Source organism: Telmatherina bonti (assembly GCF_933228915.1).
Source record: "Telmatherina bonti genome assembly, chromosome: 1".
NCBI lineage: Eukaryota > Metazoa > Chordata > Actinopteri > Atheriniformes > Telmatherinidae > Telmatherina > Telmatherina bonti.
In genome coordinates, this window is record NC_136619.1 from 40,867,023 (window position 1) to 41,011,201 (window position 144,179).

Genomic DNA, 144,179 nt, shown 5'->3' on the forward strand with positions numbered 1-144,179 from the left:
GACATTATTTCCAGAGTAACTATTTTAGCTGTTTAACCGTTTCTGCCTGTATTTTAACAATGAAAACAGCTGATGTCATACCTGTTGGCCAATCAGACGCAGCCTGCAGCAGGGGAAGGCGGGGCTTAGGACGAATCGTTCTCTTTTCTGCTTGTTTCTACCAAGCAAATCTGAGGATCAAAATAAAAGGAATAATTGTGAAAAATGCTTGGTTTTTTTTCTTCTTGCCCTTCTGGGATTGCATATTTAAATACATTAACCTGAAATATGCATAAAAGAGCCACTTTAAAGTTTTTCCGAAGTGTTTTGAATGTGACAAACATCTGGCTCCTCTGCTCCTTCCGCACTGCTTTCATGGCATTATCACATGTAACCTGTTACTTCCATGTGCTTGATTTGTTTATAAGATTAAAAAACAGATGGGCATTGTGCGGTATGCTTTAAAAACAGCTAAACTTACTGCAGTGGTGTTTGCCTGCGTGTATAACGTCCAGCATCACCTGTCATAAACTACGATCAGATAATCGTACCTACTTATTTTATTACAGTAGATGGATTAAATCAAGGTCCAGATGCATCTAGATCCTGGTCCAGGTCTCTGATTCCTATTTCTGCAGGACGCCACCTTCAGATCTCAATTATCTACTGTGGATCGATTTTTCAGTCTGGACTCTTTTTGTTTTGTCCTCCATGTGTCCAGTTTCAGAATCAGAAAGACTTTTATGGCCTTTGTCTTTGAACAATTCACAGACTAGGAACTTGTTTGGGTAATAAAGTGCTGAATAATAAAAAATAATAATAAAAACACTGAATAATGACATAAATGTTGAAATACAGCTATTTTACAACTATTTTACAAATAAGGTAAGGACATACAGAGAAATGAACATGTATACATACATTTTTTTGTTAGAAATATATAATAAAAGTAAAGGTAAAAGTAATTTCATATGTAGACATGCAGATATGTACAGTATGAACAGTAGCATCCAAACAACTGTGCAATAGATGAAGTGCCACCATGCTGAGATATATAAGCTTTTCCACCAGCAGCAGTTTGGGAATCACTTTGTTGCGACAAAAATCCCCCTTTTCTTTCTGTAAACTGTTATTTTTACTAAAAAAAAAACTGAAAAAAGGCAACAAATGTGTCTTTCTCTCACCAGTTTAACGTGTGATTCTCCATCATTGATGCCACCAGGTGAAAAAAGATGGCGATGCAGCTGTGACATCGTGATCCAGTTCTTCCCAGCAGCAGCAGCAGCAGCAGCAGCAGCAGCATCCCGCCACGCGTGAGGCCATGCTGTCAGACAGGTTTAATGCATTTTACACCCACTTTGATCCTCTAAAACAGTCAGCTGTGCTGCCTCCAGGAGACTCGCCGCTGTCAGAGTCCTCAGCAGCTGTGAGAGGAGTCCCGCTGAGAGTGGAGATGAGCAAAGCTGCAGGCTCTGATAACATCAGCAGCACGCGCCTGTCAGCTGGAGGACAACATATTTAACTTATCACTGGCAAAAGGGTGTGTTTACCCCTGCTTCTCAACAGCATCTGTCACCCTGCCATCAAAGTCAGCAGTTCTCCTGTAGAGCGGTACGCCTCGGTCCACCTCACCTTAATGCACCTTTACTTTCTGTTTACTCATCTTTAGGTTTCGCTGTCTTGTTATTTTGAGGCTTTTCTAAACAATGTGCATTAAAGCACATTTACAAAGTGGTTAAATGTGGAGAAGCAAGTTGAATTCATTTGTATTTGGATGTTTCAACTCTGTGGTTAAATTAAAAAAGTTTTAAAAACACTGTCTATATATTTTATTATAGATGTTGGGATATTAAAGACACACTACAGAACTTTTACCATTTTCCTGTCAGCACCCCCTATTGATGGCTAACCCAGCCTCCATCCTGCATCCGACCTGACCTGTTAGCTCTCTCCAGCCAGCAGAAGATGATCTTACAAGATGACTGATGATGTTTTGTCTCTTTCTCTCTTTAATCTTCTTATGTTTCTTTGCTGACTCAGCAACGTTGTGTGTTTCAAACATCCAGTTCCTTATTATACCCTGAAGCGAAACGTCACATTGCGTCCAGGATGTAAAAGTCGCATATTGTCGGTTTCTCAGCCTGGAACGCTGCTGGGCAGCAGCAGCTCTAGAAATGCACATCATGGATGTCACTGTGTCATCGAACACGTCCGTGATGCAGAGTTTTAATGTCAAAAAGTTACGTAATGTGTCTTTAAGAAACCTTCAAATCCCAAAAGTTAATATGGTGTTTTTATGTTTCTGCATGATTTGCCATCTGGTCTGTCTTGCTGCTCGTTTGGAGCCCATTTTTACCATCATGGCTGCATTGAGACTCAGGAGATTTTTCTCCATATCGACATGAAGCATCACACAGTTTCTGCACATCATGATGAGAATCTCCCGTTCCACCACGTCCCAAAGCTGCTCTGCTGGATGTAGATCTGGTGACTGTGGAGGCCGTTGGAGGACAGTGAACTCATCGTCATGGTGGAGATGATGTGAGCTTTGTGACATGGTGCATCATCCTGCTGGAAGTTTCCATCAGAAGATGCTACACTGTGCTCAGAAAGGGATGGACATGGTCAGCAGCAGGGTTCTGGTAGGCTGTGGAGGTTAAACCAGGTCATGTTGGTACTAAAACCTTGTTTCCACCAGTGCGTTTAGGTAAACTGTAAGTTGCATTCCTACAGCTCCACCTGAGAGGCAGAGTCGCAACCACAACTCGACAGATACCTCAGCTTGCCACGCCGTCACAGTGCGATGCTTCGCTTAAAGTAGAAGCTAAGCTCGACTGTTGCCCTAAACAAGGAGCCGTTCCTACTTTGTTTTCATGCCAGGTCACACAGGTCACGTTTCGTTTCACGTTACCCTTCTGCGAGACATGATGTCCGCCTTGCCCCGAGCTGCACCTGTTTGTTGAAACAATGCACAAGTGGTCCAAAGTGGGCCAAGAAAATAACCCCCACACCACTACACCACCACCACCATGCAATGCATGATGAATGAAACTAGTCCTGCAGTATTAGTGTTCGGAGTATTTCAATGCCAAAAACGTGGTGCTGAATCATAAATACTAGAAGGAAATGAATAAATACTGCAGCATTACGCCATCACGGTGCATATAACAACGTGCTACTTATGGCTCACTGGAGAAAGAAAATGAGGAATATATATCAATATATATCACATACACATGGTACACCGTATACAGGCGGCTGAAATGAGTTTCCTCCGCAGGGTGGCCGGGCTCTCCCTTAGAGATAGGGTGAGGAGCTCGGTCATCCAGGAGGAGAACAGAGTAGAGCCGCTGCTCCTCCGCATCGAGAGGAACCAGTTGAGGTGGCTCGGGCATCTGGTCAGGATGCCTCCTGGACCTCCCTGGTGAGGTGTTCCAGGCACGTCCCTCTGGGAGGAGACCCCGGGGAAGACCCAGGACACGCTGGAGGGATTATATCTCTCGGTTGCCCTGGAAACGCCTTGTGATCCCCCACCTGCAGAGTTGGTAAATGTGGCTGGGGAGAGGGAAGTCTGGGCTTCCCTGCTTAGGCTGCTGCCCCCGCGACCCGACCCCGGATAAGCGGCATGAAGACGAGATGAGACATGGTACACACCAAGCTACATTCCACCTCCATGGAGTTAACACCTCCTCTGAATCCTCAACAGCCTTGTGATTTCTGACAGATCAGATTGGCTCGTTTGGTTTGTCTGTGACTGAACAACGGTGGCTGGAAGAGCGTCTCGTGCGGTGGCCGTATCGTAGAACTCGCGGCCGTATCGTAGAACTGAAAGGGGCCGGAGGTTCCAGATTCATTTGATGCAAAGTCTTTCCACGCCAGGCCCGATGCAGATAAACAACATGAAATATGAATGCTTATGCACACCAAGCGCAATGCAAAGTTGCAAACAAGTCATAAAAAATCTCACAAAATGGCAAAACAAAGATTTACCCCACATGAAACCATGACGACATTGTGCCGATGCTGCTAAAGAAAAACGCCACAGATCCTGTTTTAGAGAAGAGAGGAAAACTTAGACAAGCTCAGACAATAAGATACTCAAACATGATGATACAAAGTCTGACTGATCAGCACACGCAACTGCCTCTGTTGACATGTCAACACGCCCTCTCTGATTGGTCCATTCTGTATCTGTCGGATGGAAATGGTAAAAAAAAAATTGATCCCAAAAACAAACTCAGGACAGAAATTTGTTCCCGTTGACTCGTCATTGATTCCATCAAAATAATGTTGTGTTAATTATTCTGTAGGTGTGTAATCCGAGATGGTCCTCCAGCTTTCTTAGGCCAGCCGCTGTCTGACATGCCAGCCCCGCATCATGACTCTTCCACCACCGTGCTTTACAGTTTGTAAACTCCGAGTGCATCATCCGGGCATCAAAGCTGGGGTAGGTATTGTTGGGGAGCTAGCAGCCTTTCTGGGCCCCTCCCTTGTCTTGGCCCCTCCCCTGCACTGGCCCCTCCCCTGTCTTGACCCCTCCCCCTCTATTAGCCCACTCCCCTGCATTGGCCCCTCCCCGTACACTTGCTCACCCCCTGTCTTGGCTCCTCCCCCTCTCTTTCTTGGCTGTTTAGCAGGAGGAGGCAAATGAACCGAGCCGGGTCGGGAAATCCTTCCTGTTTGCCTTCCGAGTTTCTTCTTCACTACTTTGTATTTTCATCCTAACACGCTGTTTATATGCAGGGTGGGGCTATCAGGTATGCGCTGCTGGAGGGGGAGGAGGGGAGCCGGGAGAAGAAGCTTACAAAATATAAGAAATAAACAACTTAAATCGGGTCGGAACGTTTGGATTAGTCAGAGTTTTTACAGATTTACAGTAAACTATATTTCTAAATTTCTATTTCTATATTTCTAACCATTTTTCTTATTGTTCATTATTACAGAATGTATAGACTACTATCAGGACGAGGAACCACTTCACCCAGAGGAACATGTCTCTGAGCAACATTACCTACCACAGCTTTGAGCTGAAAGACGTTTCAGTCGAGGACACAGATCTCACCGATCAGCTGAGATCGATCAAACAACTCCAGACTTACGATCCTCTTACGATCATCACTCACACTTTGTGTCTGTCATGACCCGGCTCAAAAGCAATAACAAAGACGCGGTACACGGTAGAATTACAACCAAATATGTAACAATTTATTAAAAACACAAAATGCCCAACAAAACCAAAATGCTGGCAGGGAGACAGGAAGTGGAAAAGCGAGGCTCAGCAGCTGTAATTGATTATATGTAAGGAGGAATGGCCAGGTGCTCCTCATTGGCCTGATGAGCTCCACCTACCCACTGAAAGGAAAAAACACACGTAAAAGGGAAAACAAAACAAACCAACCCCATACGGCCGTTAAAGTGTCAAACCAGCATCGTATGCTGTCAGAAACCTTTACGCGTTGTCATGAAGACGCTATCAGCTTCAGTCATGGTCACTCGATGAAAAGCGGAAACTTTTCACATCAATAAATTCATCTTTTATGCAGGCTTTTGCGTCTTGTGTAATTCTGAAGTCAGTAAACTCAGTGGATTACAGCTTGCGCGTCACATTCTCGTGTTTTTCCTTGAAATTGTATGTTGAACAATTATTTAGTGCACAAATCCACAAAGGAAATAGTTCATTCTTTCATTTAAAAGTCAAATATCACAGTGAGACTGAAGTTAATGGGGTAAACTTTAGCTGAAAGTGTACATCAGACTGCAGTTTGTTGACTTTTTTCCCATTTAAGCGACTCTTTAAAGTGAACAGAGGGTTTGTCTCGATGCCTTCGAGACATTTTCCAGCTCGCTGGAGTCTTTTTCAGCGTCACGTTGAGCACATTGTGTGTGATTTGTTCTCTTGTTGATGGACAGAAAGAGCTCCACAGAGGACGGTGGTGTGTTGCTTTGCCTCGGCGAACACTCGCATCACTTCCTGTGAAGGATGAGTTCACCCAGATATGGAGGTAAACTGTGGAAGTCGAGCAGGAAGTGCTGTGAGGGAAAAGCGGCGCCTCAGCATTTCATTTAGACACTGAAATGGAATTATTTAATCAGAAATGGATGCAGAAGTCGGGAAAAGGGATCATCTGTTCAGTTTTTTTCTCATTCATAAAGAAATGATAAGAATATGTTGAAAACGAACAAACAGCGAGCTGAAAGCTCGTCAGAAAACTTTTAGTTTAACTGAATCCTCTCTGAAGGACGTCCCTCTGCCGTCCGGAGGTGATGAAGATCTCAGTGATGAAGCTAAAGACATCATACCATCATCAGATAGTTTCATTAGAGATTTGCTTGTTTGCCAAATAATCAGTAAATATTTTGTTGCTAAAACAGGAATCTTTGTAACAATCACTGAACAGATCGATAATGATAATTTATTTCTAATTTTTTTTACTAGAAAATTACATAATTTATATCTGGGATTATCCAAGCCTATCCAAGTCTATAATATAATATAATATAATATAATATAATATAATATAATATAATATAATATAATATAATATAATATAATATAATATAATATAATATAATATAATATAATATTGTAAAATAGTTTATGAAATAAAATTATATATAATATAAATATGTAAATATGATAAAATATTTATTCAAATAAAGACACTGTGAATAATTATTTGGACTCTTATTTTATTTTCTGATGTAATAATTCATAAGAAGGGCTTCTTATTTATTATTACGTCCAAAAAATCTTATTACAAATAATAATAATAATAAAAGAGGACAATCACTAAATAGGCTATAAAATAAAGACATAAATAGCCATCTTCACTTCAAATCAATTTATCTTTTATTTTGTCTTTTTTTTATTTTATCATTATTTTAATTATTTTCTGCTTTCTAAAATGAATTTTCAATTAATTTAAAAGACTACAATCTGTCAGATTTTACGGTCTAAAATATTCAGTATTTATTGGAAATATTTTTAAATTAGAATATCATGAATGGTTAAAAAATCATTTAAAAAAACGTAAAGTTATTTTTAACATGTTGATAAATGTAACGTCAAGTCTTTCTGTCAACTATCAGACGATTTTATGTGCCTTAAAGAAAAACAGCTTATTATTATTTCTGTCAATTCTTTCAGCATCTGATCCGACTTCTCCATGACACAAAGATTTCCAATAACGCCAGGCTCGGCTTATTGATCAGGAAACGTGTGGACAAGCGAGCGTTGCGATGAAGTCGACGTTTAAATGCAGGTTTGCATTTTAAAGCTCTTCGATTTGTGATGTTCAGCTGCAAGGTGACAGCCGGACTTAAAACAATTAGCCGGAGAGGGATGGGCGCACAAAGCTCCAGTTATCAGGAAAACAGATTGCTGAGTGACCAGATTTCAGTCAGAGAGGAGGAGGAGGAGGAGGAGGAGGAGGAGGAGGGGGAGGAGGAGGAGGAGGGGGAGGAAGAGGAGGGTGAAATGAGGCTGGATAATTAGGAGAAGCAGCCTGTCTCCCCAGAGGGAAAGAGCAGCGAGCGCTGTACATGCAGCTATTTGCACCATCCCTCTGTCTCTATCTCTTTAAGAGCTGCCAGAAGGAGTGTGTGTTCGGTGTGTGTGTGTGTTTGTGGGGGAGGGGTATTGGCTGGGGTGGAACAGTCCTGTAATGACCAGGTTTTTAGAGAGCGAGAGATAGAAAGGCCGAAAAACGAAAGAGGGCAGATGACTTGGTGGGATTTCTACAACAACGGTCCGGATTGAGGCGAGACGGAGGAGACAAAGGGAAGGTGACGGGAATCGTTGCTGCTTCTGCATCCTCATCCTCACCGCCGAGCGGAGAGCCGGAGAGATTTTCACACTCCGTTATGTCTGCCGAGGTGTGTGTGCGGTGCTGTGGGATCACGGATGTGTGTTTTCAGGCCACACTTTAGAAGAATCGTTCAACTTCTCTGTGTTGTTGTGTTTTGTTGATGGCGTACGAGCGCAGCAGCATCCCTGTCCTGGATCTGGCTTGGTGCGGCAGCGACGTGGGGATGCTCTAATGTCTGGCTGAGCCCAACTCGCTCGCCGCCGCCGCCGCTCTGAGGGCCTGTGGGACTCCTGGAAAAGCCTAGGCCTCGACTGTCTGGAGCATCTGCTACACGGCTGGGGCGACGGGCCTGCAAGGCTGCGAGGAGCAGGAAGGTGGAGGAGGAAGTGGAGGGGGAGGAGGATGAGCCTGCATGCCCATGGGAAGCAGCATGCTGTGGTCGTCGCTCCAGACCCTTCGCTGAGGCTCGGATCACTTCTCCGTTGTGAGGCGATGCTCTTCGGGTCCCAATCTGCTGTTTCTGAAAGGAGGAGCTGCTGTTTTGCATCCTAAACGAAGCGGAGAGGGAGCGTCGAGGCCTTGCTCCTCCATGTTACCTGCTTCGCACGAGGCCTCCCCCCTCCTTCTGAGCAAAGCAGCAAAGTTTTCTTTTTCTTGACATTCTAAGGATTTGCCGAAACCTGTTTCATGCATGTCCACTGGAGGCAGGTTTGACTTTGATGACGGGGGGTCGTACTGCGGGGAGTGGGAGCAGGGGAAAGCCCATGGCCGGGGGGTCTGCACGGGGCCCCAGGGTCAGGGGGAGTATGCGGGGGCTTGGAGCCACGGCTTTGAGGTGCTGGGTGTGTACACGTGGCCCAGTGGGAACAGCTATCAGGGCACCTGGGCGCAGGGCAAGCGGCATGGCATCGGGGTGGAGAGCAAAGGTCGCTGGGAGTACAGAGGGGAGTGGACGCAGGGCTTTAAAGGCCGCTACGGGCAGCTGGAGAGCACGGCCAGCGGGGCCCGGTATGAGGGCACCTGGAGCAACGGGCTGCAGGACGGATATGGCACGGAAACCTACTCTGACGGAGGTAAGCATGCCGTCACGCTTACACCTTATCTGTCCACAAACTGGACGCTCCACTCTTCCAAACTGTAGGAGAGGGGCTAAAAAGTCGAGTTTTCAGAGCAAACAGCGAAGAAAATCTGTACTTTTCCACCGTCTGATTCAGGCTGAAAGTGGAGCAACTTGCTTACGTTGCCTGCTGCTGAAACAAACTGTAACACATCTCCAAAGCAGGCTACATAAATAACATGTAGGTCACGTTCACATGCATGGATAGATTACCGAGGAGGTCTGGCAGGCCCCAAACCGGGGCTCCAGCACGAGGAGGGGGCCATAGTTCCCTCAGTCTGCTGTCCGTCCATCCATCATCCATTTTCTGAACGGCTTAGTCCAGTTCAGGGTCTCGGGAAGCTGGAGCCGATCCCAGCCCAGACCTGGACAGGTCGCAGTAGGCAATCATTCTGGACCCCTACACTGAGGTAAAACATTTACCAGCAACTGATGCTGAAAAATTAGATGAAAATTCAAAAGATCAGCAAGAAACTGCAAAATAAGGAGGTGAAGCTGCGAAACATCAGCAGAGAAGTGGAATAATCAGACGTTTTAAACCAACAAAAACAGAAAATGACTGAAACTGACAAAGAGACACACGAGATGTTTGTCAGCGTGTGTGCTCTGTGTGTGTGCGCGTCCAGAGGACACACAGGGCTTCATCAGGAAACGACTAAAGAGACCGTTTGTCTAAAATTAGAAACACTGAATGACTCCAACTTAAACTTATCAAAACACTCATTCACCCTCCTCTCCCTCCGCATCCCACCCTCTGTGATGCAATGTCTCCATGGCAACGAGGAGACAGCAGGTCAGCGTGTCACTAGAGACCAGCTCGCAGCTCTCTGCACGCTCTGATTGGCTCTCAGCTTCTTCCCATCCTTTTTATTTTCCTTTTTTTTCTCACTTCAGGGGGGTCATAATGTAGGCCGTTTGATAAACCGACGCTGCCCGCCTGCGGGGGTCTCGGATGGAGGAGATTTTACGTGTTTTTCAACTGCAAATAAAATGTTAAAGAAGAAAAAAGATGGAGAGGACAAGAGAAAAAAAGACTGCGTCACGCGACAGCTCTTCCGCTCACGTGGAAGACCGCCGACAGATGAATACAGCACGCACGGGCTGACACATTTTCCACAACCCAGTAAATGCACAGGTTTTCTTCGTCAAATGTCCCAACACACACACACACACACACACACACACACACACACACACACACACACACACACACACACACACACACACACACACATCTGTCAACAGAGCAGAACCAGATTACAGTGAGGTGAGTGGTGGATGGATTTCAGCACCACGGACAGCTCCTCACGCCATCCAGAGTCGGTTTTATCATGAAACGTTGACGCTGAAGTAAAAACAATGATGTATAAACATGTAAATAAACAAACAGGTAAACAGCAGCACACAGAAAGAGGTGAAAACATCCAGTGTTGGGAGGTGACGTATCTGAACCAAAGCCATTTCTACGTTGAGCAGGTTGGAACAAAAGCAGCGTGAAACTGACTTTCTGACACAAAGTCGGTTAAACTTCCTGTCTGGGTTTTCATTTCTTCTAATATGCTGTTAACATAAAAAAAACAGCTGAAACTGCTTGTGTTAAAGGATGTGTAGTCCTGCTCTGCAGGCTAAAAAAAACTGATCCTGAGAGGTTAAAAATGGGAATTAAGAGAATAAAACGTGCATATATACAGTGAATCCAGATGAAACAAGGTAAATGTTAAACACTGCATGATTAGATGCCAGCATACGAGACCACTGTGGGGTCTGGTTTCAGCACCTGGGACAGCTCCAGTATCACCAGCAGAGTATAAAACAAGCAGAAACATCCAGCGGTTAAAAGTGAAGCCAATGCAGAATTGTATAAAACTGCAGTTCCCCCTTCATCCACTAGGGGCTGCAAAACAGAGCAAATCCCCATAGACTCCCATGTTAAAAAGACCAACTTCACAGCAGAAAGAAACATGTTTACGGCAGAAATAAACATGTTTACAGCCTGGTACAAAAAAATCCATTTTAGGTTTAATAGGTCAGGTTTACCTTCATGACAACTGTGGGGGGAGTGAATTTTTTTCTAACTCGCCCGTTTAAAAGTAATTTAATCTTGAAATTTGGCATATTTAGGAGCGTGTCCTTCTGATTGACAGGTACCCGATCTGCCGCTTCAAGTCAGAAGAAAGTAGAACAATCGCGGTTTTTAGCCGGTTAACAACGTGACTTAGCTTTAGCCCGTTCCCCTCCGTTAGCTGGTTAGCTCCTGTTATTTCCGGGTTAGCTCGGTTAGCTCTTAGCTACAGAAAGCTCGGAGTTCGCTCGATGTCAATCATCCACCATGACGCTCACAGCCCCCCTCTCAGCTCCACCTCTTTGCCCATATTTGTATTTTCCGGGCGAGACGACGCGCATGACCCTGCCAAGATGGTGATGGTAGGAACCGCCCACCAAGCTTCAATTCAGCTCTTCAGAAACCTACGGGTGACGTCACGGAGGCTCCGCTGATCTTTTTACATACAGTCTATGGTATAAAACAATGAAAACACACACATAAAGTTTCTATACAACTGAAAAAGAAAGAAGGAAATTACTTTATACCACTGGTTGTCGGACAACGAGCCGTTTGTATGTTAAGTCAGGGGTACCTCAAAAGCAGGCAGGCCAGCGGTGATGGGAACCACTGCTTGATTGGTTTAAGGGAAACATGCAACTTTCCCCTGATAGACCTTTTGATTATTATTATTATATTAACTTATTTATTATTATAAACAGTTTGTTTTCATACATGCAACATGAAGTGGACTCAGTCCCACCAGGGTCGCAGCCCTGCAGGTTTTCAGTTCATCAACAGCCTATGAAGTTATGTATAATGACTCATTGAGTCATGTTTGTTGGAGCAGGGACACGCTGAAACCTGCAGCCATGGCTCAGGTCACTGTAGACCAAAAGCTTTGCGGCAAATATGTCCTGAATTGTGGAAAATTCTTTGTGTTCGTGTCGTATTTTTAAATCGTTCAAATCCTGGGACAATTCCTCGATCTTATTGGTTTTTTTCAGGTTTTCTTCTGAAGTTCATCGTTAACGTTCAGCAAAAGGCTCCAAACCCTTCGTTAGGGTCAAAAACAGCCGAGTCAAACTTATTTTTATGTTTTGTTTTACTAAAATCTCCATTAGCTGCCCCTCTAATGGTCGCTAGTCTTCCTGCTCCCCTATGAATCAGGAATTTACTTCTGCTATGTAGTTTTGCTGTAAGTTATAATCAAATATAGTGATTGATAAACAAAAAAGACAAAAATCTAATTTTAACTTCAACTAATATTTTCTGCTTCATTCACCGGGATGTCCCGGCCATTTTTATCATGATGAAAGTGACAAAGACCGAGTTCGTACGAAGAATCCAGACCATGATGACTCGGACAGCAAGTCATGGTTTGTTTACACCAAACATGCGTAGAAAAGAACCACCGAAACGTGGCCTTCCAGGAGCAGGAATATCGCAGGATCAGTCGGCAAGGCTCTGAATCCCAGCTAGATGTTGCATGTTTTCACCTGCTTGGCCATGTGAAAGCTGGTCTGAAGCAGCAAACAGTTAACTCTGTCTGGATTAACATTTCCGCATCCATGACGTCTCATTGCTCAACTCTTTAAGGCATCTGCTACGTGATCTTGCATGTAAACTGAATATTTCCACATAGTTTGCATCACACAATATTATTCAATATGCTGTGTTTGACCACTTCATTCACTGCAAGCATGTACAAAGATTGTGTGATGGGATGCAGAAAATCCCTTCATTATCATCCCTGAAATGCTGTTTCCTCCCATTTAAGGCAAGAAATGATGATTTTTATCTTTTAAATCGAGTTTCCAGGATGAAACATGCAACCAAGTTCACGCTGTCGGTAACTAATGGCCTGTTTCCATCAGTATCAGCTCGCCTCAACTTAACTGGCCTCGGATCGGTTTGAAGGGTTTTCCACTCGGCTTTTGTCCCGTACCATGTGTTGTTATAGAGCTTGTCCTGTACAACACTGACGTCATGGCGATTTCACACAAGCCCCGCCCCTTTTAGACCTGGTACTAAACTGTAATGGAAAAGAAACCGGACCAAGCTGAGACAAGTTGAGGCGAGCTGATACTGATGGAAAAGAGGCATCACAGGTTTAAACCATCAGCCGCTTGAGTCTTAATGTTTGGTCGTCTTCAGCATCTGTTTGGAGTATGTTTGAAGAAAAGTGTCCAGAAAAAATAAAAGTAAAATGTGTTAAAATATTGATCTTATTGGGGGAATTGGCGCTTCTGTCCTACAAAGCCTACAGGCGGACGGCATTTTAAAGGGACAACATCCGACCAGCTATTGAACATCTGGACGTATGAGACAGCTGGATATTTTCTCAGCTCATGTGGAGCTTTTTACCCCCAACTCATCTCATTTTTCTGCTAAATAATCCCCACATTCAAACCGAAAGCTGTGGCTTTGCTGCTACGCGGCAGTGAGGTCCTGACCTGCCAACTGAGCACAACTCACTGACATTTTTACCAGAGCACAGGAAAAATGAATATTTCATACTTATCATTATTTATGTATTAGTGCTCCTGTGTGGTAGTGTCTGTTTACTTGCTTTGTTTTGAGATGAATCTGTTTATGAATCATCCTGATGGAGGATGCTGTGGGTGAGTTCAACCCTCGTCTCCACCGGTCCATATTTCAGCCACTGGGCTAAACCCTGAACTCCTCCATGTTTCCTCAGTTGGTGAGAGGATGTGTTCAGCAGAAGCTTTTCCTGTGAAGAGCTTTGTGTTTAATAAGACCAGAAAGGAGCTGCGTTGTCTCTTAGCTCGATGTTTAACACCACATTAACCCTTTTGGTTCACTCAGATTGATTTAAATCATATTTTTCAGACACAAACACGACCTGAGGGGCTTCATGGACCAAAGATACTCTAAATTAAATGTATCTGAGCAGCTTATGTCAGAGAAATCTGCAAATAGTAAGAAGATTAGTTGTATGAAAGAGTTTAAAATCTTTGAAAAAACACAAAAACACCTAAGTTTGATATTAGAGACCATAAAAAGTTGTGAATAATCATAATATTAATGATAACATGGCGTCACAATCTCCAGTTTATGGATCTTTATGCTGACAGGATCATGAGTATTTGGAGAGAATAGAAATGGATAATTGTGATTTCTCTCCCCTAAATAGTTTATTTTTAGCTCTCATCCATCTTCTGCTGCTTATCCGGGGTCGGGTCGCGGGGGCAGCAGCCTAAGCAAGGAAGCCCAGACTTCCCTCTCCCCAGCCACATTTACCAACTCTGCAGGGGGGATCCCGAGGCGTTCCCAGGCCAGCCGAGAGATATAATCCCTCCAGCGTGTCCTGGGTCTTCCCCGGGGTCTCCTCCCAGAGGGACGTGCCTGGAACACCTCACCAGGGAGGTCCAGGAGGCATCCTGACCAGATGCCCGAGCCACCTCAACTGGTTTCTCTCGATGCGGAGGAGCAGCGGCTCTACTCTGTTCTCCTCCCGGATGACCAAGCTCCTCACCCTATCTCTGAGGGAGAGCCCGGCCACCCTGACCCGACCACAGCTCATGACCATAGGTGAGGGTAGGAATGTAGATCGACTGGTAAATCGAGAGCTTCGCCTTCTGGCTCAGCTCCTTCTTCACCACGACAGACCGGCGCAGAGTCCGCATTACTGCAGACGCCGCACCGATCCGTCTGTCGATCTCACGCTCCATCCTTCCCTCACTCGTGAACAAGACCCTGACATTCCCAAACCTGTGGCCACCAGGATTTTTAGCTTTTTAAAATAATTTTCTAATGAACTCCATCTCCTCTTGGCACCAGTCTTATGTGTAGGTGACACCAGGTCCTGCAGTGAAACTGGTTCTGGTTCAGGCATGCTGGAAAAGTCAAAGGAAGCCAGTTGTGGCTAGATGCCTGCTGGTGGCTCTTCCACATATCCTCTCAGCTGAGTACTGGCGCTCTCGTGGACTTGATTTCAGTTTAACCTCTTCCCACACTGATGGATGACCAAACTGCACAAGTAATGATCCTTGGTCCTGCAAGGACTGTAGAAGCTATTTTGCACCTGCTTTTCAGTCATTTGGAGCAGGATGCTTGTGCTTTAGCTCGTATTTATTTAACATGTGAGTTAAAAGACAAAACCCAGTCCGAAATTATTCCAAGTAGTAGCAAAAGAAGCAGATATACTGTTGGATGTTGAATCTTGGAGGTTTTTAAGGACCCAAACAAGTATTTTAAATGTAGAAAGTCACAGCTGGTTCAGTTTATGTCTGCCGTCAGCCTTCTGATATAAATACAGCTGGCTGTTCGCAGCTCATCAACACCTGCAAAGGTGTCTCGTGTTTCCTAAAAGTACTGCGCAGAGAGAAAAGGGGCTCCAGTCTAGAACCCTGTGGAACACTGTGACGTGTGCTGGTTATTCGCTGACCGATGATTTGTGATCCGTCGTGTCAAATGCAGCTCTGAGATCTCACAGACTGAAACTCTCCTTTCAGAACATCATTCTGCAAATTGGTGGTTATTTTGGGTTTTTTTAGGACATTTTTTTAGACGTTTAGACAGAAATGAAGGTGAGATGGAAGGATGCCATTTGCTCAAACAAAGTTCTAAATATTTGGATATTTGGTTGATTTTGAGCTAAAGTTAAAGCCACAGACTGTATATAAAAGATGGGTGGAGCCTCCGTGACATCACCCGTAGGTTTCTGAAGAGCTGAATTGAAGCTCGGTGGGCGGTTCCTACTGTCACCATCTTGGCAGGGGCATGTGTGTCGTCTCGCCCGGAAAATACAAATATGGGCAAAGAGGTGGAGCTGAGAGGGGGGCTGAGAGCGTCATGGTGGAGGATTAGCTTTGAGCGAACTCCAAGCTGCCTGTAGCTGAGAGATAACTGAGCTAACCCGGAGATAACAGGAGCTAATCAGCTAACAGAGGTAAGCGGGCTAAAGCTAAGTCACGTTGTTAACCAGCTAAAAACCGCGGTTGTTCTACGTTCTTCTGACTTGAAGCGGGACTTTGGGTACCTGTCAATCAAAAGGACACACCCCAAAATATGCCAAATTTTGAGATTAAATTACTTTTAAACGGGCGAGTTGGAAAAAATTTACTGACCTGACCTATTAAACTGAAAATAGATTTTTGTACCAGGCTGTAAACATGTTTATTTCTGCTTTATTTCACCAAGTTGCCATTTGGTTAAAAGCCTGCATCAAGTAACAGGTTGATTGAAACGGGTTGATTTGATTGTGTAAATGGATGTTATAAAAATGGCTGGAAATGAGTTGGGATCAGGTGATGATCTAAACGGCTGATGCTTGACTCAGACTACAGCTGTAGACAGTATCTGGATTGGTGACTTGAAGATGTAAATTCTCCACTTTACATAGCTGGTTCACATCTTACTGGGTACCCATGGCAACTTCTGCAAAAGCATTTACCTGACACAGATCCAGTGTCAGAAAATGTGGGTTGACTTGCTGAGTTGATAAGCAGCGAGGTGGTCTGCCTGTTGAGGGTTAGCTCAATAACCAGTCCCGTCATGTTGTATTTTATTTAGATAAAATAAAACATTAAATTCTGCACCTAAAAACTGAGATATTTCCCTCACTGGGATGTGGAGACCAAAGAAGAGCTAAAAGAGAACAATTATTGTGCTTTGAGTCTGTCATCAATGCATAAATATTGAACTACATTGTTGCTGCATCCATGTAGCAACTGGAAAGCTTGATGTATTTAAACATAAATTATTATTCTCTGAGATGAGCCAACAGCTGTTTTCCGTCAGTTCTGGAGTAAAACGACGTCTTTTTTTTTTTTTTTTTTTTTTTCATAAAAACCGAACAGCTTTGAGTTCTTAAATTACATTCTGTGCATGAAACGACAGGAAAACACACCAAACCTGATTGATTAGCTTTCATCCTGAGTCAGCCGTCGCTGACGTTGTGGCTCGTGAGGAAGCATAGACAGACGCTGAAAAGCTTTCCATAAAATAACTGCAGCGTTGTCAGCAGGAGCAGCTGCTGCTGGACTCTCCTGTAAGTGTAACTGACAAGCCAAGAGCTGAACAGGAGGCTGTCGAGTTTCCTGTCCAGAAACATTAAAACCTGCCTCACCTCCCGTCCTGACCACCTCGGGGGTTTGAAGAAAACAAAGGCCTGGCGTCCTGCTGGAGGTCTGGAGGCGATGCGGCGCACTGGGAGAGGATGCAACATGTGGGGAGCTCGCCTCCACCCAAACTGCCAAATCTGAGCTGAGGTGTAGAAATTCTCAGCTTTTTCTCGACAAGGACCCCGGCACATGGGCCAAATTTCTGGAGTTATTCTGGGTTTATTTCCAATGTTGCTTTTATTTCCATTCCTAGCCGTGCCAACATGACTCAGTTTGGCCGTGTGCAGCTTCCCGGGGTTGTGTAGAGATCACACAAAAACAGATTAATCCAGCGATCTTCCAACATGGTGTTGAATAATTCCCAAAATATCCGTTCATGCATCTTTGCTGAAAAGAATTAGGGTGCACTTGTTCGGTATGTACATGTTGAATCCTTCAGTTAGCTGTCAGCAAAATGCTCATTATTAAACCGCAACATCAGCTACAACTACACCTGGTTGCAATGAAATGTGACTTTAGTGCAACTTTGTAGCACTGATTTTATATATATTGTTAAATTTCTCTGCAGTATCGTAAACAAAAACAAGAGTGTTTTAATGCGGGCTTAGTTGGTGGCAAAGTAATGCGATTAACTAGTAAAACAACTGCTAGCTTGAGCACATGACCACAAAAAATAAACAAATGAATAAAACATAGACAAAAGAGTCTGAAAGTATAGTCATATCAATGTATTTTTATATAAATATATATAATTACTACATGCTACAAGCGGCCAATAACCTCATAACAATATTACTGGTAACTTATTTTGTTATCGGTTGTTGAATACATGCTTATATAACTAATAAAGGGAAGAGAAAAAAAGCTGAATTAGGTCATACAAATGCAACGTTCCCTACTATCCTGCAACTTTCCCCAAAGCACCCGAATCAAACGGCTGAATGTGCTCATCTGCATGTTGTCCTGCTCTGCAGAGGCGTGGTTAGGACACGTTCGTTTGTCTCAGGTGCGCTGCAGCAGCGATCTAAAAGCTGCTGGTTGGTTGGTCTCCAGGGTCACCCCGTGCTAACATCTTCAGCTTTAGTCAAACTGCATCAACAGTCAGTTGACTTCTGTGGAAATGGGACCGTCTGATCATTTTCTCTTTATAAAAGTACATGAGCAGCTTTTGAAAGGAAAACTAGAAAAGTACTCAGAGAACGCAAACCTCCGCCAAGGCCTTCAAAACGTTCCTGGATCCAGACAGTGATCTGGATCACCACCGAAATTAAATCAGTTCTTCTTTTCCACAACAAGTCCTGAAATTTTCATGGAAATCCATCCATAACTTTTTGAGTTGTGTTGCACACAGACAGACAAACAGATAAACGATAAACAGAAAAACATAACCTCCTTGGCGGAGTAAAAAATGGCTACAATGCTAATCATCAGTGTCTCAGTATCAACAGTAATTTGCTCTTATTTACTTAATATCTGACTGTTACCAAATTTTACAGCGTTACAGTAGAAATTTGATCCCAGATTTTACAGCACAACCCAAATCTAATGACTTAATGCTGAAATAATAACAACTCCTTCAGGAAAGTGCCGCTGACGCTGTTAATTTCCATATTTGGCTTGTTTAAAAAAAGATTCAGTATTTCTGTGAAGCAAAATAAGTCAGAATTGTTGGTCCAGTTTACTTTTCCTGTTGGAACCATTTCAGATCTTCATCATGGCTGCGGTGTTTGTGCTGTGATGGTTTTATTGGTATCATTTCGCACTGCAAATCAACATTGTGTGTTGATCTTACTGTTAAAGAAGATTTTATCAACCAACTAGCTCTATATCCAGGTTATTGTTTGTTGCAGTACAGTGACAAAGCTCCACCAGGGTCTAGTTGGGATAGGCGTATTGATACTCTGGAGTCGATACCTCGATATCTGCCAGTGGATATCAGATCTGATCCTTTTCTTAGGATCAAGATACCACTATGTTGATACAAAACATGCCATTTGTTTTCACTTCTGAGATTTTTAGGCAATAAAACTTTGCAAAGCTCACCAACAGTGTTTTCCTTCTGTCACATGATCCTGGTAGCCAATCAGATGTCATGATGATACTGCGACTGTGTGACAACTGGTTTTGTTGCAGTATTCTACTGGTTTAATGCAGGTTATTCCACATTCTGGTATTTAATGTATATTATTTTTACATCCTGTATTTATTTCCTATTCAATAAATGGATTTTTAAAAATTAATTTTACTTTGTAGTTAAATTATTTTTAAAAAGTATTTTATCTTATTTTTGTTTAATTTGCTCATCATTATCATTTATTTTTGTTTTAAAAGCATTTCATATTTACATTCCATGTTGCCTTTGCAATGAAAACATTGATGCACCCCTACAAACATGATTTCCCTTCAGGGGGGAAGAATTATCAGTATCGATATTGATATTGGTGTTGAAAAAAGAAAAGAAAAGAAGAAAAATGCTGGTATTTTCCATCCCGACCTACTAGTCTCCAACAAAAAAACTTCCCATTTAATAGAAGAGGAGAATAAAAAAAACTAGAATTTTTGTCTTTCAGTCTCATTAAAGGTGCAACACGGAGGATGAGTATCAAGTATAAAACTGACTGAGATTGTTGAAGCATAAAGTTTTCACAGATAAATGTTTGGTTTATCTGGGAGTTTTTTCCTTCCCACTGTCACCAGTGTGCTTTCGCAAGATGGGACATTGAGTTGGACCCTCCAACTCAATCTGTTGGTTTCCTCATATAGGCTATTATGAATTGGCTTTCACTATGTTTATTTTTTTCTCTGTCTGTAAAGCGTCTTGAGATTGCATTGCCGTGATTTGACACTATATAATAAAGATGAATTGAATCAAATTGAATTGAATTTTCTAATTTGTTTGATTTGTTTGTCTTTCAGGAACCTACCAAGGCCAGTGGCTGGGCGGGATGCGCCACGGTTATGGCGTACGGCAGAGTGTACCCTACGGCATGGCAGCTGTCATACTTTTCCCTCTTCGAACATCCATAAACTCTCTCCGCTCTGAGCACAGCCAGGGCCCCCCGACTGCGCTGGAGGACGGTGTCGCCACCACACCTACAGACGGCGTGGTGGCCGGGCTGGCCGGCAGCCCAGTGGGCCGGGGCGGTTTTGCACTGACTGCTCCCAGTGAGGCAGAACGGCAACGGAAGAGGAAAGGTCGCTTCCGGCAGTCCATCCTTAGCGGCCTGAAGCTTCGGAGATCTGAGTCCAAAAGCTCTCTGGCCAGTCAGCTCAGCAAGCAGAGCTCCTTCTGCAGCGAGGCTGGCATGAGCACCGTCAGCTCGGCTGCATCTGACATCCACTCCAACGCAAGTGAGAGCGAGCCGGGCGCCCCCGTGGATGCCACAGTCACTGAAATGTACGCTGGAGAGTGGCGGAGTGACCAGAGGGCCGGTTGGGGCGTGAGCCGGCGCTCAGACGGCCTGCATTACGCAGGCGAATGGTCGGGAAACAAGAGGCACGGATACGGCTGTACCACCTTCCCCGATGGTACGAAGGAGGAAGGGAAGTACAAGCAGAACGTGCTGGTGAGCGGCAAGCGAAAGAACCTGATCCCGCTGAGGGCCAGTAAAATCCGAGAGAAGGTGGACCGGGCAGTGGAAGCTGCAGAGAAAGCAGCAGACATTGCCAAGCAGAAGGCCGAGATCGCAATGTCACGGTGAGATGTTGCCATGTTTTTAACACCTTTTCCATCACTTTGTGGTAAAAACTTTCATCTAAACCACACAAATACAATCTGATACGTGCCTTCCACCCCCCTGGTGGACACCTTTTGTATTACAATCAATTAGACACATGGGTATAATTGTAAATATATGCAAATGATCAATTTATTATTATTATTTTTACATTATTTAAAGGCAGATTCTGACTTTTGATTTAAAAATAAAAAAAATCCTAACTTTTATTTCTTTACAGTGTATTAAAGGATATGTCCATAGATTTATTTAACCTGACAGTGATGTGTTGGCCTGGGTCTGTTGGTATTTCCAAAACATATTCATTTTAAATATAATAATATCACAGCATGTTTAAATGGATTAATAAAAGCTAAGGGCCTTATGATACCCTCATTAAACATTTAATATTGAAACTTTTGAAGTCCACATCAGAAACAATATGTTATTTATGATATGATATCCTGATCAAACATGCTTTTATAGTGAAATCAGCCTAACTGCCTTTACATTATGCAGTCAGTAAAGGTGTAGAGAAGAGCAACTTGAACTGTAAATACAGCCTCTCATCAGGTAATAAATAGCTGATTGTGTCTCCTTGTCCTGCTCAGGATGAGCCACGCTCGTGGGAAGGCAGAGGCTGCTGAAGGGGTTGCACAGAAAGCCATGGAGGAGTGTCGACTGGCCCGGATCACTGCCAAAGAGCTCTCGCCCTCCTTTCATATCTATGGCAACGGTGAGAGGGCAGCAGACACACAGCTGTGTTACGATATAAATTCAGCTTCTTTTAATTATGTAATTAGTGGAGACAGTGAGCATGATGATACATCAGACCATGTTGCATGCTGGGATTGGAGCATCTCAGAGGGAATGACCTCCATCATACTTTTAAATAAATTCAGTAATGTGTTATTTTATTCTACATATCTTCATGCTGTTAAGAATTTGAAATGAAACGATGTTCGAGGCTGACCCTTTAACGGTTTGAATGAAGTACAAATTTTCCTCAACGACCTCCAAGCAAGTGGGAATACTACAAGTTACAAGTTCAATTCAGATACATTTATCAGAATATGATACTTCAGACATGAGCAATGTGAGTTTAGGAGAAAAAACAGCCAGTTAGATGCTGCCAGTGGTGTAGTGGTCCCTCAAAAAGTGGATATACTCTCAGTTTTTTGCCCTTTTATAAAACGTAGCTGTGGACTACTTTATTGTGTCTATGTTCGGGCTAAAGTTAACGTAGCTGCTGGCTAAAGTTAACGTAGCGGCTGGCTAAAGTTAACGAAGCGGCTGGCTAAAGTTAACGTAGCGGCTGGCTAAAGTTAACGTAGCTGCTGGCTAAAGTTAACGTAGCAGCTGGCTAAAGTTAACATAGCTGCTGGCTAAAGTTAACGTAGCTGCTGGCTAAAGTTAACGTAGCTGCTGGCTAAAGTTAGCGTAGCGGCTTGCTAAAGTTAACATAGCGGTTGGCTAACTGCACCAATTTGGCATCAGTAATGTTTGCTGAGCTGCTGGTTGACATACATTTGTGTGAACATTTGTAACCGTAAAAGCAGCATCACAAGGACTTTAGGAGTGAGTATACTCAATGCTTACTTAAAAATAGGACAATGAGAGAAAAAGGAAATGAGTGTGGGACAATTTGACAGTGAGGTTTTTGTTCTTTTTGTTTTGTTGTTACGCTTAAGTAGTTTCCTGTTTTTGTTTTTTTTGTAGTTTTTTTTTCCTCATGTGGATCCTGTTTTGCTTTGTACTTGCTGTTCATTACTACACCTTTGTTTATTGGCTCCGTGTTAGATCACCTGTGTGCATATTAGAGATGTACTGGTATTATCGTCCAATATCTGGATCAAAATGTAATATCAGAAAGGATCAGTATCAGTTTTTACTTCTCAAATGACGCATCTTTTATTAAACATCAACCTTAACATCAGCTATGTCTCCTCTCACTCAAAATGTCAAAATGTGTAGATTTTTTAAAGATATTTTTGTTTGTTTGGGACAGCTCACAATGAATCATGTAGCTTCTGCATTTCTGAGACAACCATTTCTTAACGTTGAGCTAGATGACAAGCGGCGCACACTTGATGACATTGTCAAACCGTGTCGTCAATTTCAGCGTAAGGAGCTTGCAAACAGACTCATCCAGATATTGAATTATCCATTTCCAGCAACTGTAAAGTGAAGGAAATGCGAGGAGGAACCAGGACCAAACCGCTGTCAACCAATAAAGTCTTAGCTGCCTGAAATGATCAGTTTTTCTTTTTTTTTTAATCTCGGTTGAAGACTGCATATATTGGTATCGAATAATATCAGTATCTGATATATCGGAACTATCAGTCTATCAGATATCAGTAAAAAGTAAAGCCCGTATCGAACATCCCAGGTGTACATACACCCCTTTGTTTCTTTTCCCATTGCCAGTACATTTTCATGTCACATCTTGTCACGTTACCGCCTTGGTATTCTGTACTTTAATTAAAACCAAATTCCTGCCCCAGTCTGCATAATGCCACATCAGTCGCCCGTTTAAAGTAATTTAATCTCGAAATTCGGCATATTTAGGGGTGTGTCCTTTTGATTGACAGGTACCCAATCTCCCGCTTCAAGTAAGAAGAACGTAGAACAACCGCGGTTTTTAGCCGGTTAACAACGTGATTTAGCTTTAGCCCGCTTACCTCCGTTAGCTGGTTAGCTACTGTTATCTCCGGGTTAGCTCGGTTAGCTCTTAGCTACAGGCAGCTCGGAGTTCGCTCGATGTCAATCATCCGCCATGACGCTCACAGCTCCCCTCTCAGCTCCACTTCTTTGCCCATATTTGTATTTTCCGGGAGAGACGACACGCATGCCAAGATTGCGATGGTAGGAACCGCCCACCGAGCTTTAATCCAGCTCCTCATGGGTGATGTCACAGAGGCTCCGCCCATCTTTTTAAATACAGTCTATATTCATCACCCAGTTGGCTCCACCTGCACCTGACAAAGTTACCTTTAACTAACATCATAACAGCGCCCCGCTAGCTGTTATAACTTGAGCTAATGTTACCGCAGCTACTAGCTAGTTACTGCTACCTGCTTTGCTAAAGCTACGTCATCCATTTTTCTTTTGTTTCATAAAGAAATGTCCAGCTCCGGTACTTGAAGGTTTGGCCACAGTTGGTCCTCGAGGGCCATCGTCCTACAGGTTGCCAACTAGACTCAAATAAAGGGACACACCAAAAACCTGCAGGAAAGCATCCCTCGGGTATTGACTTTGGTGTTTACGTTGTTCATTTCAACCATCGTGCACATCGTGTTGAATTAATCCTGTACAGGACTTTTGTCCTATGCTTGCTTGTTCCACGCAAGCACCCTAGTTTCATCTGTTTTGCAGAGGTAAGGTGTTTTTTGCCGTTGGTGGTCATCTAGTCATCTAAATGTCTTTCAGCACATCAGCTGAAGGGACGCTTGAACCACAACCTCATGCAGCTTTGTTCGGAAATGCTATAGAAGATGTTAAAATGAGGATTTGCTCTAAATTATTTTAGCTATTCAGCCATGGTTTTGGGGTGTAAAATAGGCAAAATAAAAGCCTACAAACTATTTCACAGTTTGCTGTCCAGCCTTTAAACCTTTTATCTCAGCTTCACTGTCCCTATTGTTCTTTTTTCTCCCATTTTCCCAGAGAGACCTGCGTTGTTACATTTAGTAACGAGTCGTGATTAAATGTAGAAACTGCTCTCATTATCTTCATGTAAAATCTGCACAAAGACAAGAACCAGGATCTTAAATACATATACATGTAGATTTGCTGTATAGTTTTTCTTTTTTTAGTTTAGATATAAATCATACTTAAGGGTTAGGTTGTGAAAATTCAAACTCTTCCTTCCTTTTGTTACCCTGCATGCACACTAACACTCACTCTGTAGGTCTGGTGCTTTTGTGGATGGGTGCCAAATCACTTCACTGGTGCTGCTCTCCTCACTCTGTAGGGCTCGAATGTCAGAGGCCCAAACACCAGGACGCCAAGGACAAAGACCATGAGGTCATCTCCACAGGAACAGACAGTCCAGAGCTGTGCACACCGGACACCACACCGCCTGTAATAACACCTGATCTCAGCCCCGTGCTGAGTGTCCCAACCTCTCCCCCTCACAGCCCATCCAAACACGCCCATCGCCCCAGAAATGCTTGCTTCATGCGACAGAGCGCTGTGGACGATCAGGGTGGGGCTGAGATCCAGGTGCTGGTGGAGGGCCGAGGGATGGATCTGCCTCGGGGCGGAGCCAACAAGTGGACTGATGACATGTATCCGGACCAAGGAGGCAGCAGTCGCTCCACCACACCCTCCCTTCTGGAAGAGCAGGAGGGCCAAATCAACGGCCACGAGCAAGCCCCTTTGACCAACCACAAACCACGGGAGAAATCCTTGTCCAATCACAAGTCGCGGGAGCACGCCCCGTCCTACAGAGCGTGGGAGCACTCCTTGTCCAACCAAAAGCCGGCCAAGCATGCCTCTTCCAATCACAAGTCAAGGGAGTACTCGTCGTCCAATCACAAAACATGGGATCATTCCTCCACCAATCACAAGGCCTGCGAGCATGCCTCTTCCAACTACAAGCCGCAGGTGCACATTTTATCCAATCACAAGGCCTTGGAACACAACATGTCCAATCATAAGACTTCTGAGCATGCTTCTTCCAATCACAAGTCACAAGATTATATCTCCTCCAATCACAATGCAAAGGACCACATCTCTTCCAGCTACGCCCCTCGAGAGCATGTCTACTCCAACCACCACCCAAAGCAGCACAACCCCCCCAACCACAAGCTGAACGAGCATGCTGTAATCGACCAAAGGCTAGACGGCCTCACCGGAGGGTGGACTGCTGAAAGCGCCCTTCGGTGGAGCCCCGCCCACTCGCGCCTCACAGAGCAGGATGAGGAAAGGATGAACGACTATACGGTGGACATGAGACTTCACTGTCCGGAGTCGCAGATAACTCGGGGGCTGGGCCAGGAGTCCCCAGCCCCTAAAAGCAACAGGCTGCGATCCCGAGGCCTTCGGCCGGTCCGAGAGGGATCCATGGACTCTGTACAAATGCTGGACAACCTGAATGTGGGGGCAGAGCTGGAGGAGTGGCCGCTGCACAGGGACCTCACCCTCTCCCCACCCCTAAAGTCTCAACCCATCACTCTGGAGCAGGAAGGAGAACATCTCACTCTCAAATCAAACTCAGTGAGTCCACACACGACGCTTCAACACAGATCTCAACAGTTACTCAGATCAGACGACTGATGTGTGAGATGTTTATGAAGCTTGATAGCAGAATCTGATCAAAGTCCCACAAAGAAAGATGGAAGAGGTGCAGTGGAGACTGTAGCAGCTGAACCGTCAGTACAAAGAGACGGACGTCCATTGTTTTAACATGGAACCAGAAAATAACTAAAGTTTCAAACCTGCAGACATGAAACATGACAAGAGCCTTCCAACTTCCACCAGAAGCAGTCAAACCTGAAGACGTAGTTTTTCAAGCTAAAAGCATAAAAGAATAATTTATTAACAGTTTAATTTTACCAACAATCTCTCAATATAGTTAACATTTAATGGCTAATTCTATTTAAATATCTGATTTTTAATTATATTTATTCCGTATGATCCCGAGGAGCTTCTCCATCTGACTTTCTTTCCTTGATCTGCTCAGCCAGTTGGTTTTCAGTCCACTTCCACCGTTGTGTATGTCCTCACTTTAATTCTGCAGCTAAATCTGTTTCTGCACAGTGACCAGAAATTAGCACCACAGTTCCATGATCCTCACATTACATTACATTTTACCTCCTCTGATGGCTGGATGGCATGTCCAGCTGCCTCGCTGGGGTAAAATCAGTCTGTTTATTACACAGGTTAGCTAAAACCTTTAAACACTGGATGTGACGGGAATCTCAAGTTTGTTGCCAAAAGACTTTAATGGACAGTTAAGGTTGGGTAACTAATAAATCCATGACTTTATAAAGTACTTGATCTCGACTTGGAGCCAAAATGACAGAGAAAAACAAACCTTAAAGGAAAATAAAAGTAAGTGGTAATAATAAAAAAAAAAGAAAAAAGGATAGGACCAGAAAAAAATGGGATTAGATTTAATTAATAATTAGTTTTGTAGTATTTAAGGGAATCAGAGTCATTTCTGAGTGAGCTGATCAATAAATGTTTTTAAAATTGTACATGAATTAATTAAAAACAAAAGCAAATAAAAGTTTCATTAAAAAAAATAATCTAAAAGAGCTGAAATGAACTCTAAAAATATTAAATTAAATTAAATTTAAATTATTCATTCATTCATTTTTCTAACCGCTTAATCCAATGAAGGGTTGCTGGAAGCTGGAGCCTATCCCAGCAGTCTTTGGGCGAAAGGCACCCTGGACAGCTCACCAATCCATTGCAGGGGAAATTAAATTAAATTAAATTAAATTAAATTAAATTAAATTAAATTAAATTAAATTAAATTAAATTAAATTAAATTAAATTGACCTTTTCCATGAATAGGAGGCCAAAACACAGTAAAGCTGTGGTTCCCAGTCTGGGGTCTGTGACCCTCCAAGTGGGCACCCAAAGAGCACAAGAGATCCCAGAGGCTTTGAACATCCAGTGCCCTTGTGATTATTGTCTGCACATTCTCTCTAGTATAAGAAAATTATGCTACATGTTTTTCATTAAACTTTGGCTTTATGGGAGGACTGGACTCAGCCAGGAGACATTTTTTATAATGAGAATCTAAATTTTAAAAGCAAGCAATGAAAGAAATGAAGCCAAAATGCAGCTATAAAGTCTGTTTTTCAGCCCTGTGGGTCATTGATTCTCTGGTGCTCATCGCAGGTTTGCAGCTGCAGCTAATGTCATGTTTCTATGTCCAGCAGCTTGTAGTGTTGACAGACTTGTTAAGCTCTTGTAATGATGATTCCTGCATATCATGAGCCTGAAAGTGAGCAGGGATCTTCCAGCAACATCTCTGAGAGCGCCCACGCAGAGCAACAAACACCACCTACAAGACATTTGCTGCTCAGAGGGTTCACACATTAATACAGAAAGGAAGAAATTACCCCACTTTAACCAGCTGCTGATCACTTTTTAATTACCAGCTGTCTAAATTTGGCTTAATCATCTACACAGCATGTTTGCAGTGATCATTTGTGCAGTAATTGGACTAATTGCTTCTTCTCTCCTCTCTTGTCTCCTAGGGCTCCAGCTCTATTCTGGTGGTTATGGTCATTTTACTCAATATTGGAGTAGCCATTCTTTTCATTCACTTCTTTATTTAAACTTATACAGGTATGATCTACTAAGACTTATTGATAACTACGGTATATTATATTATTACTTACTGAGATGTCCTGCCTATTCGACTGGAGCCCACAGCCTGAGTGACGGACACAGCAGAGCCTTTTTTATCGTTGCTACTGGTCTTTTCACTTCTGATGAAGCCCATTTCAGTTTCTACAAAAAAACGCCCTTTACTTTAAAAAAAACATTCTCGATTTGAGCTTGCAACAATGAGCAGAAAGATAGCAGAGCGAGAGACAGAAGATGGTTAAGAAAGCAGCTTTAATCAGGACACACATGCATGGGTGTCCATCGCTGAAGGTCCACAGACTGGAGACGGCACAGGTGGCGTTGCCCATTCTCCCCACCAGTCCAGACAAAGAATATAGCAAAGCCTTGCTTCCTGGTTTAGCATGGGGAACATGCAAAAGGAGCATGGCACACACTCCATCCTCTACCCCCTTTTTGCCTTTTAACCCTTTCTCCTTTCAGTCTCTCTCCACACTATGCGCTACACACAAAACTATGCTGCAAGAGTAGATCCATTTTAAAGGGCTCCGTCATTATTCTTTTCTTTCTTTTTTCTTTTTTTCCTCTACAAACTACACGAACACGCGCAACCATTGCATGAGGCTGTGTGAGGTTTTAAAAAGTGCATTTTCTATCCCTTTAACATCACCGTCCTGTCCTCGTTTGTACGCGCTCCATCCATCAGAGTCGGACCAGATTCACGTTCGATTCTCGACACACCTGAATTTGTAATGGGTGGAATTTTTAATGTCAAACCACGCGGACACACACACACACACACACACACATACACACACGATTTGCACGCAGAAAATGAAACACGAAAAGTAACTTGCTGGCAAACTGAGGAGGATCCCGCCTTGCCCCTTTGTACAGCCTTGAGACTGTTATGTTATAACCACTGATTCTAACTATATATGTGTATGTGTCATTATTATTCCAGTTTGTTACTTTTTGCCGTTTGCAAGCCAGAGAGAATGCCGAGTGCCTCGTATTTATTCATCTTCCCTCGAAAACTTTATTTCAGCCCAGACTCGAGATAAAACTCTCCACGTGGGCAGGCTAAAGCTTGTTAAATGCTCCACGACAAACGAGAACTTTTTGTCTTGTTCTAGCGGTCCTGAGAAGAAAATTTGTTTTTTGTTCTTGTGGACGTGTTTGAAGACAGTTCTCGACCAATCAGCAACCTCTGGTGGTAAAAAATGAAGCCTATGCGGAAGTGCACAAAACTGCAGTTCCCCCTTCATCCACTAGGGGTTCCAAAACAGATTAAATCCCCATAGACTTCCATGTTAAAAAGACCAACTTCACAGCAGGAACAAACATGTTTACAGGCTGGTTCAAAAATCCATTTTCAGTTTAATAGGTCAGGTTTACCTTCATGACAACTGTGGGGGGAGTGAATTTTTTTCTAACTCGCCTGTTTAAAAGTAATTTAATCTCGAAATTCGGCATATTTAGGGGGCGTGTCCTTTTGATTGACAGGTACCTTTTCTCCTGCTTCAAGTCAGGAGAACGTAGAACAACCACAGTTTTTAGCCAGTTAACAACGTGGTTTAGCTTTAGCTCGCTTACCTCTGTTAGCTGGTTAGCTCCTGTTATCTTCGGGTTAGCTCGGTTAGCTCTTAGCTACAGGCAGCCTGGAGTTCGCTCCATGTCAATCATCCACCATGGCGCTCACAGCCCCCCTCTCAGCTCCACCTCTTTGCATATTTAGGGGCGTGTCCTTTTGATTGACAGGTACTTAATATCCCGCTTAAGGAGGATGAATGTAAAACAACAGCAATTTTTAGCCAGTTAACAGTGTGATTTAGCTTTAGCCTGCTTACCTCCAATAGCTGGTTAGCTCCTGTTAGCTGGGATCGCTATTAATCTATGTATTTCAACAAACAAATGCGATTTACAGCAGAAATAAACATGTTTACGGCTTGGTACAAAAACAGTTTAGGTTTAATAGGTCAGGGTTACTAACATGACAACTGTGGCGGGAGTGATTTTTTTTTTTTCTAACTTCTCTGTTTAGAAGTAATTTCAAAGTTAGGGGCGTGTCCTTTTGATTGACAGGTACCCGATCTCCGGCTTCAAGAAGGAAGAATGTAGAACAACCACGGTTTTTAGCAGGTTAACAGCGTGACTTAGATTGGCTCTTGTTAGCTCCAGGTTAGCTCTTAGCTACATGCAGGTCAGAGATCACTAGATCTCAATCATCCACCAATACGCTCACAGCCGCCCTCTTAGCTCCACCTCCATTTTTGACAACATGAGTGACCCTACCAAGATGGCGAAGGTAGCTTCAATTCAGCTCTTTAGAAACCTATGGGTGACGCCACGGAGCCTCTGACCATCTTTTCTATAGTCTATGTTCTCGACACATCAGGCTGGCAGAACTTTTTTCTTGTGGGGTTCTGAGAAGTATCGTGTGATTGGTTGGACATTTGAGGTGGGCGTGGTTAACACAGAAAAGCATGAATTGGAAAGATGCTGCAGGTAAACAGATTGTTTCGATAAAACAGCTGATCGAGGTGGTGAGAAAGTAAGAATATTTTTACAACATGTGGCAATAAAACATTCACAACCCGCCCTGCCGTGGACTAAGTTGCTTGTTAAATATGAAACGGGCATCGCCGTCCGCAGTGACCCCTCCCCGCTGCGGACGAAGCTTCTCATTGAGGATGAATGGACCTGACAAAAAAGAATATTGTCCTTGCAGCCTCAAGAGAAAAAAAAAACTTCTCGCTTCTCGTGGAGAATGTAACAAGCTTAAGAGGAGACACATAACCCAACCCTAACCGTCGGTCCGCCCAGTCCCCACCGCCACACCTCCCCCCCTCACCTTGAAATGGCATGCACTGGATTGTCTCGCTCCCAGTCCTCCCTTTTAGACCATCACCAAGGGAAAAATGGGGTTTCTGCTGAAGTGTCATTCCCAGACACCTTGGTTTTTTTTTGTTTTTTCGGGCCGGATAAGATTTATTTTCAGCATGTTTGTTTAGCCTGCTCAATCTGGTGTCAGTTTGTGAGATTCTCCCTCTCGTATCTCTTATCCAACAACACAAGGCTACGTGAGACACGGAGAGCAGTGTAACATAAACGCTAGCTTTTAACTCTCAGTGGATACGGAAATGTCCCCGAGTTTATGAATGATATAAAAAACAAACTCTCTGCTACTGTATGTTTTATACTTCGCACCCAGTGGCATCATCATGTTGTGACATCATTGCATGCCTTAGCATGCTCTTTCTTACTCTTTGGTTTATGAGATTGTTTCGAAGTTAATGTGGAGAAAATAATGAAATGTTTGAAATTAATGAGTTTGCTGTGGTTATTGTTGTTGCTCATTATTATTTCAGTTCATGAAGGTGGAGAAGAAAAGTACCACACACCACGTGTCCAGGTTTAGTCGTCTCCAGTATAGTAGGCGGAGCCATCCAAACATCGATAATACCAACAATAGTATCGATTTCTGTCGATACTGGTGTAACAACGTTGATACTTTAGTTTCAGTTCCTCCTCTCAGTCCAGTGTTTGCTTCTGCATTTCATGAACAATGCTATCTAAGTAGATCGCATTGTGGAGTAATCACGTGACTCAGCCATCAGGCACCGGCAAGCAGCACGCACACCATCAACTGGTAAGGAGTGTGAACCAGTGTCGGATTGAGTGTGATGCATCAAAAAGCTCATCCTGCAGCTATCCTCCTAATATCAGGCTGGAAAATCAGCTGAATCATCCTAACTAAGGAGCATAAAGTGTTTTAGGTGGGTTTGTTTCACCACTTTGATGAGTCACCTACATCCCAAAACCAGCTTCTCTTGGCGAGATTTTCCCAAATTTGGATTTTTTAATATGGTTTATGTAAAAAATTTGTACCTGGTGATTAAAAAAATCCAAGTTCAGTGCTTGAAAACTATTTAAGGATTAATAAATAAGGACGATAAAGGTGTTTTTGATGGATTTGGTTCACTGCGGCCAGAAATCAGCTCTTCTTGGCAAGATAATGCCAAATTTGAAATTTTAATGTGTTATGCGTAAAGCTTTATTGTATATATGTTTAAAAATGAGCAAGTTAATTTCACAAATTAATCTAGTTTTATTCATACATTAATTTTGATAGACCTATTAAACAGTATTACAGATAGTCTTCCTTTATTTACTTGGGACAAGAATGATTTCAATTCTTGTTGTTTCACTTGTACAGGTGTTTTTAATGATTAACTCCATGAAAATCTTTATTATGATCCAGAGGTCAAATTTAAATCTATGGAAGCAGAAAGTGACCATGAATGCAAAAGTTTATTTCCAAAGTGATTATCTTGTATAGAGCCTGTTACTAAGCCTAAATACTGCAGATCAATTATACAAGGAAATGAATAATCCATGGCCATGCATATTATGATAGAAAATATAGTGAAAATGCACCACAAGGCCATGAGCAAGCTACTTTATGTTTAAAGTACTTGTCAAATATAGACAGTTTTATTCTATTTTTTCTTATTTTATTTTATCGTATTTAACTTTTTCTTATTTGATTTTAATCTTAAAGGGACATTGTGTAAGATTTTTTTGTTGTTAACTGACAAAAATTGGTTTCTGTATTTATCTTTGGTGTGTTATGACCTCCGTTAGAAGCCCGACACATTCACATATAACGAAATATTTTAGATTTGTTTCTCCATTCAACAGGTAAGCCAGCAGCAGCCATGACAGTCTGCAATAGTGAAATTATATGGCCTCCAGGAAGGGACAAACGTCCCCAACAGCGGAACAAATGATGTTCAATAATGCCAATTTTTGTTATAACGCTCCAGATGCGTTCCACTTGTTTAGTTAATCCAAGAACTGCATTATAAACTGTAGATGAAATTATTTTTTTCAATGACCTAAATTATGCATTTTACTGGGCTGAAAATTATCAGTGAATTTGCCGTTTTAAAACGCCTAAAGCTGCTAGAACCAACGGCTTGCCATCAGCGGGGAAAATCATGTTAAATTATTAAGAAAGCTGGAGGACCACGGCTATGCAGCAGCAGCAGCATGGGAGCCCTGTTCGCCATCGCCAGCGCAAAAGGACACTTAAAAGGCAGCGTGACCAGGAAATACAAAAAACAAGGATCAACATCGGACTGGCTTTCTCCAGGCGGAAGGAGCTGAAGACGGAGAAGGGTTTTAAAAGGGATGCCGAAGTTGCCAACTTTCTTCTCAACAACTAAGTAAAATGCGCGCCTAAAATAGCCTAAAGAAACGTTTTTCATTTGGTTGTGTTTACTATAGTCATAATATATATTTTTATTTCTCGGTGTTGCCGAGGCTTTTTGATACACATTGGCTACCGTCATTACAATGCCTGTTTTTCAGAAAGTGAGGTGCCAGAACGCGCATGCGTTAGAATTGTAGCAACGATTCCGACGTCAGGCGGATGTAAATGTTATACAATGTCCCTTTAAGAAGTTGTTGTAATATCCCACCAGCAGTGTCCAATTAGTAAGAGAGATTTGGGCAAACATGGGCGCCACTTAACCATATTATTACCACAACTTGGTCACAGGATAACGTGATACCCTCTTTACAACAAAAATCAATCAGACTACATGATAACAAAAATAATTTCTTCTTATCACCAGACGGAAGTCATAATCCTGGTGTCACATTGTTAATTTTTTTTCATTTTCTTAAGAAATGAATCACTTATCACAATATAACACACTTTGTTTTCTCTTGGAAAACAAGGCGAGATGATCAATGTGAGCGCTAACAATAGCGGTTAGCACCTCATGTAACTGATATTTTGGTTTTTGTGTAACTGCTAATTGTTGTAGTTTATCAGAAAAACAGTAAGTTAAGACATGCTTGTGTTGTCCTGTTAGCCACCTGAAAATAGCTTTTCTGAAAAATCTGTTTCATTTTTTAAATTTATTTTATGTTTTTTTTATTCATTTTTTTAACAATAAAAAACACCTCTGTTTTATTAAAGGTTTTAAGAATAATTTAACCATAATAGAGCAAATATTCATTATTATATAAAGATAACAAGATATTAGATTTACTTTGTCGTCTTATCTTTGGCTGCACGCAGGTTCCATATATTTAATTTCCGGTAAAGCTTAAAGGTTGAAGCTGATGAAAAAATAACAGGCAGAAAAAAAATTAAAGGGAAAAATAAGTAAATCTTAAAGGAATATTTACATAAACAGCTTTAATAAAAACACTCAGACTGGTTCAGGTAAACAAAACAGCTGAAACGCACCTCACTGCTGCTTTTTACAGCCCATTTTTCTGTTCGTCGAAAACGTCTTAAAAGCTGCAAAGACATATTAAGATATTCACAAACTGGATTTGCATCAGATGGTGGAATGAAAACAGCAGAAAGTGCTGCAAAAGTCACTGGCGTTCCAAGATCCGGGTGTGACCCAGTAGGACTTCCAGTTGCTGGAACAACATGACGAACTCTGGAAACCAGACACATAAAGTTGCAGCAATGTATGAAACTTTTAAAAGTAAAAAAAAAAAAACATAACTCACACACACATAAAACCCTGCTTTTGACTGTTTTGGTGCCGGGATAAAGAAACCGGCTAATCTGAGAGCAGAATTCAACTTTTTGATGACAAAAAAACAGCCAGAAACTCTGGTTTCAGAGCAGCAAGAATTTCAAGTTGTTACACATTCTCTCGTGTGTGTGTGTGTGTGTGTGTGTGTGTGTGTGTGTGTGTGTGTGTGTGTGTGTGTGTCTGGGAATGAGTGTGAGTGGTTGTTAGTGTCTGTGTGTGGACCCTGGCTCTCGCCCAGTGCCTGCTGGGATAACCTCCAGACCTGCTTGTGATCCAGAATCCTGGAACTGGAATAAGAGCATACAGAAAGTGGTTGGATGTCTAAAAATAAATATGATTTTATCTTCAGTTTTCTACCTGCTCACATCTCTTCTTGTGAATAAGACATTAAAAATGATAAATGTTTTATGCAGCTGGTGGCATGATGGCGTTTATAACCCAATCCATTGATCTATTTTTAAATCAACCTTTATTTAACCAAGAAATCATAGCAGTTAAAGGTTTATATGTTGATCCAACTCTGGACTGGCTCTGTATCCCACTTGAAAAGGGATATGAAGCATCTCAGGGCACTTTGCAAAGAGATGCAGCAGTACTTGGCAACATTTGGAGGGAGAAACCTCCGGCAGGAGCGTGCTGAGGGAGGGCGGCCATCTGCCTCGACCGGTTGGAGTGAAATGACAATAACAGAGAAAATAAGACTACAGAGAAACAACCAACAACTTTACAAGAAGGACAATTAACTAACGCTCCACAGAACACAGTCAGAAGCCATGAGCTCCCACAGCTCCTCCTCCTCTGAAAACACCCGCAGGTGAAGCCAGAACCTGGATCTCTGCAAGACTTAACAGGCCAGGAAGATGAATTATTCTTGTGCTCTTAATGAAACACTAAATAATTTAACAAAGTACCGGATGCAGTCCATGGTTTAGTCCATGCAGACAGATATGGTGCTGGGAAAATCATAATCTGGTTCTTCCAGAAGGGAACAAATACGAAGCAAAACTCTGGACATGAAGCTTGAAAACACAACGGTTGTCATGGATACGAAGTCTAAAAATGTATAGAAAGCATCAGATTTAATGTTTTACAGGACAGAAAATCTTTCTGCCCGTATGTTATTGCCTTGTCATTTATTTATTTGTAGTTTTTATTATTATTATTATTATTATTATTATTATTATTATTATTATTATTATTATTATTATTATTATTATTATCACAAATAATAAAAATTTTGTTATGTTTTTTCATCTGTATTTCTAACCGTCAGGTTCTAGAGGTTTAATTCAATCAACTTCGCTAAAATCCAAAATCCAGTCATAAACCACATAAATCAAATTAATTATAATCTACTTGGGTTTAATTCTTCATTATTTTGCTCATATGAAGAAAACAGTCACTATGGAAACCAGTGAATCCATCCTGAGCATGCAGGTACCGGTGGAGAGGAAAACCTCCTGTTTAACAGGAAGAAATTTCCATCACAATCAGGAAATGATCAAATTTCTCAACACGGGTACTGCAGTAATGATCCAGAAAGAAGTAAATACAAAGGTAATACATTCTAGAAAGATGACACACTCAAGCCTAAAACAAAAAACAAAAAATATTTTCTATATATAAATAACTTGGACCTTCATGAGTCATTTCTATAACAGAGTCAAACAGCAGACTTTACCCATCTTTTTTCTCCTGGAAAATGAGAACGGTAACACAGACTTCTTGATTTTATATATATATATATATATATATATATATATATATATATATATATATATATATATATATATATATGTATATATATATATATATATATATATATATATCCATCCATCCATCCATCTTCTGCTGCTTATCTGGGGTCGGGTCGCGGGGGCAGCAGCCTAAGCAGGGAAGCCCAGACTTCCCTCTCCCCAGCCACATTTGCCAACTCTGTGGGGGGGATCCCGAGGCGTTCCCAGGCCAGCCGAGAGATATAATCCCTCCAGCGTGTCCTGGGTCTTCCCCGGGGTCTCCTCCCCGAGGGACGTGCCTGGAACACCTCACCAGGGAGGCGTCCAGGAGGCATCCTGACCAGATGCCCGAGCCACCTCAACTGGTTCCTCTCGATGCGAAGGAGCAGCGGCTCTACTCTGAGCCCCTCCCGGATGACTGAGCTCCTCACCCTATCTCTAAGGGTGAGCCCGGCCACCCTGCAGAGGAAACTCATTTCAGCCGCCTGTATACGAGATCTCGTTCTTTCGGTCACGACCCACAGCTCATGACCATAGGTGAGGGTAGGAACGTAGATCGACTGGTAAATCGAGAGCTTCACCTTCTGGCTCAGCTCCTTCTTCACCACGACAGACCGGCGCAGAGCCCGCATTACTGCAGACGCCGCACCGATCCGTCTGTCGATCTCACGCTCCATCCTTCCCTCACTCGTGAACAAGACCCCGAGATATTTAAACTCCTCCACTTGAGGCAGGACCTGACTCCCGACCCGGAGAGGGCAATCCACCCTATTCCGGCTGAGGACCATGGTCTCAGATTTGGAGGTGCTGATTCTCATCCCAGCTGCTTCACACTCGGCCGCGAATCGCTCAAGCGAGAGCTGGAGATCACGACCAGATGAAGCCAACAGGACCACGTCATCCGCAAAAAGCAGAGACCCAATCCTGAGGCCACCAAGTCGGATCCCCTCAACCCCTCGGCTGCGCCTAGAAATTCTGTCTATATAAGTTATGAACAGAATCGGTGATAAAGGGCAGCCTTGGCGGAGTCCAACCCTCACCGGAAACGAATCCGACTTACTACCGGCAATGCGGACCAAGCTCTGACACCTGTCGTACAGGGACCGGACAGCTCGTACAAGGGGGTCCGGTACCCCATACTCCCGGAGTACCCCCCACAGGAGCCCCCGGGGGACACGGTCGAATGCCTTCTCCAGGTCCACAAAGCACATGTAGACTGGTTGGGCAAACTCCCATGCCCCCCCCAGGACCCCAGAGAGGGTATAGAGCTGGTCCACTGTTCCGCGACCAGGACGAAAACCACACTGCTCCTCCTCAATCCGGGATTCGACTATCCGGCGGACCCTCCTCTCCAGGACCCCTGAATAGACCTTACCAGGGAGGCTGAGGAGTGTGATTCCCCTGTAATTGGAACACACCCTCCGGTCCCCCTTCTTAAAAAGGGGGACCACCACCCCAGTCTGCCAATCCAGCGGTACTGCCCCCGATGTCCACGTGATGCTGCAGAGGCGTGTCAGCCAGGACAGCCCCACAGCATCCAGAGCCTTAAGGAACTCCGGGCGGATCTCATCCACCCCCGGGGCCTTGCCGCCAAGGAGCTTTTTGACCACCTCAGCGACTTCAGCCCCAGAGATAGGAGAGTCCACCCCCGAGTCCACCAGCTCTGCTCCCTCATGGGAAGCCGTGTTGGTAGGATTGAGGAGGTCTTCGAAGTATTCCCTCCACCGACCCACAACGTCCCAAGTTGAGGTCAGCAGCTCCCCATCTCCACTGTACACAGTATTGATGGAGCACTGCTTCCCCCTCCTGAGCCGCCGGATGGTGGACCAGAATCTCCTCGAAGCCGTCCGGAAGTCTTTCTCCATGGCCTCGCCGAACTCCTCCCATGCCCGAGTTTTTGCCTCGGCAACGGCCGAAGCCGCATGCCGCTTAGCCCGTCGGTACCCATCAGCTGCCTCCAGAGTCCCACAGGCCAAGAAGGCCCGATAGGACTCCTTCTTCAGCTTGACGGCATCCCTCACTGCTGGTGTCCACCAACGAGTCCTGGGATTACCGCCACGACAGGCACCAACGACCTTGCAGCCACAGCTCCAGCTGGCCGCCTCAGCAATAGAGGCACGGAACACCGCCCATTCGGACTCAATGTCCCCCGCCTCACCCGGGACATGTTCGAAGCTCTGCTGAAGGTGGGAGTTGAAGCTCGCTCTGACAGGGGACTCAGCCAGACGTTCCCAGCAGACCCTCACAACACGTTTGGGCCTGCCAGCTCTGACCGGCTTCCTCCCCCACCATCTGAGCCAACTCACCACCAGGTGGTGATCAGTTGACAGCTCCGCCCCCCTCTTCACCCGAGTGTCCAAGGCATGTGGCCGCAGGTCCGACGATACGACTACAAAGTCGATCATTGAACTGCGGCCCAGGGAATCCTGATGCCAGGTGTACATATGGACACTCTTATGCTGGAACATGGTGTTCGTTATAGACAATCCATGACGAGCACAGAAGTCCAATAACAAAACACCATTTGGGTTCAGAGGGGGGGACCATGCCTCCCAATCACTCCCCTCCAGGTCTCACTGTCGTTGCCCACGTGAGCATTGAAGTCCCCCAGCAGAACAATGGAGTCCCCAGAAGGAGCACCCTCCAGCACTCCCTCCAAGGACCCCAGAAAGGGTGGGTACTCTGAACTGCTGTTCGGCGCATAAGCACAGACAACAGTCAGGACCCGTCCCCCCACCCGGAGGCGGAGGGAAACTACCCTTTCATCCACCGGGGTAAACCCCAACGTGCAGGCACCAAGCTGGGGGCTGATGAGAATGCCCACACCTGCTCGGCGCCTCCCACCATGAGCAACTCCAGAGTGGAAGAAAGTCCAGCCCCTTTCGAGGGTACTGGTTCCAGAGCCCAGGCCATGTGTCGAGGTGAGTCCAACTATATCTAGTCGGAACCGCTCAACCTCGCGCACAAGCTCAGGCTCCTTCCCCACCAGAAAGAAGAATATATATATATATATATATATATATATATATATATATATATATATATATATATATATATATATATATATATATATATATATATATATATATATAAAGAAAAGGCTGAATTTACAACAGTCACTCAAATAACTGGAGACTTAAAAAAGGAACAATAACTTTTGTAATATAATATAATTCATTAAATTGAGTTGAAGAAAGATAAAAAAAAAAAAAAATAAATAAACAAACAAATGTGTCCTGGACAAATTAGAGACTTTTCTGTTGAACAGTGGGACAAAATACCTGTCAACAGGTGCAGAAGTCTGACTGAGAGGAACAGAAAACACCTGACTGGAGCGGAAACATTAAAGGATTGTTCAATTAAATATTACTTATTTGTTTGCTTTTTTTTAAAAAAATATTTCTATTGAACCAGAATTAGAAAATAATTAATGATTTTCATCAAATTTATATTTATTATTACTTTAGTCAATTTCATCTTATTTTACAGGCAGCTGTTTTTTTTCCTTCTTCATTGAAAGGGTATGAATAAATATGAGCACATTTGAACATATATATTAATATATAGGGCCCTGCGATGGACTGGCGAGCTGTCCAGGGTGTACCCTGCCTGTCGCCCAAAGCCAGCTGGGATAGGCTCCAGCTTCCCCGCGACCCTGAATTGGAATAAGCGGTTCGGAAAATGAATGAAAAAATGAATGAATGATATTTATATATATATATATATATATATATATATATATATATATATATATATATATATATATATATATATATATATCTTCGTGCCACATTTCATCCCATTTGCACATCCATGAAATGACCCAGCCGTGCTATAATGACAACAATTAACAAAATAATTACATCCCAACTTTTTCTCTGTCTCCACAATAATTTCAAATCTTCTTCACACGCTGAGACGCCGGGCGTCAGCGTGCTGCGTGTGACATCACACCACTTAGAGGCTGGAGCTCGTTTCAATAGCGCTTTTTAAGGCATCCAAGTCGCTTCCACATTGAATCTATTATTCATTCATGCACATTAAAGCTACATGAGTAGCCACAGCTGCCCCCCAGGGCAGAGCGATGGAAATTACCACCAAACATTCTCACAGCAGCAATGCTATGGTGGGGGGAAGTGGATACACATGACTGGGATGAAGCGGGAATAAAAAATCCTCCTGTTATAGGATGGCCTGTTCCACCACCGGAGCCCCCGCCATGCTAATGCCCGATGGAACAGCTCTGCTTCAACCAGCTACCAACCAGGGCACACCAAACTCATAGCTCAGTGCATCATGGGCCGCCCTCCCAAGCGGCCTCGGCCTACAGCAAAGGATAAGGGTCGCCATGGCAGCCCACCGCAGTAGACACCAATTTAAAAGTCTGTTTCTGCGTATCCTTATGAGAAAGGATGGTATATTTGCAAATCAGCCACTTCTTTGAACATTAGAGGGTCATATAAAACTCTGCCAGTCTGAAATATAAAGAAGTCTAGTATAAAATATACACACGTGCAAACAGAACAAGGAATTTATAGTTATGTTTTTACTGGATATTTGTGATATTTAAAAATGAGAATATTCACTTTTTTTTTTAAATATGTCAAAATAAACTAAAGAAAAAGTCAAATAAAATTACATGTAAAGCATGACTGTACACGTCTGTAGAAATAAACAATACTTCATGCATGAGAGGGTTAAAGGTAGGAAGGAGCTGTGTCCCAGTTCTGGGTCTGCGCGCTTCGAGGAGCAGATTACTCGCCTGCGTACGTCATCGTGGCGCTAACCACTGTCCCAACGAAGGCTCCTCCACATCCACCCTACAAACCCACACTTGGTTTGTCATGAAGGCTGCAAGCGATGGATCCTTCATGACCTCTTTTCTCCCAGAATGCATTTCGTACAAGATGGCAGGAAATGAGCAGCAGCCGAGGAGTGTGTTTGTAAATGTGTGTGTGTGTGTGTGTGTGTGAGAGTGTGTGTGTGTGTGCATGTATCTGAAATTCAACTTGACATAGGAATTTTTAGTTAGTTTTGTCCTTCTTCAAGCATCCAGACTTTGGGTCACTTCTTTGAGTTGAATCAAATGATGTTCATCTATTTGCCGCTCCGAACAGACGAACTGGGACGGCAGCAACAATGTCTTATGGTCTACTTGACGGCATGGGTCTCACCAGCGTTATTTCCGCTGACGTTAACGTTAGCTTCACAGGTTGCGCAGCTGAACAGGTAAATAAAAGTATAAATAAAAGGAAATGAAAATTCTGGCTCTGTTTTCTTTAATCTTCTTTACATTTTTGTGTGTTTTGTGGAAGAATGGGAACACTTGACCGATCTGCAGTTGCTAGGCAACGGGAGACTGTACTATGGCTAACTATCGTACACTCGGTAGGCTGTTTCATTTCACTAACAGTCTGTGCATTTCGGAGTCTGCAGGCTGCGCAGCGTCCTACGTAGTCGGTACATTCTAAAGGGCACAGACCATAGACTGCATATATAAACATGGGCGGAGCCTCCATGACGTCACCCGTAGGTTTCTGAAGAGCTGAATTGAAGCTCGGTGGGCGGTTCCTACCATCACCATCTTGGCAGGGGCATGTGTGTCGTCTCGTCCGGAAAATACAAAAATTGGCAAAGAGGTGGAGCTGAGAGGGGGGCTGTGAGCGTCATGGTGGATGATTGACATCTAGTGAACTCCGAGCTTTCTGTAGCTAAGAGCTAACCCGGAGATAACAGGAGCTAACCAGATAATGGAGGTAAGCGGGCTAAAGCTAAGTCACGTTGTTAACCGGCTAAAAACCCCGGTTGGTCTACGTTCTTCTGACTTGAAGCAGGAGAACAACGACACGCCCCTAAATATGCCGAATTTCGAGATTAAATTACTTTTAAACGAGCGAGTTAGAAAAAACTTCACTCCCCCCACAGTTGTCATGAAGGTAAACCTGACCTATTAAACCGAAAGTGGATTTTTGAACCAGGCTGTAAACATGTTTATTTCTGCTGTAAACATGTTTATTTCAGCTGTAAACATGTTTATTTCTGCTGTGAAGTTGGTCTTTTTAACATGGGAGTCTATGGGGATTTGCCCTGTTTTGCAGCCCCTAGTGGATGAAGAGGAAACTGCAGTTTTATGCACTTCCGCATAGGCTTCACTTTTTTACCACCGGAGGCTCCGTCCATCTTTTATATACGGTCTATGGCACAGATCCTATATTGGGACTCCCCAACTCTGATTGGTTAAGTTTATTTCCATGGTAACAAATGGTAACAATCCATATTTCTGCTTTTGTTACTCTTTGTATTATTATTTACTTTCATTTGCAGCATGCTCCTATAATAGCACATAAATAAATCTGTGTCTTACCCATGAGGCTGGGCGGTTTGATAAGTAATAGAACTGTACTTCAGACAGAGGATTCCAGCAGCAAAAACAGCCCAAGTGTGTTGATCGTTGATCTTTCTGTGTGTTTATTTTAAGTTTAAAAAAAAAAAAAAAAAAAAGTGAACTAGCTTTTCTGCATTACTCGATGATAGGATGTTTTTTTTTTTCTTTTTTTTTTTTTTACCACAGGTAGGGAGGAGGTGGTTCAAGAAACCTGTTCTATATGAGAATGAAAAGATAGATCCTGGTAAAAACAAATAATGCCAAAGTTCCTCAGAGTAGTACTGGAAACTTAATGTCGTCCAGAGTAATTACATGGCGAGGCAGTGTCTTCCTGAGGTGTTCAGTAGTCTGTAGGAAAGAGGACATTCAGTCATCCAGGCTTTATATATGTTAAACATCTTTAAACCCTGACCAACATGATATACATATTCATCTGGTTTGATAAATAAGTGTAATTATGTTTGGCCTGATGCTGGTTCCATACAAAGCAGTTGAACAAGCCTGTTCTTTACAAAAGTGTGATGCGATGAAAACACACCAATACAGTAGATGAGTTATTGCCACCTTAGTTTGTCTCCTTACATTCATGAAATCACTTGATGTCCCTGTTTTCACCAGCTGTTTGATTGGTTGAAATTAATGCCTAAAACATCAGAACATATGTCAGGTTCAGTTCTTCAATTTCTGCCTCAACTTAATGTTAAAAGTCAGAACATGATTCTTATTCATCAACAATAACAGTGTAATTGCTAGGGATGCACCGATACCAATACAAGTAATGGTACCGGCTCAATACCAAGCGTGTGTACTTGTACTAAGTATTAATAAAAGTGTTCCGATACCACACTAGTCAAGCCAGCGGAGATGTGTTTGATGACATGCTTCGGACATGTTTTAAAAGAAATAAATGCCTTGGATGTTAAAATGCGACAATTTTTATTACACTAAAAGCGAGATCTTTGTTTCAAAACCACACATTTATAGTTGTATTTAGGTAAAATGTGCCCATTCAAAATAAAACTTGTTGAAATTGTTAGATCTGTAGAGTTATTATGTTTGTATTGGTGAGGTAACTTCTGAAAGGATGTGTCATTTATTACAACCTAATGAAATCTTACAGAGTTGTAACAGCAATAATAACCATAGGCACAATGGTGTTCACATTAACAGATTTGGTATCGCAAATATCTGTATTGGTAGATATTCAAATTTCAGTATTGGATCGGAACTCCCAAAAAGTGGATCGGTGCATCCTTATTGCTTATTTGATCTGCATCCTGTTACAGTCAAATGTGAAGATATAAGTTTCAAAACATATGTAGAATTGATCAAGGCCGGATTACCCAATGGGCATTATCATGGGCCCCAGGGGCCCACGCCCACTTGGGGCTCATGTGGGGCCCATGTGGGGCTCACGTAGCGAAAACACCAGCAGTATGGACATAAAACAAAATGTACATAAAAGCCAGATAGTTACACCACAGTGTCTAGTGTATTGCTATTGGTACCACTGGCTGAGAGATGTTAGAAATATCATTTCACAGTGGATCATTTACAATTTTCCCAATGTTGCGGTGGGGAAGCGGGGGCCCTGAAAAACTCTGGGCCCAGGGGCTTGTGCACATTTAATCCGGCCCTGGAAGTGATCAAACTGGAGGTAAAAGTTGGAAAATCGTGGCTCCTCGGTTAAAATGACGGTGATTGCGTTTACATGCGGTGTCAGGGGGGAAACACCGCCCCCTGCTGTCCCGCTGCAGTACTGCACTTTCCGCTGGCTTAACGAGCCCCTCGTCGCCTTTGTGTTTGTTTTAAAGCTATTCAAGGAAACTCTGTGAGTAGTTTATCACCACCGGGGCTCGTTTTGGGCCCCTTGGAGCTTCTACAGCATGGAGCGACTTTAGCAGCTGCGGAGCAGCGGCAGCAGGTCGCTGCGTGGCGGTTTCCGGTGTCCGTCCGTCTGCTGGAGGATGGCGTCCGGCTCCAACCGCATCCCCTCCACCGCCGGTCCTCCGAGTCCAGAAAGCGCCCTCAGTTGCCGACCCCAGGTCAGAGACTGCAGCGAACAGCATCCATAATCAGCTGGGGTAGGTTATCGTGGCATGTTGTGGCTGTGAATGCGGGTGTTTGCAGATGTGCGGGGCTCCCGGTGCGGGAGGCGGATTTTCCCCCCGCTGCTCCGGGGAGGCCTGGTCCGATCCGGGGTCCGTCTGCAGCGCAACCTCGCATCAAACGTCGAGCTATGTAGCCTCCAAGCTGCGTGGCTTCGACTGCCTCCCTTTTGTTTCAGTTTATGCATTTAATATATTTTTATTTCACCGACTTTCTGGACATTTTTGTTTTTTAAAAAAAGGAAAAGGAAATGGTTTAATTTGTTAAAGAGGTCCAGTTGTTTAGCATCGTTAGCTGCAGCTAGCAGTTAGCCTTTAGCCTCTGCTGCATCCTGCAACAGAGGCGATTTTTATGGCTTTTCTTATAGGAAGTGACATTTTTTTCGAAACCAGGGAGATAAGTCATGGTTTCACAAATCATTTGGAACATTTAGTTGAGATTTTGAGCATTTATTGCACGATTTACGTTTCAGGAAATAGACGGAGCCCATTAATTCAGTTTTTCTTATGAAGCTCGAAGCTGCTTCAGATGACACTCATTTTTATGGGCCTGCTTGCTGTGTAAATAGAGATTTGTAGAAACCTGGCTCAGTGAAAACAATACTTAAGCAGTAGTTTGATAAATAATAGAATAAATTAAGATTAAGGCCTCAAATGCTGTGTTTCTCCCCAGATTTAGCCTTAACCACAGGTCATACTTTGTGAACATTTTCACTTCCTCCTCGTGCTCTTTATTTGATCTTTTCTTGTTTGCATGAAGTAAACATAATCATGAATGATTCTGTCATTGCAGTAATGTCTACTCACTGTCTATGCTGAGTATAAACTTGCATGTTTGTTGTTTTATTACAGTGTTTTTTCCTCTTTATTCCGCTTCTCTGCAGGTTTCCTCCCTCATCTCACGGGACGTGTGCAAACACAGATATAGCACTGAGCTTCCCTCAAAGGGCTGGCGACTATTTCTAAAACTACATCCCCCTCCTCCTCTTGTCAGATTGGGACAAAAATCCTCTTCTTCTAAGCACTGAGCTCTTTACATCCACAGTGGAAGGATGACGGAGGCATGGCAGCAGCAGCAACACGCAGTGGCTCCACCCTCTGTTGTGCACACACTCCCCCAAGGAACCGACAACCCTCTGGGCTGCACGGTGTACGGAGTTGTCCTGCAGCCAGATGCCTCCCTTCAGCAGCCCCAACACCCTCAGCAGCACACTGTACAAACCCAGCAGCCTTCCCTGCAGGTAGGGGGCGACAGAGGGCACAAATGTGGAGCCTGCGGTCACGACATTTCTCACCTGGCCAACCCTCACGAGCACCAGTGCATGGTGACCCAAGACCGCTCGTTTCAGTGCACGCAGTGCATGAAGATCTTCAGCCAGGCGACGGACCTGCTGGAGCACCAGTGTGTCCAGGTGGAGCAGAAGCCTTTCGTGTGCGGCGTTTGCAAAATGGGCTTTTCGCTGCTCACCTCTTTGGCTCAGCATCATAACTCTCACGGCAACGGAAATAATCCGATGAAATGCTCCATCTGTGAGAAGACCTACCGGCCGGGCTCCGGGAACGTCACCCCGACCTCGTCGGCAGCCAACCCCCAGCAACCCTCCACCGGGGAGACGTCCGGCGGCGGTGCGGTGATCAGCGCCTCGTCCCCCCCTACGTTTGAGGCTTCTGCACCAGACAGGCCATACAAGTGCTCGGTGTGCCATAAATCCTTCAGGCATTTGTCGGAGCTGACCCGCCACGAGCGAATACACACCGGGGAAAAGCCATACAAGTGTGAGACATGCGACAAGAGCTTCAGCCAGTCGTCGCATCTGGCGCACCACCAGCGCACGCATAGCTCAGAGCGGCCGTACAAGTGCGCTGTTTGCGAGAAGAGCTTCAAACACCGCTCTCACCTCGTGCGGCACATGTACGCTCACTCCGGCGAGCACCTTTTCAAGTGCAATTTGTGCGAGATGCACTTTAAAGAGTCGTCTGAGCTCCTGCACCACCAGTGCCAGCCGGAGGGCGAGAGGCCTTTCCGCTGCGGTTCGTGCGGGAAGAGCTTCAAGCGGCCGTCTGACCTGCGGCAGCACGAGCGCACCCACTCGGAGGAGCGACCATTCCAGTGCGAGGAGTGCCAGATGAGCTTCAAGCAGCAGTACGCCCTCGTCCGCCACCGCCGTACTCATAAGAACCCGGCCGATCGACCTTTCAAGTGCAACCTCTGCGATAAGGGCTTCCTGCAGCCGTCCCACCTGCTGTACCACCAGCAGGTTCATGGCATGGAGAGTCTCTTCAAGTGCGCGTCCTGCCAGAAGTCATTCAGCCAGTCGGGAGAGCTGCTGCGGCATAAATGCGGCGGCGAGGTGGAAAAGCCCTACAAGTGCGACGTGTGCGGCAAAGGTTACAAGAAAAATTCCACGCTGCAGCGCCACCAGAACACTCACTGCACGGAGAAGCCGCTGAAATGCTCCCTGTGTGACAAGCGCTTCGTGTCGTCCTCCGAGTTCGTCCAGCACCGCTGCGACCCGACGAGGGAGAAGCCGCTGAAATGCCCCGACTGCGAGAAGCGCTTCAGGTACTCGTCGGAGCTCCAGCGCCACCGCCGGGTTCACACGGGGGAGAAGCCTTTCAAGTGCGCCAACTGTGACAAGAGCTTTAAGCAGCGCGAGCACCTCGCCAAGCATCAGAGCGTGCACTCGCGGGAGACGCAGTTCAAATGCGTGTGGTGCGGCGAGCGCTTCGTCGACCTCACCGCTCTGCAGGAGCACACGGTCCAGCACACTGCCGAAGGGGAGAGCTTCCCCGAAGCTCCTTGTATTCCATGAACCGAGCTGCTCCTCGCTTCTGGGCAGCAATCATGACATTCGCCCCCGCGAGGACGCACCTGTGCCAGCCTCCGCTTATCCAGCTGTAACGAACAAGAAGCTCCATTTATTATGATTTTACTGTCAGTAAAGTTAAGACTCGGCTCGTCGTCACACCTTGAGTCAAAGCAGATCAGCGGCGGGGGGGTTAGGATCCCTCTTATTGTGTTTAAAGCAGGACAAAACTTCACCAGACTGAAAAGGAACAGGAAAGATGTGGGTTTTGTTTAGAGTGTGGGAGCTTAGTGTGTGGTTGCATGTGTCGTGTTTTCAGTCTGTTGTTGAGGAAGAACGTCCAGACAGTCGTCCCATTTGTGAGTGCTCTTGTGTAGGCTCCTCTGCAGTCCATGTGCCTTTTTTTATTTTATTCTTTTATTCTGTTTCTTTTCTACTCATCACTCATGTTTTTGTTGCATTTAATGTCACGTTAAAGCTGAAAGTTGCCCCCCCACCACCACCACCTCTCCCACATTAGCGGCTGGCACCAGCAGCAGTATCTTCTCACATACTTAGACTTTAGGTAGTTTCATCTGATCGTGCATGAGTATTTATCCCACCTTAATATCACTGTTGTATTATAGGTTTGGTTTATTTAGGAAAACGTTCTACAAGGAAGAAAAAAAGAGTAAGAAGAAAAAAAAACAAAAACAAGTGGATTTGTGAAAATGTATAGCCAGTGTCCTACAAAATCTGTGTTGTTGCATCTTTGTATTAAAACAAATGGCATCTAGGTGACTAATCCATACCTATCATGTCATATAAACACTTGACTTGTGCAATAGAACATGCACAGTGGAATATTTATGACTACTGATTCTTGGAATAGTCTGCTCTGTTATATTATAGATTGTGTGTATACGCTATGTAAACATTGAAACCTGTATAGTGCTTATGTTACCTGCTTTTCTATTCACTTCTGAACAAGCTTGCTGTATTTTTGCAAGCAGCTTAGTTTCATTTCCAGAAGGATTATCATGAGGTTTAACCCGAGAGACTTTGAAGCGTGACGTCGCTCACTTTGCCACAAACTAGCTGCGTTAATTTCTCTGATAGATTTAACTCAACTTATTGTTTTCTGCTTTCTTTTTGTTTGTTTTTTTTAACGTGAATTGGCCTTCGATTGTTTTCAACAGGAATCTAGCCTCTTCCTGGTCCAAACCAGACGTAAATACTTCAGAGTAGCCTCAAAGTTGCCACTTATGTGTCGGTTTCTACAGACGATACAGTTAAATGAGAAAAAAGACGAAGAAAAAAAAAAGAGAGATGTGTGTACTTTAGTTTACTGTGTGGATTTCTATATTCTATACAATATTTGCAGTATATTTAAAAAAAAGAAGGTTTTGGAGTTAAAATTCATGGACAAAACGAGTTACAGGGGTTGGGTACTCATTGGGAGGGGGGGGGGGGGATGTGCCATGGGCTAATTCCTGGAGAGTCTGCTTCTAAAGCTCTTGTTGGGAGTCTGAGGGGAGGGGGTGTAATGAAGCAAAGGGTTATCGTAGACTCCTGTTCATACTGTATATTAAATAAACCACCCTTATAATAAGAAAGCTGTTTTTGTTTCCGTCACCTGTTTGTTTTAATTAGAATTTAATGTGTTTACAGGAACTAAAATGAACCAGTGTGCTACGTAAACATGGGAACTGCAGCATTAATGACAACCCAGCTGGACGAGTGGTGTTAAATGTTTGTTTCTGTTTAAAAGAACAAGTCACCGGTCTGGGGCCGTGGCGCGACCTCCAGGTTAACATGCAGTGGTGCACGACGACTAACTGGTTGACTGATTGATCGAATGGGTCGTCCTGCAGACATCCACTGCATGTAAGGCTGGAAAACCTGCAGATTCGTTGTAAAGAGGGAGAATAAAATGTTTTGCTGTTTGTGGCTGTGAAAAGGTGCCTGCTAGCCCCCAATTCAGCTGCTCTCATACAGATTATGTCCAAATCAGATTTAATGTCAAAAAGTTCCTTTTTTTTTTTTTTTTTATCAGTCTTGGTAAAATCCCACATTTATTTTTTTAAATAATTATCACTTCATCCCCTGAAATGAACCCCAGTTTTGAGAAATGCTGACCAGGAGTGTTAATACCTCCGCCCAGGTGCAGGTCATACGTTAAACGTCTGTCTATCTGTTAGCAACATGGCTATTAGAAGATTTTAATGAGATTTCTCAAAAATTTCATGAGATTTAGTGGATGATCCAGATCAATGTCTGGGTCCAGGAGGTTTTTAAAGAATTCTGTACCATGGTGGAGATGGGGATCATTTTACCATAAAATTAAAAAATAATGCCCACAAACACAGGCAGAAAAAAAATTCGGGATTAAATAATTTGGAATTAACTAATTCTCTTACGAGTTTACATGAAAATAATAATTCCGAATGAATGTTTACATGAAACATGCCCTCACTTAATTCCTGTTTAGAGCGGCGGGTTGTGAAGTGTTCTGATTGGACAGATGGTGCACGTGACATATACCTAAAATAAAGTTGGCTTCCTGCTTCTCGTCTTTTCAGTCGTAACTTGTAAAAACTACATAATAAGTAGCAGTTTTGCCGCTATTTTTATTATAAATGTGAAGTACCAGCTCAACCTTAGCATACTACTTCACTTTTTGTAGCAACTGGGAAGGAGAAGAAAGATAGACCACCGACCACGGGAGGCAAAACAATGCGGGTCTTCGGGACAGGACAAGGTAACGAGCATGCGCAGAAAAACCAGAATTAACTTAGAGCTGAATGAAGGTTTACATGACGGAGGAATTAAATAGTCCGGAATCAAAATGCGAATAAACCAGCCACTTACATTGGAGTTAAGTTTAATTCCGAATAGAAATTAGCATTAGGAATTAATTGTTTACATGTTTTTTTCCTCATCAGTTTAAAGCGGAATTAACTTTTATTTGGAATTAAACGGGAATTAAAACTCCCATGTAAAAGTAGTAAATGTTTGGGTGGGGAAGGGGGGGCCCTAGAGCACTCTGGGCCCAGGGGCCTGTGCACTTTTATTCCGGCCCTGACTACAGCACAAAAGAAAACAGATGATCACTACTTTTAATATCTTTTTCAAAAAATGTACAGACATTTTCTTGAATTTCAATTTGTAACTGGGGTAGTTCTTTGGACGGATAAATATTTATAATTTTATTAGTGAACCGGCGTCATGTCGGTGTACTTCCGGGTGATGTTTACTGCAGAAGGGAAGATCTTCCCGGTTCTGCTGGATGTTCCACCACCACCCATCTGTCAGAACCATTAAATCACCCACACCGCCAACATTTTCACGCATTATCGATTACTTTTAACCTGGTGGACCCACATCACAGGACGGACATCAAAGCACCGCCAGCGCTCGCGAGCTAGCTACCGTTGATGACGGCCGGACTTCCGCTGAGCGCGAGCTTTCTACGACGAGGTTAGCCGGCTAACTTTAGCCCTGCTGCTAATTTAGCTTCACAGAAATAACGCCGTTGATATGTAATTTGGATTAAATGTGCTGCATCTACACGAAGACGTGAAAATACCAAGTGTAATAATCTGTAAGGCAGATGGAATTGGCCAAATGTAAAGATTTTAGGGTGATAAAGCTAACCAGGACACCGTTTTTAGTTAGCCTTTAATGATGCTAGCTAACACCGACACGGTCCAGAGATGCAAAGCTGCATGTTAACACGACTAGTTTTTAATATAAAAACTTTTTAGACTAGTTTTTAATATAAATTAATATTCTTTCTTTATTCAGACTCTAGGTCCATTAAAAAAAAAAAACAGAAAAAAAACTTAAGTCGATTAAAAAAACAAACAGAAAAAGTATTCATCCAATAAAAAACCAAATTGAAAAAAAATTTAATCATTTAAAAAAAAAAAAAAATTAAGTTCATTAAAAAAACAGAAAAAATTTAAGTCCGTTAAAAAAACAACAACAAAAAAAAAAAAAAAAAAAAATCTAAGGCCATTAAAAACAATTAGAATTTTTTTCAAGTCCATTGAAAAAAAAAACAAACAAAAAATAAAAACTAACATTTAAAAGAGACATGTGTATCAGTCTTTCCATTTAGCAGACTGGTATCTCATTGTGCTGAATGCAGGCTGATGAACATTCTTATATCATTACAAGATTCATCAAGACCACAAGTTCGTCTCAAAAGAGCATGAAATGTGATAAGCTGTGCATTACAGAAAAGATCACTATGCCATCTTGGTTTCCCCAGAAGAACAATCATTATATGCAACCTGAAGTTTTTAAAATGACTCCATAAAGGTGCAGTATAAAATGGAGTACAAAAGGCCCTAAAAAGATCCACTTTAACCTTGTCTGAACACCAGGAAAATTTTCTGGTCAGCAAATTGGCCTGCATGTATAAAATACTATTCATATCAGCGTCATCAATCATATCTGTGATTATGTGACCGAAATATGTGATTTTAGAACAGACAGGAAGTACTTGTCCTGATAGATAAAAGGATGGAAAGGTCAGGTCTCTATCTGCATTTACTCTACAAATCATAATAGAACTCTTTTTAGCATTATAATTTACATAAAAGTTTAAACCATAATTGGAACAAATGGTGAGCAGCTCTTGAAAAGCAGCACTGCTAGGTGAAACGATGGCCAAATCATCGGCGTACATGACATGGTTAATCAGTGCACTACCTACCATGCAGCCAGTTTTGCAGGTTCTTAACTGGTCTGACAGATCATCCATATAAACATTAAAGAGTAAGTTGTAATTTAAATTGATATGGACTCCAGATAAAGGTTATTCAGATTATTAATTTGGAGCTCAAATGAATTTGGATCGGAACCAGAAGAGGCAATGATGGAGAATAAAACAGGCCTGATGCTGAAAGATGTAAATGATCCACAAACTTCTACTGAGAAATAGTTTCACAAGAAAAACAACAATGTACCAAAAAGGGAGACATTTATATATTAATGTAAAGAAATGAAAGATTATTCCAGTCAACACAACATGGAGTAAATTCTTGACAAAGTTACTACAAAACATTTTAAAGATGTAGAAATTAGGACTTTGAAACGGCGACAGCAGAAAAAATGTAGGTACAGAAAGCAAACTATCGACCACCGTAGTGTTTGCATGGAGCCTGAGACTCCTGGCTTTGTATGTGTTTAAGTTTTATTTTCTCATGTTTCAAACAGCTGAGAAAATTCAGAAACCAAGGTAGAACCCGCAATATCCTGGTTTCTGTTTGAGTTGTTTCTGACCACAAGGAGATGACGCTAACACACAAAAGTTTCTTTCTTTTACTCACATGATTTTGTTTTCTTTCTTTCTTTATTTTTGGCCATTTGTCTGCTTCCTGCGCTGGAGGGTTGGAGGTTTGTCTGTCACCGCTTGATCCTTCGAGCTGACCTTGATGTATAGAAACAGTTTTGGCCTTGAGGAGTTGTCATGTTAATCTAATCCAGGCAGAACAAGTTAGATGTCTCTGGGTTCTGATCTTGTTTGCTACAAACTGATGTCTGTTCGTGAGGTTTGCCCTCTCTTAGACTGATTTCTGGAAGTTTTATTTGATCAGGAAAGTACCTGATAAAAATAGAAAGATTATGCTTGAGATTCCTCACCGAGGTGGCAGTAATATCACATTTAAAACACCTTACATACACAGACACATGATAAGAACAGCAAATTATACAATACAGAAGTATTTGTTGGAATAAATAACATTAAGTTTTTAATTTGGATCAGCATCCCTTGCAGCCACTGTTGTTGTTCCAGGAGTCCATGTGCGAAGTACAGTCAAATGTCTATGCACGTATAAGTTATGCAAACATATACCTTTACATATTCACATGATACACCAAATTAAAGCATACTAACTCCATAAACTATTAATTGAAAAATAAATATGTGTACGCGTGTACATACTTGCATTCCTGACATACACATTGACATATAAGTATTTATACAAACTAAAAAAGAGGGTCTTCTAATGTCCCTGGTTCATGCATCAACCCCCTTTTCTTCCTGCTGTTTTAGAGATCTTTTATAGGCTTGAAACTGTCTGAAGAGGCTCCACATGAATCTGGTTTTGGTTTAATAAGCTCCAGACTGGCTTCTGGTTTCTTCCTGTTCTGATGTTGTCTCTGTGGAGGAAAAGCAGTCAAATTATCCCTTTTTTCCTGTATAGTCTTTAAAGTATGAACGTATTTTAAACCCATTTGCTGTCACAACATAAGAAACGAGCTTAGCAGATAATTAGTGGTCAGTTAATTAGATTTAATTTGTAAAAATTATCATGTTTGACCAAAAAACTATGTTTCTGTCCTGTTTTCAGTGATTTGAAAAGACAGATCTATTCAAAGATCATTTGGAAGTATATTTTTAATTTAAAAAAAAACTTTACAGACGAGGAAAAACCAGAAAGTACTTCTCTTTTAAAATGGGAAATCATCACTTTTTGGCCATTTTACGTGAATAAATTGACTATTATGTTCGATTGTGTGATCCTGGTGTTTATTTTAGTACTTCTGACTAGGGCTGGACAATACGACCAAAACCTCATATTCCGAAATTGCTCATTTTATATCCCCATAGTGATATACATAATCATATAAAAGCTTTCGCTTCTTGACGCTGCTTTTGCTGGTTGACTCTTCTTTATTCTGTATTCTTTATCCTGATTCCTGCGCAGGTGATAAAATGAGGTAGTTGTGTCCGGGTCCCTTGTTGGGACTGTCAGCTATTTGACAGAACTTTTTTTAACTAGTGTCCTTTATCACTTTTTAACGGACACCCTGCAACCATTTAGAATCGAGTATTCACCCAGACCATGGTATAAAATGAGTTAGTTGTGTCGGAGTCCGTTGTTGGGACTGTGTGCTAGTCAGTTGTTGGTTCCACGTCGGTCTTTTAATATCCAAACTGCATCCAGACAGAAATTTCCCTCTTTTAGGAACAAGCTCATCAGTTTGGGTTGGCTGCTCATCTTTTAGTGAATTATCCTGCTCTGAAACATGTCTGCTACCGTCTTCCTCCATGTTTATGTATTGCAGCGTGCATGCCGTAAAAAGTGCAGTAAAGCAGCTTATTAAAGCGTAAATGATAGAGCCTTGTATAAAATGATGGAAATTTTCTATCGTCCAAACGATATATATCGTCATATCGCCCAGTCCTACTTCTGATTATCGACTAGTTAATTTAGGAAATGATCTCCAGGTGAATTAATTAAAAAATTAACTCCCAGTTTGTGATGCTTGCTTTTTCCTGCAGCTGGCGGTTCTTCATCCCATCCTGCCTAACATCCTCCTCAGGGGATTTACTCATTCAGTCATCGTAGCTCTGTCAGTCTGCACGGCGACCGCTTCGGACCGCTCTGCCACTTTCCATCACAGGACACAAGCAGCCAAAGCCAATGGTAAGCACAGCGCAGGGATCTTAGAGCCACAAACTCTGCACAGCGGGTGTGCTGCCTTCCAGTATCGAGCCAGCAAGTGTTCAGAGGAAGGAAAAGGTTCCCAACCGGGGGCCTCAAAGCTAGCAATGCCCGGATCCACGCCGGCCAGCAGCAAGGCTCGGGTGTACACCGATGTCAACACACAGAAAAACAAAGAGTACTGGGACTACGATGCGCACGTGCCAAACTGGAGGTAAAGGTTGCATGTCAGGTTCATGCACTGGTGATCAGCATGTTTCCATCTTTTGATAACTTTAAAACGCTTCCACTCTGTGCAGCAATCAAGACAACTACCAGCTGGTGCGTAAGCTGGGCAGAGGCAAGTACAGCGAAGTTTTCGAGGCCATAAATGTGACCAGCAATGAGAAAGTGGTGGTAAAAATCCTCAAGGTGAGATGTGGCCGCATTTCTTCCTCCTGTCATCCTAACTCCGTGCTGCTCGTACACAGTTCATGCAAATTTTGTCTGTATATGAAAAATGGACGGAGTCTTCGGCGGTAAAAAGTGAAGCCAATGCAGAAGTACATTAAACTGCAGTTCCCCCTTCATCCACTAGGGGCTGCAAAACAGAGCAAATCTCCTTAGACTCCCATGTTAAAAAAACCAACTTCACAGCAGGAATAAACATTTTTACAGCAGTAATAAACAGGTTTACAGCAGGAATAAACAGGTTTACAGCAGGAATAAACAGGTTTACAGCAAGAATAAACATTTTTACAGCAAGAATAAACATGTTTGCAGCAGGAATAAACAGGTTTGCAGCAGGAATAAACATGTTTACAGCAGGAATAAACAGGTTTACAGCCTGGTTTAAAAAAATCCATTTTAGGTTTAATAGGTCACGTTTACCTTCATGACAACTGGGAGGGGGGTGAATTTTTTTTCTAACTCGCCCGTTTAAAAGTAATTTAATCTCAAAGTTCAGCATATTTAGGGGCGTGTACTTTTGATTGACAGGTACCCGATCTTCCGCTTCAAGTCAGAAGAACGAAGAACAACCGCGGTTTTTAGCCGGTTAACAACGTGACTTAGCTTTAGCCCACTTACCTCTGTTAGCTCCGGGTTAGCTCTTAGCCACAGAAAGCTCAGAGTTCGCTCAATGTCAATCATCCACCATGACGCTCACAGCCCCCCTCTTAGCTCCACCTCTTTGCCCATATTTGTATTTTCCGGGCTAAACGACACGTGTAACGCTGCCAAGATGGTGATGGTAGGAACCGCCCACCGAGCTTCAATTCAGCTCTTCAGAAACCTACAGGTGACGTCACGGAGGCTCCGCCCATCTTTTTATATACAGTCTGTGGTTAAAATACAAGAAACTTTGCATTTTCTTTCCTTTCCGTGTTGATCTTGCAGTATTATAATTTTATTTCTCCCTGTAGTTGTGCTGACTGAGTCTCTGCCTTCTCTGTTCCCCTTCAGCCGGTCAAGAAGAAGAAGATCAAACGAGAAATCAAGATTCTTGAAAACCTGCGAGGAGGAACCAACATCATCCGGCTGGTGGACACGGTGAAAGACCCGGTGGTGAGTGGCGGAAGCTGCGGTCTCTGTGCTGCATGTCGGCATGCCGGCCGCGTTAATCCAGTCATGCTAATGATCTCCACCTTCCTGCCGTTGTCCTATGTTAAGCCGTGTGTTGTCCTCTCTTTGCAGTCCAGAACACCAGCGCTTGTCTTTGAGTACATCAATAACACAGATTTTAAGGTACTTGAGTTTGGCCAACATCACATGCAGAACTACCATCCATGCAACTGATTTCCATTTTTAATAACACGCAGACCCCTCCGGTTGTCCGTGTTTAGAGGCATCGGACATGTTAATGAGGGATTTATACACAAATGTTTTCTCTCTGGTCCGCAGGAGCTTTACCAGAAGCTGACAGACTACGACATCCGTTACTACATGTATGAACTTCTGAAGGTAAGCTTTCTAAACCAGAGATGAGAATATTATTGATTGATAAAGCAGGTTTTAATGGACTAAATATTGACCATTGTGCATCTGATTAATCGTTTATTCCCATTTACCAAACAAAATATCTGCTGCTTCCACGTCCAGCATGAGGAGGTTTTTCTTCTTCTGGTGTTTTGTTTTAAATGTGAGATTTAATTTGAAAGAATTTGTCAATGCGGGAAAAACGGACAGAAATGTGGAATTTAACAAGAAAAATGGGATCAGGTGTGAAACGCAGTGTATTGTAGGGCATAATCGGATTTTAATCTCAGTACGATCTGGGTTTTCAATGATAAAAATAAAAGGGTGTGATTATTTTCCTCTCTGCAGTTTCCTCTCCTGCTGTCTTCAGCTGCTAATCGAGCGTCTCTGGCGTTGCAGCGCTGTGCTGTAAACTCCTCCCACAGCCGCTTTGCTTTCATTCAGACACTGTTGCCAACTTGGAGACTTTCTCGCTAAATCTGGAGACTTTTTTTGTTAAAAGCGACAAATCTAGCAGCTTTTACTGGAGTTATTAGAGACTTTTCTGGTGTTTTGGCGACTGACTTGAAGACACATATTGTTCTGCAGTTACTGTAACAGTTGCTGCAGAAAGTGAAGTAGTATGCTCGTGTTGAGCTGCTACTTCACATTTATAATAAAAATAGCGGTGAAACTGGTTCTTATTATGTAGTTTTTACAAGTTACGAATGAAAAGACGAGAAGCAGGGAGTCAGCTTTGTTAATTTCAGGTATACGTCATACGTCACGTGTACCCTCTGTCCAATCAGAACCCTTCCCAACCCGCCGGACGTGTTTCATGTAAACCTTCATTCTGAATTATTATCTTCATGTAAACTCGTAGGAGAATAAGTTAATTCACAATTATTAATTCCGTATTAAAAATGTAACCGTACCCATTATGTTGTGACTGACTGGATGAAGAGAGTGGGGTAAAACATACTGGAACCAGTAAAAAGAGCTGCGCCAACTGGAAGCACAGATGGTGGGCGGTACAGAAATAATCGTAACTAATTGACTTATCCAAAAAATTGCTTACAGATTAGTCGACTATTAAAGTAATCGTTAGTTTTAGCCCTAAAAGGCAGATTTAGCTGAGTTTACATCTTACTGATGTCTTTTTATGCAGGATAATGTTGGATTCAACACGTTCAGGTTTTATAGGTTTCAGGATAAAACCAGAACACATCAGGGTGTCAGTTATACGCCGTATCGCCCAGACCCACATGACGGTTTCCAGTGTGTCTGAGAAAAGCCGGATGAGAGTCCCGTCTGTGTGGCGTCGCCTGCGCTGGCAGGACTCAGGCCTTGTCCACACCGGGACGAGTTGAGCTCCAAACAGTAAACCTGCCTTTCTGGAGTCTGCAGCTCTTTTAAAAGACACTCAGATTTAATCATGGCTAACTTCTAATGCCTAGTTGTGGAATGGTTTGTCTTTCAGAATGATCATTTATCTTCAAGCAGGAAGGCAACACATTAGTAAAACTACTGAGAACTGTTTAAGAACAGCCAAACAAGTGATAACAACCTGGAATAAAAGCCAGAAATCGTCCATATTAAGGCAGAAATGTGGTTGGATAGCATGCCAGGAGCGACTGAAATGTTTGTTAACAGCAGACAGAAAGAACGTTTTCACTGTGTGTTTGGATTAAACAGCTGTGTAGCCTGAAGAGACGCCCTCATCATGGAGGCTAATCAGGACAGAAAATATTCCAGCTCGCCTGAACAGGGTCGGTCTGGACTCGTCAGACCACATGACCTGTTTTCATTCCTCCAGAGTCCTTTCACCTCCGTAGTACTGAGGCGCTGCACCCATCATGCCTTCATCACACTCAACCATCTGGTGGGGGGGGGGCATGATGAGGAGCCAGAAGGAAAATATTTAAATTAAAATCACTTTATTTCAGTTTTCATCTCGGTGTGTGTGTCGCCTGCTAGACACAGCCCAGGGTTAACACTGCTCCTGGATGTGGTTGTGTGTGTTTGATCTAGTGAGAGACTATTAATCATGATGCAGTCAGCCTCTCTTCCTTCCTGTCTGACACGTTAAACATCACAATAAACACATTTAACCAACAAGTCAGGCCACACTGTTCTGAAGTCAGCCTCACTTTTCTTATTTTAAAGCACGGTTGTTGCAAAGGATGTCGTCAGAGCTGTTAAAAAGTCTTTTATTTATTTATTTATTGAGACGGCTGGAGACGTCGCTTACGGCTCCTGTCGACGTCTTTTAGCCTTTCAAACCGCTAAATGACCGTAATGTGAGCAGTTACTCTGGGATGCTGGTTTCCAGCTCTGCTGGGTAAACTGTGATGGATTCATTACACTTCAGGAATCTGCTTCAGTATCCCAGACAGGTATTTCCTGATCAGGAGGTGCTAACCAGCACCACCAGCATGGTGGAGTGGTGCTGGTTAGCACTTTGCCTCACAGCATGAAGATCGCTGGTTCCATTCTTGGCTGTGGAGGTTTGAACAGATTGCATGTTCTCGCCGTGTGTACGCGGGTTTTCTCCGCCCACAAGACATGCATGTTCGGTTCACTGCTTTCCTGCGATCACACATCACATGTAAGTCGCTTTGGATAAAATGACTAGAATATCCAGACACAACATGTAGTGCTGTCTGTCCAGAGACTACATGGCGAGTCCACTAGGGACGACACGCTTTTGTCCCGATTCAATTCCGATTTTTTTGGGCGCCGATTCGATTTAAATTGGAATTCTCACAATTCTTTGATATTGCTGATTGTTGTTGATTAAAAACAAAAAAAATGTATAAAACTTCTTTTTGCTCGTCATTTTTCTTGATTTCAATCAGGAAAAAAATACAACATAGCAACCAGATCATCATTCTGCTGCTATAATGCCCAAAAAGACTAGTATTAAGATGGATAAAAACAATAAAAAATGAAAAAAATTGATAGTGGATTCATTTTATTTACTTGGATAAAAAAACAATTGTTTAAACAAAATTTTATTTTAAAATTAAAAATTTTAAATTTATTTTAAATTATATTAAAAATTAAATTAAACTAAAAATAATTAAATTCACTTAAATTAAAAATAATTTTGATTTTAAACAATTTTTAAATTGTGAAGCAAAAAAACCCCCCAATTTTCTATTGATTTTTCCACCCCTAAAATCCACAATGATCCATGATCACACTGTTATTTATCACATTTTTTAATAAAGAAGACTAATATTGCTCCTCAAAGGCCTTTAAATTCTGATGAAACTGCCTCCTTTCAACCTTTTGACCAATCAGAAAGCTTAAATTTGACTGCAATGTCCAATCAGGGGGAGCCAAAGATCGAGTCAGCAACAAGTTGTGTGTCTGTAAAAGTAGAATCAGACAACGGAGGCGTGTTGTTTAAACATTACGTGCATTTTTTTTTTTTTTATTAAAGAAAAGAACGTAGGTAAGTATCAGCCTTTCAACGTGGTTCGTCCCGGTAATAATTCTTCCTCTCAGTGGGTGGAGAGTCCATTACGTTTGTCTGTCTTCCATATTTATGTAAATCCTCTGGAAAAGGGTCCTTCATGCTCTCTTATGGGAATACTTACACATGAACCAACGTTATCTTTGCGCCTCTGCAGCTGATCATCCTGCTGTTTAATGAAAATCTACTGATGTCTGCAGGGTTTTACACTCACTGGATCACCGCTGGATGAAAGCGCCGCTGCACAGAGCAGATCATAGCTTGCTGAAGTTGACGTGTGTGTTCTTTCAGGCTCTGGACTACTGTCACAGTATGGGCATCATGCACAGGGACGTGAAGCCTCACAACGTGATGATTGACCACCAGCTGAGGAAGGTGCTGCTCCTGCTTTTATTGTTTATTTAGTTTACCTGAACAGACTCAGTCTGGCGGAATCCTTTCAGCTCCAGCTTTTTCTTATTAATAATGCATCTAATGCTGCTCCGCTCTTCCACCCACATTATCCACCATTATGTCTACATGTGTGTAAAATGTTGTAGACATGACTGTCAGAATGGTGACGAGTGTAGAGAGGAACTGTCAGACTGATGTGTCACACAAAGACTTGTGTTTTTCCTCTTCAGCGTCATCAGACGTCCTCTGCTTCTCACTTCCAGTTACATTTAAAGCTAATCCGACTGCTTGCTATGCCTCCAGAACAGCTTTTAATTTACTTAATATGAGCCATGGATCACGCATGAAATGAGTTTTTAATCTCTGCCGGTTTGCACGCCGAGTCTGCTTCTTTTTTCTCTTAGAAATGAAACAATTGGAAGAATCTGACTGTTGTTTTGACGACAGAAACCCTGATTCATGACTGTTTCTTTGTGTTGCAGCTTCGTCTCATAGATTGGGGTTTGGCTGAATTCTACCATCCCACTCAGGAATACAACGTCAGGGTGGCCTCGCGCTATTTCAAAGGCCCCGAGCTGCTAGTGGACTATCAGGTACTCACCGTAAATGAAAGATGGACGGAGCCTCGGGCGGTTAAAAGTGAAGCCTATGCAGAAGTGCATAAAACTACAGTTCCCCCTGCATCCACTGCAAAACAGAGCAAATCCCCATAGACTCCCATGTTAAAAAGACCAACTTCACAGCAGAAATAAACATGTTTACAGCAGAAATAAACATGTTTACAGCAGGAATAAACATGTTTACAGCAGGAATAAACATGTTTACAGCCTGGTACAAAAATACATTTTAGGTTTAATAGGTTATGTTTACCTTCATGACAATTTTTTTCCAACTCTCCCGCTTAAAAGTGATTTAATCTAGAAATTCGTCATATTTAGGGGTGTGTCCTTTTTTATTGACAGGTACCCGATCTCCCGCTTCAAGTAAGAAGAACAACCGCGGTTTTTAGCCGGTTAACAACTTGACTTAGCTTTAGCCTGCTTACCTCCGCTAGCTGGTTAGCTCCTGTTATCTCCAGGTTAGCTCGGTTAGCTCTTAGCTACAGAAAGCTTGGAGTTCGCTTGATGTCAATCATCCACCATGACGCTCACAGCCCCCCTTCTCAGCTCCACCTCTTTGCCCATATTTGTATTTTCCGGGCGAGACGACGCGCATGCCCCTGCCAAGATGGCGATGGTAGGAACCGCCCACCGAGCTTCAATTCAGCTCTTCAGAAACCTACAGGTGACGTCACGGAGGCTCCGTCCATCTTTTTATTTACAGTTTACGGCCCTCACACTAAATTTCCTCCTTCAGCCTGTCTGTCTCTAAAATGGCTCTGAAGTGTTTCCCTTGTTCTGCTTGCAGATGTACGACTATAGTTTGGACATGTGGAGTTTAGGCTGCATGTTGGCCAGTATGATCTTCCTGAAGGAACCGTTTTTTCACGGCCAGGACAACTACGACCAGGTAGGAGGTCAGATGGAGCAGAAAACTGTTACTAAACAAGAAGAAAAGTTACAACTTAACCTTCATTTTAACCTATAAAGACCCAACTCATGAAAAAATTATCAGATAAGTTTTGTTTTTAATACGACGTCTTTATTTGTCCCTTTAACACAAAGTAAAATAAAAAGGTTTTTTTTCTTTTTACAGTTTTTTACCATGTGATGCTTCAGAATTTTTATAGTGGAATTTTCTGCTTTCTGGTGTCCTTTAAGGAGCAGAAGGCAAAAATCCGACTGTGTTCCACAGGACTGTGGACTAAGTTTGTACCATGATGTGCCATCTGTGCCAGATATCTCAGACTGAATGTATCGTATATGTCATACTGGTGGGTTAACATGTGCTTTCACAGGATGCAGCATCTGGTCTGTTCAGATTAGGGATGCACCGATCCACTTTCTGGGAGATCCGATACCGATATCTGCCGATACCAGATCTGTTTATGTGAAAATTATTATGGTTATTATTGCTGTTATTACTGTGTAAGATTTCATCAGGTTGTAATAAATGACCCATCCTTTCTGAAGTTACCTCACCAATACAAATATAATAACATTACAGATTTAACCATTTCTACTAGTTTTATTCTGATTTGACACATTTTACCTAAATACAACTATAAATAAATGGTTTTGGAACAAGATCCAGCTTTTAGTGCCGTGTTCCTCATCGCATGCGGCTCACCGACTCTTGACTTGCGGCTCGTGAAGCAGCCGCTGGCTTTCTGAAAATGCATCTAAACAAGTCATAATGATCCTCAACGCTGTAGTTCTCTCCACAAACAAGAGCTGCAGGCTGCTTGCAGAAACTTTGCTGTCCTAACGACCCTAACTGACCCTGTCAGAGTTGCCAGGTTTGGCTGATTTCAGCTGCACCAAACTCTACCAAAGAGCTGCTCCGTCGGTCGCTCCGTATATATAATGAAAAAGAAACGCCCACATTCTGGATTATTGTATTTTCACCATATACTGTTGCATAAGAATGCCGTTACTCCGTGTAATATTTAGGATAACCATTCTTGCTGAAAAGCTGAATGTTACTGATTTGGCTACGTAACAGGATACGTAGCGTAGGAACGCTCTCCTCTTGTCTTAGTATACTGAGTGCGGCTCTTGTTGGATTAACAGTGAGGATCACTGTTTTAGTGTAACAAAAATGTTACATTTTAACATTCAAGGCATTTATTTCTTTTAAAACACGTCTGAAGCATCAAACACGTGTGCTGGCTGGACTAGTGTGGTATCGGTACACTTTTATTAATACCAAGTACGAGTACACACACCGATACTGGTATTGGTATCTGTGCATCCCTAGTTCATTTAGATGCATCTGTTATCCACTAAAAGTCCGAAATCTCATTTAAAACAATTTATATGATCACCAAACAAAGTTAAGACAACAAACACTTAAAAGAACATGTAAACAAAATATGGATCAGCCTGTTGACACGATGTGTACACTGAAAAACTGAAGGCTGTTAGGTTCGTGCAGCTCAGACTCCACTGTCCTTCTGCTGCAGTTTTTCATCCAAAATCTCCATTTTCTGCCTGGAACAACAAGGTGTCAGTCTTCCTGTGTCAAATATTTCCCTCCTGACGTTGATGATCTGTGAGATGGATGTAAACATGACAACATCGGCATAATTCTGATGGATCACATGATTAAAACGAGGGTCAATCATGCAAATTGGCCGATCAGAACTAACTATAAGGAGATTTACCCGTCGTAATACAGATTTACAGAACGGATATACTGTGTTCCCTGCATGTTTCCACCTGTTTGCAGTATTTTGTCCATTTTTAGCTCCATTTGGATGAAATGGCATTCCAAATAAATACAGGAAAAGGCTGGCGATGATCTTAAAGTCACGGGTTCCTCGTTGGATGACGAGGTGCTCGATGCCAAAACGACCAAATCGGACTGAAATGAAAAGCGTGTAGCCATCTCAGAACTTTACACATAGATTCCACATTATTTCATGGTGTTCTGATGTTTATGGTCTACTACAGCAAATTGTGACTGGGTTCTAGACTATAAAATCCTTTCCAACGTTCCATCGCGGTCCGTCGGCGGTGATGCTTCCACTTTAAATAAAATCTCACGAGTTAAACGTTAAGTTGATCCAAGACGGTACACAGAATCTGTAATTCCAGATAAATTATCAGTTCTGTTTCTGATTTGTCATTTTCAAACAGAAACCCCCAAAACAACCTCTAAAGCCCAAGACGTTTGGAAGAACACTTACTGGATGCTGAACATGAATCTTCCTCTTCCAGCTTGGACTTTTCCAGAACAAAAAACATTTTTAAGATCTTTCCCAAACATTTCTAACCTTCTTTCCCCACAAATGAAGTGAGAATTACATAAAACCAACATTGTTGTCATTCTGAGCTCATTGTTCTTCAAACTGTTGTGTTTGGAGGCATAAAAACACCTCATATGACTGTATGTTAAACGTATCTCTGCAGCGCCCCCTGCTGGGTGGAGTCTGACGTGTTGAGGAGTGAAACAACCTGTTTTTGTCTCACAGCTGAAAAACCTGCACGTTTGACTAATTACAAATGTAACAACGCTGCAACTTGTGGATAAATGACAGGATTAGCTGTAAATTAGAGGACAGCTGGACTTTGACTTGCAGAAACCTGCTCCCCATCATAAGAAAACTAATAAGAAACAGTTCATACATTATTAAAGTCTGGCTATTTATTCCTGTGATGTTTGCATGGCTCATTAAGCATCAACCAGAGGAGTGGAGGATGAGGTCCAGACCAGTCGCTGCAGATCGAGGTTAATCTGGGCTTAACAAACACCTTCAGTGCCGACTGACCCTGAAACACTCAGCTCTGAAGCATCTTTAAGTCCACAGACCACAAAGCATCTGCTGCTCCTCCCATTCACAACTAATGTCTGATACAGTGGCCAGGTAAATGCATGAATATCCAGTCTGAACTGTGCACGCTTCTCCTCTGCAGCTGGTTCGCATCGCAAAGGTTCTGGGCACAGACGAGCTCTTCGGCTATCTGCACAAGTACCACATAGAACTGGACACTCGCTTCAAAGACCTGCTGGGCCAGTGAGTATCAGCAGCTTCCCGCTAAAACCAAACAGCTGGAGGTAGCGGAGGAGTCACCTGGAGTCCTAACGTCACGGTTTCTGTTCGGTTCCCAAAGAAACAGAAAGCCAAAGAAACAAAACGTTGATCAGAAAGGTGGTAAAGTGTTGTGTAGAGCTGGACTGAATCAGCTGATTAAAACTGTATCCAATCCTCACCAGAAGGTTTTTAACTTGAAGCAAAGACGACTGGCATTTTTTATTTAAACTTTATTTAATCAGGAAGAACCTAATTGAGATAAATATTTCCTTTCCTAGACTTTCATGGCCAAGACAGCAGATAAAACACAACAAGACACATTCCTTCTGATGGAAATGCCTCCAAATCAGAAATATCTTGTAAAGCATCCAATCAGATCAGGTCGTACAGTTTCTAGTCTGTCTGCAGTTTGTTCCAGGCTAAAGGGGCAGCGTACAAAAAAAGCCATTTGTCCCGTCTCTCATCGCAGCCTTGGGACTGAAAAAAAAAACAAAAAACCAAAGACTGTAATGTTCTGAAGTCTTCAGCTGGAGATGAGTTGAGAGACCAGCTGGGAAATCAAGAGTTATGTGTTAGCCTTCGTCTGGACCATCCCACACATTTAGATAAGAAACAACGAAGAGTAAAGTCTACCTCAGGTACAGATTCACACACCTGATGCTGTCCGTGTGTTTCCAGGCAAACACGGAAGCGCTGGGAACAGTTCATCCAGTCGGAGAACCAGCACCTGGTGAGTCCAGAAGCCCTGGACCTGCTGGACAAGCTGCTGCGCTACGACCACCAGCAGAGGCTGACGGCGGCGGAGGCCATGCGGCACCCGTACTTCTGTTAGTACCACCCACACTCGCAGCATACGGCGTCAGGAAGCGCAGATGAAAGATCCGTATCAGTTTCTGGAGCTGGAACACCTGGTGTGAACGCTGGGCAACCAGCAGGTGTAGCTCTTGCTGCTGCCGCCGACTTCCTCAGTAAAGCTGAATTATTCATCATTCTGTGTGGAAAGAACAGCAGCTCTGATATCTCATATTCTGCCACAGATCTGTAGAGTCACAAAGACTTCTGCTTTTTATATAAAAAATATCTTGGATGAATGTGTATTGAAGACTTTTTGTTTCCTGCTGTTTCTGTTGTTCTAATCTGTGTTTACATGTCAGATCCTGTGGTGAAGGAACAGGCCAACGCCAACACAGACAGCACAAAGGCAATAAGCAGCTCCAATGCAACATGATGACAGGTAACACACACACACATGAACAAAGCTGAACAAAGCAAAACCCCCACTGCTCACTGGAAACACCTCAGACAGGCGATCGATGATCCTAAAGATTCTGAAAAGCATGAAAAACTGCTTTTTAAATGGTTTTAATGGAAACATAACAAGAAAAGGCTCCAACAGTGTTTAATAAAATGAAACACTTAGGAGCTGACCAGCACTCCGTTTGCTGGTTAGCTCCTGTTATCTCCAGGTTAGCTCGGTTAGCTCTTAGCTACAGAAAGCGCAGAGTTCCCTCGATGTCAATCATCCACCATGACGCTCACAGCCCCCCTCTCAGCTCCACCTCTTTGCCCATATTTGTATTTTCCGGGCGAGACGACGCGCATGCCTCTGCCAAGATGGTGATGGTAGGAACCGCCCACCGAGCTTCAATTCAGCTCTTCAGAAACCTACGGGTGACGTCACGGAGGCTCCGCCCATCTCTTTATATACAGTCTGTGGGGAGCAGATATGTAGCTTTAGTCAATGCGTGCATCTCTAAGCAAATGATCTGCTCCTCATTTAGCTTCCGAGCTAAATGTTAGTTTGAGCTTCAGACTTCCACTTTTTATTAATTTAAGGGTTTTTGTTTTGAGAGTAAATGAAATAAGATGAAAAATCTGCATGTTTGTTCTTTTAATTACAGATTATTGATTTATTTTTCCTTCATCCATTCAGGAAAAATCTTTACCTCAACTTGTGACCTTTTCGTGGCAGAAACCTCTGCCTCCACATCAACAGCCATACTGGAGCAAGATGTCAGTTTTTTGCAGCACACACACAAAACAAACACGCACGGACTAAACTTCTCCCCATCCGAGGCCGGGAATCTGCGCTGCTTGGTCTGAGTCACAAACAAACCGGATCTGAACCCCTCCTCCGGCATCCCAACTCCCCGCATCTGTTTTTAAACCCAAAGTGACTGTTGTTGGATCAGTATCAAGCCGTGCGGATGCTGTAAAGACGGTTGCCGTGACCGCAGATCCGGTTCCAGGTTTTAGCACTGAGTGACGTGGAGGCTCTTTTTCTGCTATGGATAGAACAAAAGCTATATTGAAAGAGAATAAACCATTTTTATTTAAAGGCAAGCGAGTCGACCTTTATTTGTTCCTCCTTGTCTCAAAATGTGGATGGCATAACAGGAACTTGTCTCGACAAAGCTGCTGTTACCAAACCGCCACACTGAAGTAAACAAACCCAGGAAGTTAAACAACAAGCTGCTGTAAAGCCTGTTCCATCCTCCACAAGAAGCAAAAACTGAGTTCTTGTTCTCGAGGCTGCAAGAACAAGAAAAGTCTTGTTCGGCAGGTCCATACATGCTACACGAGAAGCAGGTCTGCAGCGGGGAGGGATCACTGCGGGGGGCGATGTCTGCTTTATGTGCAATGAACCCGGTTGTTTTCCCCGGCGTCTTTTTGCTTCAGATAACTTCAAAGGTTACGGAGGGATTTTATAAATATTTCAAGAGTTGTTGCAAATGTAAAAATGAAGAACTGATTAAATTCTGGTGGTGATCAGGACCACCGTTTGGGTCCAGGAATGTTTTAAAAGCATTCTTAAACATTGTGCTTGGTGGAGGTTTCCGCTCTCCGAGTTTCTAGTTTCATATTTAACGAGCAGCTTCGTCCGCGGCAGGGCGGGTCGTGCACGCGGCAGGGCAGGTTGTGCACGCGGCTGGATCCGAGTGTTTTATTGCCACATGTAAAAATGTTCGTACTTTCTCACCACCTCGATCAGCTGTTTTATCAAAACAATCCGTTTTGCCGGCAACAGCAAACACACGGAAGCAGCAACTCCGCTTCCTGCTTTCTCTTTGTTAACCACGCCCACCTCAAATGTCCGACCAATCACACGATACTTCTCGCAGCTCCGCAAGAAAAAAGTTCCGCCAGCCCGGTGTGTCAAGCACTGTCCTCAAACACGTCCGCGAGAACAAAATGACGTCATTTTCTTCTCGGAGCCTCGAGAACAAGAAAAAAGTTCTCGCTTCTCGTGGAGGATGTAACAGGCTTAAGGATGGCAAAAGGTTTGCTGAGGCTGACGTCATTTGTCAGGATTATGATGTCTCTTACAGACCAAAAATATTCAAATTATTCATCATCAGCTCAGCCGGGAGTCCAGAGCTCGAACAGAGTTAAACATTTATTAGGGGTGGGAAAATAGAATCGAAAAATCGAAAATCTGGATTTTTTTTGCTTCACAATTTAAAAATGGATTTATTTTTTTTTCTTAACAAAAAATCCATTTTTTTCCAAATAAAATCCATTACAAAATGTGTAATTTTTATCGTTTTTATTGATCTTTTTACTTGTCTTCTTGGGCATTATAACAGCAGAATGATAGTCTGGCTACTGTGTTGTATTTCCCAATTGAATCAAGAAAAATGACGAGCAAAAAAAAAAAAAAAAGTTTCATACATTTTTGTTTTTTAGCAATATCGACGAATTGTGAGAATTGCAATTTAAATTGAATCAGCACCCAAAAAAATCAGAATTGAATCAGGACAAAAGCATATTGTCACAGCCCTAGCATTTATTAGGGGTGGGAAAATCGAATCGAAAAATTGAAAATCTGGATTTCTTTGCTTCACAATTTTAAAAGATTTTTTCTTAAAAAAAAAAAAAAAATCAATTTTTTTTTCAAACAAAAATATTCCATTGTAACATTTTTGTAATTTTTATTGTTTGTATTGATCTTTTTACTTGTCTTTTTGGACATTACATCAGCAGATTGATGAGCTAGCTACTGGGTTGTTTTTTCCTTTATTGAAATGAAAAGAAAAATGACAAGCAAAGAAGTTTTATACATTTTGCTTTTAATCTATAAAAATCTGCAATATTAAAGAATTTTGAGAATTGCAATTTAAATCTAATCGGCACCCAAAGCATCAGAGTCGAATCGGGACAAAAGCACATCGTCACAGCCCTAACATTTATGGTGGAAAAATTCACAGACCACAAGCCCAGGAAGTGTGTGTACGTTTATTTTAATAAATAAACTAGAAATTCAACATGTTTTTCCAGAACACAAAACACTTGTGCAACATCGGTGCGTTACAAAGAGGTGCATTCGTTTCGGAGAATCTAGGTTCACGAGCCAGAAAACAACTTTAAGATTCATCTGCTGAAGTAGCGAAAACTGTAAACGCAGCAGAAAAGTTTAAATATGCGAATCATCCAAACCTGTTTAAAACACGTCACAGAAGTTCACATTTAGATCAAGTGGTTACGTTAAAAACCAGGACTGGTGGGGCTTCTGTGATGCAGATCAGCCCACATCCCGTTATTTTCATCTCAGCTGACAGCTTGGCCTAAAACGAAAACTCTGGCTGACATCCGAAGATTTAGAGTCAAACGCAGCAAAAAGCAGCCGACAAACACGCAGCTAGCTAGCTACAGCAGTGGAGCTCCACATCCATCCTGGATGAGAAGCAGCGAAAAGACCAGCTGAGTTTTGTCTGCTTCACAAAAAGCCCTAAAAATAAGCAAAGTGTTAGAGAAGAAGCCGCTTTGGCACTTTCTCAGCTGCCACCAACTAGCTTAGCTTAGCATTAAGACTGTAAACAGATGGAGCATTTAGCCTTGCTAGTCCTGAACTGTAAAAACAACTTGCATGAGGACTATTTGCATGAAAATCACGTCTTGACAGACAGAAGCAACATGTAGGGAGTTCAGACAGCCCAAACTGCTGCTGTTGGTTTGTAAGACTGAATAAAAATATGCGTTTTGACTTGTATGTTGGCATCTATCTGGAGTAAAACTTTCTGCTACTGTTCAGACTCCTAGTTTAAATGACTTCATGAAGCTCAGTAAGCATGAAGTAATTATGAATAATATAAAAAATTTACGTAAACACATCCAACTGAGTTTAAGTATTATTTAATACCAGTTACATTTTTGATTAGATTAATGACACAATGAAGTGGTTAAGTTTATTTAATGTATTTACTTCCAATTTGAATAAATTGTATTTCACTGTGGCCCGTTTAACCCTCCATAGAAGTGAAGGTTTTTGTTTCCAGCTTCTTTACGCAACGTTTTGACTCGTATGATGGCATCTTATCTGGAGTTAAACTTTCTGCTACGGTTCAGTCTGTTAGTTTAAATTACTTCATGAAGCTCAGTAAGCATGAAGTAATTATGAATAATATAAAAAAATTACGTAAACACATCCAACTATGAGTTTTTTTTAAGTATTTAATACCGATTACATTTTTTATTAGCACATTAATGACAAAATGAAGTAATAAAAAGTTTATTTAATGTATTTACGTCCAATTTGAATAAATTGTATTTCATTGTGGCACTTTTGACCTTCCATGGAAAGTGAAGGTTTTTGTTTCTGGCTTCTTCACAGCAACGTTTTGACTCTGCCGTTTCGCACTACGTGCAGCCAGAGACACAAACTTTAAAAGTCCTCATGAAATGTTTTTACATATCAACACAAAGAAGCTCAGACTTCAATAAAGTTTGCAAGGCAGCAGATTAAAAAACACTTTTTAAAAACCCAAAAGGCTGAAAGTTTGGTTCCTGCGCAGCGGGACAGAACATATCACAGCAGCATATTCATGGCCAAAAGTCCACCAAGGACACCGTCGGACAACATCACTGATTCACTTCTCAACGCTGATATTTAAAATAGTCCCTGGGACGATTCACACACTTGCCTGAGTCCACCGGCACTTGACATTTTAAAGATTCATGGCCTCAGTAAGTACCTTCTCTGTGGGTTTTTTAAACTTTATGTCCTTGGTGTCCTTTTGTCTAAAGATGCAAACAATCTAAGGCAGAAAAACACCACAAACAAATCATATAAAGCTAATACCAGAGACATTCAGTTGCTTTTCTCCAAATAAAAAACAAGTGCATAAATAAAGCGTGTGATTATGAACGTTAGAAACTGATTATGTGTGTCTACATATATGATGATGGTTACATAGTAGAGGGAGAATATTGAGGTAATTTTATAAAGGGAATAAGGGAGTGCAGCTGAACTGTACTTGGCTGTGTGGAAAAGCATCACAAACATGCATCGGACAAGTAAAAATGTAAGTAGAGGCATTAGTGTGCGTGTCCCTTTTTTCATATTCAAGTTTTGTATTTAAAAAAAAAAAGCTGAAATAAAGCGTAATACTGATAACGATGCAGTCTGACTCCGCTCCCCCCGTCCTGGTCGGGCGGTCCCGACGCTCAGGGAAGCAGCTGCTCCAGTGTCGAATCGTCCAGCTCGTTGACGGCCACGATGTGGTCCAGATGCTGCAAGTACCGCTCCTGGTCTCGCATGAAGTGTGGGATTCTGGTCCGGGGGAGCGCCGCCAGATGCCGCAGCCTTTCCACGTCTTCGTAAGACACCTGCGGAGAGAACGGCGGCGCGTCTCAGTAACGTGTCCGAGTTTCCGGTAACAAAAGCTCTGCTTTGCAGGTGTCGCCGCCCACCTTTCCTAGAGAAGTCAGCAGCTTGAAGTCGATGGCCCTTCGGTGGCGAAGGATCCGCAGAATCCCGTCCAGATAGACCTGATCTTTGCTGAAGCAACCTGAGACAGAGACAAAGTGCAGCTGAGCTGCTGGAAAATACACAGCACCCTCACTTCTGCATTTAGTAAATTCTCTAAACTGAAAAGTCCTGCGGAGAAAAGCCCAGATCTGTTTACAGAAGCAGCGAGGTGTGTGTGTGTGTGTGTGTGTGTAACACAGCCTCATTATGCCCTGGGTTTTGTCTTTCAGGCAACATAGCTGCTCTTCACACCTGCTCTTATCATGTATCCCAGTGGTCTGGTCACAGTGGTGTGTGTGTGTGTTAGCACCTGGCACTAACTAACTAACTGATCTGATCTCAGTTCCAGTCGACTGAGCAGGCGACGGGACATCGGCGTTGGCAGACAGAAGGACTCTAACATGACTTACCAGTCAAGCTTTCACACTTTATGCAGCTTCTCTTCTCAGATTGTCTCTTAAGGAAAAAAATCTGCATCTTTCTGCCTGTAAACATTAACAGTCACCTGCCACTTTGGTTGAAAGGTTTGTTAACGCAGAAGTCTAATCAGCCAATCAGAGTCGTTCAGGCATGTTGTCCCACTTTGGACCCCTTAGTACCACCGCAGCCTACCTGAGAACTGCTGCTAAACATATTTATACCTTTATGAGCACAGTGTTTCTCCCTCCAGACCCCCTGCCGTCCATGTTTCACACATGCATGACGTGGTGGAACAGATTCTCATCGTGTCAACATCTTGTTGAATCTATCGCATGAAGGCAGTTCTGAAGGAAAAGGTGGGTCCAAGTCGGTACCAGCAGGCTGGACTCGTGTCGTTAGAGCGTCCACATGGATGTAAATACATGTAGACTGAATATTAAAATGCTGCTTGATGCGATTATGGGAGAATTTTTCAGTTCCAAACAGCTGAATGTAACATAAAGCATCTTAGTTACGACGCCTTGCTGAGCATCGTAAACACTGATCCTTTTCTGTTTGTGTTCACACACTCATCAACCATTTTCCATGTATTCTGCGTGTGTGTGTGTGTGTTTACCAGGCTGCGAGGTGTCCGTCTGTCCTCTCTTGGCACGCAGGCAGTACTCCCAGCGGACGTCCGGGTCCTGGACGAAGCGTGCGATGTGACTGAAGAGCTGGCTGAAGCTCATGCTGGCGGCGTGGTACACTGTGTAGTACAGCAAAGCGGCGCGCCACAGGTAGGGCTGTTTCCGTAGCAACACACTGTGAAGGCTGGCCAGGCCTTCCTCGGTTGGATTGGCCGGTTTCAGGCCGAACTGCTTCCTGCCTTCTGCGGTTGCCCACGGCTGCAGATTGTTGTTCACACCTCGCAGGTAATGCGTTCCTGAGGAGAGGCGGTGAAACATCACGTCATTCACGGTGACTGATCGCTCCGGATGAAACACAAAAACGACCGTTTTCCTTTAGAAAGTAGTCCCTCAGTCAAACCTCTGCTGCAGAACACACACACACATGAAGCCAAACTGAGCTGGACAGAAAATGTGTTGTTTTAATTCAACCAGAGCGGCACAAGATGGCGAGGCTACTGGCAGCGTGACCGCAGCCCCCGTGGGGTTCTGGGAATGTTTGGCTTCATCCACGTAACCCGGTGCGGTCAGGTGACTCGTTTCTGTTGAAAGCCGGTTCCTGTAGAACGATGCAGGATCAGCGGCTGTTTGGATGAGACAGTTCAGAGAGAGAGCTCGAGTTTTCCTCCAAGCAGGTTTGCTATGTTTCCATTTTCATCCTGTATTTGCTGGGAACTGCCAGGACTGGAAGGCATGAAGAGGTCTGGAATCAGGACGATACAGCTCAGGATGTGTGCTGCACCGATGGTAGCATGTAGGGCTGGGCGATACGACCAAAATCTCATCTATATCACTCAGTTTATATCCCCATAATGATGTACATAACCATATAAAAGTGTGGAATGTTGTGTCAGTCAGACTGTATATCAAAAGATGGGCGGAGCCTCCGTGACGTCACCCGTAGGTTTCTGAAGAGCTGAATTGAAGCTCGGTGGGCGGTTCCTACCATCACCACCTTGGCAGGGGCATGCGTGTCGTTTCACCCGGAAAATACAAATATGGGCAAAGAGGTGGAGCTGAGAGGGGGGCTGTGAGCGTCATGGTGGATGATTGACATCAAGCGAACTCCGAGCTTTCTGTAGCTAAGAGCTAACCGAGCTAACCTGGAGATAACAGGAGCTAACCAGCTAGCGGAGGTAAGCGGGCTAAAGCTAAGTCACGTTGTTAACCGTCTTAAAATCGTGGTTGTTCTACGTTCTTCTGACTTAAAGCGGGAGATCGGGTACCTGTCAATCAAAAGGACACGCCACTAAATATGGCAAACTTCGAGATTAAATTACTTTTTAACGGGCGAGTTAGAAAAAAATTCACTTCCCCGACTGTTGTCATGAAGGTAAACCTGACCTTGTGTTTATTCCTGCTGTAAACATGTTTATTCCTGCTGTAAACATGTTTATTCCTGCTGTAAACATGTTTATTTATGCTGTAAACATGTTTATTTCTGCTGTGAAGTTGGTCTTTTTAACATGGGAGTCTCTGGGGATTTGCTCTGTTTTGCAGTCCCTAGTGGATGAAGGGGGAACTGCAGTTTTATACACTTCTGCATCGGCTTCACTTTTAACCGCCGAATGCTCCGTCCATCTTTCATTTACGGTCTTTGGTCAGTCATCAGTTATGTATCAGATGTTGCTAGGCAACAGCAGCAGTGATCTCCTTCCATCGGGGGGAACTATGGCTGTATGACGTTCCACAGGTAAATACCTGCTGCAATGTTTGCATCTGGAGTTTGCATTATGAGCTTTTACCTCCACTTGACGCTGCTTTTGCTGCTTTTACTCGTTGTCTCTATTCTTTATTCTGTATTCTTTATCCTGATTCTTGCAGGTGATAAAATGAGTTAGTTGTGTCGGAGTCTGTTGTTGGGACTGTGAGCTAGTCTGTTGTCGGTTCTACGTCCATATATATTATTATTATTATTATTATATCCAAACCGCATCCATGTGACAGAAACTTCCCTCTTTTAGGAACAAGCTCATCAGTTTGGGTTGGCTGCTCATCTTCTAGTGAATTGTCCTGCTCTGAAACACGTCTGCTTCCGTCTTCCTCCATGTTTATGTATCGCAGCATGCATGCCATAAATACTGCAGTAAAGCAGCTTATGGTGGCGTAAACGATAGAGCCTCATATGAAACATTTTATATCATCCAAACGATATATATCATCATAGCCCTAGTAGCATACATCCAAACTTCCTACATTAACCGCTGCATCAACGCCTCTTCCTCTAGTTTCTGCATTTCCAGTTCCATTTCCATCTGAAATTAGCCGTGTCCAGAGGAATGGTGTGATCCAGTATCAGATTTCTGGGTGTAGTGGGAGGACTGGGCTGTGTGCAAATAAAGTTCTCTTGAGTCCGTATGGCTTGATGGTCCCAATCATCTAACATCGGTTTTTGTTCTCTGGTTTTTCACTGAGATTTCTCGCGACTGCATGACTTTTTTCCCAAACCAACCCAAACCAGACAGAGGTCTTTAATATGTAGCTTTGAGAAACATATTTCTAATGTAATGATAATTATTTGATGGAGTTTAGTAGGAGTGGGAAAATCAAATAAAAAAATCAGAAATCGGGATGTTTTTATGAATTTTAAAATCGATTTTTGTTTTGTTAAAAAAAATGACATTTTTTCTAAATAAATAAAATGAATGCATTATAAAATTGTCATTTTTATTGTTTTTATTGATCTTGTTACTTGTCTTCTTGAGCATTATAGCAGCAGAATGAGGGTCTGGCTTAATTGAAATCAAGAAAAATGACGAGCAAAAAAAACCAAAACTTATACATTTTTTTTTGTTGTTTTTAATCTACAAAATTCAGCAATATTGAAGAATTGTGAGAATCACAATTTTAATTGAATCAGCACCCAATAAATTGGAATCGAATCGGGACAAAAGCATATCCCCACAGCCCTAGAGTTTGGCATAATTTGCTGAAGTATGACCCATCGTTTCATGACAAGACTACAAACTTTAGAGAATGCTACTTTTATACCCAATGATGGCACCCTTACCTGCCGTCATGTTCTGTATATTCAGTATTTTCCCATTTTTACCTCTCCAACCTTCTTCTGTGTTGCAACATTAAATTTTAAGAGCTGAAAATCATTTTTCTACTAATCTTTTTCTGCATTTTGGATACATTTGGACAATAATGCACATCTGCAGCGTTGATGTACGTTTTGTCCTGCTGGGAAACTGCATCCTGACATTCAGTCTGGTGATTAATGCTTTGCTTTTTTCCAATTCTAGCAACAGGTATTCCTACCGATCTCATGCCTCAGCATCCCCTCCAGCCAGTGCTGCCGAGCCCCGGCCAGGTTAATGGTCAGAGTGGGCCGACAGTTCTCCACCACCATCACCGCCTGAGACAGCAGCTCGTCAGACAGACGCACCACAACCTGAAGACACAAACACACCGTCATCACATCTGTGGCGAGAAAACCAAACCACCACATAATCCTGGATCGTACAACTTAAGGAGCTGAATTTATTCAGTAGAAAAACTCTGGTTCTGTTATTTAACAATAAGATTTACTGCTTACAGAAGACACAAAGACACAGAAATATGATTAAAAACACACATTATGAAGCAACCGTCGTGTGAAACAGAACGCACCATCGTTCAGCTTCAGGAAGGTAAAAACATCTTTCCGTTCTCAGGCTCGGAACGACTGACATGGACGGAATATTTTCTACTCATTTCTCTCTCAGTAGAATCTGTTTGGGGTTAAGATAAATGACATCATAACCTTTCCAGATTAATGAGCAGCTTCTCTGAGATCCCCGCTGAGGGCTCCTCTCAGCGTCGCCCGCCTCCTGCTTGTCACATTTAACACCCTGGTTTGGTGAATAATAAAGACTCATTGTTCATCGTCATGTTGTTCCGAGCGAAAGGCTCGTCTGTCAGCAGAAACTTCCTGCTGTGGAGCCGACTCTGCGAGCGCCTCACCTCCCCCACGCAGCCTTCCTTCTGCAGGTATTTGCGCACAGCGGCCCACACCTGACTCTTCGGCAGCACGTTGCCGCCCGTCGCCTCCTCGAAGTTTTCATAGGAGCCGAACCTCTTCAGGACACACTCCATAATCCCAACGGCCTACAGTTAAACACACACACATCAGAATGTTGCTCAGAGGCGGATCTGCGCGGTGCTGGACGGCGACCCACCTGCTCCAGGAAGAGACCCGAACCCTCCCTGTACTTCTCCAGCACGCTCCGCGGCTCCGGCTGCGCGTACTCAAACTGAGGCTCGTACTTGTAGTCGGACTGGAAGAAGGTCTGCTTCTCCTGATCCAGGTTCAGAGGTCTGAGGGCGACCAGCAGGCAGGGTCTGGAGGGGGTGGGCAGCGCGGAGCTGCCGACACCCTTAGCGATGTGGGGCAGGGAGGTGGCGGGCCGCATGCGGCCTCTGCCGGCGCGCAGTCCGACGGGGTAGTTGACGGAGCAGGTGCTCTCGCTGCGGCGCATCCAGCCGCTCGCTCCGAGGCTGGGGCTGGTCAGGCTGCGGGTGGGGGGCGAGGGGGCGGCCGAGCCGCTGCGCCACGGAGGCTGCAGGATCCTCCGGTCCGCCGCTTGGTCCTGAGACCTGAGGCGCTGGGGAGTCATCTCCAGGCTGAGGGGGCGGCGGAGCGGCGGCCTGGGCGTCGCGCTACATCTGGCTGACGACGAGGACGGTTTCCTCTGCAGCGCCTGGCTCGCCGGGTCGGGGAGCCCGTTCTGGGACGCCATCTTAGCACCGCTGCTTCTTCTGGCCGATGGCGTGGCCTTTGTGGAGGAGCTGCCGGCGGTTTTGGGCAGATCCGCTCGGACATCGGGCTCCTCCACGTCCCCGATGCTTTCACCCTCAACCTGATCCATGAAGACTTCACTGGAGTCCAACACCATCACCACAGCTGGTCCCTCCGGCTGCAGCTGGCCCCGACCTCGCCTGCAGGACAGAACAGCGACCCACACATGACCCAGAACACCGTTTTACATCCAGCAGGGCGGCCAGACGATTAAAACACTCATCCAGCCTGTGAGAATTAGAAGAAACTGGTTTAAAAAGCAACAACATGAAGTTTCTCTGGACATCATTTGATTTATTTCAGCCTGAACCGTCTTACAGGAGTTTTCTGTCATTTCTCATGTCAGGCATCAAACCTACGGCTCCAGTCTGGAGTCAGTACATGTGGAAATGACAGAAGACACGTTTTAAACAGAAGAAGCTGCAATTTTATCACCTCATGTTTGAATATAAAACATTTCCAAGATAACTTGTTAAATATTTTATCTTTTCTTTTTACTGAACAGACCCGACTTCAGTTTGATGATGAAGCGAATCAGATCAGATGATCAGCATCTCTACAGACGTGGAGCTGTACATGTACCTGCAGAATAACGTCTAGCTCCTGAAAGGTTACTTTAATCACAAGGCGAAATGCTGGATTTTCCTTTTCCACATCTGTTTTCTGTGTTTTATTGATCCGTTGTGACTTGGAAGCTAAATATGGTTGAAATGACTTTATTTTCAGAAGAAATTTCAGGTTGTTTAAATATGTTTTCTAAAAAAAAACAGCTGATCAAATGTAAGCATCCAGAAGATGTTATCATTTATTAGAAGTAAATCAAAGGAAAAAATGTCCGTTTTTATTATTTATGGGTTATTTTACTGGTCTGGTCCGCTTCAGATCAGGTTGAACCAAGCGCAGTCGGACATCCCTGCTTTAAACGGACACGTGACGTGCCTCCTATCGACGGCTCATCCAGCATCCTACCCCAGATCTGTCCTCATCTCTTCTTCTGTCTCTTTATTCTTCATTTCCTCTCCTCTTCCTTCCTGCATCTCTCTGCTGAATGAGCCAATGGTGTGTGTTAAATGTGTGTTCATATCCATTTGCTGGCGTGTGACATGGTGCGTTCAGCGACACCGGATGTAAAAGTTGTTTAATGATGATCTGAAGTCAGCCTCGGGATGCTGCTGGGCAGCGACGGCTCCAGAAATGCACATAACTGATGTCACCGCGCCATCAAACGAGTCGGAAACGCAGAGTTTTACGGACTGTTACGTAATCCAGACTTCTTGAAGGAAAGCTCTTCTCCTGATGTTGTCCAGATGATCCAACGGCTTCAGTAACGTGGAGGTTCAGGGTCTCAGGGGGGGGTTTATCCCTTCATCGGACCACTCGCTGCAGATTACCGGTCCAGTTATCGTGTCTTGTGTCATACCTCATCCTTTTCTTCAGGACGGCTTAACGGCAGCCACGTTTCCATGGAGACCATTTCTGATGAGGCTTCCACCAACAGTAGATGGATCCGCTGGAGGTCCAGATGCATCGCTCACATCCTGGTTCAGGTCTTTGATCCGCTGGAGGTCCAGATGCATCGCTCACATCCTGGTTCAGGTCTTTGATCCGCTGGAGGTCCAGATGCATCGCTCACATCCTGGTTCAGGTCTTTGATCCGCTGGAGGTCCAGATGCATCGCTCACATCCTGGTTCAGGTCTTTGCTGAATTTGTTTTTATTTCTTTAGGAAATTATTTTCAGATCCTGTTTAAATGTTTTTTCTTCCACTCATCCAGTTTCCTCCTATATTTTAAAGACACACATTTTCACCTCTTCTCTGTCTGTAAGACTGTTTTATATTTGGATTTTTTAAAATATAATTAATGCAAATAAATAAATTGAAACAAATGGTGATTTTTTTTTTCTCCAATAACCTGCCAGTAAGTGCCTTAAGACACCATTTAAAATGTCTCTGGTCAAGATCATCCCTTTAGTTAGGTGTCTGTGTGATGCCTGAATTATTCATTAAATCAGCATTAAGTGACTTAAATTAAATATATATATATATATATATATATATATATATATATATATATATATATATATATATATATATTATATTTTCCTCTGAAAATGTTTAGGTACAAAGATTGGACTGAAAAGGGGTGTAAAAAGCAGCCAAAACTTGGGGAAAAAAACCTGGAAAACTGACGTTAAAAGCCACTTTTAAGGTTTACAACAAAGTCTGAGAGCTTTTTAAAGGCTATAAATAAACACTTTTCCACAATACTGTGCTTTTAAATGAGATTACTCTTAACAAAAACTGTGACAACACGTGTGACTCGTGTCAGTGTGTGTTTTTAGACCAAACATGAGCTGCTTCATCCATGATGTCTGGACAGCAAACAAAGCCCCAACAAGAAAATCTCAGCATTTCATTTGTGTCTAAACAAAACAAAAAAAACCTGTATATTTATCCAATAAACTGATTTACTGTGCTGACAACAAAACAATGAGTTTCACAGCAACGTTTTAAAAAAAGAGAAAAGAACAAAACAAATCATTTCAACACAAGCTTTTCCTAAACCTCTGCAAACCAACAAGTCATGTAAACACCCACCGAACCGACGGCCCCGGTACTTCTGCGGAGGATTCGGCGCCGCTTCATTCACTCATATCAGCGGGGGCTCCACGCACCGGAGCGGGGCTCTGCCCTCTGTTATCCGGGACTGGAGCTGCTAATGACCGGATAACGGTGCAGGGAGGAGCGGGGCCTCAGGCGGCTGCCAGAGCCGGCCGGGAAGCGGTGGTTGAGTTGGAAGATATGACGCATGACGCATGGGACGGCGTGCTCCCCCTGCGTAAGCACGTACGGGAGAAAGACGGATATACGGTGGCCCTCGCATGCCAAACTGTATAAATATATAAATAAAACAATAATACTTGAATAATAAAAAAAAGAAAAAAGTACAAAAAAGTCTTAATAAAAAAAGAATTAAAGCAACATTATATAGGAAAAATTTTAGTTTGAGAAAAACATTAATTCTACTGTATATGTATGATTGAGATAAAAAGAAAAAGCTCCTAGCATGCCAGAGTTTGCAGCAATCACTTAATTAAAGGTTTGGAGATCACTTCAGTTGGTTAGGATCTTTCTCTGTCAGCTTCTGATATTTGTGGGTAAATTAAAGCTCATGGGGTTATAAAAGCTGCTGCAGCTTCCATGGCTTTCTTCCATAGACCGTATATGAAAGATGGACGGTTAAAAGTGAAGCCTATGCAAAGTGTATAAAACTGCAGTTCGCCCTTCATCCACTAGGGGCTGCAAAACAGAGCAAATCCCCATAGACTGCCATGTTAAAAAGGCTGACTTCAAAAGCCCAGTGGTAAGATGTAATCGTCCAGGGAAACACCAACATCATCACGTTGTCTCACCAACAGCCCAGATGTCTCATAAGGGCATGTCAGCATCTCAGGACAGCAGGAAGATTATTTTACCTCAGAATAAAAAAATGGAAATAATGTGAATGAACAGCAGAAATACGTTTATAATGATGAATGAGAATTAATAATGAACAATTAAATAAATTTTTAAATGTGTACATCTCCAAACATATCTGTTTGTCACCTTTTTACACTGCATTTTTATTTAAAAAAAAAAAAAAAAAAAAAGGTTAAAAGAAAAGTTCTATATGCACATTTTAACACATGTCAAGGTTGTCTGAGATTTTATCCAGATCTTCAGTCGTTGTTCATTGGTACGAGCACGCACTGGGAAACTGTTGCGCCTACAGCGGCAACACACTGGATGTGAACAGGCAGAACAGGATGAGCACATGTGGACCGCCGCCAGACATCCCAGTCTGACCCACTCTTAGTGGAAGGTTAACAAAGCTTTCAGAGACTCTTGAGCAGAGGTCAGCTCAGCTGTGGAGTCTGGAACCCAGGTGCAGCAGGGTTTTCAGATTACCTGGCATGTAGCAACCTGCTCTGCTCACAGGAAGTCCAGAGCCATACGGTTCTGCAACGCCAGGAGACGAAAGGCTTTTTCTTCTGGTTCCAATGATGTAAAACCAGATCAGTGAGATTTTCTAAATCCATGGCCATGATGGGATGGGATAATTTAACTTTGACGATACAATGATAGTACTCTGTCACCACCCTAAGCTGTTTCTTTTCAGCATCCCTTTTAAATCTAGCTTTGTGTTGTTTGTGTTGGCAGCAGAGGTGGCAATTCCTGGTCCAGAAAGTAAAAGTCCTGCCATGTTTAGAACAGGTGTTTTCACTAACAAGCTTGTTTACCTGGCAAATAAACTCATTAAATTCAGCTGGTTTGGTGACTGGTCGGAACGGCTGATGGACTGGATTTTTACTTTCTGGACCAGTAATTACCACCTCTGGTTGGCAGGGATGTCCTGGCTGTCGGATTGTGTTTGTTTGTTTATTAGATCCCCATTGGCTACTGTCATTTCATGACAGCTACTCTTCCTGGGATCTCCACAAAACTGTCAACTGAACACATCCTTTGATTAAAATACATAAACATACAAGTAGGCACCATGTGGGGCCCATATAGGGCAAACACCAGCAGTTTGGACATGAAACAAAATGTGCATAAAAGCCAGATAGTTACACCACAGTGTCCAGTGTGTTGCTATTGGTACAATAGCTAAGAGATGTTAGAAATGTTGTGTATCATTCACAATTTTCACAATGTTGTGGTGGGGAAGGGGGCATCTGGGAAAATCTGGGTCCAGGGGCCTGTGCACTTTTAATCCGGCCCTGCTGAAGCTCACAACAACACAGGCAACCAAACACAAGGATGCTTGTTCAAAGTACGAAACACCATTTATAACTTGCAGCCAGTTCAGTAGCAGTGTGAGTCACCTCATCACTCAAAATAATGTTAAGAAAAGCAACTCAGCAGCTCAGTAGATAAACAGTTCTGTGTCTGGACAGATCGGTCGTCATGTGACTCTCTGTTTGGGGTGACAGTGTTACATTTAGAGGAACAGGCCATGTTGCTGGTTATGAACTGGGAGCTGTGGCATGAACCCAACAATGAGTGCGACTAAAAGTAGTAATTCTACCTGGACTGCGGTCGCATACCTGAGATTGTCACGCTCACTGTTATGATCTATTACATGTCTGGGCTTGATTCAGTGTTTCAAAGCCGTTCAGAAGGTGCCTGGAGGGCCGTTTGTAGGTAAACAGTGCAAGATTCAGTGAGATCAAGCAAAAGAATACGCATAAGTGCAACGTGCATGACTCACACCGCTGACATGATGTCTAGCGGCGTCTGTGCTGAAGCCCTTGTTCGCTGGGCAACGGCATGATGTCACACTGCTACTTTAGCACCCAGTTTGTCTCCTACTGGACTCACAAAGCCCTTGCATTGACCGAGACCTTCGTAGTCCAGACTTTTACCCTGTGGGACCCACTGTGTGTGAGGTGGATCCAGGTGGGCCTTTCAGGGATTCCACTGCAGCTGGAGGGGTGTTGGGCCATCCCAGTGCAGACAAGGCCAACCCCAGGTTTCCAGGTAAATGGTAAATGGACTTGTACTTCTACAGCGCTTTTCTAGTCATACAGACCACTCAAAGCGCTTTACACTACTTGTCACATTCACCCATTCACACACACACTCATTCAACACACTCATACCCCGATAGGCACATCGGGGGGCAGTTTGGGGTTCAGTGTCTTGCCCTAGGACACTTCGGCATTTCAGGGGAAGCCTGGAATTGATCCCTCAACTTACCTGTTGAAGGACAACTGCTCTTCCTCCTGAGCTACAGGTCTCACTGTGAAGTTGTTCTGTTCACCTCCTTCCTGTGGGAACACATTAACAAACACAACATCTTTTGCAGTTAAAATTGTAATCTTGTAGTTTGCATTGACTGTGGCCGTCTAAACTACCTCCCATGAACCATTTCAAAAGGTGTTAAAGCATCTTTTGTTGGTGTTATTTTTATATTAAATGCCGTTAGAGGAAGACAGTTTATATCTCCTGTCTTCTCTATGATCTTTCTCACTTTATTCCTAATTATTTCATTCTGTGTTTCCACTAAACCTGTTTTTTTCTGTCTACATTTGGTTTAGATGCCGAATAATCCAGTTCACAACATCTGATACCGCTGTAAACCATCCAGCTTGTGGGATTGCATCTCTCTCTAAGGTTTGTTCCATTTTTATCATCTACAGAGCTCCGGGACACTGTACAAGATTTATTGATGAATTTTCAGAATTATTGTCTGTTATCTCTTCTGATTTTAATCACTTTATCTTATCAGGTGATTTTAATATAGATAATTTAACAGATGGTATTGCCAAAGAATTTTCTTCAGTATTGGACATGTTTGGTTTAAGGCAACATGTAAAAGAACCAACCCACATTCGAGGTCATATTCTAGACCTAGTTATTTCTAAAGGTTTGATATTTCCTCTGTTGCAGTTTCTGATTTGGCCTTATCAGACCATTTCTGTATCTTGTTTGACTTACTGATCACCCAGAATGTCCAAACATCCTGCTTGTCTGTTAGGAAGAGGTTCATTAATGAAAGAACAAGAGCAGAGTTTATCAAGGCCGGAGCTCTGTTGCCAACAACGACTTCAGAGTCAGTTGATGGACTCCTTGATAATTTCAGTCTGAAAATCTTGAATGTGATGGATGCTGTTGCTCCAATAAGAATAAAGAGCAACTTAAGCAAACAGAAGACACCATGGCGAAATACCAGCATGGTCATAAACCCAAAAAGAGAATGCAGAAAAACAGAACGTAAGTGTAGGAAAACAAACCTTCAGATCCATTATGAGTTGTACAAACAAAGCCTGCGAGATTATAACAATGAGCTGTGCGAGGCCAGAGAGCGGTATTTGTTTCATATGATTAACAAGAATGTCAACAATTCCCGCACTCTGTTTGCTATGATAGAAAAACTTACAAGTCCTCCTAAACAGTTCAACCCAATAAATAAGCAGTTCGGCAAATGAATGAATGAATGAATGAATATTCAAACAAGAAAGCTAGCCTGTGTCCAAAACTTAGAAATAACTCTGATGTTATGTCAGAATTTAATACGATTGATTTAAAAATTCTACAAGAAACAGTTTTGCATCTGAAATCAACAACATGCTCTTTGGACATGATACCATCCGACTTCTTCGTTAGTCGTTTTTACCTCAGTAGAAAATGATCTCCTGCTCATTGTCAACAGCTCACTTTCATCAGGTATTTTTCCCAAGTCTCTAAAGATAGCTGCTAGTAAGCCACTCCTAAAGAAAAGGACTCTGGATGCTTCTGTAATGAACAACTACAGACCTGTCTCTAACCAGCTACAGACCTGTCTCTAACCAGCTATAGACCTATCTCTAACCAGCTATAGACCTCTCCCTAACCAGCTACAGACCTGTCTCTAACCAGCTATAGACCTATCTCTAACTAGCTATAGACCTATCTCTAACCAGCTATAGACCTGTCTCTAACCAGCTATAGACCTATCCCTAACCAGCTACAGACCTGTCTCTAACCAGCTATAGACCTGTCTCTAACCAGCTACAGACCTGTCTCTAACCAGCTACAGACCTGTCTCTAACCAGCTATAGACCTATCTCTAACCAGCTATAGACCTGTCTCTAACCAGCTACAGACCTGTCTCTAACCAGCTACAGACCTGTCTCTAACCAGCTATAGACCTATCTCTAACCAGCTATAGACCTGTCTCTAACCAGCTATAGACCTGTCTCTAACCAGCTATAGACCTATCTCTAACCAGCTATAGACCTGTCTCTAACCAGCTATAGACCTATCTCTAACTAGCTACAGACCTGTCTCTAACCAGCTATAGACCTATCTCTAACCAGCTATAGACCTGTCTCTAACCTCTCTTTTATATCCAAGATAATTGAGAAAGGTGTGTTCAATCAGCTTAATGACTTCTTAAATGAAAGTGGAAATCTTGATAAATTCCAGTCCGGCTTTCGACCTCATCACAGCACTGAAACGGCTCTGGTCAAAGTCTTAAATGGTATTAGGTTGAATATGGATTCTGGTCAAGTGTCAGTCCTGGTTCTGCTGGATCTCAGCGCTGCATTTGATACTGTAGATCACATAATTCTGTTGGACAGGCTGGAAAACTGGGTTGAACTTTCTGGATTGGTCCTTAACTGGTTCAGGTCTTATTTAGAAGGCCGGAGTTATTTTGTTACAATGGACAGCTATGAATCTGAGCGAGTGGGCGTGACCTGTGGAGTACCTCAGGGGTCAGTCCTTGGACCTCTTCTGTTTAACTTGTATATGCTCCCTTTGGGTCAAATAATACAGAACTTTAACATCAATTATCACAGTTATGCAGATGACACGCATCTTTATGTGTCTTTGTCACCAGATGACCAGAGTCCAATAGACTTCCTGTGCCAGTGTTTGGAGCAAGTAAACACCTGGGATGAGAGAGAATTTCCTTCAATTTAATGAAGACAAAACTGAGATTATTCTGTTTGGTAGCAAAGAGAAGAGGGTCAGCGTTGGTAAACACCTGGAGACTTTGGCTCTCAAAACCACCAATCAAGTCTGTAACCTTGGAGTGTTGATGGACTGAGATCTGACTTTCAGCAGCCACATAAAATCTTCAATAAGAAGCTTTATACCAACTGAGAAACATCAACAGAATTCAAAGTTTAGTCTCCCAGAAAGATCAGGAGAAACTCATCCATGCATTCATCTCCATCAGACTGAATTACTGTAACGGTCTTTTAACAGGACTTCCTAAAAGGAGCATTAAACATCTGCAGCTCATCCAGATGCTGCTGCTAGAGCTTTAACTAGAACTAAGAGGTCTGAACACATCACACCAGTTTTAAAATCTTTACACTGGTTTCCAGTCAATCACAGGATGGATTTCAAAACCCTGCTGATTGTTTACAATTCCCAGAATGGTTTAGGACCAGAAAACATCTGTGATATGTTCAAAGAATATAAACCAAGCAGAGCTCTGACATCCAAAGACTCTGGTCAACTAGTCCAGACCAGAGTCTAGACCAGAGTCTAGACCAGAGTCCAGACCAGAGTCCAGACTAAACATGGAGAAGCAGCGTTTAGCTGTTATGCTGAAAACAAGTGGAATAATCTGCCAGTGGAGATGAAACTTTCACCAAATGTAGAAACTTTTACATCCAGGTTAAAAACATTTCTTTTCTCATGCGCCTGCAGAACATTTGCACAGTAACTTTCTTTGAGTTCTGCTTTTAATTATTTTAATATAATTTATGATTTTATCATGATTTTGTTATTTGTAATTTCTTTTATGCTTTTTTTTTATGTAATGCTTTTAATGTTTCATGTAAAGCACTTTGATTTGTCTTGTACATGGTTTATTCACAAGGAAGCTAACTTTGTTTATTTCCAGCAGACATAAGTACTGAACCCTTCCCGTGGACGTGTTTCATGTAAACCTCCATTAGGAATTATTATTTCCATGGAAACTCGGAGGAGAGTACTGTTAATTCAGAGTTATTTATTTCCAAATGATTAATTCTGAATTAAAAATCATCATGTTACCGTACCCACTGTTTCAGTATCTGATCAATAATCCTCAACATGCCTCCTGCTGACACATGGCTGTGTCATGTGACACTATTGTTCTATATTTATACACATTCTCAGGCAGAATCAATGTGTGTAAAGGTTCTCTTAGCGATGTGTTCAGTGCTTTAAGTGGGTCGGTACGCAGCAGTACGCAGTCCCAGAACTTTTGTGTTCTATCTTTTGCATACCGGGACTATTCTCTACAGCGTCTAGTGCATTTTGAATGAGAGGAAAGGTGGAGAAAACAACTACCGCGGCTGTAATGTTACAAACTGGAGCAGAGCTGAGTGATGACAGTAGTACTACTAACAGTCATTTACTACAGTAGTACTACTAACAGTCATTTACTACAGTAGTACTACTAACAGTCATTTACTACAGTAGTACTACTAACAGTCATGTACTACAGTAGTACTACTAACAGTCATGTCCTACAGTAGTACTACTAACAGTCATGTCCTACAGTAGTACTACTTAACAGTCATGTCCTACAGTAGTACTACTAGCAGTCATGTACTACAGTAGTACTACTTACTACAGTAGTACTACTAACAGTCATTTACTACAGTAGTACTACTAGCAGTCATGTACTACAGTAGTACTACTTACTACAGTAGTACTACTAACAGTAATTTACTACAGTAGTACTACTAACAGTAATTTACTACAGTAGTACTACTAACAGTCATTTACTACAGTAGTACTACTAACAGTCATTTACTACAGTAGTACTACTAACAGTCATTTACTACAGTAGTACTACTGACAGTCATTTACTATAGTAGTACTACTAACAGTCATTTACTACAGTAGTACTACTGACAGTCATTTACTATAGTAGTACTACTAACAGTCATGTCCTACAGTAGTACTACTAACAGTCATATCCTACAGTAGTACTACTAACAGTCATTTACTACAGTAGTACTACTGACAGTCATTTACTATAGTAGTACTACTAACAGTCATGTCCTACAGTAGTACTACTAACAGTCATTTACTACAGTAGTACTACTAACAGTCATGTCCTACAGTAGTACTACTAACAGTCATTTACTACAGTAGTACTACTAACAGTCATGTCCTACAGTAGTACTACTTAACAGTCATGTCCTACAGTAGTACTACTAACAGTCATGTCCTACAGTAGTACTACTAGCAGTCATGTACTACAGTAGTACTACTTACTACAGTAGTACTACTAACAGTCATTTACTACAGTAGTACTACTAACAGTCATGTACTACAGTAGTACTACTAACAGTCATTTACTACAGTAGTACTACTAACAGTCATGTACTACAGTAGTACTACTAACAGTCATGTCCTACAGTAGTACTACTAACAGTCATGTCCTACAGTAGTACTACTTAACAGTCATGTCCTACAGTAGTACTACTAGCAGTCATGTACTACAGTAGTACTACTTACTACAGTAGTACTACTAACAGTCATTTACTACAGTAGTACTACTAGCAGTCATGTACTACAGTAGTACTACTTACTACAGTAGTACTACTAACAGTAATTTACTACAGTAGTACTACTAACAGTCATTTACTACAGTAGTACTACTAACAGTCATTTACTACAGTAGTACTACTAACAGTCATGTCCTACAGTAGTACTACTAACAGTCATTTACTACAGTAGTACTACTAACAGTCATGTCCTACAGTAGTACTACTTAACAGTCATGTACTACAGTAGTACTACTAACAGTCATGTCCTACAGTAGTACTACTAGCAGTCATGTACTACAGTAGTACTACTTACTACAGTAGTACTACTAACAGTCATTTACTACAGTAGTACTACTAACAGTCATGTCCTACAGTAGTACTACTGACAGTCATTTACTACAGTAGTACTACTAACAGTCATGTACTACAGTAGTACTACTAACAGTCATGTCCTACAGTAGTACTACTAACAGTCATGTCCTACAGTAGTACTACTAACAGTCATTTACTACAGTAGTACTACTAACAGTCATGTCCTACAGTAGTACTACTTAACAGTCATGTACTACAGTAGTACTACTAACAGTCATGTCCTACAGTAGTACTACTAGCAGTCATGTACTACAGTAGTACTACTTACTACAGTAGTACTACTAACAGTCATTTACTACAGTAGTACTACTAACAGTCATTTACTACAGTAGTACTACTAACAGTCATGTACTACAGTAGTACTACTAACAGTCATGTCCTACAGTAGTACTACTAACAGTCATGTCCTACAGTAGTACTACTTAACAGTCATGTCCTACAGTAGTACTACTAGCAGTCATGTACTACAGTAGTACTACTTACTACAGTAGTACTACTAACAGTCATTTACTACAGTAGTACTACTAGCAGTCATGTACTACAGTAGTACTACTTACTACAGTAGTACTACTAACAGTAATTTACTACAGTAGTACTACTAACAGTCATTTACTACAGTAGTACTACTAACAGTCATTTACTACAGTAGTACTACTAACAGTCATTTACTACAGTAGTACTACTAACAGTCATTTACTACAGTAGTACTACTAACAGTCATGTCCTACAGTAGTACTACTTAACAGTCATGTACTACAGTAGTACTACTAACAGTCATGTCCTACAGTAGTACTACTAGCAGTCATGTACTACAGTAGTACTACTTACTACAGTAGTACTACTAACAGTCATTTACTACAGTAGTACTACTAACAGTCATTTACTACAGTAGTACTACTGACAGTCATTTACTACAGTAGTACTACTAACAGTCATGTACTACAGTAGTACTACTAACAGTCATGTCCTACAGTAGTACTACTAACAGTCATGTCCTACAGTAGTACAACTTAACAGTCATGTACTACAGTAGTACTACTTAACAGTCATGTCCTACAGTAGTACTACTAGCAGTCATGTACTACAGTAGTACTACTTACTACAGTAGTACTACTAACAGTCATTTACTACAGTAGTACTACTAGCAGTCATGTACTACAGTAGTACTACTTACTACAGTAGTACTACTAACAGTCATTTACTACAGTAGTACTACTAGCAGTCATGTACTACAGTAGTACTACTTACAGTCATTTACTACAGTAGTACTACTAACAGTCATGTCCTACAGTAGTACTACTTAACAGTCATTTACTACAGTAGTACTACTAACAGTCATGTCCTACAGTAGTACTACTAGCAGTCATGTACTACAGTAGTACTACTTACTACAGTAGTACTACTAACAGTCATTTACTACAGTAGTACTACTAACAGTCATGTCCTACAGTAGTACTACTGACAGTCATTTACTACAGTAGTACTACTAACAGTCATGTACTACAGTAGTACTACTAACAGTCATGTCCTACAGTAGTACTACTAACAGTCATGTCCTACAGTAGTACTACTAACAGTCATTTACTACAGTAGTACTACTAACAGTCATGTCCTACAGTAGTACTACTTAACAGTCATGTACTACAGTAGTACTACTAACAGTCATGTCCTACAGTAGTACTACTAGCAGTCATGTACTACAGTAGTACTACTTACTACAGTAGTACTACTAACAGTCATTTACTACAGTAGTACTACTAACAGTCATTTACTACAGTAGTACTACTAACAGTCATTTACTACAGTAGTACTACTAACAGTCATGTACTACAGTAGTACTACTAACAGTCATGTCCTACAGTAGTACTACTAACAGTCATGTCCTACAGTAGTACTACTTAACAGTCATGTCCTACAGTAGTACTACTAGCAGTCATGTACTACAGTAGTACTACTTACTACAGTAGTACTACTAACAGTCATTTACTACAGTAGTACTACTAGCAGTCATGTACTACAGTAGTACTACTTACTACAGTAGTACTACTAACAGTAATTTACTACAGTAGTACTACTAACAGTCATTTACTACAGTAGTACTACTAACAGTCATTTACTACAGTAGTACTACTAACAGTCATTTACTACAGTAGTACTACTAACAGTCATGTCCTACAGTAGTACTACTAACAGTCATTTACTACAGTAGTACTACTAACAGTCATGTCCTACAGTAGTACTACTTAACAGTCATGTACTACAGTAGTACTACTAACAGTCATGTCCTACAGTAGTACTACTAGCAGTCATGTACTACAGTAGTACTACTTACTACAGTAGTACTACTAACAGTCATTTACTACAGTAGTACTACTAACAGTCATTTACTACAGTAGTACTACTGACAGTCATTTACTACAGTAGTACTACTAACAGTCATGTACTACAGTAGTACTACTAACAGTCATGTCCTACAGTAGTACTACTAACAGTCATGTCCTACAGTAGTACAACTTAACAGTCATGTACTACAGTAGTACTACTTAACAGTCATGTCCTACAGTAGTACTACTAGCAGTCATGTACTACAGTAGTACTACTTACTACAGTAGTACTACTAACAGTCATTTACTACAGTAGTACTACTAGCAGTCATGTACTACAGTAGTACTACTTACTACAGTAGTACTACTAACAGTCATTTACTACAGTAGTACTACTTAACAGTCATGTACTAAAGTAGTACTACTAACAGTCATTTACTACAGTAGTACTACTAGCAGTCATGTACTACAATAGTACTACTTACTACAGTAGTACTACTAACAGTCATTTACTACAGTAGTACTACTAACAGTCATTTACTACAGTAGTACTACTAACAGTCATTTACTACAGTAGTACTACTAACAGTCATGTACTACAGTAGTACTACTAACAGTCATGTCCTACAGTAGTACTACTAACAGTCATGTCCTACAGTAGTACTACTTAACAGTCATGTCCTACAGTAGTACTACTAGCAGTCATGTACTACAGTAGTACTACTTACTACAGTAGTACTACTTACAGTCATTTACTACAGTAGTACTACTAACAGTCATGTCCTACAGTAGTACTACTTACTACAGTAGTACTACTAACAGTAATTTACTACAGTAGTACTACTAACAGTCATTTACTACAGTAGTACTACTAACAGTCATTTACTACAGTAGTACTACTAACAGTCATGTCCTACAGTAGTACTACTAACAGTCATTTACTACAGTAGTACTACTAACAGTCATGTCCTACAGTAGTACTACTTAACAGTCATGTACTACAGTAGTACTACTAACAGTCATGTCCTACAGTAGTACTACTAGCAGTCATGTACTACAGTAGTACTACTTACTACAGTAGTACTACTAACAGTCATTTACTACAGTAGTACTACTAACAGTCATTTACTACAGTAGTACTACTGACAGTCATTTACTACAGTAGTACTACTAACAGTCATGTACTACAGTAGTACTACTAACAGTCATGTCCTACAGTAGTACTACTAACAGTCATTTACTACAGTAGTACTACTAACAGTCATGTACTACAGTAGTACTACTAACAGTCATGTCCTACAGTAGTACTACTAACAGTCATGTCCTACAGTAGTACTACTTAACAGTCATGTCCTACAGTAGTACTACTAGCAGTCATGTACTACAGTAGTACTACTTACTACAGTAGTACTACTAACAGTCATTTACTACAGTAGTACTACTAGCAGTCATGTACTACAGTAGTACTACTTACTACAGTAGTACTACTAACAGTAATTTACTACAGTAGTACTACTAACAGTCATTTACTACAGTAGTACTACTAACAGTCATTTACTACAGTAGTACTACTAACAGTCATGTCCTACAGTAGTACTACTAACAGTCATTTACTACAGTAGTACTACTAACAGTCATGTCCTACAGTAGTACTACTTACTACAGTAGTACTACTAACAGTAATTTACTACAGTAGTACTACTAACAGTCATTTACTACAGTAGTACTACTAACAGTCATTTACTACAGTAGTACTACTAACAGTCATGTCCTACAGTAGTACTACTAACAGTCATTTACTACAGTAGTACTACTAACAGTCATGTCCTACAGTAGTACTACTTAACAGTCATGTACTACAGTAGTACTACTAACAGTCATGTCCTACAGTAGTACTACTAGCAGTCATGTACTACAGTAGTACTACTTACTACAGTAGTACTACTAACAGTCATTTACTACAGTAGTACTACTAACAGTCATTTACTACAGTAGTACTACTTACAGTCATTTACTACAGTAGTACTACTAACAGTCATTTACTACAGTAGTACTACTAACAGTCATTTACTACAGTAGTACTACTAACAGTCATGTCCTACAGTAGTACAACTTAACAGTCATGTACTACAGTAGTACTACTTAACAGTCATGTCCTACAGTAGTACTACTAACAGTCATGTCCTACAGTAGTACTACTTAACAGTCATGTCCTACAGTAGTACTACTAGCAGTCATGTACTACAGTAGTACTACTTACTACAGTAGTACTACTAACAGTCATTTACTACAGTAGTACTACTAGCAGTCATGTACTACAGTAGTACTACTTAACAGTCATGTCCTACAGTAGTACTACTTAACAGTCATGTCCTACAGTAGTACTACTAGCAGTCATGTACTACAGTAGTACTACTTACTACAGTAGTACTACTAACAGTCATTTACTACAGTAGTACTACTAACAGTCATTTACTACAGTAGTACTACTAGCAGTCATGTACTACAGTAGTACTACTTACTACAGTAGTACTACTAACAGTCATTTACTACAGTAGTACTACTAACAGTCATTTACTACAGTAGTACTACTTAACAGTCATGTACTAAAGTAGTACTACTAACAGTCATTTACTACAGTAGTACTACTAACAGTCATTTACTACAGTAGTACTACTTAACAGTCATTTACTACAGTAGTACTAAGTAAACTAAGTGTACGGCTGGTCAGTATTTATGAAGATTATTTCCAGATTAAAGATAATATTGCTAAGTGTTATGGACCAGGCTGATGCTGGGAAAAACCTTTTTTACAGAGGCAAAGTGTAATAGTACTACAATAATAATAATCGTAATAGTAGTATTACACTGTTAAACTAGTCTGGTAATGAGCTAAATAAGTCTAAATGTAGAACTTTTTATGTTTTTAACCCTTTCATGCATAGTGACCCTGTAGTGGGCTCCTATTTACAAGCTCTTTTCTTGCATGATATTGAATGAGGAACATGCAGTGTTTTTTTTTTATTTTTTATTTTTTTTGTTCTTTTTTTTTTATTTATTTATTTTTTTTACAAAAATGTTAGATTGTTTTATTATTAATTCATGCATGAAAGGGTTAATGAACCTTTAGTTTATGTATTTACTTTTCAGAGTTATTTTTAATGTCTAGCAATGAGGTTTGAAGTTCATTAAAGTAACATCATATCCATCATGAGAACGTCATATCTGTCACAAGAATGTCGTATCTATCACAAAAACATCACGTCCTTCACAAGAACATCATATCTCATCATGAGAACATCATATCTGTCACAAGAATGTCGTATCTGTCACAAAAACATCACGTCCTTCACAAGAACATCACGTCTCGTCACGAGAACATCAAATCCATCACAAAAACATCATGTCCATCATAAGAACGTCATGTCAGTCACGGTAACATCATGTCTCGTCACAAGAATGTCAGGTCTCATCACGAGAACTTCATCTGCGTCACGGTAACATCATGTCCGATACGGTAACGTCATGTCTCGTCACGTGAACATCATATTTGTCACGAGAATGTTATATCTGTCGTGAGAACGTCAAATCTGTCACGGTAACATCATATCCGCCTCGGTAACGTCATGTTTGTCACAATAAAGTCATGTCTGGTCTCAAGAACGTCATATCCTTCATGGCAACATCAAATCCGTCACGGGAACATCATGTCTGTCATGATAACGTCTTGTCTAGGTACTAATTAAATCGCACTCAAATAGTTTTTGGTTCCATGTGCAACTAAAATGGCTGCACACCAGAGTCCCGACATATCGAGGTGGGAACGGTGCACCCCTCAGAGACGTAAGTAATCCCATAATCTATCTAAAAATCATGTGTATGAATGGATTTGTTCTTTTATTCAGTTTCTCTATTGACTTTGTGCAAGATATGTATAATTTATTTATATCATTTGTGTGTAAACGTTATATTGAAATGTTTAAATGAGCTTTTTGTTGCTTTTTTACTTTCATTCCCAGATTTATGTAAATATGTTTGCACTTTATGCATAGTTTAAATGAAACTGAAGCATGGGCCTCGTTTCCTCTAGAAACGAAGAAACCACAGCAACTTATGGAGTGATACGTCTCTTTGATGCACTTTGCCCATCAGGAAATAAATGACGCCCGGAGTTTCCGTTTTCGGTCCTGTCTAATTCCTGGCAGAACATCAAGAACAAACAGCTTGAAAAATTAAATAGGGTCACTTGGACACTTTTAGCGCTGACTTTTTCCACATAGAAGCAACAAGACGTCTGACATACTTTCTCTTCAGCACACTGTGGTGTTAAGCAGCAAATACAACTTTAGAGAAGTGAGTCAGATGCACACCCACACACACACACACACACACACACACAAAGGATGCTTGCTGCACTTTGTCAGTGGTCTTACAGGAATAAAATATGCATAAGTAAATACAGCTGAAAAGCCAGATCCTCAGGTGTTTACTCTTGTCTGTGGTTTCTAGACTACCTTCTCTGCCAGCCTCGCTGCAGGAGGCATGTCTGGGCACATCATGGCAGTGCGTGTGTGTGTGTGTGCGCGCATGCCAATGTCAGTCATGTGACTCGGATCCCTGACAGGACTAACCGAAGGGAGATCTAAATTATGATTTATCTTTATTTGTTATGTTGGGTCACACAGAACACACAGACAAAGGTGGACAAAGGGCATTTTAGGTATCAATGGGGAAAAGGGGACTGGTTGAGTTGCGTAGCTGACGCACAACCAGAGAAAGGAGCAAACCAGAGAAGAAGAAGAAGAAGAAGAAGAAGAAGAAGAAGAAGAGCAACTGCTTCTGGTGCTTTCGGATGGTTCATTGCGATGCATTATCGCTACCAACTGTGTCAAAACATGGGAATAAACTCTGAACTGGTTTAACATCTATGGCAGCGTAAAAGAAAGATGGAAGCACGAGGATGTCAGGGAGCATAAGTGGCCCTGATGAAGATCAGCAGATGATGGGATGCGGCCATCATTGCCACTGTACAAGCCCACGGGGAGGTTGCTGCAGTTGGTCACCAACATCATGTGTCCAAAAAATAAGGTCAGCAGATGGCGCGACCATATTCTGAGACGAAAATGCCGGATTCATAGGGCTCAGATTGTGAGGGGTTCTGGGAAGAGGAGACATCATCTTCCCACATGGATCAGCCACCACAGAGTCAAAACCTGAACCCCACTGAGGGTTGCTGGGATGAGCTGGAGAAGATTTGCATGGTGGTTGGACTCTCCCATGATTAATGCAAGATGCTGGAGACAAATGACTGCATGGCTGTAATCACAGCTAATGGGGGTCCGGAGTGTAGGACTTCTTTATTTTGGCCTCTCAGTGTATGTTTCACTCTGTTAAATGCCAAAACACAGCGTGTATAAATAAGCAGAGAGCAAAGAAAATCAGCACAACCTGTTTTATACTGTTCAGCCAATCAGTAATACCCACCAGCTTGCCCAAACACCGCTCGCGCAATTGAGAAACTCCAGTTTGGATAAGACTTGTTTGTATCATCTCCTGGGAACTGAAAGCTTTCTGAAAAGACAAGCAAAAGGTGTGACACTAGGAGGCGTGGCTATGCTGTGGGTTAGAAGAGAGCACCAGAGCGACTGTTATCACACACAGCAGGATCCAGGAGGGAGATAAAGGATGTTTTTTGTGTCTTTCTTACCTTTGCAGCAGCTGCTGGTTGTTGTGGAAGAATCCCACCAAACTGCAACTTGATGTCGTGAGCTTTGGCACAAACTTTTTACTGAAGCAACATTTTTTCTTTTTTCTCTGGTATAAATGAAAAAGGTAAAAAAACTCTATCTTTTACGACCCAGTTCTGGTACGTTGGACAATGACTTGGCAGAGGCTGGGAAAGGACACACAGGCTTCGCACACTTAAAACTACTTTGTTTTTCAGTTGATATGTGTGCTTTTTTGTCATGAGTCATTTCCTCAGAGGAAGTTTTGAAGGGAAGTCGACTGTACACTGAGAGCAAAAGTGTCTCTGAAACATAAAAGACATGTTGGTAAAGCTTGACTCTTTATATCTAGCCCTTGAGAGAGTTCCAGGAGGACTCAGCTTTTATCAGGTAAGACTGTTTTTCTGACTTGATCCAGTTGATTAATCATTAAAAAGCAAAAACATTCATAAAACTACTATTTTCTCCAATTTGTCTCTTCTCTCAGACACAAAATGGTAAAACGATGCCACTTCCTAAAATGCTACTGCTTCGGAGTGTTGGTGCTTGCAGTTTTAGGGTATTTTTACATCTTGGAGATAAAGAAGTCGCCTTTGTTGAACCCTAAACAGCGGATTCAAGGACATGCAACTAAGATATTTATTCCATTCAGAGGACAGGATGGAGTATCACCAAACACAGCACTTTCAGCTGCGTCGAACACTTCAAATGTCCTCTCTCAGCCTGACAGAACGACAACACTGAAACCGAGGACACCCCAACAGAGTACCATTACTGCAGTGGTGATTCAGCCGGGGCTGCAAACCCCAACTGCTCCTGGCGTATCTTATGAAAAGTACCTGGTGGAATACCCTCACAAGTACCACTTTTTAATAAATGAGCCGCAGAAATGTGAGCAGGAAAAGCCCTTTGTGGTTCTGATAGTTCCGGTGGCGCCGCACAACAGACCGGACCGGGACACCATCCGCAGCACTTGGGGCAGTGAGCGCCTGGTTCACGGGAAAGAGGTGAGGCTGTTCTTTCTGTTGGGCTCTTCAAACGTGAAAGCCGAGCCGCTTCAGCAGCAGCTGCTGCAGGAGAGCAAAGAGCACCGAGACCTGATCCAGAGCAGCTTCAAAGACTGCTACAATAATTTGACCATCAAGACCATGGTGATGATGGAGTGGCTGAAAAGCTTCTGCTCTGGCGCCTCTTATGCCATGAAGATTGATTCAGACATGTTCCTGAATGTTCCCAATCTGGTCTATATGCTTCTAGAAGCTCCGAGGACAAACTACATGACTGGTCTAGTTGTGTATGGCAGCGCAGTTCTGCGAGATCCTTCGTCTAAGTGGTACCTGCCTGTGGATCTTTACCCTGAGGAACGTTACCCCCCGTATGCTTTGGGGTTGGGATATGTTTTATCTCTGGACCTCCCTGAAAGGTTTATCGGGGCATCTAGGCACGTCAAAGCTCTTTACATCGAAGACGTTTATTTAGGGTTGTGCATGCAGTACTTGGGCATCCTTCCTTCAAACCCCCCTTCAGGGACTCACTTCAATGTGTTTCCTGTCGCATACAGCCGCTGCGCTTTCTCCAATATTGTAGCAACCACACTTTTATCAAATATGAATCTTATGTGGCTTTGGAAGGACTTTACAAGACCAGGTCCACACTGTCTGTTTAAGCCTGATGATGCTTAAAAGGAATATTTTTGGGCATCCAGCAAATTAGATCTAAATGCTATTGAAGCTTAAAGGGAAAAAGCTTACTTCTGCATGTGCATAATGTTTTATCTGCCAATCTTTAGAGAGCTCAGTGTGCTCTCATTGGTTGCTTCAGTAGTCTGAAGAGAATGAACAGTTTCGGTTTCTTGAAGACATTTTGAGCCTCTTTGAAACCACTGTTATGTTCAAAGTTACGACCACGGAGGTCTTGGTACATACCAGAATGTCTCATTTCAAGGTATTTCATTGAGTGCCCTATAAAGGGTTAAAAGTTAGGATAATGTTTTTATTGTTTATTTGATAATAATTCAATAAATGGATGCATAAACACATATATGCTCCTTTATAACAACAATGCTGAGACGGTAAAAAGCACAAGTTGTGTTTCCAACCCAGTAAAAGGTTCGGAAATGAGCTGCAGAGAGAAATTTGACTGAAATCTGAAGCAAATCCTGTCCACGCAAACAACATCTGTAAGATCATTTTACCATCATCATTTAACTTTAAAAAAACAACGCTGAACGTCATATTATGTTGTTGCTGCTGGATGTTTTACAAGAAAAGCTGTTCTTTATGCAAAGACAAACAGATAAGGCGATATGGTCAAATAGCTGAACTATGAAGTTTTTCCGAACCAGGCTGTGAACAATTTGGCCATTTTGACACAAGACTCTGCTGCTGTGTTTTAGAGCCAGTCTGTTGCAGAGGAAGCGCATATGGACTTCATTTCTTCCAACGGAGGTTGCTGCTCGAGAGGAACCCGTTGAGGTGGCTTGGGCATCTGGTCAGGATGCCTCCTGGACCTCCCTGGTGAGGTGTTCCAGGCACGTCCCTCTGGGAGGAGACCCCGGGGAAGACCCAGGACACGCTGGAGGGATTATATCTCTCTGCTGGCCTGGGAACGCCTCGGGATCCCCCCGCAGAGTTGGCAAATGTGGCTGGGAAGAGGGAAGTCTGGGTTCCTGCGACCCGACCCCGGATAAGCGGCAGAAGATGGATGGATGTTGCTGCTTGGTTGTAAACAAGCCACAGTTGACCTCCAACATGTCCGTGGAAATAAAATGGCATAATTTGTTTCTTAGGGTCTTGAGAACTACAAAAAAGTTCTCGTGGAGTCTTTGACAGGCTTCTCTTTTGTTAATTTTTATCTTTGCGACAAAATGATTATTTTTGGACCCCTTGAATTTTTCTACAAAAATAAAAGTTTTTGGCCTGTTTCGGTGTTTTTAAACGTCTTATATGTGTTTTTATTTCATTAAAAGGATAAAAGGAACTAGAAAAAAGTAAAATAAAGATCCTGGAAGTGCCAGAAATATCCTTTAAAAATAGAAAGAAAAGGGAAGCTATCTTTACCAGTATCTTTTTAAAGTCTTTGGATATGAATAAATCAGTAAAAGGTATTGAAAACACAGTCATTCTCGTTGACTTTAGTCCTAAAACATTCCTGTTGTTATGCTGCATGGGTGAAAACTAGACGTTATGCAGTCGCGTTGCTTGAAAGAATCATTAAGCAGCTGATTATTTGAATGTTGCAGTGCTCTTCCTGGTTTCGGCAGATGCAAGGTCACTGTTCATGCATGACAAATGATTCAGTGCAGGCAAATGTTTCATCGACGTCTTGCACGTTTTTTTTTTGTTGATCGAGTGACGGAAAAGCGATGAAGCAGGACAGCACCTGCTTAATTATTTCTAAAGTTGATAAAAGTCCTGGTTTAATGTTTGTCATGTCTCAGAGAATCATGTTTCAGATAAGATCCCCAGCTTTTCAGATAGTTTTGTTTTTCCTTTTTGTGAGAAAACGGTGTCATGCAGGAACATGATACGCTTCTGATAACCGGTTTTATACACATTTCATGACATCCTTAAAAAGCTTAAACAGGAACAAACCGTTTTTCCTCTTCATACCTGGATGAAAGCAAATTAATAGAGTTTTTAATAAAATAACACATGTAGATTTTAATCATTAACAGAACTGACATTTTACATTTTAAATCAGAAGAACTAAAAAGTATTTTCTCCATCAAAATGGAAGATAATCATGTCGTTTTTCTCAATTTGGTTCCATGTTCAGCAGCTGTGTTGTGTTTAATGTTTTAACTGTTAATCAGCTTTATTGTTAAAAGGGCCTTTAAATATTTTAATGCAGAAGAATGGAAGATTTCTCTTCCTAAAAAAGAGAAGCCGTTCTTTTAATATCTCTTTATTTGTGTAGCACAAATAAGGATATATTAAATAATATATACATATTATTTAAAAGGTTCTTCAATGAAATGTTAAATCTGCCAGATATGCTGACAAGCTTTCATGACCAGTGACTTTTATAGTGATATAAATGATACATGTGAATGTAAAAAGCTGCTGTTTTTTTTTTAGGAGACAAGCTAAAATATATAATCATGAAATGAAAAGCATCAGATGTAGGTAGTTTATGATGATTTGTTGACGTTTTTAAAATGCGGCCACTGCAGTGATGTGAAATGGAACGAAACACTGACACCGTGTGGCCATTTTCCGCACTGCAACTCAGCGATGGGATAAAACACGTTTAAAACCTTGGTTCTAAATATTTTTAATGACAAATAAATAGGATGCTGTGTGAAAAATAATTGCTGTAGGCAACACATCTGGAGGAAAATGTTTGATTTTAATCAGAACTTTTGTATTGTTTGTGTGGATGCTGTTTAAAATACTTCTACAAAATCATGAATTTGATCGTTTTCCCCATATTTATGCCCCAAAATGTTACGTTTTACCACTGAAGACCAAATGTTCATTTTAGAAAATTAATTTAGTGGCTATTGATGGGATAGTCATTACATTTAAGCATCATTACCCACACGGTGACAAATAAAAAAAACCTTCTGTGCCTAACATGTAGCTGAAACTTTTGTAAAAAGCTCAGATCTGTAACTATAACACAATCAGCACTAAGTATTTAATTGTCCTGAAATGTCTTTTATAAGGTTACAGAGAGATTTTATGTTTTAAATGGAATAATTTAGGGATATTTTTAAGCCCTGGAAAAAATTGGAATAAAAATTCATTTCCAAAGACAATAAATCAGAAGCCCTTGGTGTGACATCAGAGAACCCTAATGTCAAACATACCTGTCTCTTTTTATACCGAGGTAAAGTCCAAGCAAACTAAATTCTATTCTATTCTATTCTATCCTTTTCTATTCTGTTCTACAGTCATTTAGTAGATGCTTTTATCCAAAGAGACTAACATGTGAGAGTTAGATGTAACTTTGTCAAAACTTACATCTCACACACACACACACACACACACACACACACACACACACACACACACACACACACACACACAAGCCTTGATTTTAAAAAAGAGACGTTTCTGTGCATTATGTCTCGGATCAGCCAGTTGATGTTTGAACTAAAAATACACTTTCAGTCTTATTTTCTGATAATTAGGGTCTAAAAATGTACACAGTTATCTTGCTTTATTGATTTTCTGTCACTCTTTCGGTGTTTGTCAGGAACGGTGGAGTTTAAAGGGTTAAGGTGCTCCCTAAACTGGCAAGTTACCGGCTCACGTGCAGGTACGACTTTCTAACAGCGATGAATCAAGTTTATTGTGTGTAAACTTCCCTCTGCTTGCACGCTGGCAGTTTGTTGACAGATTTGATCTCATCTTTTGTTCTGCTTTCGTGGTTTAGCAGGAAAGTCAGGAAGATTTAATCCTAAAAGTGCTTTTTGCAGGTAAAATCTCAAAGTGCTTCATAATTAAATCCATAAAAACAGAAAAAACTCATCAGAAAAAACAGCATAAATTAAAACCACTAAATTATCTATTAAAATTACAGTCAAAGAAAACTTTTTCATCCTTCCAGGGTCGTTCAGCTCAGCGTGTGCAGCAGTGGAGGCCTGCGCTGCTGCTTGTATCACTCAGCAGGATCATCAACGTGCCATTGGTTCAGTTTAAACACATTTTGTCTGATTTTGTCACAGCTGAACCTGTCAGAAGCCACACAGATGCCTCACAGCGCTCGTTCAGGACATACGTTGCAACTGGAAACAGGAAGTCACAGAAAGAACTATGATGGAAGTCAGTCAACCATAAGCTGGAAGGTGAAAAGAAACAGAAAAACCAAACAAAAATCCTCCAAGCTGAGAAGCAGAACTGAGTTAAAAGAGCAAAACTGGGAAAATGGGCTAAAGTTATGAACATTGATTTGCGTTGTTTGACCGTCACGCATATGAAGGCTTCCATGACACGGTATGATGAAGAATCTGAACATGGCAAAGAAAGGAAAGATCTTCACTTTAAACGACAAAAACTTCAAACTAAGTCCTGGTCCTGGAGGGCCGGCAGGTTTCCCGGTGACCCTGCTGGAACACACCTGAGACTAGCTCTGCACTAAGCTAGCTGACATGTGCAGAATGAGGTGTGTTTCAGCGGGGACACTTAGAAAACCTGCAGGACCTCCAGAACCAGGACTGGAGACCCCTGAAGTCTACAAACAAATCTTCCAAAATACACAAAACAATAGCAGAAGCTGTTTAGTTATGAGAGGTTCGGTGTTTCAGACGTCTTTAATCAAACTAAAACAGAAGAACCAACAAAACGAATCAGGATTCTTCCTCTGAACCTCCTCACGTACACGCTGCTCTTCAGGTAAACCCTCATACCTGCTCGCTTCAGTTGCCGGGGCAACGAACCACATCAGTGACCTCTGACCTCTCACTAAGTTTAAAGTTAGAAATGTTTCTGTACAATAATCTTCTTTCATTATTTCATATTTTCTCCTTCTATTGTTTCTTATGGAGATGAAGCATCTAAGTTGTTGCTAAAAAAATATATAATATTAAAGATTTCAAAAAAGAAAAAAAAAGAAACAGAAGTCAACAATCCTCAAATTATGGGATTAATCGCATTTATAGATCTTTTTAGTCAGCCTTCATCTGAAACAACTGAACTTTTTCACTTCCATGATTTTTATCTGTAAACTTAATTTTCTGTTTTCAGGAAAAATTTGCTCAAATTTAAACAGCTTTTTGAAAAGAAAAAAGTTTTACTTTAGAGTCGAATCTGCATCAAATGTCTGGTGAAGACCTCTGCTGGAACCAGGCAACACTGCCCCCATGTGGTCAACATAGAAACTAACATTTCAACAGCATCCTGTCTGTCAGACACCCTGAGTTTATATCATCCACCTTCCAGCTGAAGTAACTCCAGAGTTTATATCATCCACCTTCCAGCTGAAGTAACTCCAGAGTTTATATCATCCACCTTCCAGCTGAAGTAACTCCAGAGTTTATATCATCCACCTTCCAGCTGAAGTAACTCCAGAGTTTATATCATCCACCTTCCAGCTGAAGTAACTCCAGAGTTTATATCATCCACCTTCCAGCTGAAGTAACTCCAGAGTTTATATCATCCACCTTCCAGCTGAAGTAACTCCAGAGTTTATATCATCCACCTTCCAGCTGAAGTAACTCCAGAGTTTATATCATCCACCTTCCAGCTGAAGTAACTCCAGAGTTTATATCATCCACCTTCCAGCTGAAGTAGCTCCAGAGTTTATATCATCCACCTTCCAGCTGAAGTAACTCCAGAGTTTATATCATCCACCTTCCAGCTGAAGTAACTCCAGAGTTTATATCATCCACCTTCCAGCTGAAGTAACTCCAGAGTTTATATCATCCACCTTCCAGCTGAAGCAGCTCCAGAGTTTATATCATCCACCTTCCAGCTGAAGTAACTCCAGAGTTTATATCATCCACCTTCCAGCTGAAGTAAGTCCAGAGTTTATATCATCCACCTTCCAGCTGAAGTAACTCCAGAGTTTATATCATCCACCTTCCAGCTGAAGTAACTCCAGAGTTTATATCATCCACCTTCCAGCTGAAGTAACTCCAGAGTTTATATCATCCACCTTCCAGCTGAAGTAACTCCAGAGTTTATATCATCCACCTTCCAGCTGAAGTAACTCCAGAGTTTATATCATCCACCTTCCAGCTGAAGTAACTCCAGAGTTTATATCATCCACCTTCCAGCTGAAGTAAGTCCAGAGTTTATATCATCCACCTTCCAGCTGAAGCAACTCCAGAGTTTATATCATCCACCTTCCAGCTGAAGCAACTCCAGAGTTTATATCATCCACCTTCCAGCTGAAGTAACTCCAGAGTTTATATCATCCACCTTCCAGCTGAAGTAACTCCAGAGTTTATATCATCCACCTTCCAGCTGAAGTAACTCCAGAGTTTATATCATCCACCTTCCAGCTGAAGTAACTCCAGAGTTTATATCATCCACCTTCCAGCTGAAGCAACTCCAGAGTTTATATCATCCACCTTCCAGCTGAAGCAACTCCAGAGTTTATATCATCCACCTTCCAGCTGAAGTAACTCCAGAGTTTATATCATCCACCTTCCAGCTGAAGTAACTCCAGAGTTTATATCATCCACCTTCCAGCTGAAGTAACTCCAGAGTTTATATCATCCACCTTCCAGCTGAAGTAACTCCAGAGTTTATATCATCCACCTTCCAGCTGAAGTAACTCCAGAGTTTATATCATCCACCTTCCAGCTGAAGCAACTCCAGAGTTTATATCATCCACCTTCCAGCTGAAGTAACTCCAGAGTTTATATCATCCACCTTCCAGCTGAAGTAACTCCAGAGTTTATATCATCCACCTTCCAGCTGAAGCAGCTCCAGAGTTTATATCATCCACCTTCCAGCTGAAGTAACTCCAGAGTTTATATCATCCACCTTCCAGCTGAAGTAACTCCAGAGTTTATATCATCCACCTTCCAGCTGAAGTAACTCCAGAGTTTATATCATCCACCTTCCAGCTGAAGCAACTCCAGAGTTTATATCATCCACCTTCCAGCTGAAGTAACTCCAGAGTTTATATCATCCACCTTCCAGCTGAAGTAACTCCAGAGTTTATATCATCCACCTTCCAGCTGAAGCAGCTCCAGAGTTTATATCATCCACCTTCCAGCTGAAGTAACTCCAGAGTTTATATCATCCACCTTCCAGCTGAAGTAACTCCAGAGTTTATATCATCCACCTCCCAGCTGAAGCAACTCCAGAGTTTATATCATCCACCTTCCAGCTGAAGCAGCTCCAGAGTTTATATCATCCACCTTCCAGCTGAAGTAACTCCAGAGTTTATATCATCCACCTCCCAGCTGAAGCAACTCCAGAGTTTATATCATCCACCTTCCAGCTGAAGCAGCTCCAGAGTTTATATCATCCACCTTCCAGCTGAAGCAGCTCCAGAGTTTATATCATCCACCTTCCAGCTGAAGTAACTCCAGAGTTTATATCATCCACCTTCCAGCTGAAGCAGCTCCAGAGTTTATATCATCCACCTTCCAGCTGAAGTAACTCCAGAGTTTATATCATCCACCTTCCAGCTGAAGCAACTCCAGAGTTTATATCATCCACCTTCCAGCTGAAGTAACTCCAGAGTTTATATCATCCACCTTCCAGCTGAAGCAGCTCCAGAGTTTATATCATCCACCTTCCAGCTGAAGTAACTCCAGAGTTTATATCATCCACCTTCCAGCTGAAGTAACTCCAGAGTTTATATCATCCACCTTCCAGCTGAAGTAACTCCAGAGTTTATATCATCCACCTTCCAGCTGAAGTAACTCCAGAGTTTATATCATCCACCTTCCAGCTGAAGTAACTCCAGAGTTTATATCATCCACCTTCCAGCTGAAGTAACTCCAGAGTTTATATCATCCACCTTCCAGCTGAAGTAACTCCAGAGTTTATATCATCCACCTTCCAGCTGAAGTAACTCCAGAGTTTATATCATCCACCTTCCAGCTGAAGTAACTCCAGAGTTTATATCATCCACCTTCCAGCTGAAGTAACTCCAGAGTTTATATCATCCACCTTCCAGCTGAAGTAACTCCAGAGTTTATATCATCCACCTTCCAGCTGAAGTAACTCCAGAGTTTATATCATCCACCTTCCAGCTGAAGTAACTCCAGAGTTTATATCATCCACCTTCCAGCTGAAGTAACTCCAGAGTTTATATCATCCACCTTCCAGCTGAAGTAACTCCAGAGTTTATATCATCCACCTTCCAGCTGAAGTAACTCCAGAGTTTATATCATCCACCTTCCAGCTGAAGTAACTCCAGAGTTTATATCATCCACCTTCCAGCTGAAGTAGCTCCAGAGTTTATATCATCCACCTTCCAGCTGAAGCAGCTCCAGAGTTTATATCATCCACCTTCCAGCTGAAGTAACTCCAGAGTTTATATCATCCACCTTCCAGCTGAAGTAACTCCAGAGTTTATATCATCCACCTTCCAGCTGAAGTAACTCCAGAGTTTATATCATCCACCTTCCAGCTGAAGCAGCTCCAGAGTTTATATCATCCACCTTCCAGCTGAAGTAACTCCAGAGTTTATATCATCCACCTTCCAGCTGAAGTAAGTCCAGAGTTTATATCATCCACCTTCCAGCTGAAGTAAGTCCAGAGTTTATATCATCCACCTTCCAGCTGAAGTAACTCCAGAGTTTATATCATCCACCTTCCAGCTGAAGCAACTCCAGAGTTTATATCATCCACCTTCCAGCTGAAGTAACTCCAGAGTTTATATCATCCACCTTCCAGCTGAAGTAACTCCAGAGTTTATATCATCCACCTTCCAGCTGAAGTAACTCCAGAGTTTATATCATCCACCTTCCAGCTGAAGTAACTCCAGAGTTTATATCATCCACCTTCCAGCTGAAGTAAGTCCAGAGTTTATATCATCCACCTTCCAGCTGAAGTAACTCCAGAGTTTATATCATCCACCTTCCAGCTGAAGCAACTCCAGAGTTTATATCATTCACCTTCCAGCTGAAGCAACTCCAGAGTTTATATCATCCACCTTCCAGCTGAAGTAACTCCAGAGTTTATATCATCCACCTTCCAGCTGAAGTAACTCCAGAGTTTATATCATCCACCTTCCAGCTGAAGTAACTCCAGAGTTTATATCATCCACCTTCCAGCTGAAGCAGCTCCAGAGTTTATATCATCCACCTTCCAGCTGAAGTAACTCCAGAGTTTATATCATCCACCTTCCAGCTGAAGTAACTCCAGAGTTTATATCATCCACCTTCCAGCTGAAGTAACTCCAGAGTTTATATCATCCACCTTCCAGCTGAAGCAACTCCAGAGTTTATATCATCCACCTTCCAGCTGAAGCAACTCCAGAGTTTATATCATCCACCTTCCAGCTGAAGTAACTCCAGAGTTTATATCATCCACCTTCCAGCTGAAGTAACTCCAGAGTTTATATCATCCACCTTCCAGCTGAAGTAACTCCAGAGTTTATATCATCCACCTTCCAGCTGAAGTAACTCCAGAGTTTATATCATCCACCTTCCAGCTGAAGTAACTCCAGAGTTTATATCATCCACCTTCCAGCTGAAGTAACTCCAGAGTTTATATCATCCACCTTCCAGCTGAAGTAACTCCAGAGTTTATATCATCCACCTTCCAGCTGAAGTAACTCCAGAGTTTATATCATCCACCTTCCAGCTGAAGTAACTCCAGAGTTTATATCATCCACCTTCCAGCTGAAGTAACTCCAGAGTTTATATCATCCACCTTCCAGCTGAAGTAGCTCCAGAGTTTATATCATCCACCTTCCAGCTGAAGTAACTCCAGAGTTTATATCATCCACCTTCCAGCTGAAGTAACTCCAGAGTTTATATCATCCACCTTCCAGCTGAAGTAACTCCAGAGTTTATATCATCCACCTTCCAGCTGAAGCAGCTCCAGAGTTTATATCATCCACCTTCCAGCTGAAGTAACTCCAGAGTTTATATCATCCACCTTCCAGCTGAAGTAAGTCCAGAGTTTATATCATCCACCTTCCAGCTGAAGTAAGTCCAGAGTTTATATCATCCACCTTCCAGCTGAAGTAACTCCAGAGTTTATATCATCCACCTTCCAGCTGAAGCAACTCCAGAGTTTATATCATCCACCTTCCAGCTGAAGTAACTCCAGAGTTTATATCATCCACCTTCCAGCTGAAGTAACTCCAGAGTTTATATCATCCACCTTCCAGCTGAAGTAACTCCAGAGTTTATATCATCCACCTTCCAGCTGAAGTAACTCCAGAGTTTATATCATCCACCTTCCAGCTGAAGTAAGTCCAGAGTTTATATCATCCACCTTCCAGCTGAAGTAACTCCAGAGTTTATATCATCCACCTTCCAGCTGAAGCAACTCCAGAGTTTATATCATCCACCTTCCAGCTGAAGCAACTCCAGAGTTTATATCATCCACCTTCCAGCTGAAGTAACTCCAGAGTTTATATCATCCACCTTCCAGCTGAAGTAACTCCAGAGTTTATATCATCCACCTTCCAGCTGAAGTAACTCCAGAGTTTATATCATCCACCTTCCAGCTGAAGCAGCTCCAGAGTTTATATCATCCACCTTCCAGCTGAAGTAACTCCAGAGTTTATATCATCCACCTTCCAGCTGAAGTAACTCCAGAGTTTATATCATCCACCTTCCAGCTGAAGTAACTCCAGAGTTTATATCATCCACCTTCCAGCTGAAGCAACTCCAGAGTTTATATCATCCACCTTCCAGCTGAAGCAACTCCAGAGTTTATATCATCCACCTTCCAGCTGAAGTAACTCCAGAGTTTATATCATCCACCTTCCAGCTGAAGTAACTCCAGAGTTTATATCATCCACCTTCCAGCTGAAGTAACTCCAGAGTTTATATCATCCACCTTCCAGCTGAAGTAACTCCAGAGTTTATATCATCCACCTTCCAGCTGAAGTAACTCCAGAGTTTATATCATCCACCTTCCAGCTGAAGCAACTCCAGAGTTTATATCATCCACCTTCCAGCTGAAGTAACTCCAGAGTTTATATCATCCACCTTCCAGCTGAAGTAACTCCAGAGTTTATATCATCCACCTTCCAGCTGAAGCAGCTCCAGAGTTTATATCATCCACCTTCCAGCTGAAGTAACTCCAGAGTTTATATCATCCACCTTCCAGCTGAAGTAACTCCAGAGTTTATATCATCCACCTTCCAGCTGAAGTAACTCCAGAGTTTATATCATCCACCTTCCAGCTGAAGCAACTCCAGAGTTTATATCATCCACCTTCCAGCTGAAGTAACTCCAGAGTTTATATCATCCACCTTCCAGCTGAAGTAACTCCAGAGTTTATATCATCCACCTTCCAGCTGAAGCAGCTCCAGAGTTTATATCATCCACCTTCCAGCTGAAGTAACTCCAGAGTTTATATCATCCACCTTCCAGCTGAAGTAACTCCAGAGTTTATATCATCCACCTTCCAGCTGAAGTAACTCCAGAGTTTATATCATCCACCTTCCAGCTGAAGTAACTCCAGAGTTTATATCATCCACCTCCCAGCTGAAGCAACTCCAGAGTTTATATCATCCACCTTCCAGCTGAAGCAGCTCCAGAGTTTATATCATCCACCTTCCAGCTGAAGTAACTCCAGAGTTTATATCATCCACCTCCCAGCTGAAGCAACTCCAGAGTTTATATCATCCACCTTCCAGCTGAAGCAGCTCCAGAGTTTATATCATCCACCTTCCAGCTGAAGCAGCTCCAGAGTTTATATCATCCACCTTCCAGCTGAAGTAACTCCAGAGTTTATATCATCCACCTTCCAGCTGAAGTAACTCCAGAGTTTATATCATCCACCTTCCAGCTGAAGTAACTCCAGAGTTTATATCATCCACCTTCCAGCTGAAGCAACTCCAGAGTTTATATCATCCACCTTCCAGCTGAAGTAACTCCAGAGTTTATATCATCCACCTTCCAGCTGAAGCAGCTCCAGAGTTTATATCATCCACCTTCCAGCTGAAGTAACTCCAGAGTTTATATCATCCACCTTCCAGCTGAAGTAACTCCAGAGTTTATATCATCCACCTTCCAGCTGAAGTAACTCCAGAGTTTATATCATCCACCTTCCAGCTGAAGTAACTCCAGAGTTTATATCATCCACCTTCCAGCTGAAGTAACTCCAGAGTTTATATCATCCACCTTCCAGCTGAAGTAACTCCAGAGTTTATATCATCCACCTTCCAGCTGAAGTAACTCCAGAGTTTATATCATCCACCTTCCAGCTGAAGTAACTCCAGAGTTTATATCATCCACCTTCCAGCTGAAGTAACTCCAGAGTTTATATCATCCACCTTCCAGCTGAAGTAACTCCAGAGTTTATATCATCCACCTTCCAGCTGAAGTAACTCCAGAGTTTATATCATCCACCTTCCAGCTGAAGTAACTCCAGAGTTTATATCATCCACCTTCCAGCTGAAGTAACTCCAGAGTTTATATCATCCACCTTCCAGCTGAAGCAGCTCCAGAGTTTATATCATCCACCTTCCAGCTGAAGCAACTCCAGAGTTTATATCATCCACCTTCCAGCTGAAGTAACTCCAGAGTTTATATCATCCACCTTCCAGCTGAAGTAACTCCAGAGTTTATATAATCCACCTTCCAGCTGAAGTAACTCCAGAGTTTATATCATCCACCTTCCAGCTGAAGTAACTCCAGAGTTTATATCATCCACCTTCCAGCTGAAGTAACTCCAGAGTTTATATCATCCACCTTCCAGCTGAAGTAACTCCAGAGTTTATATCATCCACCTTCCAGCTGAAGCAACTCCAGAGTTTATATCATCCACCTTCCAGCTGAAGTAACTCCAGAGTTTATATCATCCACCTTCCAGCTGAAGTAACTCCAGAGTTTATATCATCCACCTTCCAGCTGAAGTAAATCCAGAGTTTATATCATCCACCTTCCAGCTGAAGTAACTCCAGAGTTTATATCATCCACCTTCCAGCTGAAGTAGCTCCAGAGTTTATATCATCCACCTTCCAGCTGAAGTAACTCCAGAGTTTATATCATCCACCTTCCAGCTGAAGCAGCTCCAGAGTTTATATCATCCACCTTCCAGCTGAAGCAACTCCAGAGTTTATATCATCCACCTTCCAGCTGAAGTAACTCCAGAGTTTATATCATCCACCTTCCAGCTGAAGTAACTCCAGAGTTTATATCATCCACCTTCCAGCTGAAGTAGCTCCAGAGTTTATATCATCCACCTTCCAGCTGAAGCAACTCCAGAGTTTATATCATCCACCTTCCAGCTGAAGTAACTCCAGAGTTTATATCATCCACCTTCCAGCTGAAGTAACTCCAGAGTTTATATCATCCACCTTCCAGCTGAAGCAACTCCAGAGTTTATATCATCCACCTTCCAGCTGAAGCAACTCCAGAGTTTATATCATCCACCTTCCAGCTGAAGCAACTCCAGAGTTTATATCATCCACCTTCCAGCTGAAGCAACTCCAGAGTTTATATCATCCACCTTCCAGCTGAAGTAACTCCAGAGTTTATATCATCCACCTTCCAGCTGAAGTAACTCCAGAGTTTATATCATCCACCTTCCAGCTGAAGCAGCTCCAGAGTTTATATCATCCACCTTCCAGCTGAAGTAACTCCAGAGTTTATATCATCCACCTTCCAGCTGAAGTAACTCCAGAGTTTATATCATCCACCTTCCAGCTGAAGTAACTCCAGAGTTTATATCATCCACCTTCCAGCTGAAGTAACTCCAGAGTTTATATCATCCACCTTCCAGCTGAAGCAACTCCAGAGTTTATATCATCCACCTTCCAGCTGAAGTAACTCCAGAGTTTATATCATCCACCTTCCAGCTGAAGTAACTCCAGAGTTTATATCATCCACCTTCCAGCTGAAGCAACTCCAGAGTTTATATCATCCACCTTCCAGCTGAAGTAACTCCAGAGTTTATATCATCCACCTTCCAGCTGAAGTAACTCCAGAGTTTATATCATCCACCTTCCAGCTGAAGTAACTCCAGAGTTTATATCATCCACCTTCCAGCTGAAGTAACTCCAGAGTTTATATCATCCACCTTCCAGCTGAAGCAGCTCCAGAGTTTATATCATCCACCTTCCAGCTGAAGTAACTCCAGAGTTTATATCATCCACCTTCCAGCTGAAGTAACTCCAGAGTTTATATCATCCACCTTCCAGCTGAAGCAGCTCCAGAGTTTATATCATCCACCTTCCAGCTGAAGTAACTCCAGAGTTTATATCATCCACCTTCCAGCTGAAGTAACTCCAGAGTTTATATCATCCACCTTCCAGCTGAAGTAACTCCAGAGTTTATATCATCCACCTTCCAGCTGAAGTAACTCCAGAGTTTATATCATCCACCTTCCAGCTGAAGTAACTCCAGAGTTTATATCATCCACCTTCCAGCTGAAGTAACTCCAGAGTTTATATCATCCACCTTCCAGCTGAAGTAACTCCAGAGTTTATATCATCCACCTTCCAGCTGAAGTAACTCCAGAGTTTATATCATCCACCTTCCAGCTGAAGCAGCTCCAGAGTTTATATCATCCACCTTCCAGCTGAAGTAACTCCAGAGTTTATATCATCCACCTTCCAGCTGAAGCAACTCCAGAGTTTATATCATCCACCTTCCAGCTGAAGTAACTCCAGAGTTTATATCATCCACCTTCCAGCTGAAGTAACTCCAGAGTTTATATCATCCACCTTCCAGCTGAAGTAACTCCAGAGTTTATATCATCCACCTTCCAGCTGAAGTAACTCCAGAGTTTATATCATCCACCTTCCAGCTGAAGTAACTCCAGAGTTTATATCATCCACCTTCCAGCTGAAGTAACTCCAGAGTTTATATCATCCACCTTCCAGCTGAAGTAACTCCAGAGTTTATATCATCCACCTTCCAGCTGAAGTAACTCCAGAGTTTATATCATCCACCTTCCAGCTGAAGTAACTCCAGGTGGAGCAAAACGTTTTCTCTTGTTGATTTATTACCATTTCCCACAAGTACTTTTACAGATTTGTCCTGTGTAAAAACTCCCAAGTTTTCTTTAGCCATGCCACGCCCCCCTGAGGGCCCGCCCCCCAGTTTGGGAACCACTGTGATAAACCATCTGTGGGTGGGTTCAGTGTGTGGAAAGAAATCATGTTTAACCACATGAGTTTACACAATCCTGGAAACGTGGAGGAATTGTTTATATATTTAATGATTTCTAAACTAATGAGTTAAAATGATTAATTATCTTTCATTGAAAAAAGAGAAATATATGAAGATGTCATCCACATAGAGATTAAATTATTATTTTTCTTTAAAACAATCTTTTCGTGCAGGTGACTTTTCAGAAAGGTGTGTGTTCACACAGCTCCAGTGTTAATGCTGCAGTATCATTTTAATAACTGAGGTTTAATATTAAAGTTTCTTTATTTACCACATTATATCTATAAAAGATAAAGCCTGACACGTTTCGTCCTGTGTGACTGATAGCTACGCCTGTAAGCTGAGCTATGCTGTTAAGGGTTAATATGAGCCTCGGCTGCAGCAGCATCCGTCTCTGCAGACTCGCATACCAGGTCCGAGTTCAGCCGTGATGACTGGCGGGATGTCGGTACGGCAGGTCAGAAGGGTCAAATCTGCAGCTCAGACTCAAAACACAATCCAACATCTGATGAAGGGAAGGACTGATGCCATGATACCTGTAACAATAGTTTGAATTTAATCATTCATTTGGATTTTTAATTCGGATAGAAAATGAAATGAAGGTTACTATAACTATGTGAAGGAGGTGTGGGCCAGAGAATGTTCTGCCAGCTCCCGGTATGCATGAAAATAAGTGAAAATAAAAATCATCTTTAGGTAAAACACAACTGTTTTAAAAGTCTAAAATTTCAAGTCAACATTTTTAACTCAGAGAAAGAAGTTTTTACATCTCAGTTCTCCCTGTAATCTCATGACTGTCACGCTTTATTGGTTTTTCTTTAGTCTTATTTCTGTTTCTTAGTTTCTGTTGTCTGTGATGCTTTTGTTTTGGTTTCTTGTCTTATTTTGTAGAGTTGCATCCATGTATATTCTCTTCTCTTTACTTCCTGTTCAGTGTAAACCTGTGCTGTGTCTGGATGTTCACCCTATTCCCTACACAGTGCCATATATAGTGGTCATGGCATTTCCTAGATGTGTCCAGAGAGAAAAAAGTAGTGCACTCAAAATTACCCACAATGTATCTTAAAAAGCAGTGAGCATCGACGGTCACTAGATGGGTCAATGTATTGCTGTTAGGAGCAGGTCACAGCCCTGCCACTGATTGCTCCTCCTCCTCCTCAGGGGATACATTTATTTATTTGTTCTCTACCAGGTCATCATCATCATCATCATCATCACTGTGTTTTCCCTCTGGTGTGTTTTTTCCGTTTTCATTTGGTTCCATTGAGTGGTGTTTCATTGATAAGCTATAATTCCTGTGGCTGTGATTTTACGAGAATTACAACTTAGGCCAGGTAGTCAGGTGAACAGGTAGCTAGGTAGCCAGATGGCTAGGTAGCATAGGCTGTGAGCGTCATGGTGGATGATTGACATCTAGCGATCTCCAACCTGCATGTAGGTTAGCGCTAACCGAGTAAACCTGGAGCTAACAGGAGCTAACCAGCTAACAGAGTTAAGCAGGCAAAAGCTAAACCACGCAGTCACCAGCTAAAAAACCACAATTGTTCTACATTTGTACTTCTTAAAGCGGGAGATTGGATACCTGCCAATCAAAAGGACACGCCCCTGAATATGATGATTTTCAAGATTAAATTACTTCTAAACAGATGACTTAGAAACAAATTCACTCCCCTAACAGTTAATTAATTAAGGTAAACCTGACCTATTAAACCGAAAATGGATTTTTGGACCAGGCTGTAAACATGTTTATTTCTGCTGTAAACATGTTTATTTCTGCTGTGAAGTTGGTCTTTTTAACATGGGAGTCTATGGGGATTTGCTCTGTTTTGGAGCCCCTAGTGGATGAAGGGGGAACTGCAGTTTTTTACATTTCTGCATAGGCTTCACTTTTAAGAGGTTGCCGCTTGCTCCATACATACCGCATCATTTTTACCCAGACCGAACCGATCACATGATGATCTCCTTTGTCACATCTGGTGGCATGTAAATACAAAAAAACTGAGAAATAAATGCAGCTTTCCTGTACATTTATGTTCTTTACTTCCATATGAGAGCATAAAACATTTCAGCAATATTTGAGGGATGTTTTTAGATGTTGGTGTTTCCATTTACAGTTTTTACTACAATATTTAGATTTCGCTCAGTTCTTAGGGTAATGGAAACCCAGCTAGTCAACAGGAAGAGGTTGTGGTACTTACTAGACAGAATAATGAACACACTGTCGTTGTTCCTGCATTAAAGACACATGCTACAGCAGGCATTTGAAAAGGATTAAACCATTATAAAAAGCATTGCGTTTGGTACAGAAACACCTTTCATCCCATCACCTGGAAGGCATCACCAATCAGAACTAAGGAGGTTGTTTTGAAGAGATACCAAATGTCTGCAAATTTCAAGAAATAGTGAAGATATCTGGCAACTGCAAGATCCTTTTCATTCATTAGCCTTTTCCTCAATAAGTCCAGTTTATGTGAAACCTCCCCAGAAAACATGAATCTAAGTTTCTTGCTATAAATAAAATGTTCGTGGCATCTCAGATGAACAGATCTGTAATTGGGAGATACCAGGCTCCATCAGTAACTTGTGTGTCTCATCCAGTAGCCGGTTGATCCGTCTGATCATTATACAGCCCAGACGAGAGCATGAAGTCAGCGCACACATGCAGAAGTCTCTTTTATTTCCTCAGTTAAATACAAGCGCAGTTGATGGAGAAGACACGTCCTCAATGATCAGAGAAAACCGAAGCCGCTCTCACAACAGTCTTCGTCGGACTAACAGCTCAGTTCAATAATTCAGCGCTCCTCTGTATGTATGAATTATTGAGTCTGCAGACGGCGTCCTGCGCTGTGAAAAAGCTCGGCTGAATATTTCTACCCCTTATCAGAAGCAGCTCCATCCTCTTAGATGACTGACTTCTGTAGTTGTGAGAGTCAAGCAGTGTTTGCTCTTTAAACCCAACTTCTGTCAGTGTGAGGTTTAAAACACAGATGGATTCACTCCGAGAACACAAGAACATTTAAACAGAATGTTTTTTTGTTTTATTTTTCATGTGCAGCTATTTAAGTAGCAGTAAACACCAACTATGCTAACATGCTAGCCATACTAACCCATCTGAATTAGCCTGTTAGCATGGTAACACCTCATTAAGGTCTTTTGTGTTTCTTAACGTTAGTTTTTGTCACTTTAAATGTTGTTTTCTATCCTTTGTTGCTGTTTTGTGTCTTTGGTAGCCTTTGTTTGTGTGTTTTCTTTGTTATTTTAGCACAACTTCTTTGGTTATTTCTCAGTTTTGTGTTGAATTTGATCTCCTTTTTTAATACTTTTAGTCCTTCTCTGTTTCTCTTTTACAGTTGTTTGAACTGTTTTCATCTGTTTTGTGTGTCTGTATCTCATGTGTGAAAAGGTTAATTAATAGCAACAGGAAAAATTAAGTGGCAACAGCAAATTATAGGATATTCTTAGTAATCAGGGATGCTTCTGATAAGGATATTTAGTCAAACTAAGGAAAACTCTGCATCTTGTGCGTCACTTAAATCCAACAAGACAAAGATCCACCAGTAGAGTTAAACTGCAAAATAATTCAGCTGAAAGAAATGAAAAGGACATTGTAGTTCCCAAGCCCATTGCTGCCTTTTTGTTGACATTATAAAAGTACGGCGCAGCTGAGAATCAGATAAAAAGCTGCTCTTATATTCCTGTACTGAAACTGAACCATCTGCACACGGCTTCATCTCCACATGAATCACTAATAAAGTGTCACAACCATTTCATCACACCCTGCACTGATGAAACACAAACTACAAAGGGAAGCTTTAAAATTATAATGCCGTGCATTAGTGCTGGCTGAGTATTTTCCACTTTTTGCCAGATGCATTTTAATTAGTTGCACCACATACATTTGCATTTCCTCCAAACTCAGCTTTTAGCTGCGCATTGGAACGTCGACGGCAGGTGAGGAAGGTGGTCAAGGTTTCAATTAAAACATTTAACTTGGGAAATCCCCTCTGTTGTCAGCCCACAGAAGGGACAACCTCTTGTTAGTGTTCATATTCCACACGGATCTACGGGGGCTTGGAAGTGCAAAACAATTTAAAAAAACACATTTCAAAATTAAAAAACAAAATTATATTTTAAAAACCAATTCATAATGTAAAAAACACATTTCAATTTCAAAAACCAAGTTTCAATTAAAAAAAAACAAGTTAAAAAAACAAAACAAATTCCCTTTTTAGGAAACAATGTACATTTTTAAAAAACAAATAGTTATTTCAATAACCATTTTTACATTTTTAGGAAAGAAATTTTAGAATATTTATTTTTAGATTATCAGATTATTTATATTCATATTTAGATTATTTACATTTAGAACATTAAAATATTTTAGAATAAAAAATAAAATTAAGAAAACAAATTCCTATTTTAGGAATGTTTTTTTCTTTTTTCTTTTTTTTTTTTTTTTAAATTTTAATTTGTTTTGCACTTCCCAGCCACCGTACGGATTACTTCAGTAGCTTACTTTAATTTAATCCCAAAACTAGAAAAGCACTTGGAGAGCGCAAACCTCCGCCAAGCACGACGTTAAAGAATCCTTTAAAAAGTTCCTGGATCCAAACGGTGATTGGGATCACCACCAAAATTTTATCAACTCTCCCTTTTCACATTTCCAACAACCCCTGAAAATTTCATTAGAATCCGTCCATAACTTTTTGAGTTATCTTAAACACAAACAGTCAAACAAACAGATAAACACAGTTTAAAACATAACCTCCTTGGCGGAGGTAAAAATGTTGTTCCCGTGCAGTTTCATTCAGCCACTCCTGAGCAGATTTAACTGGTCTGGTTGGGTTAAGTTACCCAGCTCTGCTCTCAGGGAAAAACCACTGGTGTGTTTTCTTTGAGTGAACCAGCGAGACGACAAAATGTCACAACTGAAGCTCTGCATTTGTCATCGCTGTACCAACCTTTTCTTCACCTGCTGCGTTCTCGCAGCTGCTCTCTACAAGGACGAGGCGGCTGCTGCGAACTCCACTCCCAGTCAAGATTAATTAAAGTAGCTTTCCAAGCTGCAGTGGCGTGGGAGGAGGCAGAGAGGTGGGCATGCCGATTCCAGGATGAGAGGAGTGATTGATGAGGCAGTGAGATGATGAAGGAGGCGTCGCAGCTCCACCTCTACGTCTCAGTGTTTAATGATGCCTCATATGAACGGGTCACAAAACAACTTTGTCACTTGAATCTGAGCCAGGAGTTGCCACCTCTGCTTATGAGTGAATTTAGTAAAAATGGTTTGAAGCTCCAGGTATAAAGAGGTGAGTAAAATTAGCCGCAGCAATGGCTAATTTAGCATCCATGTTGCATCCTACCTCTACTCTGAGCTCTCTCCATTCAATAAAAGTCAGCCAAATGTTGATTTGTACTTTGTCCCTTTCTGTCTTCCTTTTTCTTTTTATTTTCTGAAAATATCCTCTTGCACCAGAGCGTGTATTCAAAATGGCCAGTGTGTTGATATCCAGTTGCTAGCATATGATGTAGTGCAGTATGATAGCTCCAGGAATGTACTTATAAATGTCACTGTGACATCAAAACAAGTAACAAAAACATATTTGTAAGGTTAGAAAGAGAAATATTGCTACATTAAAGACACACTACAGGATTTTTTCCATTCCCATCACGTGCCCCCTATCGATGGCTAACTCAGCTTCCATCTTCCATCCTACCTGACCTGTTAGCTCTCTCCAGCCTGCAGAAGACAATCTTATGATGACTCTTGTTTTGTCTCTTTCTCTCTTTTAATCTTCTTGTGTTTCTTTGCTGAATCAGCACCATGTGTTCCAAACAGCCAGTTCCTGCTTATACCACCCAGGCGTTGTATAGTGTTGGTTTCTCAGCCTCGATATGCTGCTGGGGAGCAGCAGCTCTAAAAATGCACATGACAGAGTCCGGGACGCAGAGTTTTAAGGTCAGAAAGTCACGGAATGCGTCAAGTCATTTTTCATATTGCACCCACAAGCTTTTGTTGATGATTTTAACAGTTTGTCTTCTTACAGGTGCTCCTGTTGATTGTCTGCTTGATTACATGGACAGTAGCTGGTTGTCAAGTGTTTCTGTTCTCGTTTGACTTACAGACTGTACATGAAAAGATAGACGTAGCCTCTCTGACGTCACCCGTAAGTTTCTGAAGAGCTGAATTGAAGCTCGGTGGGCGGTTCCTACCATTGCCATCGTCATCTCACCCTGAAAATATAAATATTGGCAAAGAAGTACAGCTGTGAGGGGGGCTGTGAGCGTCATGGTGGATGATTGACATCTAGCGAACTCCAAGCTGCCTGCAGCTAAGAGCTAACCGAGCTAACGGAGGTAAGGAGGATAAAGCTAAGTCACGTTGTTAACTGGCTAAAAACCACGGTTGTTCTACATTCTTCTGACTTGTAGCGGGAGATTGGTACCTGTCAATCAAAAGGACACGCCTCTAAACATCTCAAACTTTGAGATCAAATTACTTTTAAATGGTCCAGTTAGAAAAAAATTCACTTCCCCACAGTTAATTAATTAAGGCAAACCTGACCTATTAAACCGAAAATGAATTTTTGAACCAGGCTGTAAACATGTTTATTTCTACTGTAAACATGTTTATTTCTGCTGTAAACATGTTTATTTCTGCTGCTCCAACCTGTATGTAGGTTAGAGCTAACCGAGTGAACCTGGAGCTAACAGGAGCTAACCAGCTAACAGAGGTAAGCGGGCAAAAGCTAAACCACGCAGTCACCAGCTAAAAAAAACCGTGGTTGTTCTACATTTGTACTTCTTATAGCAGGAGATCGGATACCTGTCAATCAAAAGGACACGCCCCTAAATATGATGATTTTCAAGATTAAATTACTTCTAAACAGATGACTTAGAAACTAATTCACTCCCCTAACAGTTGTCATGAAGGTAAACCTGACCTATTAAACCGAAATTTTTGTACCAGGCTGTAAACATGTTTATTTCTGCTGTAAAGTTGGTCTTTTTAACATGGGAGTCTATGGGGATTTAATCTGTTTTGGAACCTCTAGTGGAACTAAGGGGGAACTGCAGTCTTATGCACTTCTGCATAGGCTTCATTTTTAACCACCAGAGATTGCTGCTTGGTTTGACTATACAGTTGTGGCTGTTTTCTATCTTTTGTATGTTTGTCTTGTTTAATCTCTCTTCACTGTCTCCTTTTCCGTTTACTCTCCTTTTTTTTTTTTTTTAACCGTTTCCCTCTAGGTCTCCTGGACACATTTTGAGCTTCATGTACTGTAATAGCGTGAAATCTTCTGTGCTAGCAGGTTTCCTGATTGCAGTGACTGTTGCTTTGGCAGGATTTGGGCAAGTCGGGACGGATGACTGTGATCCACTCTGTCTCTTTCATGGGCCTGTAGCCTACCTGTGCCTCATTTTGTCATCTTGGGACAATGCATTTAAGACCAGTTGGGCCCGCCTGCCGGATTGTTTCATGCACTCAGGTATTCTTCCAGATTTTGCCTTCTGGATCCAGTAGCCAACAGAGTTGCCAGTCCTCTTCTCCCTTTGGCTGACTTACAAACTTCCACACCTGCTTTGGACTCTCTCTGCTGCTGATCTGTTTTCCTTGCAGCCCTATTCCCCTTTCCTCCAGCAAGCCATTTACATCTGGCTCCTTATCATTTGCAGCGTTTTGCTCTCATTGTGACTGATTACCTCAAGTCATCTTCACTCTTGAGTTCTCTGGACATTATTTCTCTAACTATTTATATTTTGGAAATAAATTTTATAATATCTGGTTATGTGTGCATCTGCTCTGATAGTTAGTTGAATTTGGTGGCATATTTTTCTGCATTACTGTTTATTCAAATAACAATATCAGCAAACAGATCAACAAAATCTCAGATGCAGATATTTCTGCAAGGAGCTCATATTGTCCAGTTTAATCAGCCGAGCGATTAAATGACTGTCCTGTAATTATTTACAGTGGTTAGTGGTGGAGGTACATGCAGCTTGTGTTAAAACAGACTAAATGTAAACTCAGCTCAACGACTCCAGACCTTTCAAAGGACATAAACATGCTGAACAAAATACATTTACTTCTAAAGTCTGGGGCAGTCATGCAAAAAAAGAGAGTCCAATTTGCATTAACATTCATGCTTGTTTTATCATGTGGAGTAGAACTGCAGAGGTTGTGAACCAAACACAAGTATATGAAATGAAAACACCTTATTATAAACCAAGCAGAAAGTGAAATAGTGGCAAGAAATCCAAAAAGACAGGAACAAATTTGGCCTAACGCTGCTGCAAAACAACAGAGAACATGCAGCATACACTGTATGCAGCTGGTTCCAAACTGAATGTAGGTGTGTGGCAGAAACAGAGAGCAAAATAATGCAGACAACCTAAATAAAAAACCAACTCGAGGAAGGGAGCAAAAAAAGACATCGTGCCTATCAGACACAACTTGCCAAACCTTCCCGACTCTTCGCCGCTTAACGTTGCCCTCATAAAACTGCAGATCAGATTTCAAATTGCACACTTTTTTAAATCAGTTAAAGGTTTGCTCCTGAGGCTTTTCACTGTAGGCCGAGGAACCGCTTCCCTCCTCTAAATGATCCTAATACTCAGCTCTTCTCATTTCATCTTAGCTAATTAAGATGATGAAATCAGGGGCAATAATATCTTTTTAAAATGTTCCAGGCATTTTGATGCTTTTGGCAAAAAGAAGAAAAATCAACGACTACAGCAGCTGATGATGAAAAGATGGAGAAGGGAGGGGTAAGATGGAGAGTCGAGAGGAGAGTCCAAAACACAGGCCTAGTTTGACCATATATACATCCATAAATATATACGTACATACAAACATATATATATATATATATATATATATATATATATATATATATATATATATATATATATATATATATATATATATATATATATATATAAATATATATATATATACATATATTCTTTCATAATTGCCCTTTAATGCGTATTATGGGGTAAAATGTCTTCTTTCTGTGCAGAAAATCACCCATCAAAAGGCCTTTTCAGCAGAAATCAATAAATCTTCATCTTCTACCTTTTGTTGTTTCTGACCTATGAATCATTCAGATTGGATCTTCCGGCTCTTTGTTTGCAGCTTGTTGCAAAGACATACCATTTGTTCCCATTTCTTTAGCTGGATCTATGAAAAACAGCAAAAATAACACTGTTTGACAGACGACGGGAATTTTGCAGCAACATGATCGTTCCCAAACGTCTACCTGAAAACTACAGTGAAACCAGACAAGTGAAGGAAAAAAGGCTTAAAAACTACGCAGGCCTACTGGAGGTGACCTGGAAGTGATGTTCTTGGTACATTCAGCAAAGATCTGAGATTTGCATCTGGACCTTCAGTTGACACACAACACATCTAGACCACACCTGGAATGGTTTCCATGGAAACATGCCAATCTTAAAGAAGGACAGAAAAGCTGAGGTGTGTCACATGACACAGATCAGTGGGAAAAGGTCTGATGGAGGGATGGATCCTCCCCAGAACCTGGATCTGAACATTACTGAAGCAGTGTGGGATCATCAGGACAACATCCAGAAGCTTCTACAAGTCTGAAGAACTGTTCCTGAAGACCACTTACATATCCAGAAAGTGTCCAACAGACTGAATCTGGCAATAAAAGCTTGTTTTGACTGTAAAAGGTGTATTTCTGCATCTTACAGTCAGCTGTGCCCCGAGTCTGATGCCAAAATAAGACTTCTGCACAAATTCTCCTCCGCAGCTCGACTTTAACGCCAGAAACAGGACTTTGTTCCAGCTAGCAGCGTGCAGGGGGTCGTGGATCCCGTCCTGTCAGGCTCCAGGGAGCCTCCACAGCGCCGCCCCCCCCCTCTCTCTCTCCTCCCAGCAGCGACCTGACGGCCGCTCGGCAGCCGCTCCTCACGCACGCAGCTCCGGCTGGCTCTCCGCTGGGCTCCACAACAACCAGATCCTGCTGAGAGGGGGGGTTTGTCCGAATCTGGGGGCAGTTTATTCGCTTTGTGGATGGAGTCGTCCCCGCAGGATTCATTGAGGGAGGCGGACAGGAGCCTGTCAGAGCCCGCTACAGCAGCCCCGGAGACTCCGCACCGCGCACCGGTCCAAGCGCACAGCAGCTCCAGCCCCAGCGCGTCCAGGTCCGGCCAGGGGAAAGGTAGGACCAGGGGGTTAATGCAATGATACACAGGGCAGCTGGTGTGTGTTGGTACCATCAGGCAACTTCACACGGCTTGATGTGAACTGCACACTGTGCTCGCGTCGTGCACGGAAACATCTCCACGCTCAGTCAGAGCCTGCACAAGTCCGCGAGACACCTGCACACACACCGGGGTGTGAGGCCGGGGAGGGTGTCTGGGGAGATGAGCTTTAAATGCACCTGGTTTAACTTTAAAACACGCTTACAGTGACATGTCCGTCGGGGGGTCAGTTTTAAAACCACTTTTTCCAACTGTGTCCTGTTTGTGTACATTTCTTGTTCCAGCCTTGATCCAAAGACCCCCCTCCATCAAGAAACTGTGACCAGTATCATAACATCAGATGATGCTGGTGGATTGTAAAGTCATGAACAGGAAATAATCACAATAATCATAAACTGCAAAAATACAACAGTCTTCCCTGTTTCCTTCTACGGAGCCCGATTGGTGACTTAACAGAAGATGACAATAATAATAATAATAATAATTTTGAATTCAATTTCATTTTAATTTTGGGATGAATTATTCTAACAGAACTGAGCTTAATGGCTTTGACAAACCAAGTGATTTGCAACAAAACAACAAATGGACACTGGACACCAGGTATGCCATTCAACACCGGCTCCACTGCTGTATTGTTCCCCCAAAACAGACAACAGTCTGTGTACTCTGCCAACCTTCAGGGGGTTATCAGAGTGAAGTATTGAAGAACCAGATCATCTCTTACAGTGATATTGTAGCATCTCTTGCAATTCAACATTGTCATAATTAATAAGAGCCTCTTAATTTGGATGTTCATGTCACGTGTACAACTAATGCAGTCGTCGACTATGTTCAATTCAATTCAGCTTCATTTGACTTCACAACAATGTTGTCACAGGACACTTTACATCCACATCATTTCAAGCCGATTCATACATAGTCTATAATAGAAACCAACTGATTGCATTGAGTCATGACTTCGATCCAATCCCCCATCCTGAGCTGCATGCGGCGACAGTGGGATGGAAACATCTCCCTTTTCATTCAGGACAACACATGCGCCCTCTAGTGGTCAGTGCTGGGAACAGATTTTCTTTTGAATACTTTCAAAATTTCTCCCAGGCTGTAGGATTGATGGAAGCAAAGTTTTTAGTATTTTTTTTAACAGTTTTCTCACATGTTTCATTGCACCAGTTCATAACAAACCCCTTTTAGGCACTTTTACATGCAGCCCAGTTCAACCCAGTTCATCGTAGTCCCATCAGCTAAAACAAAACCATTGTGTGATCAATATAAATCCAGTTTACATAAACTATGTTCAAACAAGCTAATCCATGAAAATAAAAGTCTAGCTAAGGAAAACAATGGATTGCACTGACTTTTCTTTGTGATTCTATCTCCTAACCTTATCATACTGGAGCAATGGGCAACAGTGGAGAGGAAAAACTCTTTTAACAGAAAGGAAAACCAGGAAGGACAGCCATCTGCTTTGGCTGGTTTGGGGTGGAAAAGACCAGGCAGAGGGTTGACAAGCGGCAAGACTCTATGCCAGGGATTCCTGATGAAAAACAAATAGGAATAACCAACATATTTGATGATTGTGGTTGTAGAACTTGTATTTAGAATACATACATGAAATCACTGTGTAAGTAACTTTATGGTACTTGGGGAGAAATAAGTGCAGAAAGATCACTGTTCTTGCAGATTTGCTTCGTTCAAAGTCAAATATGTCAAAGCCTCATAGATGTTTGAATCGTTCCTTGGAGCAAAGATGGGTCAGTAAAAACCGTGAACAACGAACCCACAAAAAGATGTGAAAATTTCAGTCCTTAGAGGGTTGGAGGCCCATTGTTTCATGGCACATCCATGTGCTGAAGCAGTCTGTTCATCTGAGGGATTTATCGAGGAAAAAGAGGAGACATGCAAGAAGATTTCTGGTTCACCTTTGGAAGTTGCACAAAAAATAGCATATTTGACAAATTTGTTGCTGCAGCTTTTTTTTGCACTGATGAAAAGACAATCGTGACTTATTGTTTGATTACAAACAGCTACTGAGAGCTACACGTAACCCAGGCCAGCGTGTGAAATCCTGTCCCACGTGAGCAGGCCTGACGGCACATTTTCCTGCAGCTCGGTTTTGGTATGCAGACTGAAGGAGAGGCGGTCAGATGGCACTTCATTGACTTTCTCAGAGCAGAGCTGGTTACGTAACAGCTGTTCAAGGAGAAGGGGAAAAAGAATCAGAGCGAGTGTCTGAGCTGTGTGAACTGGAGACGAGCGGATCGGGTTTCTCCCGCGGAGACGCTCGGCCACAGCAGGGAGCCGTAAGGAACCCAGACTTCACTAAACACTGACAGATAAATGAATTTAAACTCTCAGGGAGAGATCAGTGGGTCAGACTCTGGGTTCAGAGAACTCAAAGAAAAGACGTGCTCACGGAGCGTACTGGAGGCGAGGCTTCACCAGGAAATCCGCTCAGTTCGCTGTGATGAATGAAAGTGAGCCTGCTCATCTGTGAGGAGCTCCAGCGGTTAAGTTGGCACAGAATTTATGTTTTAAAAAAAGGAAAGATTTGGGTTTAATCTGTGTTTTATTTGCACAATGCACAGAGAACGTGAGAAATCCCCCAGATTTATTCATGTGTAAAACTGATGTATAAATCTGATTATGTTTCTCTAATCAGGATGATGACAAACAGAATGACTTTCAGAACCATCCAGGCTGAAAACAAGCTGCCTAACAATGAAATTATTCTCAGCAGCCACTTCATTATGTCGACCAGTTCAATCTAAGCAGCAACTCATTGTTGATGTCTACATGCATTTAGACATGTAGACATCTGCTGAGATTTTCACACACAACCATCTCCAGGGTATCCAGAGAAGGTCTGAAGAAGAGGAAATATCCACCCAGTAGCAGTTGTCTGGACCAACATGATTTGTGGATGTCAGAGGTCAGAAGAGAATGTCCCACTTTGGTCCCCTCAGTACCAACATGACCTGGTTTAACCAGCACAGCCTGAGTGTTGCTGCTGACCATGTCCATCCCTTTCTGAGCAGTGTAGCATCTTCTGATGGAAACTTCCAGCAGGATGATGCACCATGTCACAAAGCTCACATCATCTCCACCATGACGATGAGTTCACTGTCCTCCAACGGCTCCACAGTCACCAGATCTACATCCAGCAGAGCAGCTTTGGGAGATTCTCATCATGATGTGGTGGAACGGGAGATTCTCATCATGATGAGGTGGAACGGGAGATTCTCATGGTGATGAGGTGGAACGGGAGATTCTCATGGTGATGAGGTGGAACGGGAGATTCTCATGGTGATGAGGTGGAATGGGAGATTCTCATGGTGATGAGGTGGAACGGGAGATTCTCATGGTGATGAGGTGGAATGGGAGATTCTCATGGTGATGAGGTGGAACGGGAGATTCTCATCATGATGTGGTGGAACGGGAGATTCTCATCATGATGAGGTGGAACGGGAGATTCTCATCATGATGAGGTGGAACGGGAGATTCTCATGGTGATGAGGTGGAACGGGAGATTCTCATGGTGATGAGGTGAAACGGGAGATTCTCATGGTGATGAGGTGGAACGGGAGATTCTCATGGTGATGAGGTGGAACGGGAGATTCTCATGGTGATGAGGTGAAACGGGAGATTCTCATGGTGATGTGGTGGAACGGGAGATTCTCATCATGATGTGGTGGAACGGGAGATTCTCATGGTGATGAGGTGGAACGTGAGATTCTCATGGTGATGTGGTGGAACGGGAGATTCTCTTCATGATGAGGTGGAACGGGAGATTCTCATGGTGATGAGGTGAAACAGGAGATTCTCATCATGATGAGGTGGAACGGGAGATTCTCATCATGATGAGGTGGAATGGGAGATTCTCATGGTGATGAGGTGGAATGGGAGATTCTCATGGTGATGAGGTGGAATGGGAGATTCTCATGGTGATGAGGTGGAACGAGAGATTCTCATCATGATGAGGTGGAACGGGAGATTCTCATGGTGATGAGGTGGAATGGGAGATTCTCATCATGATGAGGTGGAACGGGAGATTCTCATGGTGATGAGGTGGAACGGGAGATTCTCATCATGATGAGGTGGAACGGGAGATTCTCATGGTGATGAGGTGGAATGGGAGATTCTCATCATGATGAGGTGGAACGGGAGATTCTCATGGTGATGAGGTGGAACGGGAGATTCTCATGGTGATGAGGTGGAACGGGAGATTCTCATGGTGATGAGGTGGAACGGGAGATTCTCATGGTGATGAGGTGGAATGGGAGATTCTCATCATGATGAGGTGGAACGGGAGATTCTCATGGTGATGAGGTGGAACGGGAGATTCTCATCATGATGAGGTGGAACGGGAGATTCTCATGGTGATGAGGTGGAACGGGAGATTCTCATGGTGATGAGGTGGAACGGGAGATTCTCATCATGCTGAGGTGGAACGGGAGATTCTCATCATGATGAGGTGGAACGGGAGATTCTCATGGTGATGAGGTGGAACGGGAGATTCTCATGGTGATGAGGTGGAACGGGAGATTCTCATGGTGATGAGGTGGAACGGGAGATTCTCATGGTGATGAGGTGGAACGGGAGATTCTCATGGTGATGAGGTGGAACGGGAGATTCTCATGGTGATGAGGTGGAACGGGAGATTCTCATGGTGATGAGGTGGAACGGGAGATTCTCATGGTGATGAGGTGGAACGGGAGATTGTCATGGTGATGAGGTGCAACGGGAGATTCTCATGATGGATCTGCAGCAACTGTGTGATGCTTTTTTCCAACAGTGGACTATCTGACTCATGCATGACTTTTTGAGAATGTGCACAAGTGACGCTTTAAACCATTGATGGGAACTCTGGTCCTCAAGGACCAGCTTCCTGCATGTTTTCCATGTGTCCCTGTTTTAACACACCTGATTAAAATCAAATTAATTAATGTGGGCTTGCACACACACAAACACACACATACTTTTATAGAAACACTTCAGTAGCTTGAGCATGACCACCCTGAGGTTTGTTACGTGGAATATACGGGGAGCTGGTTCCAGGGAGAAGAGGTTGAAGGTGTTTAGCAGATTGAATGATCTACAGGCAGACATTGTCCTGCTACAGGAGACTCATTTATTAAAAACAACAGCTAACGTACTCTCTACAGTACAGTTCCCTCACGTGTACTCGGCCTGCTTCAACTCAAGACAAAGAGGAGTAGCCATTCTGATAAACAGGAAAATTCATTTTACTGCTAATAATATAATTTTAGACCCAGGTGGAAGATTCATAATAATGACATTATCTATCCTAAACATGAAGTTATGCATTGCAAATATTTATGGCCCAAACACTGATGACCCCTCCTTTTTTCATTCCTTCTTCTCCTTACTATATGATCACCTTGATAATACACTTATCATTGGGGCGACCTCAACATGACCTTAAACTCTGGGATGGACAAGGGGGGCGGAGCAGGGAAACATAGGGTCTGGCAGTCAGCAAGAGTTGTTAAACAATATATGGAGGATTTTGGTCTTTGTGATGTCTGGCGCTCACAACACCTCACTGCTAGAGAGTACACTTACTTTTCATCTGTCCACCACTCATACTCCAGAATAAACGACTTCCTCACTAACAGCTCTATGATGAACAGTATCTCAGAAACTAAAATCCATTCCATCACTATCAGTGATCACACACCAGTATCATTTACCCTAATGAATAAGAAAACTAAACCATCTTATAGCAAATGGAGACTTAATACATCATTACTTAAAGATCCTGATTTTATCAGTTACTTCAAACGGGAGTGGTCTTTGTATATAGAAAACAATGACATACCAGGAACATCAGCATGTGTTCTTTGGGAGGCAGGAAAAGCAGTAATGAGAGGGAAAATAATTTCATTTTCATCACATAAGAAAAAGAAGGAGAGTTCAAAAATATCTGAACTAGAGCTTAAAATAAAATCACTAGAAGATGCCTACAAGGCTTCTCCAGAAGAGCAAGTGCTGAATCACATAAGAAAGGCTAAACTAGAGCTGAATGAAATAATTAACCAAAAAACCCAGTTTTTGCTACAAAGACTTCGCTTAGAGAATTTTGAACATAGCAACAAATCTGGAAGATTTCTCGCAAATCAATTAAAAGCAAACAAGGAGAAAACAACCATCTCCTCTGTTAAAGATTCAAGAGGAAATATCCTCCATGATCTTGATGGAATAAATGACACATTTAGGGATTTCTATAAAACATTATATTCCTCAGAAACAGATCCATCAGACAACAGCATTGAGGAATTTCTCAGCTACCTCAATCTTCCAAAGTTACAACAGGATCAGGAAATGGTTTTGGACGCACCCATTTCAGTAGGGGAACTACATGAAGCTTTAAAACACATGCCCAGCAATAAAGCTCCAGGACCAGACGGTTTTCCAGTTGAATATTATAAAGAATTTTGGTCTATACTAGCACCCACTTTTTATAAAATGGCTTCAGAAATTAAGGAAAAAGGTCGAATATCTCAAAACATGAATTTGGCTAGTATTACAGTAATACTAAAACCAGGAAAAGACCCCAAACTCCCATCTAGTTATCGTCCAATATCACTAATGAACGTAGATCTTAAAATAATCAGTAAAGTGCTTGCTACAAGACTAGAAAAAATAACTCTACTTATCATACATCCTGATCAAACAGGATTTATCAAGGGACGACATTCCACCACTAATACGCACAGACTAATAAATCTAATTGATTATGCCACCATACATAACCTGGAAACTACAATAATCTCTCTAGATGCTGAAAAAGCATTTGACAGGGTGAACTGGAAATTCTTATTTGCAACATTAAGAAAATTCGGGTTTGGCTCATCGTTTATCGACTGGATAAAAATACTGTATAGCAATCCAAATGCATGCGTCAGGACAAATGATCAAACTTCTCACAGCTTCAGATTGCAGAGAGGCACCAGACAAGGCTGTCCACTCTCCCCCTCACTTTTTGCAATCTTTATTGAACCCTTAGCAGCTAGCATTAGACAAAACAAAGACATTAAAGGCATTAACTGTAGAAATATGGAGCATAAGACCAGTCTTTATGCTGATGATGTATTACTTTTCCTTCAAAATTCACAATCATCCATCTGTCAGACAATCGCACTCATCAATAAATTCTCATCAATTTCTGAATATTCCATTAATTGGTCTAAAACCACCGTTCTACCCATCAACTGTTCCTTCCATAATACTCCTGACACTGCTTTACAGTCAGGAGATATTAGATACTTGGGAATAAACATCTCACCCAGACTGTCAGACCTTATAAAGCTAAATTATGTCCCTCTACTAAAAACAGTTGAGGACGATCTCACACGGTGGAAATCTTTACCCATATCACTAATGGGAAGAGTTGCAACTATAAAAATGATGATTCTACCTAAAATCAATTATCTGTTTTCAATGATCCCCATTAAACCTCCCTCCACCTGGTTTAAATCGCTGGACTCTAATGTTACTAGATTTCTCTGGAAAGACAAACCACCACGGATTAGTCTAAAAACACTCCAGAAGACTAAAGATAGCGGTGGCTTAGACTTGCCTAATTTCCAAAATTACTTTATAAGCAATAGACTACAATACATCTCTAAATGGCTTAAACCTAGCTATCTAGATGAACCATGGCTTAATATAGAAGAAGCTATGTGTGAGGATATGGCAATTTCAGACCTGCCATTTATCAGCACAGCTGTCAAACGCCAAAAATCCTTGCTTATTCCATGCAAACTTACACCTATTTGGAACAATCCCGACATCCAGCAAAACCGGAAAATGATAAACTTCCCTCAGTGGAAGAATAAAGGAATAAAACAGTTAGAACATTTAATAGAAAATGGGAACTTTCTCCCTTTTGATACAATTACTTCACGATATGAAATCAGCAGCACAAAATTCTTAGAATACCACCAACTTAAATCTATTATAGGTAAGAAATACACCCCTGATCAATTAAACTTGCAGCTACCTATCAGGGCTGCAGAATTCTTAAATCTCAATGCCCCGAAACTGTTATCCAAAATATATAGATTACTATCAAAGCTAGACGATTCCATATGTCTCCCAACTTCTAAATGGGAAGCAGACTTATCCAGTAACTTTGACCAAAATGAATGGTCACAAATCTGTTCAAATACATTTACAATGACTAAGAATTCAAACATGCAACTAATACAATTTAAAATTCTGCATAGAACTCATTATACAGGACACAGGATGTTCAGGATGGGTCTGTCACAATCAAACATCTGTCCACACTGCACTGGCAACACAATTGACAGCTACTACCATGCTTTGTGGTCTTGCCCACCTGTCCAGGAATTCTGGTTTCAGGTATGTAAAGATCTGTCAAATTGCTTCAAATGTAACATCCCTACAAACCCCAAACTGGGCCTACTGGGTTACTTGGGTGAAATTAACATAGAATTTAATTCTGCAAACTTAATCCTCACCAGTTTATGTATCGCAAAGAAAACTATCCTTCTAAACTGGAAAAGCAAACAAAGTCTGTGTATCCAGCAGTTCAGAAATCTCTTATTAGATCACATCAGTGTCGAGATGATGTCTGCCTCCTCAAGAGATCAGTCAGCTGAACTTTATTCCCTCTGGTCCCCTGTGATCAGCTCCATCACTTAGTATGGGGGGGAGAATGTGACCTTATTGCGCTCGGGGTTGGTGGCCGGTTGGGGTTCTCTGGGGGCTGTGGGTCTGTGGTGGGCTCCTGGGGGGGGATTTTGACTGCTCCATTGCTGGAGTGGCTAGGTTTCTAGCCCTACTGTGGACCTGGATGGGCCAGCGGCTGGAGTTGCCGCGCAGCGGCGGGGCGAGGTCGCTGGCAGGGGATGGGTTGGCGGGCGTGACTCCGTAACGGGCGCCTGTGCCGCCGTGGGGTGGGCTGGGCGGGGTCCCGGGCTCCGGTGCCAGGGGTTGTCCCCTGTCTCTTGGGGGTGGGGGGTCGGCTTGTGCCGGGGGGGGGGGGGGGGGGGGGGGGGGGGGGGGGGGGGGGGGGGCTGGGCTGACCTGGACCTGCCGCTGCGGCGGCGGGCAGGTACGTGCTCTGGTGCCTGGTTGCGACCCTGGGACTTGTTGAGTGGGGGGTGTTTGATAGTGTGGATGGGATGTGAGTGTGTATGGAGGGATGTGTGTAGGGGGTGTGCGTTGAGGACTGGTGGCGGTACATAGGTATGTGGATGTGTGTGGGTGGGGAAGTGTGATGATGCGTGTGTGGGGGGGGTGTCGTGGTGTCTGTGGGGGGGGTAGTGCCGTGTGTGTAGGGGAGTGGGGTGATGCGTGTATGTGGGGAGTGGCGGTGGTGCATGTATACGGGTGTGTGTGTGGGAGGGGAGGAGGGGGGAGGGGGGGCGTGCTGTCTGTGTGTGTGTGGGGGGGGGGCAGGGGTGTATGTATGGGGGAGTGGGTGGTGCATGAGTGTGGTAGGTTGGTGGATAAGTGTAGATATGATGGATGGGAGTGGGGGAGATTTGGATGTGACGTGGGGGTCAGGAGGATGGTTTTAAGGGTGGGCTGAACGGGTGGCTGGGTGGACCTGAATGTGTCCGGAAGTGTGTGTGTGTGTGGCTGTAGGTGTGTGCTGAGACAGTGTGAAGTGCCGATGTGTGGACAAGGGGGGACTTCATGTCCCCAGGTGGGGGTGTCCTCTGTGAGAGAGGGGGCGGTGGACAATCGGTCTGGGATTCCCCTTCTGCCGCCCCGCCTCCTCTTTGTCCTCATGCCCCCCTTCTGCATGTGGTGAGTTGGTCCCCTCTTGGGTCGGTGATGACTCTCTGGTTAGAGTCGCCGAAGGCTCTGGTTACGGGGATGGCTGTCCCCGGCTTGTCCTGGTCCTTGGGGGGCCCTGGGAGTAGGGGGCGTGCCCAGTGCCGCGGGCGGCTCACCTTCTGGAGGAAAGCTCACTTTCCTCCAGACTTAAATCCCTCAACCCCTCTTCCTCCCCGCTCCCCATCACACACAGGCAGGGTATTGGGAGGTGTGCACGTGGCGCTGGGTGGTGAGAAAGGCCATCAAGGTGGTCTTGATCGCTGCACCCAGCCTCGGCCCACCCCCCAGTTTTAATTACACTTAGACACCAAACACCAAAACACTGACGACTCACATGATTAGGGGGAAGAGCATGCGGTGTATGGTGGGCGGGGCTGCTTAGGTGGTCCCTCTCCCAACACCGCGTGGCACTTCCCTCAATTTTAATTGCAACTAATACATACTTCACAATCAGTCATAAGCGGGGGGGAGGCAGGGACGATAGGGTCTTCTCATGCCCCTGCTCTCGGGGCTTTACTGGGGGGGGTATGGGTGGGGGAAGAGTGCTGTCCATTAGGCCTAAGTCTGGGCTGGCCTGGCTGTAGGAGGGTTGTCGCCGGCCCTGGGGGGGTGCTGGGTCGGCTGCATCTGTGGGGTGGTGGGGGGGACGCTGGGAGTGGTGGGCGGTAATTATGGGGGCCCTGATCGGGGCCATCCTGTCCTCTGCCCCCTCTGAGGCATCTCACATGGGACATGATGGAGGGGTGAGGTGAGGATGTGTGGGAGTGGGTGTATGGGGTTACAGATGGATGGTGGGATGGCTGGGGGGGGATTAGGGTTGGGGATATAGGTGGGTAGGGGATAGGGATGTGTGAGGATGAGTAGATGTGTGTGTGGAGGGGTATGTTGGCGCGTGGGTTGTATTGGGGTGTGCCTGTGTTGGAGGAGTGAGGGTATGTGTGTGTGTGTGTGTGTGTGTGTGTGTGTGTGTGTGTGTGTGTGTGTGTGTGTGTGTGTAGGGGGGGGTGTATATGCGGAATGGGATGTGTGAGTGAGGGTGAAGTTTGGAGGGGGGCTATGGGTGGTGGAGGGGTATTTGGTGGGGCATGTGTGGTTGGGTAGAAGTAGAGGGATGGGGTGGCGGGGTGTGAGCGTGTGTGTGGGGGGGGTGAGCGTGTGTGGGGGCGGGGGCGATTGGGGTTCGTGTGACTTGGTATGGGTGAGTGAGTAGAGGTGGGGTGGGGTTGTATATGTGATGGATGATGTGCATGGATTGCAGAGGGTTGTGTGGATGGGGGTTGAGAGGGGAGTGCATGTTTGGGGGGGGGGGGGGGGGGGGGGGGTATGCATGTATATGTGTGTGTGGTTTGGTGGTGGGGGGGTGGTGTCCTGTACCCGGGGGCGCAGCTGGTGCGCTGGGTGGCGGTCTGGGGATCCTGGTCCTCCGTCGGTGTGGGCTGTGCCCTCTGCCTGCGGGGGCGGGGGGCTGCTCACGGGCTCTTGGGGCCCTGGGGCCTGCGCTCTGTCTGCCCTAGGTGGCCGGTGCCCGGCGGGATCGGCCCTTGCCGGCCTGGGCCTGCTGGGGCCTGTTCCCCCTGACTGCGGGGGACTCTGGTTGGGCACCTCCTTCGCCACCTCCTGGGCAGATGCATGGCTGGCTCTGGAGTGGGGGGGTTGGGATCTGTACCTGGGGGTGACTGTCGGTTACCCGGGTCTCTGGGTTCTCCTGGCCTTCCTCTAGCTGTAGGCGGGCGGGGTCACATTGGCATGATCACTCTTCTCTAAACACGTTCCACTCTGAATGTTCTGCATGAATGTTCTGCATGTGTCACAGTCACTGAGTCATCCAGCAAGTTTATTCACTAACAGCAGGTGCCTCTCTTTCTGTCTTTTTGACTTAACTTGCTAGTTTCTGGTCCTCATGATTGTCAACGGTTTTGTTCTCCACGAATCTAGAGTTGGCTTGTGTGGGTGTATATATTTATGTGTGTGGGTGGGTATGTGTGTGTACTTATGTGTATGTGTATGTGTATGTATGTATGTGTATGGATATGTATATATGTATGCATATGAGTGAGTGTATGTGTATGTATGTATATGTATGTGTATGTGTGTGTATGTGAGTATGTATATGTGTATATATGTATATATATATATATATATATATATATATATATATATATATGTGTGTGTGTATGTATGTGTATATGTATGTATGTATGTCTATCTTTATGTATGCATGTATGTGTACATGTGTGTGTATGCATGTGTATGTATGTGTATATGTATGTATGTATGTATATATGTATATATATAATGTATGTGCGAGTGTATATACATATATATGTAGGTGGGTATGTATGTGCATATACATGTATGCATTGATCTCTTTCTTTTGTTTTTTTTTTATTTTTTTTTTTATGTTCTCTTTTTTGTTCTCTTTCTGCCCCTTTCCTGTCCTTTCCGGTCGGGTCCAGCAGCATAAACTCTGTAATACAAGCTATTATCCAAAACAAATTGAAAAATAAAATAAGAATCAAGAAATACAAGGGGATCATTACATCTACAAAAGTTCCCCTTGGCAAAATAAATTTGCTCAGCAGAACACAGCATCCAGAACATCAGTCTGCTTGCTTAAATGCTGGACAAGACAACAAAAAGAAAAAAAAAAAAAAGAAAAAAAAAAATCAAATTAATCCAACAGCCTGTCAGGTTCTATAGGTGATTCCTTAATTTGAACCAGGTGTTAGAGCATAGCCACCTGGAGAACTTGGAGAATGAGGGACAAGGTTCCTCCTCTCTGCATTAAACTGAATGGAAATACGAGGTTCGCCTGTGATAAACATGCATATATGTCATTAAAAGCAGGTATGTTATCGGCCTCGTGGTGATTATTGTGGAGCCAGAGGTGGATGATTTTCTTTGACCTTCATTTGCACAGATCAATCAATGACTTTATCTTAACCAGCTAATCCTGGTATTAATGTTACTCCGCTCCTTTCCTGGCTGAGCTGCGGTCGTGATACTCTCATCACCAAGACGGAGGGAAAAAGATCAAACATGCAGTTCATTCAGGCAGTTCTGCTGTCCTCCTCATGACTTCTGTGTCTGTTTTTTCTCCCGATGTTTCTGACTTTAGTTTCTGTTTGTCATTTTGCTTTTTTCTTTACTGTCCGTCCCTTGAGGTTTCCTCATTTCACTCGTGTTACTGTTGGCTCTTTCCAGCTGACGTGAACATCATTACAAACACTAAACCTGAACAGTTATGTTTCGATGCATCGTGTCTCAACTGAAAATATCTGTTTGTCAAGTGGGTCTCACTGCAGTTTATTGGCTTGATTATGTATATTTTATTCCTATATTTCATGTTCTCCTAACATTTTGTCAGATCTAACAGATTTATACTTTAAGAAATATTACATTAATAAGTGTTGGGGTGTTTGTAATTATCAGAATATAAAATGATCTTTTGAACGTCAAATAAAAAGTTTCCTGTGAGATGCAAATGTCTTATTCATAGATTTACTAACTAATATTTTGATGATGGTTGTGATATGCAGATTAAAAAACAAAACAGAAAGAAGAAAGAAAAGAAAAGACTAAAAAGAAAAGAATATGAATATTCAGGAAAACACCACGTCTTACAAGATATGAATCAAACAATGCAAAGACAATGCCATACAGCAAAACAATATCAGGTTACAAAGAGATGATAGTAATAATAATGATAATAATGAAACGTTAAATCAAATAAAATTGTAAACATTTGTTTTAATATTTTACTGTTCAGGAACTATCTTCTTAAATCCACTAAACATTTCTTACTTTATTAGATATCCTTTGGAAAAAATGCTGTTGTTAATCCTTGACACTTTTTTTTAAACTGGTGAGATTACCTCCATAACCACGTTTAAAATTCATGTAAACACCAAACTCACTACTATGTCAAAAAGCAAAGTATTTACTGTTATAAATGATTTTGAGGATGCTGCACAGCTTTTGTTATAAATCTTTTTCCACACCTTTAAAGTGTCTCTATGATGGACATTTTAGTCCAATTTATTTTAATATGCAAGTCCAGAAGGGCAAGAAATAATCATCCATCATTTTTCACAAACCCCTTCTTTCATTTTGGTACTAATCCAGGCGTCAACTTCCTGCGGTTAAAAGTGAAGCCTATGCAGAAGTGCATAAAACTGCAGTTCCCCCTTCATCCACTAGGGGCTGCAAAACAGAGCAAATCCCCATAGACTCCCATGTTAAAAAGACCAACTTCACAGCAGAAATAAACATGTTTACAGCAGAAATAAACACGTTTACAGCCTGGTTCAAAAATCCATTTTTGGTTTAATAGGTCAGGTTTACCTTCATAACAACTGTGGGGGGAGTGAATTTTTTTTCCAACTCATCTGTTCAGAAGTAATTTAATCTTGAAAATCATCATATTCAGGGGCGTGTCCTTTTGATTGACAGGTATCCGATCTCCTGCTTTAAGAAGTAGAAATGTAGAACAATTGTGGTTTTTTAGCTGGTGACTGCATGGTTTAGCTTGTTTATCTCTGTTGTTTACCTCTGTTAGCTGGTTAGCTCCTGTTAGCTCTAGGTTAAGTAATTTAATGTCGAAATTTGGCATATTTAGGGGGCGTGTCCTTTTGATTGACAGGTACCTGATTTCCCGCTTCAAGTCAGAAGAACGTAGAACAACAACGGTTTTTAGCCAGTTAACAATGTGACTTAGCTTTAGCCTGCTTACCTCTGTTAGCTGGTTAGCTCCTGTTATCTCTGGGTTAGCTCGGTTAGCTCTTAGCTACAGAAAGCTCGGAGTTCGCTCGATGTCAATCAACCACCATGACGCTCACAGCCCCCTCTCAGCTCCACCTCTTTGCCCATATTTGTATTTTCTGGGCAAGACGACACGCATGCCCCTGCCAAGATGGTGATGGTAGGAACCGCCCAACGAGCTTCAATTCAGCTCTTCAGAAACCTACGGGGGACGTCACGGAGGCTCCGCCCATTTTTTTATATACAGTCTGTGAATTAATTTTCTCAGATCAGCCTCTGCCAGAAACGATTGAAGAGAGAAAGCTCTGCCCCATGTCCTGCCTGCAGGCTGCGTCTGATTGGTCAACTGCTAGGAATAGTTATACTGAGCAGTGAAGGTGGGCGTGGCTTTATTCTCGTGAACATGCACAACCTAGAGAAGATGACCAATCACTGTGTCCCTCCGACGGGACCTCACTAAAATTTCACTGTAGAAAAAACTGTCTAAAACCAATTGTTTCTGTTGCCATGAACGTAGAGAGTGCTGGAAAACTCAAACATGCGTTGAGGTGATAAAAAACGGCAGCGCTCACATGTCTGATGACATATGACACTGTAGAAAGCTCCAAAAACTAGAAATAGCATCAATAGAGCTGGTTTCAGCTTATAGCAACACAAACACTCTGCAGTAAGAACACCAGGCTGGTTTTGGAAGTAAAATATCAAAATAAACATGAATTTTATTTTGTTCTTTTCTTTTGGAAACTCCACATACTATCCCCCTCCCCCTCCCTACTGATTCGTACATCCGGTGAATCACTCCGCTCTGATGATTATTACCTTGAGTGGCTCTTGGTCTGCTCTGAGGCCAGCTGTTAGTGAATGTGCTGAATTCTCCTCTGTCTGAACGAACATACCATGTTTCTCCATGTAAAGAGAAGAGCGTGGTTGTGGAAATGTCAAAACCTGACCCGTCAAAAAGATTTACTGCTCACTTCTCAGTATGTTGAACAGTTTAGAGATGCTTTGTTTCTTCTGATAGATTACTGCAGAAGCTGCTTCTATGCTAGCTGGAACTCCACCAAATCATGATTTATAAAGCATAAATAGGAGATTTTTATTTTCTAGGAAAGGCATCCTAACAATGACATTACTCACTGCAGGATCTTTGATTTTTAGGGGTTTTAAAGGTCTATTTGTCATAAACAAAGATCTATGTAGTGAAATATAATAGGGATATTAGTTTATGCTCCTGAAAGGATGACAGAGATAATGAACTTTCTGAAGGTGGAGCTGCCTGACTATCACTCACTGCCTCAGATACCGTCGGCCTTTAACGATAAAATAACGAGGCTGATCTGTCTGGGTGACCGGCGGCTGACAGCTGATTAGGTCTGCAGATCAGAAAAGCATCACACTGTCTGCTAATCCTAGACTTTAACTGTTGCTTCATCTCTCTGCTTCCTCTTGCTGCACATTTTGTTTCTCAGATTTAATTACTTAATCAAACGAATTAATTAAGATATCAAAATTAGAGCTGGAATTTAATTTCCTTGCTAATTTAGGATATTTCATGTCACTGAAACTCGGATATTTTCACCTATAGCTAGGAAAGTCTTGGATATTTATTGAATCCCCCTGGTGTGGTTGCAGATCACGATGTTTTTTTTTTTTTTAAACATAAACAAATAAATGTAGTTTATGACAATGACTGCAGCTGAAGGCTTCATGTTTTTAAGTGTCGTTATTACACAAATCTTTTGCAACTTTTGTAATTAAACCCCAAATTAACAACTGTTCAGTCACATACATGCGGTTGTGTGCTACATTTACCATGTAAGTCTATAATTAGTTACCCACATACTTAAGATCCTTTACATCGTTTGGTTTACTTAAGTCATCTTAAAACTCCTTGTCAATGTTTCTAGTTCCATTACATTATTCTGTGCAAGATTGAATAACAGACTCCTTTTTGAAGTATTCATTTATTTATTATTGTATTTATTTTTTGTTATCATTATTGTAATGCTGTTCATCTGTAATCCCTAGGAATGTCATGACTTTGTGTAGTGGGGAATCCAATGTCAGTAAACAAGAAAAAACTACAAACTAAAAAAAAAAAAGCTAAAAAAACCCCCCCAATTATTAAAATAATAATAATAATAATAATAATAATAATAATAATAATCATCATCATGAGTAAACATAATTTATTCTCATATTGCTCTTTACATTATTGCCCTTTTTTTTTTTTTTTTGCAATTCTGATTCTGACATCCCCAGCTGTGTAATTTTTGTGTCTTACATCTGTACATGGGCAGGAGTGTGGAGAGGTGTAGGAGTGAGCAAGTTTGTCTTGTCTTGTTTTGTCTGGATCTTTAATATTGTTTTGTGTATAATTTGTGTAATTGTTGATAATAATGTGTTGTTTTATGTTTTTGGACCCCCTCAAAAACGAGATGGTACATCTCAAGGGGCATTCCATAAAATAAATTTCTCTAAATTTCTCTAAATTAGCTAACATGTGTTCAAACAAACATGCAGCTGAGAGATGCAACAAGGTTGAGCATTAGAAACAGTTGGCTGCAGAATAAAAGCTCATTCATGCTCGGATGACGGATATGCAGACATTTTCATCTCCTGCGCCAGTATACGTGTGATTTAGTCAGTTTTCAACAGGCTTCTTTATCTGTAACTCGAAGCAGAAAACAGAGCAATACCACCATATTATATTGAGTTATACAGTAAAAACATAGTCAATGTCCAATCAGGAGCAGCCAAAGATCAACAAGCCAGCAAAAGGTTGTAAGCGTGTCTGAAAAGAAGGAAAATAATGTTCTTCTATGTCTGGAGTGAAGCCAAGATGCTTTTGATGCATGGAGGTGCCAAAGTTGGGGGTGGTTTTGTGAGGATAGCAGCTAAATAGTAGCATAAATAACTGTAAAATGCAAATATCCACATAGTTTATGTTGTTTGTTTTATCTGTTGAGAGATTGATGTGCAGACAAGAAGAGGCTTGGTCACTGTTGATCTGTCTTACTTCTACAAACTTCTGTTTTCTTCTTCTGGTTGCTCTTCATGCTGCTATAACTAGTTATATATTCATTTTACATAATTTTAGCATCATAATCTGACAGTTGAGGCTGGAAACATCATGTCTGGATGCTGCCGCGGTACCCTTTAATCAGTCATTTTCACATTAAATCAACAATCAGCCCTGATGTGAGGAAATAAATAAGCTAAAGGCTAACCGCTTTCTCATGTTAGCATCTAGCTTAAAGCCGTTTTCCCAGTTGGAGCCACTTGCTTTGAGTTTTTTCTGTTTCTTTGAAGCACTGATGACGGCTCATAAACGTGCTTGTTGTATTAATATTATTCTGATGTTGTGATGTGTGAGGATGTATGTGCTGATGTTCAGGTAGAAGTTTCCCTGCAGGATTAGAGCGAAGCATCATTTGACTAATCAGCCTTTTTCTGCACACTTGGAGGCATGTCAGCTGCTGCCTTTGATGTTGGTAGGTTTTTTTTTTCCTCAGCGTTGGTGGAAGCGGAGAAGGCGTGGGGGCTGATTTGCATACAAAGCTATTCTCGCCTCCTCTTTGTTCTTGCACAGAGCGCAGAAAAAGTAATTGTCTTCATCAGTCAGTTGTGTTTATCTCTTTCATTTGGTGAAGATTTGGTGTGACGGTGGGTGACGGCAGGAAATGCAGAATGGAAATTTGCAGTGTGGGATTAGAGCTGAGGAAGGTTGCATTGTTCTGTCAGTGCTGCACCAACCATCTCGCTGTGACGTAGTCACCGCGCTGATGAAGTCAGATGATGATGCTCTTGGAGATATTTGTTAAACTGCAGAAGACTGAGTCCCTGCTCTACACCTTAAAACACTACATAGTTGTCAGAAAGTCGGCCGCGGAGACAGTTAACCAGACTGTTTAAAAATCTGCATCTTTACTAAATCTATTCAAATGAGATTCAGACGTTCATTCAGAATGACTTTCATCACAAACACCTCAAACACAACTGTGACTGGAGGCACCATCAGCCTCATTCCCACATGCTCAGATGAGTCTATAAGGCACATCTCTGGGATCTTTGCAGCACTGAGTTGCACAGAGTTGCGATGCTGTGCAGTGTCCACCAGCTAACCCTGTGATAACCACCAGATCTTAGGTGTGTGTGTGTTGGTTTTAATGTGTTGTGTTGGGTCCCTGAAGACTCCAACCAAAAGAAAAATGAAAGACGGTGTGCAGCTTCTTTCTGTGTGAAGCCATCAGAGAGCCTCACATGATGCAAAGATGCTTGTTTTTCTATCAGCTTTCCTTCAAGGGCAGACACAAAATCACAGGAAAGCTAGTTTTTTTTTCCAAGTATGAATTCTGGTTTGGGCCAGGCCAGGCTGGTTCGGACTTTTGGTGATTTTTCTTGATGATGTGACCTACAGAACCTTTTGCTCACTGATCTCTTCAGCCTTGTTTTCACCAACAGGTGCAGGTCGGACCGCGTCTTTTTGGGTTTCAAACCTGGGAAGGGAACTCTAATATCCGACCCATCCTACTTTTATAGCACTCTTCCGTTGGTACCAATCTAACCAATCCAACTCAAAGGGGTGGAGCTTGACACTCTGCAAGCTTTTGATTGGTTGAAAAGAAAAGACACTTCCTGTTTGACCTGGCATAAAGATGAGGCAGGAACGGCAACATCATATGTTTAAAATGGTAATATGAAGCACCGTTCTGTGGACCGCCGTTCTCCCATCGCTGAGGCATCTGTCGTCAGCTGACAAGCCGCCTCACAGGTGAAAGTTATGGTTGTCTGTGGGAACGCAACATTACAGTTAACTATCCCAACCTGCAACCATCCCGTCCCATCCCGACCCGACCTGTCCCATCCCGTCTACATCCGTCCCATCAGGTGTAGACCTGTCCCATTCTGACCAGACCCATCCCATCCTGCTATATCTGTCCCATCCAGTTTAAACCCGTCCCATCCCGTCTATACCTGTCCCATCCCATCTTATCCTGTCCCATCCCGGCCCGACATGTCCTATCA

General features: G+C 42.3%; 5 protein-coding genes across 6 annotated transcripts; 4 read left to right on the forward strand and 1 right to left on the reverse strand.

Moving 5' to 3' along the window:
• Nucleotides 1-8,478: 8,478 nt before the first annotated feature.
• Nucleotides 8,479-28,048, forward strand: jph3a (junctophilin 3a; the record flags this gene model as incomplete). Its single annotated transcript, XM_079244316.1, has 5 exons — nt 8,479-8,860; nt 19,951-20,731; nt 21,362-21,486; nt 24,724-25,970; nt 27,968-28,048. 5 exons carry the CDS (start codon nt 8,479-8,481, stop codon nt 28,046-28,048), a joined length of 2,616 nt encoding a protein of 871 aa, XP_079100442.1.
• A 16,724-nt stretch (nt 28,049-44,772) lies between these two features.
• On the forward strand, nt 44,773-49,079 carry LOC306774998 (uncharacterized protein). The gene is made up of 2 exons (XM_079265201.1): nt 44,773-44,832; nt 45,741-49,079. Exon 2 carries the CDS (start codon nt 45,909-45,911, stop codon nt 47,667-47,669), a length of 1,761 nt encoding a protein of 586 aa, XP_079121327.1. The 5' UTR covers nt 44,773-44,832; nt 45,741-45,908; the 3' UTR covers nt 47,670-49,079.
• Nucleotides 49,080-55,065: 5,986 nt separating this feature from the next.
• LOC306757456 (casein kinase II subunit alpha'-like) lies at nt 55,066-67,893 on the forward strand. The gene is made up of 12 exons (XM_079242505.1): nt 55,066-55,319; nt 55,405-55,516; nt 56,549-56,650; nt 56,780-56,830; nt 56,987-57,046; nt 60,813-60,896; nt 61,397-61,507; nt 62,322-62,423; nt 65,432-65,532; nt 66,229-66,377; nt 66,705-66,784; nt 67,484-67,893. Exons 1-11 carry the CDS (start codon nt 55,213-55,215, stop codon nt 66,776-66,778), a joined length of 1,053 nt encoding a protein of 350 aa, XP_079098631.1. The 5' UTR covers nt 55,066-55,212; the 3' UTR covers nt 66,779-66,784; nt 67,484-67,893.
• A 1,754-nt stretch (nt 67,894-69,647) lies between these two features.
• On the reverse strand, nt 69,648-80,915 carry kiaa0895l. 2 transcript variants are annotated; one of them, XM_079240421.1, is made up of 7 exons: nt 80,765-80,915; nt 77,547-78,306; nt 77,332-77,475; nt 76,648-76,780; nt 73,335-73,640; nt 72,241-72,338; nt 69,648-72,156 (listed from the first exon to the last, which is right to left on the reverse strand). In XM_079240421.1, the coding sequence occupies exons 2-7, from the start codon at nt 78,261-78,263 to the stop codon at nt 71,995-71,997; spliced, it is 1,560 nt and encodes a 519-aa protein (XP_079096547.1). In that variant the 5' UTR covers nt 78,264-78,306; nt 80,765-80,915; the 3' UTR covers nt 69,648-71,994. The 2 variants fall into 2 exon arrangements, with proteins under 2 accessions (XP_079096547.1, XP_079096548.1); XM_079240422.1 differs by having other exon boundaries at nt 77,547-78,394.
• Nucleotides 80,916-98,106: 17,191 nt separating this feature from the next.
• LOC306774684 (beta-1,3-galactosyltransferase 1) lies at nt 98,107-99,294 on the forward strand (the record flags this gene model as incomplete). The annotated part of the gene is made up of 1 exon (XM_079264832.1): nt 98,107-99,294. The coding sequence occupies one exon, from the start codon at nt 98,107-98,109 to the stop codon at nt 99,292-99,294; it is 1,188 nt and encodes a 395-aa protein (XP_079120958.1).
• Between the last annotated feature and the right edge of the window lie 44,885 nt (nt 99,295-144,179).

Coding starts and splice junctions, on each gene's coding strand:
- LOC306774998 (XM_079265201.1), top strand. CDS start 45,909: ATGACGGAGGCATGGCAGCAGCAGCAACACGCAGTGGCTCCACCCTCT.
- LOC306757456 (XM_079242505.1), top strand. CDS start 55,213: ATGCCCGGATCCACGCCGGCCAGCAGCAAGGCTCGGGTGTACACCGAT. Junction 56,651..56,779: donor ACACGGTGAAAGACCCGGTG/GTGAGTGGCGGA, acceptor CTCTCTTTGCAG/TCCAGAACACCAGCGCTTGT. Junction 56,831..56,986: donor TCAATAACACAGATTTTAAG/GTACTTGAGTTT, acceptor TCTGGTCCGCAG/GAGCTTTACCAGAAGCTGAC.
- kiaa0895l (XM_079240421.1), bottom strand. CDS start 78,263: ATGGTGTTGGACTCCAGTGAAGTCTTCATGGATCAGGTTGAGGGTGAA. Junction 73,641..76,647: donor GATGCTGAGGCATGAGATCG/GTAGGAATACCT, acceptor GCCTCTCCTCAG/GAACGCATTACCTGCGAGGT. Junction 72,157..72,240: donor TGCTGACTTCTCTAGGAAAG/GTGGGCGGCGAC, acceptor TTCTCTCCGCAG/GTGTCTTACGAAGACGTGGA.